This window comes from Urocitellus parryii, chromosome 11, assembly GCF_045843805.1.
Source record: "Urocitellus parryii isolate mUroPar1 chromosome 11, mUroPar1.hap1, whole genome shotgun sequence".
Taxonomy (NCBI): domain Eukaryota; kingdom Metazoa; phylum Chordata; class Mammalia; order Rodentia; family Sciuridae; genus Urocitellus; species Urocitellus parryii.
Genome location: NC_135541.1, coordinates 15485271 through 15627124, shown reverse-complemented (window position 1 = coordinate 15627124; position 141854 = coordinate 15485271). Strand labels below are relative to the sequence as shown.

The 141854-nt window shown below is 42.4% G+C and overlaps 2 protein-coding genes across 9 annotated transcripts; both read right to left on the bottom strand.

The window, feature by feature from the left end:
* Positions 1-21269: 21269 nt before the first annotated feature.
* On the bottom strand, positions 21270-32352 carry Pigv (phosphatidylinositol glycan anchor biosynthesis class V). 5 transcript variants are annotated; one of them, XM_026391770.2, is made up of 6 exons: positions 32298-32344; positions 31280-31340; positions 29049-29183; positions 24923-25016; positions 23895-24295; positions 21270-22572 (listed from the first exon to the last, which is right to left on the bottom strand). In XM_026391770.2, exons 3-6 carry the CDS (start codon positions 29124-29126, stop codon positions 22291-22293), a joined length of 855 nt encoding a protein of 284 aa, XP_026247555.1. In that variant the 5' UTR covers positions 29127-29183; positions 31280-31340; positions 32298-32344; the 3' UTR covers positions 21270-22290. The 5 variants fall into 5 exon arrangements, with proteins under 5 accessions (XP_026247555.1, XP_026247552.1, XP_026247553.1 ...); XM_026391767.2 differs by having other exon boundaries at positions 23895-25016; positions 32298-32352; XM_026391768.2 differs by lacking the exon at positions 32298-32344 and adding an exon at positions 32013-32252 and having other exon boundaries at positions 23895-25016.
* A 7678-nt stretch (positions 32353-40030) lies between these two features.
* On the bottom strand, positions 40031-116679 carry Arid1a (AT-rich interaction domain 1A). 4 transcript variants are annotated; one of them, XM_026391624.2, is made up of 20 exons: positions 115523-116679; positions 86688-86900; positions 84209-84661; positions 82661-82777; positions 56482-56722; positions 56129-56221; positions 55338-55505; positions 54147-54459; positions 52697-52842; positions 52415-52524; positions 50865-51074; positions 48156-48363; positions 46617-46749; positions 46266-46441; positions 45762-45912; positions 45542-45679; positions 45361-45457; positions 43994-44885; positions 43522-43652; positions 40031-42182 (listed from the first exon to the last, which is right to left on the bottom strand). In XM_026391624.2, exons 1-20 carry the CDS (start codon positions 116642-116644, stop codon positions 40452-40454), a joined length of 6843 nt encoding a protein of 2280 aa, XP_026247409.2. In that variant the 5' UTR covers positions 116645-116679; the 3' UTR covers positions 40031-40451. The 4 variants fall into 4 exon arrangements, with proteins under 4 accessions (XP_026247409.2, XP_026247412.2, XP_026247410.2 ...); XM_026391627.2 differs by having other exon boundaries at positions 46266-46438; XM_026391625.2 differs by having other exon boundaries at positions 56129-56218.
* Positions 116680-141854: the final 25175 nt, after the last annotated feature.

Genomic DNA, 141854 nt, shown 5'->3' with positions numbered 1-141854 from the left:
GCAACACTATAATGGCTATGAAGTCAGTGAAAACTTCTAACTTTGTTAGTGTGTAAGTTAATTCCTTATGAGTCAAATTTTGTATGCCCCTTTGGAGAATGCTGAGATTTGACGCTACTTATAGGTCTAGTGGCAACAAAGGATGACCCAGGTAGATCTTAAAGAGATCCTTGCAAGGCATATATTCTGCCCCAGAAAAGGAGATTACAGTTTTCAAGCAAGGGTAGGCTGGTCTACTTAGACATAAGCAGACAAGATGCTTCCTCCAGCAAGGGAAGCACAGACATAAATGGAATTTTCCAAGTCAAATCAGACATTCCCATTCCAAGTTTCAGGATCAATTACTTCTCATTCACAGGAAAAACTTTTTTTTTTTTTTTTAGATTTTTTTTTTGAGAGAGAGAGAGAGAATTTTAATATTTATTTTTTAGTTTTCGGCAGACACAACATCTTTGTTTTATTTATTTATTTATTTATTTTTATTTTTTTTTTGAGAATTTTTTAATATTTATTTTTTTTTTAGTTCTCGGCGGACACAACATCTTTGTTGGTATATGGTGCTGAGGATTGAACCCGGGCCGCACGCATGCCAGGCGAGCGCGCTACCGCTTGAGCCACATCCCCAGCCCCACACAGGAAAAACTTAAGCTATGAATTTAACTGATGTAATTCTTCAATATGCAAAATTTTGTGTTTTTTCATAGTAAATAAGTGTCAGTTACAAGCAATATAAGATTCTTTTATGGCTAGCATGTGTTATCATTGAGATATCCAGTTGGGGTCCAGGTCCTTGGTATCCCAAACAAAGAATTGAGTAAGACACACAGAAGTAAAAGGCAAAGAACAAATTTATTGAAGGTGAAGCTCTCCGCAAGGTAGAGCAGAGTAGGCCAAACACGAGAGAGGCTCAAGGCCTTGATGCCAGCATACAGTGTCTTACATGCTGAGCTGTGAGGTGTTCTCTTCCCCATGTGGACCTGATTGAAGCCCTCACCCCATTTGCTCCCAATGGCTCCCTTATGATACCTGATTAGAGTACTGTCCACTTTTCCCCCATTGGTTACTTTAGAATACCAAACCCATGGTCAGAGTTATCACAGGCGATGCGTCCTTACTGTCAGGATTGTCTTGGTAATGGAACTTACTGTAACAGGGACATGATGACTCAGCTCCCTGTTTTGTCTTTCAGTGGCATTTCCTTTTCTTAAACCTTGCTTCTGCCATCTTGGTGGTCCCTGAACTCCTACTTAACATTTCCCCCTGAGAGACATGATCCCCAAATTCTTTTTGGGAGGTTGAGGGGCTGGAGATCTCATCTTCTTATAGCTGCTTCAGGCTGACAATGGACTACTGTCCTTGCCTATTTGGGATTCACAGAACTTTTGCCCTATCTGGTAAAGATCAAAAAGCAGAGTGTTGGGGTCCATTTGTGGGATCGGTTTGTAGCCTTGCCATAGTACCAGTTGGAGTTTGATAGCCTAGTTTTTTTTTTTTTTTTTATGATTTTCTACCAGGTAAAACATGGGAACTTAAGGATTCAGCATCAGGGGAGTACAGAGGTCCATAGAGGCAGCTGGTGGGCAACTGAGTGAGGCGGACATAGAGCGGAGATCATGGGTAGGACAACAACAAACAAGACAGCAAAGCATTGTTTCCTTGCCATCAATTAGCACAAAACAATTAGTATTATCGGTCAGTCTCCGAAAAACATGAAGACAGCAACTCATTAAAGCTTAAGGCAAATCCAATGTAGCATTGGTTTGTGAATGGAAGCCATTTAAGGCTTTAGAAACATCAGCAGAGTTGTTAGAAGTGTGTACACAACATTTTGTTTTTATAATGTCACAGGTATCCCCTGAGCTGTAGTTAAGAATCTAATGCTATCTTATTTTTGTAAACTAGCTTTCTCGTTGGTATTACTTCTGGGTTAATAGAGGAATTCCTTTTTTTTTTTTTTTTTAGAGAAAGAGAGAATTTTAATATTTATTTTTTAGTTATCGGTGGACACAACATCTTTGTTTGTATTGTGGTGCTGAGGATCGAACCCGGGCCGCATGCATGCCAGGCGAGCGTGCTACCGCTTGAACCACATCCCCAGCCCAGGAATTCCTTAAACTGTGTCATTTAGGGCTCTCTTGGTAGTTAGTTAGGGCTTTTATGTGCTATATTGCATCTTTTAGACCAATCAGAGGGATAGATATCTGGGCTACATAATCATAACAGCAAAACACAGAAACATAGATCAAGTCTGCCTACATAGGAGATTAAAAAGGTTCATAGGTCTCAAATTGACTCAAAAACAACAACAACAAAAAAAATCTGTGACTCTGACAGTCTTTTGTGATAGTTATCAAGCACTCCTATCTAATAACCTTTTCCTTTACAGCCTCCAGCTTTATTTACTTTTGGTAGGGCTGATTCAAGGGTGCATCTTAAGTTACATTAAAAGAACCATTGAGCCAGTGTGGTGGCTCATGCCTATAACCCAAGTAGTTCAAGAGGCTGAGACAGGAGGATCTCAAGTTCGAGGCCAGACTCAGCAACTTAACAAGGCTCTCAGCAACTTAGTGGGTCCCTGTCTCAAAATAAAGTCAAAACAAAAACAAAACAAAACCCTCATTGCTTTTTTTGAGGGGTGGGGTACTAGAGATTGAGTCCAGGGACACTTTACCATGAGCCACATCCACAGCCCTATTTTGTATTTTATTTAGAGACAAGGTCTCAATGAATTGCTAAGCAGCCTCCCTATTGCTGAGGCTGGCTTTGAACTCACGATCGTTCTGCCTCAGTCTCCCAAACTGCTGGGATTACAGGTGTGCACTACTACGCCCAGCCCTGGCCCTTTTTATCTTTTATTTTGAGACAGACTCTCACTAAGTTGCTAAGGGCCTCACTAAGTTGCTGAGGCTGGCTTTAAACTTGTGATTTTCCTGCTTTAGTCTCTTGAGTTGCTGAGATTATAGGCATATGCCTTTGCTCCTGGTGAAGGTAGGTTATTTTTATCCAGTTACTAAACATTAAAATGATATTTCTAACTAATTTGGGGGGGGATTGAACCCAGGAATGCTGAACAACTGAGCCACATCCCCAGCCCTTTTCTATGTTTTATTTAGAGACAGGGTTTTTCTGAGTTGCTAAGCACCTCGCTATTGCTGAGGCTGGCTTTGAACTCACAATGTTCCTCTCTCAGCCTCCAAAGCTGCTGAGATTTCAGGGGTGGGCCACTGTGCCCAGCTAAGTTTGTTATTTTTATATGTCTGAAAGAAACTATTAAAGGGCTGGAGTTGTGGCTCAGTGGTACAGTGCTCATCTAGCACGTGTGAGGCCCTGGGTTCCATCCTAACCACCACATGAAGATAAATAAATAAAATAAAGGTATAAAAAATTAAAATAAAGCCATATTTCTGCCTAACATTATATAAAAAAAAAGAAAGAAAGAAAATAAACTATTGCTACAGACAACCTTAGTTTGGAGAAGACCAGCTTGGTAAAGTGGTCTCCTAAGCTTTATATTTTAAGACTTGTATTCTTGGAGGACATAAATACATCTAATACACAAAGCAGCTAGTAACAACAGTGTCACATTTACTCAGATGTACTTATATTAACCAAGTTTAACTTTCAAAGAAAAATTTAGAATCGATAGTGTAGGATAACTATAATCATATGTCTGCATAGGTTAATAACACTGACAAAAATCAAAAGATAACATTAAATCTCTTAAGTTTAGGAAACAGTGTTAATGATTAAAAATAGACTTTCTCAAAGCAAAGAGATGTAAGCCAAATTTGAAATGGCTGTGTGGCCCTTTTATGTCAGATACAATTTATAAAAGAGAGCAATTATTGGTTACCTTGCCTGTATTAAACCTACATAGCTTCCAATTTACAAGCTTAACATTCTTATATTTTCTTTTTCCCAGTTGCTAATTTTTTCTTAAATTTTCATTATGAAACAATCCTTATGAAATTTCTGAATTTAGACAAGCTATAACTTTTTAATAAAATGAAATATTTATGTTTTTATAATACATTAATCAAAGCACAACTGGAACTTTCATACTCTGTATATAGAATTACACCTGTTAGAATTTTAACTCTTCATAACCTTGCTTTTGAAGACCCCAACACAAAGAAGTCTCAAACTGTTAATTTATCAAGAATTTATACAAGGGCTGGGGATGTGGCTCAAGCAGTAGCGCGCTCGCCTGGCATGCGTGCGGCCCAGGTTCGATTCTCAGCACCACATACAAACAAAGATGTTGTGTCTGCCAATAACTAAAAAATAAATATTAAAATTCTCTCTCTCTCTTTCTCTCTCTCCCTCTCTCCCTCTCTCTTTAAAAAAATATTAAAAAAAAAGAATTTATACAAAAGCACATTTGGTACACTCAAATATATGCTGTCTTATAGAATATATAAGAAGCCAAGAGTACTTGAATTTGTTTTATCAGTCGATGTTTTAGTATTTTTACTTTGCAAATTTATCAAATGTCTCTCTTTTTTTTATATATTCTTAGTTGTAGAAGGACACAATATCTTTATTTTGTTTATTTATTTTCATGTGGCTCTGAGGCTTGAGCCAGTTCCTCATACATGCTAGGCAAGTGTTCTACCACTGAGCCATAACCCCAGCCCCTCAAATGTCTCTTGTAACAAACATATGTATGAAGATTAAACCCAGTTATGTTAAGTATAATTTACCCATTTTTAACTTAGGTTACCCATGGAAATCAAACCTAGTTAACATTTTAAGCCATCTTTTTCTGCTGAAGAAAAATTCTAGAAGCAATGAATGTTACACTTTAAACTCTTAATAGAAACCAGTGCTCTCTTGATTAGTCAACCACCAAGAAAACCTGTGGGTTAATCTTGTTTTGTTTTTTGGTGGTGCTGGGGATTGAACCTAGGACCTTGTGCATGTGAGGCAAGCACTCTACCAACTGAGCTATATCCCCAGCCCATGTGTTAATCTTATTTCTTTCTTTTTTTTTTTTTTTAAAGAGAGAGTGAGAGAGGAGAGAGAGAGAGAGAGAGAGAGAGAGAGAGAGAGAGAGAGAGAGAGAATTTTTAATATTTATTTTTTAGTTCTCGGCGGACACAACATCTTTGTTGGTATGTGGTGCTGAGGATCGAACCCGGGTCACACGCATGCCAGGCGAGCTCGCTACCGCTTGAGCCACATCCCCAGCCCCCCATGTGTTAATCTTAAAGACATCTTTACTCTTATTTAAACCAATTTAAGACATGTGAACCAAAAGGCATTTGTATCATTTCTTTCTTTCTTTTTATCAATTTATGAGTGCTCATTTATCTCTATACTAATTTTGGTACCATGTAAATGATATAAAACACAAGCACATAAGTAGATATAACATACAGTACACAGATGTGCACAAATATACATAAAGCAGACAAGAAACAAGGATTTTGTAGATTTTTACCAGGAATAAAATCCCTACAGGTAGGAGACAAAAGAACTACTATCAGATATAAATTTTAATTTAGAAATTAAAATAGAGCCTGTCACAGATTTTTCACTATGACTCAGATATAGGAAGAGCCTGTGCTTTGGGGAATGTGAGCAGTAGAGTCTGTCAGCCATGGTGCATGCTGAAATCAAAGGTTCAAGGGGACCATTCATCCTCCATGGGGGCAGATTTCCTTCCACCATCACCACTGTTAATCTCCTTCCTTAGGATTCTCCAAAGGAGAAGATCTCTTTCCTTTTCCAGTGCATTTGAGAGTTAACCCTTGAATTATTGACCACTGAATAAAGACAACAGGAAAAACAGATAGAGGGGGGAAAAACTCCAGTCAGATAAAACAAGACTAATCCGAACAAAATATATTACTTTAGGAATGAAAGATGAAAAGTGAGTTCACCCAAAAAAACATGAACTCAGAAAAAGACAGAGTTTTTTTTTTTTTTTTTAATGATGCAACTGTAATTACTCTTGTATACAGACTAGAGTGCACTTTTGGATCAGATTAGAGTCAGTCCAGATATTTAGAGAATGTAGGAGCCCATGAGTTTCTCAGGAAAAAGTTCTCAAGGAAAAAAAGATTTATATATCTAGGATCTTTCCATTTTCCCTCCCTGTGTTTTAGCATCTAGGGAGAAACTTAATGAGAGAGCAGAATTACAGAGTACAAGGACAGAGAAAATAGTCATTTATGTCCCGTTGCAGCTTGAATTTAAAAGTGACACTCTAGGGGCTGGGGATGTGGCTCAAGCGGTAGCGTGCTCGCCTGGCATGCGTGCGGCCCGGGTTCGATCCTCAGCACCACATACCAACAAAGATGTTGTGTCCGCCGAGAACTAAAAATAAATATTAAAAATTCTCTCTCTCTTAAAAAAAAAATAAAAATAAAAGTGACACTCTAAAAAAAAAATAAAAAAAAATAAAAGTGACACTCTATTTTTGGAGGGGGGGTGTCGGAGATTGAACCCAGGGTGGTGTGCATGTGAGACAAGCTCTTTACCAACTGCAATACATCCTCAGCTTGAAAGTAACACTCTTAAACTGGATTGGACAATTGCCTGTGCAGCTTAATTACATTCCAGATGCAAGCCTCAGAGAGATATTTAAGTGGCAGAAAGCTAAGGAGAAAGGAAATTTGTCGTTTTGAGCATGAGAGGCAAAGAGCATTAACTAGGGCAACCTAACCCAAAGAGCTGAAGGAGGTTGTCATAGCTGTTCCCCTGAGAAACAGGAGGGTTATTTACTAATGGATCATTCAGGATATCGTGATTTGGGGCAGTTGCCTTAGGAGCCCCTTGTGGGATCTTGTCACAGCATAGGAGTGGGTTTTGTACAGTACATGAAGGCTTGGGTGTAGGGGACTTCTGACCACTTGCTTTCTCTCCTGCAAAAGATGTCTAGTTACATGATGGTATTATAATTTTGACTTCCATTCAGAGGCCATTGATTTCAACCCCCTAGCTCATATTGGGACCAAATATTATTATAATTTTTAAAAAGTCCTTTTCCCCACCTCAAATTGTCAGGGTGGAAGCATTTTCAGTAATGGAGAATATATCCAAGTGGGGAGTCATGTACAATGGAGGTAGTTCCTCCTATGTTGGCTATTCTGGAAGAAAGAGTTTTTAGGTTCTGTAACTAGGGCCCTGAATTCTGCCTGAGGCATAACTGTGAGGAATTGGGAACTTAGGGGTTGGGTATTTCCCAGGCATCCTCATAGAAATCCCACAATTTTGTAGACAGATGTCTATGACCCCTATGGTGGGTGCACACTACTTCCTTTGAGTTCCTATGACCAGAACTACAAGCTGCCAAATTATGTCTACCAATTTGGGGACATAATTTGCCCCATTCCCTTTGGAATCTAGGCTCTCTCTTTTTGGTTTGGCTCTTTTCCATGGGCTGTGCAATACCTGCATGTTTTCCTCTGCTCCTAGCATCTTGGTAATTATTCTTTCTTTCCCAGTGATATTTAGCCTTCCTACTCAAAGGCTAAAAAGAACCATGAAACTCTATTTGTGAAGGTCCACTCAGTGGCATTCCAGTTATCCCTATCCAACCTTTCCTGTCTCCTTAAACCTAGAAAAAGAAAAGACCAGTTTAATCTTGGCCTGTTTTCTTTTGGTTGATGGCAAACGATATGGGTAACATCTGCAACCAATAGGTCCCATCCCTCATAGGGAGGGAATTTTTAAAACCTTTCAAAAAAGAGTCATAGATATTTTGGAGGAGGTGATACCTACAAGCAAGGAAGATTGATTAACAGAGAAGGAGTAAAAGCCCAAAGGAGGTGGAAGAAGACTGGGAATAAAGCAGAAACAGAGACTGTGAGCACCAGGTTAAGTTCTGATTCAGATAATTTCCTTCTGGAGAAGCCACAGGATTGGGGTAACTGGCTGATTGTACAATGTGCCAGCATTGGTGAGCTTTGTCTTATGTCCAAAACAGACTAAGTCTAACTGTGGTTCACTACCAGATCATCCTGTCACAGCAGTTTTCAAGGGGTGAGTTTCCTAGTGGCATTTTTATCTGTCCAACCTGTGCCTGCTGAGAGTGTGGCAAAGAATCAAGAGCCCTGACATGACATGATGAGCAAGTGAAATAGTTGAGAAGGGGAAGAAGAGCACACAGGCTCACCAGGAGATTTAAAAACACAAACAATGAAACTGAAAACCCCCCAAAACCAGGTCAAGCACCTGGTGGGGAGGCTGAGAGGTACCTAGAGTCACCACCCTCCCAAGCTATAGAAGTCCCAATGTTCTGATTACCCTGGGGAAGGCCCGGGAGATCATTAGTTGCTCCTGAGGCTGCACATGGTACTATTGGAGAGCCTGATAGAAAAGAAAAGTCGACTTATTAGGTGATTGCAATGTGGGGGTCCCTGAAAAGGGGTTTACCTCCTGGATGACTAGCCAAGATATTATTACTGGGGTGTTTAGTTGGGGTCTAGGTCCTTGGTATCCTAAACAAAGAACTGAGCAAAACACACAGAAGTAACAGGCAATGTACAGATATAGTGAAGGTGAAGTTGAAAGTAGCACTCCTCAAGGTAGAGCAGAGAAGGCTAAGCAAGAGAGAGGCTCAAGCGCCCATTGTTTGGAAGTTAGTGTCTAACATGCTGAGCTGTGTGTCTTACATCTCTTCCCTATGTGGACCTGATTGAAGCCCTCACCCCATTTGCTTCCATTGGTTACTTTATGGTACCTAATTAGAATACTGTCCAATTTTCTCCTATTGGTTATTTTAGAATACCAAAATTGTGGTGGGAGTTATCACAGGTGATAAGTCCTCAGTGGCAGGAATTGTCATGTTAATGGGACTTACTGTAACAGGGACTTGATGACTCATCTCCTTGTCTTGTCCTTCATCAGCATTTTTCTTGTACCCTGCTTCTGCCATCTTGGTATCCCTGAACTCCTAACACATGGAATCCCTACAGTTCTCTGATCGTGACTTGAGCTGAAAGTTTCAAGACCTAAGTTTGTCATTTTCTTTTTGCAAGAACCCTGATATAGTCAGAAGAATCTGTCCCACACCATAGTCCTTATAGTCATGATCACTGTCATAATTGTCAAGTACAACTACATGGGTCCCCAAGGCACTTGGTTTAGTTGGCACTTCATTACAAATAACTACAGGTGTTAATTTGATTAATTACAATGCCATGGCATGCCATGAATTGATAGAATGACATTATTTCATTGACAAGGAGCTTAGCACATTCAAATCTGATGACCCAACCAAGCCAGTTTTCTAATCTCATCTTTTGGGATTTATTTCCTGGGGCCAATCCTAGTACTAATTTCTGTATCAATCAAAGTCTAGTCAATGCCACAGAAATCATACCAATTATTTATTCATTTTTTAAAAAATATTTATTTATTTTTTAGTTTTCGGCAGACACAACATCTTTGTTTGTATGTGGTGCTGAGGATCGAACCCGGGCCACACACATGCCAGGCGAGCGTGCTACCGCTTGAGCCACATCCCCAGCCCCAGAAATCAAACCAATTATTGACAAAAATAATCTAGGGGGCTGGGGCTGTAACTCAGTAGGAGAGCACTTGCCTAACACAGTTGAGGTCCTGGTTTCAATCTTCAGCACCACATAAAAAGTAAATAAATAAAGTTCTAAAAATAATATTTAAAAAAAATTTTTTTAATTCATCCACTGTGCATTTATTTATTTTTTAATATTTATTTTTTAGTTATCGGTGGATACAACATCTTTGTATGTGGTGCTGAGGATCGAACCCGGGCTGCACGCATGCCAGGCGAGCACACTACCGCTTGAGCCACATCCCCAGCCCCGATATTTTAAAAATTTAATGCAAAGAATGGTTAACTCTGCTGGGTGTGGTGACCCAAATCTGTAATCCTAGCAACTCAGGGGGCTGAAGCAGGATGATTGCAAGTTGGGGCCAGATTTAGCAAGATCTGTCTCAAAATAAAAGGGGTTGGGGAGGTGGCTCAGTGGTAGAGGGTCCCTGGGTTAAATACCCAGTACCAAGGGTTGGGAGCAGTGGGAGTAGGGAAAGAATGATTCACTAAGTATAAAGTCATTAATTGTAAATAAATAAAACACAAACCCTCTTAATATCATGGGGGCAGTAACAGACAGCAGGAAGCATCTGTAACTCCTAGGGCTAGGAGAACAAAGGGAAGGTTATGAAATTACTAATACTTCGAAACTTAGGAGGGCTCTACAGAGCTGACACTCAAACCTCAAAGTCTAGGGCCGACATCTAGGATCTCAGCTTGGAAGAACCTGACACTATCCAGTTCATGCTGGTGTTTCTGAGTGGGGTGCCATGGAGCTGGTTCTACAATTGCTAGGGGAAAAAAAAACTTCAAAGGTGGACTCACTTGCTATTACAGGAAGGGCCTACTGCCACCAGGGTAAAGGAGTGTCACCAGAGTGGTCTTCAGAGGAACAAGAAGCAAATTTAAAGAGCAAGCCCCTTCTTCTTCCTCTGGGGTATCTCCCTCTAGTGGCCTTTATTGGCATAGCCAAATGAAGTCAGCTGACAGCCAAATGTGATTTGCAGAGTCCCAGCTCCAGTATCTCAAACAGGAGAGCCAGAAAAGTGGATATGGAGACAAACACGGAATAAGTAGCACAGGTGTCTTCATAAAGTAGTATAAAAAAGGAGGTGATCTTAGGTGAGAATTAGCTGGTTTTCAAGCATAGGTAAGGAGAATAGAGAAAGTTCAGAGATCATGAGCCTTTCGGGATTGGAAAAGTTACTGCCTCTAGACAACAGTAGTACAAGGTAAGATTGAAAAGGCTTTGAAAAACATGAGCTGAAAGATATGATCACATCTAAGGCAAATATCAGGTTAAGAGTGTGGCCTTCTTACTTATTATTTCACATGGCTTCAATGTGGCCACCATTGTGTTGAGAGTAAGGCAAGGGGATAATGGTGCAAATAAGTACATCAGCTTGAGAATCTAGGAAAGAACTTTGTGTGTCACATGAATCTAACTAGAAGCAAATAGAACAGAAACTTACTGTGATGATCAATTTTACATGTCAACTTGGCTAGACCACAATACATAGATATTTGGTCAAATGTTATTCAAGATGTTTCTGTGAACATTTTTTTTTGGGGGGGGGTGCTGGGGATTTAACCCAGGGCTTTGTGCATGCTAAGCATGTACTCTATTATTTAGATACATCCCAGCTCCTGTAAAAATATTTTTTAGATGAGATAAACATTTAAATCAGTAGACTGAGTAAAGCAAATTACCCTTCATAATGTGGGTGGCCTCATTCAATCAGTTGAAGGCCTTAATAGAAAAATGACCTACTTCCCCCAAGAAGGAGGGAATCCTGCCAGCAGAGGCCTTTGCACTCCAACTACAACATCAGTTCTTCCATAGATCTTCCGAGGCCAGCCTATCCTATAGATTTTGGACTTGCCAGCTTCTACAATCATGTGAATAAGATTCCTTAAAATCAATCTTTTTCTGTCTTTGTCTCTCTGTGTCTATTCATATGGAATCTCAAGTGAAAACAATTTATTTTAAATAAAAAGAACAGAGTTGGAGATGTATCAATTTCTAATTTCAAAATTTACTAACAGCTGTGTGAATGTCACATGCCTGTAATCCCAGTGATTCAGGAGGCGGAGGCAGGAGGATAACAAGTTTCAGGCCAGCCTCAGCAACTTAGCAATACACTGCCTCAAAATAAAAATAAAAAGGTCTGGGGGTGTGGCTCAGTGGTGGAGTGCCCCTGGGTTCAGCCCTCCAGCACCACAAAAATAAATAAATAAATAAATAAATAAAATAAAAATATATACATTAAATTTTGTTTCAAAACAACAAACAAAAAACTTACTACAAAACTCCAGGAATCAAAATGCTGTGGTAATAGCATAAAGACAGATGTTTATTATTGTTATCATTATTATTATTATTACTAGTGCTACTACTACTATTGGCAATACTGGTAGAACATCATGGGTATCCTACCACTGAGCTATATCCCCAGCTTTTTTACTTTTTTACTTTTTTACTTTTTTACTTTTTATTTTGAGTTGGTTAGGGTCTGGCTAAGTTGCTGAGGCTGGCCTCAAACTTGCAATCCTCCTACCTCAACCTCCCCCAGCCACTGGAATTACAGGCATGAGTCATCTTGACTGTTCCTATTATGTTTTTTATATATCAGTTTAAAATAAATTAAAAAGAAAGACAGATAATATAAACCAAAGAATAAAATATAGAGCCTAGAAATAAACCTTTATATGTGGTTCAGTTATTTTCAATAAGGATGCCAAGATTGTTCATTGGGAAAGTTTAATCTTATCAACAATTCCAGCTGGAAAAACTGGGTAATAGCTGTAAAAGAATGAAACTGAATCTTTACTAAATAAAAAAATTAATACAAAATGGACCAAAGTCTGAAATATAAGCGCTAAAGCTTTAAAACTCTTAGATGAAAATGGGAAAAACTTTATGACATTGTATTTGGCAAAGATTCTTGGATATGACACTGAAAACACAGACAACAAAAGAAAAGTCGAAGACAGGCATGGTGGGGGTGTGCACCTGCAATCCCAGCGGTTCTGGAGGCTGAGGCAGGAGGATCACAGGTTCAAAGCCAGCCTCAGCAATGGCAGGGCACTAAACGACTCAGTGAGACCCTGTCTCTAGTAAAACACAAAATTGGGCTGGGGACGTGGCTCATTGGTTGAGTACCCCTGAGTTCAATCCCTGGTACCCACCCCCCAAAATAAAAGTAGGTAAGCCGGACCCAGTGACACATGCCTGTAATCCCCCGACGCTCAGAGGCTGCAAACAGGAGGATTGGATCGTAAGTTTGAGGACAAGGTGGGAAACATGGTAAGACCCTGTCTCAAAATAAAAAAGATTTAAAAAGGGCTGCGGGTATGGCACAGAGGTAAAACACCCTTGGTTTCAATCCTAGTATTGGTAAGTAAATAAATAAGGGCTGGGGGTAGAACTTAGTGGTAGAGCACTCGCTAGCACATGGGAGGCCTGGGTTCAATATTATTTATGGCAAAAATTAATAACTTAAACAAGGAGAGTATGTAAATTGATCTTTCTCAAAACTAAAAAATTTGAGTATGATGCTGGATATTATCTCTAAACAAAATACAAAATAAAGATGGGGATGTGGTCTAGTGGCCTAGTGTCCCTGAATTAAATTCCCAGTACCAAAAACAAAACAAAACAAAATAAAAAACGTTTTGTGTATCAAATACTATCAACAGAGTGAAAAGGCAACCTACAGAATGGGATAGAATATGATAATATCTAAAATACATAAAGAACCTCAATTCAAAAAACAATAAAGAAAACTCAAAAAAATGAGCACAAGATCTAAATAATATTTCTTTGAAGATATATGAATGGCCAATGAGCACATGAAAAGATGCTCAACACAACTAATCATTAGCGATATGCAAATGAAAAGCAAAATGTGATAACAATTCATAGCCACTAGAGCAACTGTGTGTGTGTGTGTGTGTGTGTGTGTGTGTGTGTGTGTGTGTGTGTTTTACTGGGAATAGAACCCAGAGGTACTTTATCTCTGAGTTAGTTACATCCCCAGTCTTTTTTTTTTTTTTTTTTTTTGAGGTGGGTATGTACAGGGATTGAACTCAGGGGCACTCGACCACTGAGCCACATCCCTATTTTGTATTTTATTTAGAGACAGGGTCTCACTGAGTTGCTTAGCCCCTCACTTAGTGCTGAGGCTGGCTTAGAACTCTCGATCCTCCTGCCTCAGCCTGCATGCACCACCATGCCTGGCATTCCCAGTCATTTTAATTTTTTCAGTTTGAAACAGGTAAATTGCTTATGGCCTAAGTTGCTGAGGCTGGCTTTGAACTTGAAATCCTCCTGCCTCAGCCTCTCAAGTCGTTGGAATTATAGGCATGTGCCACTACACCTGGCTAGAGTGGTTATTAAAAAAAAAAACAAAAACAGAAAATATAAAGTGTTGGCAAGGATATGGAGAAACTGGAACCCTTGTACATTGTCTGGAATATAAAATAATAAAATTTCTATGAAAAATTTTACAGCAGTGTTATGGTTTTGTCCCCCAAAAGCTCACGTGTGAGACGATGCAAGAACATTCAGAGGAGAAATGATTGGGTTGTAGAGTCTTAACCCAATCAGTTAATTAATCCCCTGATAGGGATTAATTGAGTGGTAACTGAAGTGGTCGGGAGTGGCTGGAGGTGGGAACAGGGGGGCATGACTTTTTTTTTTTTTAATATTTATTTATCAGCGGACACAACATCTTTGTATGTGGTGCTGAGGATCGAACCCGGGCCGCACGTGTGCCAGGCGAGCGAGCTACCGCTTGAGCCACATCCCCAGCCCCCTGGGGGGGGGGCATGACTTGGGGGTAGATATATTTTGTATCTGGAGAGTAGAGTCTCTCTCTGCTTTCCGATCATCATGTGAGCTGTTTAGCTCTGCCACACTTGTCTGCCATGATGTCCTGCCTCACCTCCAGCCCCAAGGACTAGAGCTTGCCTCTTATGGATTGAGATTTCTGAAACCATGAACAGTGACCCCCTAAATAAATCTTTCCTCCTCTACAATTGTTCTGGTCGGGTCTTTTAGTCAACAGCAGCGACAAAGCTAACTAAAACAAGCAATTTCTCAAAAAATTAGGTCTCGGGTAGCTCAGTGGTAGCATGCTTGCTTAGCTTTCACTAGGTCTTGGGTCTGATCCACAACACCACACACAAAAAGTAAAAGATGAAAGCCTAAAGTAGGTGTGGTGGCACAGGTTTGTAATCCCAGAACTTGGAAGGCTGAGATGGGAGACTCACTTGAGTTCAAGAGTTTGAGACCAGCCTGGGCAACACATGAAACCCTGTCCCAAAAAAGAAAAAGAAAGGTGCTAGGGTTGTGGCTCAGCGGTAGGGAGCTCGCCTCACACGTGTGAGACCCTGGGTTCAATCTTCAGCACCATATAAAATAAATACGTGAAATAAAGGTATTGTGTCCAACTACAACTAAAAAATAAATATCTTAAAAAAGGAAAATTAAACAGAATTACCATATGATTCAGTAATTCTACTTATGGGTGTATACTCAAAAGAACTGAAAACAGGAACTTGAATATTTGTATTCCTATGTTTATAACAGCATTACTCATAATAGCCACAAGGTGGAAGCTACAAAAGTGTCCACTGACAGATGAAAGGGTAGACAAAATATGATACAATGGAATTTTATTCAGCATTAAAGAGAAATTCTGGATCACACTGGTGGGGGAGAGGGAAGAAAATAAATAAATTCTGATACCAGCTATCATATGGATGAAACTTGAGGATTATGCTAAATGAAATAAGTAAAAAAAAAATCTTATGATTCCATTTATAGATGAGGTCCACTTATATCCAAAGCAGTCAAATTTATAAAGACAGAAAGCGGAAATGATGATTGCCAGGTTACCAAAGAGGGGGAATGAGAAGTTATTCTTTAATTGGGTATAGAGTTTTAGCTTGGGAAGATGAAAAGTTTGGGAGACAAACTGTTGAGCTGGTTGTACAACAATGTAAATGTACTTCATGCAACAGAACTACGCTTAAAAATCAGTTAAAATGGCAAATTTTGCCTGCATGGTGGTGCATGTTTGTAATCCCAGCCACTCAGGAGGCTGAGGCAAGAAGGATCATAAGTTCAAGGCCAGCTTCAGCAATTTAGCAAAAACCTCAACAGTGCAGGAAGACTTTGTTTCAAAAATAAAAATGAAAAAAAGAAAAAAAGGGTTGGGAATATAGTTTTGTGGTAAAGCATCCCATGGTTCAATCTCCAGTACCCACCCTTTTATACATATATGTGAGCAGTTTTTTTTTTTTCTTTTTGATACTGGGGATTGAACCCAGGAGTGCTTAATCACTAAGCCACATTGCCAGCCCTTTTCATATTTTTATTTTGAGACAGGGTCTTGCTAAATTTTTGTTTTGTTAAATTGCCTCACTAAATTGCTGAGGCTGGCCTCAAATTTGCAGTTCTCCTGTCTCAGCCTCCCAAATTACTAGGATTACATGCATGTGCCACCACATCTGGCTGAGGTTGGCTTTGAACTTGTGATCCTCCTACCTCAGAGTATCACAATTCCAAATTGCTGGGATTACAAGTGTGTGTGTGTGTTTGTGTGTGTGTACCACCACAAACAACCCAAAGATGAGCATTCTTCAAAAAGGTCATACTCTTTAAAGGCTATCTCAGATGTGGACTCAGGACTTCCCAGAGGGCACATGGAAAACAATAGACAAAGGAGTCCTTCTTATAATAAGATCAGGTTCCAATCAAGACCCCAGGGAAGGGCTGGGGTTGTGGCTCAGCAGTAGAGTACTCGCCTACCACATGCAAGCACATAAAAATAAATAAATAAAATAAAGATATTGTGTTAATGGGGCTGGAGATGTGGCTCAAGCGGTAGCGCGCTCGCCTGGCATGCGTGCAGCCCGGGTTCGATCCTCAGCACCACATACAAACAAAGACGTTGTGTCCGCCGAAAACTAAAAAATAAATATTAAAAAATTCTCTCTGTATAAAAAAAAGATATTGTGTTAACTACAACCAAAAAATAAATATTAAAAAAAAAAGACCCCAGGGAAGTGTCTGTAATCCCAGCAACTGAAGAGAATGAGGCAGGAGGATACCAAGTTTGAAGTCAATCTCAGCAATTTAGTAAGAACTTGCCTCAAAATAAAAAGGGATGAGGATGTAGCTCAGAGATAAAGCATCCCTGGTTTAATTCCAAGTATAAAAACAACAAAAAGCCAGGGAAGGGGTTTTCTCTGTCCAGTGGGAGAATTCTGACCAATGGGAGTTCAAAGGAGCTTTGGACCAGAGACTATTGTGCCGCTCACTGCTTTCCTTTTATAAATGGAAGGCTCAACTGGTTACCTATCTCCTGATCTACCAATGTATTTGGGGTGTGTTTATGAAATACAGATAATATATTCTTTCTGTGCATAAATCACCATAAGGAACCTTATCTGAAACTGATTGAGAGACTTTGGGCTAAATATGATAATGATTAGATGGCATTGGGGGTTATTTCCCTAGGGAAGGGGTGAGTTTATTCTGAGGAAAAACAGGTATTTGGCTCAGTAAGGTACACTGTGACATGCACATATCTGTGTTCTTATCTTACTGAACCTATACTAGACTTCATTTCCCAGTAGGGTTGCCAGATTTTAGCAAATAAAAACACAAGATGCCAGTTATTTTCGAATTTCAAAACAACTAAGATTCTCCCCACCACCACCACTGAGTTACACTGCCAGCGTTTTATTTTTTGAGATGGGATCTTGCTAAGTCGCCCGGGCTGGTTTTGAATTTGCAATCCTTCTGCTTCAGCCTCCTGTGTGTGTCCCTGAGATTACAAGCATGCACCACTGTTTCCAGCCAAACAATGAAGTAAGTATGTCTTGTGCAATATTCAGAATAGTCATACAACAAAATTATTTTTGGCACCCTACCTCCCCCTCCCTTATAGTGGATCTGGCCAGTGGACTCGAAGCCAATGGAATATAAATGAAAGTAAAGTATTCACCCAGGTATGGTGGTATACATCTGTAATTCCAGCAATTCGGGAGGCTGAGGCAGGAAGATTGCAAGTTCAAAGTCAGCCTCAGCAACTTAGCAAATTGCTATCTCAAAATTAAAATAAGAGAAAGGCTGAAGATGTTGCTCAGTGGTATAGCACTGACCTAGCGAATACAAGGCCCTAGATTCAATCACCACTACCACACACACAAAAAAAATAGTTGAAGTAGAGATAGAGAGCAAGAAGTGTAGGTGTCATCCTACTCCCCAGAATTTATTACTTTCTACCTTAATTATTGTTTCTGTGAATCTGCTAGCAATTCCTTAGACAGTTGAGGACAGGAGGGATAGCTGAGTCTCCTTTGGTCAATGCCTAAAGTAGGTAGTGATAAACAACTGCTGAAAGAATCAATTTCAAATTTCTCGAGGCTGCACATTATTATATTTTTAGATGAAGATGAGAGGGTCTGTTCAAGGAAAGGAGTGACCTTCCCCACCCCCTTCCCCAGGGGGAATGGTAAAGACGTGTCAAACACTCCCTCTCCTCTCACCTTCATAAAAGAAAAAAGAAAAAAGAAAAAAAAAAAAAAACCCTCTACTTTTAGTTAAGTGTCTGGTTTCTGTTTTAGCAGGGTCTCAGAAGGAAATGACTTCTCTGAAATTGTAGACCCAACCCAGCTGCGGCATTGTTAGACCTCAGGGTAAACAGGAAGCTTCCTGCCTTGGGCCCTTCATGTCCCTCTTCCAGACCATTAAAGACTCTTAATAGGATGGTAAAAGGACAGCTGCTGGCCATAAAATCAACTAATTCCTTAGATGCTTAGAGAACAATAACTAGACCTCCAAGGTCAGAGAGAAAACCATGTTGCTCCAGAAGCATCCACCTAGCTGGGGTCCTCAGGTGTAGTGTTTCTGGGGGTGATGAGATCCTGTTGATAGCTATGCTGAGACTGCCAGAGCAGTGACATCACACACTGTGGGGTTTGAGTCACCTCTTTCAGTAAGGAAACAATCAGTCATGATTATCCCCCCAAAGAGGCAAATAGAAGCCAAGAGCAAAGGACCTAGTGCTCCTGGCTCGGCAATAAAGAACTTAAATGGACCCCAATTCCCCACTCCTACCCCCCCCCCCACACACAGGGTGGAAGTCCCTGGATTTGCAGCTGTTGGTGAGGAGAGAGGGAATGGTTTCTGCCAGCTAGAGGGACACTAGGGCAAGGGTGATCATCTTTTGCCAAGAAGGGCACTCAGTGTCTTGGCAGAAGGCAGAGGGCTGCCCCGATCTGTGTGTACATTTTCAGAAGCATTTGACACTGGACCAAATGCTCAGCTATGCTAGAGCTGCGGCCATGGGTAGGAATGCTTATTGGCCTGGCTGGCCGGAGGCTCCCACAGAGGGTGCTGGGCTTAAGCCAGGAGCTTCCCTTCAGCTGGCAAGTTTAGCTTTCTGTCACGGTCAGAGGGAGTGTGTCCAAATTCCAACTCTCAGGGCTTTCCAGAAGCTGTTGATGATTACCCATCTGTTTTGAAGTTTCTGCTTATTGGAATTTTTGGCTCAAAGGGGGCATAAGAGGGATAATGAAAGGAAAAAAAAAAAAGAGATGATGATGATGTGATGACACAGAATCAAACTCTTTCCTGGCTCAAGGAATAGGCAGAAATTGCTCAGTGGGGTCAGTGATCCTCCTATCATTTGTGATAGCTCGTAACCAATCGAATGGTGCCAGGAAGCAGGATAAATGCCATTTCAGTCAACCTTGGATTTACAATTTACCCATTCATGCCGCTGTGGCTCCTCTTACCATGCTAACCAGTCAAGCAAGAAAGGGCTCTTGAGGATGGAAAACCAGTCACCGGTTACCTTGCAGAGAAGCAGCTTTATTCACCAGGTGTCACTGTACTCCCTTGTTCAAAGGAAAGATCACTTTGGTTACTCCTCCAGAATTGCACCCTGAGGATGGAGGTTTCTTCTACTTGTTTTTTTTTTTTAATTTTTTAAATATTTTTTATACCTTTATTTTATTGATTGATTTTTATGTGGTGCTGAGGATCGAACCCAGGGCCTCGCACGTGCTAGGCGAGCGCTCTACCCCTGAGCCACAACCCCAGCCCTCTTCTACTTGTTGAAAGCAGGGAAAAATTGAAATACTTTCCACTACAAGTAACTTGTAGGGATTAAACCCACAGATGCTCTACCACTAAATTACATCTCTTGTCCTTTGTTGTTGTTGGTTTTTTTTTTTTTTTTTTTGTACCAGGGATTGAATTCAGGGGCATATGCCCACTGAGTCACATCCCAGCTCTATTTTGTATTTTTTATTTAGAGACAGGGTCTCACTGATTTGCTAAGTACCTCACTATTGCTGAGGCTGTCTCTGAACTTGCAATTCTCCCTGCCTCAGGCTCCCAGCGCGTAAGCCATGGCGCCTGTTTTTTGAGGCAGGTTCTCACAAATTGCTGAGGCTGGCCTTAGATTGAAATCCTCCTGCCTCAGCCTCCTAAGTAGCTGGGATTACAGGTGTGCACCATTGCACCTGGCTAAAATCACATTTGTGTCAGTGCATAAGTGCTTAGATTGGGGTAATTCTGTTTAAGTAGCCCTTAAGATCTTAAAGGAAAAAAGGACCTACAATCCCCATATCCCCCCCCCCCCCCATAACAGCATCTCCCTTAGTTCCTGAAAACACGCTCAAGGTCATATGGCTGATACACAGGTTTGTTCTGAAGACAAGCATCATCCAAACTCCTGCAAATATTCTTTTTAAAAAATATATTTTAGTTGTCAATGGATCTTTTGTTTCTTTTTATTTATTTGTGGTGCTGAGGATCAAACCCAGGGCCTCACACATGCCAGGCAAGTACTCTAACATCGAGCCACAACTCCAGCCCTCTGGCCATATTCTTAACCTTGACTTTTTTTTTTTTTCCAAGTGATTTTTATTACCATTATTACTATTGTTATTTAATTTGTAAGGGAATCAAACCTAAGGGCCTCATGTGCTCTTCCACTAAGCTATACTCCCCAACCCCTCTTGGTTGTAAAATTAATTCTATTCATGTATAAATTAGAAAGTTGTTTATCTTTGCAAGCCACCCGACACATACCCCATCCTGGGGATTAAATTCAGGGCCTCATGCATGTGAGGTAAATGCGCTAACACTGAGATACAACCACAGCCCTTTTATTTTTAAAGATTTGAAACAGGGGCTGGGGATGTGTCTCAAGCGGTAGCGCGCTCGCCTGGCATGCACGGCGCACTGGGTTCAATTCTCAACACCACATAAAAAATAAATAAAATAAAGATATTGTGTCCACCTAAAAAACTAAACAATAAATATTTTTAAAAAATAAATTAAAAATAAAAATTTGAAACAGTCTCTCCAGGTAGCTAAGATTGGCCTCAAATTTGGATTCTCCTGCCTCAGCCTTCCAAGTGAGTTGGGATTACAGGTATGAACCACCACACCCAGCGTGTAAGATTTTTCATATAAACAAATGCACAAATGAAAAAACAACTTCAAAATGGTCCTGAAAGATGACATTGAGGAGGCCAATGATCAAGCAGCCCAAAGATTAAGAAGAGTGTGAAAAGCAGGGAGGCAGAAGTCATTGCTCTCTCTCCAAATTGAAGGACAATCTGTATGTTGAAGAGAGACCCTGGGTATAACATCTTACTTGAAGATTTAGAAGACAGCAAAGATATGAGGTAGAAGGCCTTTTTCAAGCTCATGGGCAGGACCATCTGATTCTTCACAAGGGCAGAATTTATCAAGAGACTGGGAGAGTAAAACCCTTGAAGTCTGGGGGTCCTATCCCTCTCCTTCTATCAGTCAGTTATGCTAGAAAGAAAGGTGAGGTGAGACTTGGTGCATGTGAGAATATCCCAAAGCCTCATAGGCTGAAGACAGAGAAACTGACCACAGCCAAGCTGGAGGAATCAGTCGGAGACAGGCTCTTCTGAATCAGATTCTTCCATATCACTGGAAAGCTGAGCTCTTCCTACAAAGAAATTTACTAATGTGTGTCATGAGGGGAAGAACATCCTTTGAAATAACAACCCCAGTGGCCTTCTGAATAAGTCTTAAAACTAACTAAATAAAATTGCATTAAAAAAAAAAAAACCACCTTCAGAAACTTCCCATTTAGAGAAAAAGGTCTCATTTTCCTATTACTACCACACTGTCCAGTCCACACCATCTTGTGTGGACTATCACCAGACTGTCAGCTAGAGCCTTTGATGAAGTGCACATTTAAATAATCTACATTTAAATTTAAAGTGGCAGGTTTAAGAATGTCTCCTGCTATGTTGGTTGACTAGACAGATGCAGGTGTACTTTAGACTTGAGTAAGGTATCACCACTTACAGTGAAAATAGTTACTACTCTTAAAATTTGCTCCAGCCAGGACCAGAAAGGGCTCTTTGATGGCTCACCAGTCTCCAAAAACAAAGGGGTTCTAATGCCCACAAGGATGATCCCAGGTGCAGGCAGTCCCTGTGTGTTATCTTCTTCTGGTAATGAGGATTGAACCCATTGGTGCTCTGCCTCTGAGCTATATCCCCAGCCATTTTTATTTTTTAAAACAGGGTCTCAACAAGTTATCTGGATGGACTTAAATTTATGATCCTCCTGCCTTTGTCTCCTGAGTTGCTGGGATTACAGGGGTGTGCCACCATGCTTGGTCCTGGTCTGTCTTTTAACTTTGAAGAAGATGAATTAAGTTGGCTTCTAGTCTGTCCTTTGAGACTCCAGGTCATGTCCAAGGCAGGAAGTTGCAATGTAAGAGTAGTCCCAGGAGCCAGTAAGTCAGGAAGTAACCTAGGATATATCGAGTGACTGAAGAGCAGGTTTTCCAGTTGTACAAAAGTTCCATGATAGAATTTCTGGGTATTTTTTGTCTTGGTGGGAAGTCTTCCGCAAGAGGCATCCAAGGCTCTGTCTCTAAGGATCTCAACAGTGGCTCTTGATTCTGAAGCAAGTGAGCTGGAAACCAGTACACAATAGGAGTGGAGGAGCCCAAAAATCTGGTGAGAACCTAGAAATCATAATAATAAGAAAACCCACATATTTATTGGAATGTCACTGATGCTAGCTGGATCAGTCTGGGGGGCTTCTCTGAGGCTGGGAAAACTATGGCCCAGTGACTGGAAATGAATTACACTGGAAATGCAGTAAGAGCTAAGAAACTGCCTTATAAAAAGATGTGATACATGCGTGGCAACCTCCATGTTACAAATAACCACACCTTTAGATTAATTACCACAATAATGGGCCGGTCAACATTAAACACTCTGTGAAGTCTAATTTTAGCCCAGGGAGTGGATCTATATTTTGGGCAGCAATTTGGGACTTGAAAATCTGAGGCGGCTCCCTTATTAGGTACTGATCACTTATCCTACAGGGGTGGCAAAGTTGAGGGAAAGGCGGAGCAAGGGATCCTATGATTTGAACTTCCCCCTTATAGAAGTTCAGAGCCACATTTCCAAATGGACTCCCAACCAACCTGGAAATTCTAAGTGTGGCTGGTACTCACTCTATGAGTTAATTTAATCACAAACACAGAATGCTACTTCCTAATTTCCCCTCTTATCCACACAGCTCAGAGAACTTCACAAACACCAATGCTTGTCTTCAAGAGATAGATGCTGCTAAGGAGAGGTCAGCACTGGGACAAAAGACTTCCTCAAGGGATGTTGAAACTGGGGCCACAGTCAAGAGCAAAAAATTAGATGTGAGATCAAACCTCTCCATATCCTTCTGTATTGCCATCATCCCAAACACTGGACAAGATATCTCCCCTGAAAACAGCACCTGCCTGAGCTCAGAGTGCCTTCAGAAGCCATCATGGATATGAATGAGGGAAAGGTCCCCAGGATATCTTTGGTGCTTATTCCTACATTTCGGCTTAATTCATATCCTTTCAAAACTCTCATGCTCTCCCCTGTGCATAGAGTATTCCTCCTCTGCTTCTTATGTTAAAAAAAAAAATTCCTTCTTGCTCTTGAGGACCCTGCTCAAATATGGTATCTTTCTCAATTCCTTTGGTGAGTTAGTGATAATTTATCTAAGTTTTTTTTTTTTTTTAATCTCAAAACAGCAAGCCCACTTCCATCCCCCTGTACTATAATTTTATCTGTCTCCCTGTTTATACCACGGGAGTCACTAAGGCAGCAATTTTATTGTACTCATGTTTCATCCTCAGAGGTCTGACCCAGGGTCTTTCTTGTACAAACAAAACTCTCAAATAGTGGTTAACTGAATAAATTAGGTACTGGTCACTGAAATGGGACTTGTTTCTCCTGTCCTTGGGGTTTTGCCTGTATTCACATCCTCATCCCAGACAGGAATCCACCTCACCTGAACATGCATGCACAGACCTCCAAACAGCAGCAGCACTGTAGCATGAACCAGGTACACAAACACCCGTGGACTGAGGAAGCCAGGATCAGGCTTCTCTAGGGCCTTATTGTTCTTGTTCCTTTGAAGCCCAAGTGTGAGGCAGAGCCAAGGGTGGGTGGTCACATATGTCCAAGTTGCCCAGGCAACTAATATAGCCACTGGTGCAGCCAGTAGAAAATTGGGTACCTGCCTAAGTTCATAGTATCTCAGAAAGCCAACATTCCAGTATACATCCTGGATATAGTTATATATTAGAGGAAGTTTCCAGGAGCACCACGGCGGCTTATTTCCCTCTGCAATCCGGTAGCCCTTGTCCACAGCTAACTGCACCAAGGGTTCAGGAATGGAGTGGGCTGAGCCTGGCAGACAGAACTGGGTGTAGGCATAATATTGAAAGAGGGCAAAGGGAAGGCTGAGTGTGAGAACTGACAGGCACCCAGAAGCCATCAGCTTCAAGAGTTGTTTCAGGGGGTTCAGCACCACAAGAGAAGAGAAAAAGCCTCGACATTGATTATGCAGGAGGAAGCCAACACTGACCAGTCCATTGGAGCGCACTCCAGTAGCAAGAGCAAAGAGGAGCCCACTAGTCCAGCTTCGTCCCCGCTCTAGCTGCCCCATGGCGCTGAATGTCAGGAAGGCAAACAAAGCTTCTGAGTAACCAGCTACCAGGAAAACATTGGCAGGGCTGAGGCAGAAGAGCAATGCTGCATAAAAGGCCTGGTGGGGACAGCGCAAAACCACACAGCTCAGGTCATGAAGTGCAACCGTGGCCAGCACAGAGAACAAGGAGTTGAGTGATGCTACTGAAATAAGCAGGCAACTCCGCTGGCTCAGGAGCCCCCTTAGGGGTCTCAATAGTTCAGTTCCCACCAACAGGACCAGGGGGAAGCCAGGGAAGAAGGCAAAGTTGTGCTCATAGAGGTATCCATGCTCAGCAATGAACAAGAAGTGTTCAGCATCCCAGCGAGAGAGGCCACCCAGAAGACCTTCCACAAGCTGGTCCAAAGAGCCTGAGGGAGCTAGGCGGGGAGGAGAAAAGGCTTCTGCATGGTGATCTGGGATGATGGCATTGAAGAGGGCCTGTGGGGTGAAGGAGAACCAAGATTTCAGTTGAATAAAAAAAAAGAATTACCACTAAATAAAAAACCTTGCGGGGAGGGAATCAGGAGCTTGGTTTTGGACTAGTCATATCTAAGTTGGACTCTGTGGTGCAAATGTCAATCAGTTATGAGACATATAAATCTGCAGGTGAGAACAGAGATCAGGTCTGAAGAGATAAACTGGCAACAGAAATGCATGGATGGTTGTTTACAGACTAAAGGAGATCACCTAGAGGGGAAGAACAAGTACAGAAGTATTTTTTGACAACTTAAAAAAAAAAAAAAGGGGGCTGGGTATGTGGCTCAAGCGGTAGTGCGCCTGGCATGTGTGCGGCCTGGGTTCAATCCTCAGCACCACATACAAACAAAGATGTTGTGTCCGCCAATAACTAAAAAATAAATATTAAAAAATTCTCTCTCTTAAAAAAAAAGATATAAAAAAATTAAAAAAAAAAAAAAAGGACTGGGGATGGCCAGGGATGGTGATATAAGCCTATAAGCCCTGTGGCTCAGGAGGTGGAGGCAGGAGGACTACAAGTTTGAGGCCAGCCTCAGCATCTTTTTTTAATTTTTTTTTTTTGTAGTTGTAGATGGACAGCATGCCTTTATATGTTTCATTTTTTTAATGTGGTGCTAAGGATCGAACCCATTGTCTCACACATGCTAGGTAAGTGCGCTGCCACTGAGCTACAGCCCCAGCCCCCAGCCTCACATCTTAATGAGGTCCTAAGCAACTGAGCAAGATCTTGTCTCAAAGTGAAAAACAAAAAATGGCTGGGGATATAGCTCATGGTAAAGCACCCCTGGGTTCAATCTCCAGTACTTAAAAAAAAAAAAAAAAAAGAAGAAGAATGAATGAGAGTGAAAAGCTCTGTTAAATAACTCTCAAACACTACCGAAAGGTCAAAGTTAGATGGAGACTGAAAACTGACCTTCAGTAGTGAAGGTACAGATATGGGTGAGCTGGGTTTAGCAATGTGAAGGTCTCTGGTGATTTTGACTAGAACTATTTCAGTGGAATTGAAGAGAGAGAAGTTGTCTCGACTGAGCTCAATAGAGACCAGGAAAAGGGAAATTGGAATCAGTGAAAATAATCAATGAACATGATTTTAAGGTGTTTTGCTATGATGGGGAAGAGAGAAAGGGGGTAACAGGTGTATGACAATGTGGGATCAAGAGAAAAAGTTTTTGGTGGCTGAATTTAGATTTGGAAATAAATATTTGCATGCTATTGGGAATAATCCAGTGAAAATAAAACCATTGAATATGTAGAAGAGAGGGAAGAAGGGCTAGGCAGACAACAGGGGATGGAATCTGCTAGACAGGTAGAAAAGCTAGCCCTAAAAAAGAGGATAGACCATTCATCCAACCATCAGTACTGAAGGCACAAAGGTGAAGATTTAGGCAGGCTGATGGAAGTGGTGGAAACATGTGGAAGGTCTCTTCAATTTTTCTGAATTTTCATTCAGGAAGGCAAGTTATCATTTGAAAGTAATGGGGAGAAGTTGTTAGAGATTTGAGAAAAAAAGAAGACAAGTTGCATATGACCCTGGCTCTCAAAGATAGGCTGTAGCACTGGAATCATCTAGGGAGTTTCATAAAATATTGATGCTTGGGCTAGGGATATGGCTCAAGTGGTAGCGCGCTCGCCTGGCATCATGCATGCGGTGCTGGGTTCGATCCTCAGCACCACATACAAATAAAGATGTTGTGTCTGCCGAAAACTAAAAAATAAATATTAAAAAATTCTCTCTCTCTCTTTAAAAAAAAAGAATGTTGATGCTTGGGGTCCCACCTCCAGATTTGATTTAAACAGCATTAGATTTTTTGTTTGTGTTTCTGATGTGCAGAAATTTATGAAGGAATGCACCAAGATTGTTACATGGCACTGATGACTCCCTGGAGTTAGTAACCTTATATTAAAAAAAAGACTAATTCACTGGGCATGGTGGCGCACGCCTGTAATCCCAGCAGCTCAAGAGGCTGAGGCAGGAGGATTGCGAGTTCAAAACCAGCTTCAGCAACAGCAAGGCGCTAAGCAACTCAGTGAGACCCTGACTCTAAATAAAATACAAAATAGGGCTGGGATGTCGTTCAGTGTCCAAGTATCCCTGAGTTCAATCCCCAGTACTGCCCCCCATCAAAAAAAAAAAAAAAAAAAAATCCTCAGAGGAGAAGAATTACAAGAGTTGGGATAATAGGAAAGATAGGAGATAGTGATGACAGAATAAGCCGCTTAAAACTGAAATTTGGGGGGCTGGGGATGTGGTTCAAGCGGTAGCGCGCTTGCCTGGCATGCGTGCAGCCCGGGTTCGACCCTCAGCACCACATACAAACAAAGATGTTGTGTCCGCCGAAAACTGAGAAAATAAATATTAAAACTAACTCTCTCTCTCTCTCTTTAAAAAAAAAACAAAACTGAAATTTGGTAGCAAGTGGTTGGGTATAGAGGGTATTACTGTGAGAGTGGTGAGGACCAGATCACTAGAAGGGAGCAGGACAATGAAGTAAGGGACCATAGCACTGGATATATTATCTTCATTAATATTGAAACCACAAAGACATGAACAGAAGTAATGCCAGAGAGAGACTGACAGGGAACCAGGAGCTAAAACTTTCAAGGAGTAACTGTCATTGACAGAGATGATAGCAACAATGAAGTGACTAGGAATATAATCTGATGGCATGAGCTTTAGATCTGGAAGTAGGGGGGAAGAGGAAGAAACAATGAAATAGCATTTATTGCTGAAGGTCCTTTTGCCCCAATAGATTGTCAGCTATTTAAGAAAAAAACTCTTACACTCACATCTTAGCACAGATCTTGAAATACAATAGGTACTTAATAATATTTTGGTGGTTGAATGAACTTCAGGAACTTGAGAAAACATACTGTTTACAAAATCACCATCTGAATTAGAATGCAGTTGTCTTGGTTCCCTATCCCAGATGCTGATTTGTACTATTGTTCCTTTGGTTCTGCCAATAACTCAACCAAGGCTGGTTCAGGGACATCATTGAGTCAGTCTCTCCAGCCTGGGAGTAGGAATATAACCTCATCTTTAACCCATTTCTCTTTCTGATTAGATTCTTTATCAGGTCACTTCAAACAGTATAACAAATGGGACAGGAATGACAGTCACAGATAATAGCCCTAGCCTCCAAGTTGAAGATACTTTAATTAAACCTGGAATACAACGAAGCCTGCTATGCCTAATATAATGGAGGAAGAGATAGGGAAGGTGGTTTCCACAAAGGAACCAGCTAGGAGCTTCACAGAAAATGGTGCTGGTAATAAAAAGGCATATATAATTATTTAATGTTACATCTCTAAGGAGTTGAAACATTCAACATGATTCACTCATTTATAAACATAATATTAAGGACCTACTGGCACCAGGCACTGTGCTAGGCACTGAATAGTTAATATATATGTGAAATTTGATTAAAATTATATCAAGGGCAGCTTTGGGGGAAATGGAGTTGAAAAGGGGCAAAGGCACATATATGTGGGTGAGGTAGCAAGGGGAAGACTCCTAAGGGGAGAGAAGGAGCCATTACTGACAAATGAATATATACAGATGGTCTCAGGACTTGCACAATGCCACCTCCCTCCCACTCAACTGACTGATACACTATTCAGTCTTCTGGTAGTCCAATACTTTGAGCTTCAAATCTTAAAAAAGTATCTTTGTCGAGAAAGATCATAAGATTATGGTTATTGCAGACTACTACCTTCAGAGGTAGGAAACCTGAGGTCTAACTCTGGCCCTTCTCTATAATTCTAGGGAAGTCATTTAACCTTTCTGGACTTCTGTTACTTCATAAGTAAAAGAGGGGATTAGAGTAATTTATAAGATTCCCGCTGACTTTTCAGCTATAAAGTCTAGGTTTCTATGGTTCTAACCACATGGAGGAGCACAACAGGCAGGTAGAAAGGAGAAGGGGTCTATTCTTTGTGCATTGTCCAGTTATGTAACAACAGCATGATCAGGACTAAGAATCAGAGACTGACCTGCAGCATCAGAGTCAGGACACGGCAGCTGACCGCAAACCTAAGCACCTCTTTCCGTGATGGATCCAGGGGCCACATAATCTCACCACCAGGAATCCAGGAGTGTTGCTACCAGAACTGAGTTTCTTCAGGTTTCTAAACTCCAAAATCCAAGGAAGAAAACATCATACATGGGCCAAAAGCAAATGTTTAAAACATTCTTCATAGGAATCTCCCCCTTTAACATTACTATGACACATGTGACCTCCTAACTTCCCAGAGAGGAGTATCTTAAAGGCAGATAGGACCACTGGGTATCACTCTGAAGCAGTGTATTTTCGTCAGACAACTTCCTCAAAGATAAATATGAAGCTATAAAAGTAAGCTCATAGAAAACCTTTAAAAGCCTGTTGAAGCTGGGCACAGTGTCAAATACCTGCAATCCCAGTGGCTCAGGAGTCTGAGGCAAGAGGATCACCAATTTGAGGTTAGCCTGGGACATTTAGCAAGACCTTGTCTTTTTTTTTTTTTTTTTTTTTTTTTTTTTTAGAGAGAGAGAGAGAGAGAGAGAGAATTTTTTTTTTAATATTTATTTTTTAGTTTTTGGTGGACACAACATCTTTGTATGTGGTACTGAGGATCGAACCCGGGCCGCACGCATGCCAGGCGAGCGCGCTACCGCTTGAGCCACATCCCCAGCCCCGAGACCTTGTCTCAAAATAAAATTTTAATAAGGTCTGGGGATGTATGTAGCACAGTAGTAGAGCACTTGGCCAGCATGTACAAGGTCCTGAGTATAAATCCCAGTCCTGGTGGCAGGGGTTTGTGTGTGTGTAGTCTGTTCAGTGTTCCTATGTAGGAACTAAAGATCTGAGTTTAAGTCCTGTTACTTGCAAGTTCTCATTTATTCACCAAGCCTCAGTTCTTTTGTATATAAAATGGGATCTGACTATCTCTTTTGTCTGTCACAAAACTGTCATGATGGTGTAATGGGCTACCATGTGAAGTACTACACACATCTATGTTGTGGTTGCTATTATTTGATGTGTGACCTTTCCCTCTTGCCCAGAATAATAAACTAGCTCCCAAACTAGAGTCCCAAAAGTGGGGCACAGAACCATACTAGAAGGCCATAATAACTACACATGCCAGCTTAGCTCTCTGATGTGTGTTCAGCTGGTCTGTTAAATTAAGTGGAGAAGGAAAAGAAAACCACTACTCAGCAGGACTTCAGCCAGCTCCCATTGCTAAAACAAACTTAGGGCGAAGACAGAGTCTACTACTAGAGACGAAGAAAACTGTTATTTCCCATCTCTTTTTTGGAATGGTAGCAATGTATAAATAATTCAAACCCTTTGTGAGGCACAGAATGCATTTTAAGACATTTTTTACAATTTCTTGGGCAAAGTAGTAACAGCTCCTTCAGAACTTTCAAACACCAGCCTGGGAAATCAGAAAAGAGGGCAAGAACCTCAGAAACAGTTTGTTGATTTGGGATGAATAACTATGTCTAGCTAAAAGAAAAAAAAATATTGAAGCAGAGATATTTTAACAAGGAAGGCTGGAAGGCTCTTTTTTCTCTTCGCTGGCAAATACCTACCAAACCTGTAAGTTTCAATTATTTCTGGAATTCCAACTAGATAAGCCATGCTTCACTGCCCTCTGACACTGCTTGTTTAGGCTGTTTGTGAGGACAGGACTTCACAGCACAACTGTATTCCCAGGAACTAGCATACAAGCAGGATACAAGCCCGTATTCTGAACGAGCAGTAGTAGAGACAGGGCACAGTATCACTAGTTCGCTAACTCGAGATATAAAATCACTGCTCCAGGGATTTCTCCCTTCACGTTAAGAGTAATATGACAAAGTCACAGAAGCCAGAGGAAAATAAAATTTCTCCAGAAAGGGAGTCAAGTTGGCCGAAAGCAACAATACTCTTTTCTTGGCACAAGGGGGCGCTTGCTGCTTACTCCATCAACATGCCAGGAGGAAGGGAGGGGCCCCTAACTCTATCGGTTTTCTCAGGAAAATTCAGTTTTAAAGGTAAGCTTCTGAAACCCTCAGAGAGCGGCGATACTTTGTGAATCTGCCCAACATCCTCAACATCTCACTCGATGAATCGAGAGAAATCACAGGCACAACCCAACCTCACACTGATGCTCCTCTATCCCAGGGCGAGTTCACTTTATCATCCTTGGCTTCCCACCCACACGCAGAAGAGACGTTGCAAACAAAAAAGCACTTAACCCACCTCTGCCTCTTGACCAGACTTGCATTCTTCCTTTCCTCTTTTCAGAGTCAAGCTCTGGCCTCTGCGACCACAGGAAATTTGTAGCCCACAATTAGTTCACAGATACAACAAGCAAAAGAAAGCCAGTCAATTCTCCCTCTCAGCTATTTGCCAACCTCACTTTCCAACAAACCCCTTGCCAAATCACTGACTTTCTTGACTGGCAGGGCACTTACGGATCAAATAGTTTTAGTCTTTTATTTTCCCGTGAGATAAACAGGCTTCAGAGATCTCATTAGACACTGAAAGGCCCGTATAATTACCATCGCCATTTTATGGATGTGGAAACTGAGGCTCACCGGGGCCAAGCGACGCACACGAGACGACTTAAAAAGAGTCTCGTGTTCTCTGCTTTTTAAACCTCACCCCCCAGTCAAAGGGTACACTCTCTTTCCCACACAGGACCATAACCCATGTCTCCAAAGCCTAATCCAGTACTTCCTCCAATGATAAGAGCTCTTGCTGGTACGCTTACGGTAGATGGGCCCTATCTGGGAATTTGAGGAAGCCTGTTAACTGGAGGCCCTCGAATTAACATCCTCGGTGGGGTAAAGTCGCTCAGAACCAGGATCCTCAAGGCCTAAGGCCTCTCGGGCCGTCCCGAGGCAGGAGCCGCCTTTTGCCAGCCTTGCCATGTCCGGAGCCTGCTGCTTTTGGACACAGGTCCTATCGGAGTCGGGGCGTCGACCCTCACCCCAAACGAGCCTCGGCCCTGGGGACACTCCCGAGGGAGCCGGAGTCGGGACTGGCTACAGGGCCGGAAGCAGGCGAGGGCGGGAGGCCGTAAAGGAAGAGGCGGCGCCGGAGGCCGCCATGGCAGAGAGGCGGGGCTCCACGGTTCTCTGCAGCCTCCGCCTCATTTCTCTCGGCCTCGGTTTGACAGCTTCCCTCCCCCCAGAACTCCAAGGCTCCGGAGATGGCGTCCCAACCCTCCGCGCCCGCCCGTCCGGTCCTCCCCCTCCGGGACGATCTACAGCACCTCCATCCGGGGCCTGCGCCGCCCGCGCCTGCGCGCTGGCTTCGCCGACGGCGGCCCCGCCCCGCTCCTGCCCAGACTCAGAGTGGCCCCGCCTCCCTCCGCGGCAGCCATGTTGATTCCGGGCGAGCGGGGCGGGGACCGAAGCCCGGCGCGACTCGGCGTAGCACCTTCCCGCCTTAGTGGTGACACCTGAGGAGTTTTCTCTCGCACTGTGACTCCTCCCCACCCACTAAACCTCGACTTCAGTCATTGTGCCGGGGCTGCAGTGTCAGCGTCTGCGCTCTAGTCCCTGTTCCACCCCGTGAGCGCTCACTTGAGTTCCCGATGTGGGCGAAGGCTCTAGTAGTTGGGGACTGCCCCGCGACCTCTTCGCAGAAGCCTGAGCCGTGCTTTCCCTGGTGTCTGGCAACGACGACTCAGCACGGGGCCTGGCACAAAATATACATTCTCTGAAAAGTCAAAGAAAAGCCTTCTTGGGGTTTCTGTGGCTAGCAGCGGCACCCTGCGTCCTGGGGGTGAAGAAAGTGGGGGATCCCCCTGACTTTCCCCTCCTGCCTTCCAGCGACCTCTGTCCTGCTTCAGACCCAAGCCCCACCTGAGGTGGCCAATGAGCATGGTGAAGGAAGCCGCAGAGAGCACCCGCAGGACTCCTTTCTCCTCCCTCACTCCGTTTCTCTACTGGGAAGCGGGGCCAAAAAAGAAAAGAAGGAAGCTAACTCTAATAAACCGTCTGTTAGGGAGGGGCGACCAGTTGGTTCCCCTGTAACGGAAACTGTTAGAACAACTTTGCTCCCTCCTAAAAGGAAACAGATAATAAATCCTTCTCCGTTGGCGGATTTCTTGTTTCTTGGGCTTCCAAAGCCTTCTGCGGTTTCGGTTATCTGCCCTCCAAACGTAGCCAGGGTCCGGGTTAGCCTCTGGCCACAGCCGGGCTGAGGGAGGGGTTTATCTTATACAACAGCCACTGGTGTGGGTGGGAACAAAGAGATGGTTGCTATCTCTTCAGGCAAAGAAAACTGGCCCACATCAGTGCTGTGGAGACCAAGGACTATCTTTTGATTCTTTTACAACTCATTTCAGGGCCTAAGACCTAAACTGCCCCTGATATTTGTTGTGCGTAAGGTGGATAAAGTCCAGGGCACATTTCAGTGGTTGTGTGGTGAAGAAGGAGAAAAATGGAGTTTAGAAGGCCCTTCCCCCAGGTTTTTCAGTGGCACTCATTTGTTCTCACTCCAGAGGCTTGTGAGTAAAATGGCAAAGCCTCGGGCACTCTTGTGACTGGGGCCCAAGGTTGTGACTTGAATCTCTAGAAGCCCAGTGAGGCTCCAAGCAGCACACTTGTTTGAAAGGACAAAACTGAGAAATGCACTGCCCTTCCTCTGTGAATTCACAAGGGAAAAAAGACATGCATTCTCAGTGTTCCCTCTGTCCACATAAAATTTTCCTCCAGAATCTATTTGTAAAAAGGCAAGGGCTCTCTTGTGACAAGTCAGAGTGTTTTCTAAAAGCTCAACTGTCACCCTTTAGAGGTAGAACTTTGTCCAGACCTTTACCTCTACTTTCCTGCAATTTCTCTTGCCCTACCTTCTCAGCTGCCCAACCCCCTCCTCTTCCGCTCTGTTTCCTGTTTTATTTTCTGGCTCCTACTCCGACAGGAAAACAAGGAAGCTGAATCTTGTGCTCTCAAAGCCTGGCTCCCTGGCTCTTCAGATTGTAAGGCGGCTAGGTGGAATGGGAGGGGGTTCTGGGGCTCCAAGACTGTGTGCTGAATGAGAGAGGTGAAGGAGGCAGCTCATTTCAGGCTGCTTTTAGAGTATGCAGCTAAAATGGAGCCTGCATCAACACAGGAGACAGCTGAGCTACCAGAACTGTGGAAAGCAAGTGAGATAGCCATCCCCCAAGCCACTTCCATTAAGAAACAAATATCCCATACCACCAAGAAACATTTTCTTAATACAAATCTCTAACCCAAACAATACAAGCAATGCACTCTCTATTTCTAGAATCCTAGAATTCAAGAGGGTTATATCATTTCTGTTCCTTGAACTTGCCTGGCTCTCTGCTCTTTTCCTCTGCTTGAAACATTCTACCTCCATACTACCTTTTGGTCAGTCCACCTTATTTGGGTATCAGTGGAAATGTCAGCTCCTCAGAGGGGTTTTTCTCTGACTATTCAGCCACCACCACTACCCTGTATTATCTCATCACCATTTTCTTCATAGCACCCTAACACCACCTGCCTATCCTGTCTGTCAATTTTAGTTGTTTCTCATTATCTGTTTCTCTCTTCTGGAATGTAAGATGAATGTAATAGAAAAGCAGGGGTCTCATTCACCAATGTATTCCCAGTGCTCAGGACAGTGCCTCGTGCACTGTGTCTCCAATTAAGTTCTGGTGCATGAGTCTGATATCTATATTTTATGGACAAGGGAACTAAGATCACCAAAGGGGAAGTGACTGACCTGAATTCACTCAGTGAATGGTAAAGATGGGATTTGAACTCAGGTGGCTTGAGCTTTCCAGGGTTAATCCTATCACTCTGTGTTGTTAGTCTTTCCTAGGTTTATTTCTTCTCTTTGTTCCACACAGCTCAGCATCCTTATGGGCTATGCTAAGAATTCTATATAGGGCACACCAAGTCTAAATATCTCCTACCTCTGCCAAATTCTTCTCTTACCTGTTTGATTTATTCAACAATATAGGAGTACACACCATGTGATGGGATAAGGATGTAATACTAAGCAAAACAGACACAGTCTTTTCCCTGATGGGGATGATAACATCTACCTCAGAGGATTTATGGTACTTGGCATAAAGTGTTTAATGAAGATGCTGTTATAGCCAGGTGTAGCGTCTGTAATCCCAACTTCTCAGGAAGGTGGCTGAGGCAGGAGGATCATAAGTTGGAGGCTAGCCTGGGCAATTTAGGAAGACCCTGTCTCAAAAAATTAAAAAGGACTCAGGTTGTGGTTCAGTGGTAGAGTGCTTGACTAGCATATGTGAGGCCCTATATTCAATCCCCAGCACTAAAAAAATAAATAAAAAATAAAAATACCCCCCCCCCCAAAAAAAAGCAAATGATGAGGAGTAATTTTTTTCCCACTGAAGGTATATAGTTCTCATGGAGCACTCACCTTCCAGGAGCATTCTGACAACTCATCCTGTACCAGTCTTACCTTGCTTCTGCCTCCACATCTTGGCCCCAGGCCAAGCAGAGGGACAGCCCAGTGTATATATCTATCTACTCCCAATTGTTATTTCCAAACACTAAACTTGCTGCAGTCCCTGTTGAATGGAATTGGAGTAACCGACCCTCATTTGGGATATTGGCTCTAAGGCCATGCCCTTGTGGGGCAAAAGTGACCACACCAGCCTGATTCCTGGCAATGGTGCTTTACCAGAACTTTATGCTATTTCTTTTCACTGTAGATAAAAGGGTGTTCAATGGCAGTTTCAAAGGATGCTGGGTGACGTTTACATCTATCCTCACAACTGCGGTGACATAAATCAGGACTTGAACATTTACCAAAAACATCCTTTTTGATTTCTGCTGGATCACTTGAAGATGCCCATTCCCCTAGGTCAAAGAACCTGCCCTGCCTCTAATCATAGGAGCCAAACACTGATGCTTCAAAGCCCTGGGGACACTTTTCACCCTTCCCTGTTTGCCTTTCAGTAGTTAGAAAACCCTGATTCCACTGAGAGGCTTGGTGGGAAGGCCTTAACCACTTGGGGGTGGCAGTGTCTGCAAAGGCAAAAGAACCAATGAGATTGAGAGTATTGTTGAGGCTGGACTTGGCTGCTGTCCAGCTATGAAAAAAGGTTAAGGTCATTTGGGGGGTGGGGAGGGAGGAGCCTGGGAAAAGAACTACTGGCCACACCCCTGGGTTTTCTACTGGCAAGGTTCTATTTACTTCTCAAAAGCAAATTACTCACAGCTCAGTGGTTAGCAGTTCTCTTGGCCTGTGGTAACTCCAGTCAGAAACTGGAGACCAGGCTAGGCTCCCCCTGCATTGCAGGAGAACAGATGAAAGGAACCCAGGAAACCCAACTCCTAGGTAATGCTCCACACCAGCCCAGAAATGCACTTTCCAGATTAGAAAATGGAGCAAGAGGCCCAGAGCAAAAATAGCCATTAGCAATATTGCTTACCAAAATGTAGACATGAAAAAGTTCCCATTAACTTTTTTCCAGAAGAGTCCTAAGAAGGCATCTTGGTTGACAAAGATTTTTGTCTTTTTTTTTTTTTTTTTAATATTTATTTATTTTTTAGTTCTGGGCGGACACAACATCTTTGTTGGTATGTGGTGCTGAGGATCGAACCCGGGCCGCACGCATGCCAGGCGAGCGCGCTACCGCTTGAGCCACATCCCCAGCCCCGATTTTTGTCTTCTTAATACAAAATATTCATTTCAGTCCCTGACCCAAATATTAACAGCTGCACTTTAAAAGAAAATTTTTAGTTGTAGTTGGTACAATCATTTACTTTTATGTGGTGCTGAGAATCAAACCCAGTACCTCACACATGCTAGGCAAGTGCTCTACCACTGAGCCACAGCACTAGCCCTACCCCCAGTTGTACTTATTTTGATGAACACTTGATTGAAATTCTTGGAACAATTTTATCTTATGCAAAATACAATAAAAACCAACCTTTCGGGACTAGGGCTGTAGATCAGTGGTAGAGTACTTGCCTTGCACACGGGGTTCGATCCTTAGCACCATATAAAAATAAATTTTAAAATATCATGTCCATCTACAACTAAAAAAAATATTTAAAAACAACAAAACTTGCATGTTGTGTTAGCTAGGTTGTTACTCCTGGTGTTTTTCCCAGCTAGAGAGCATGTGTATGGTATACCAGGAAGCACATGGGCCTAGATCCAGTGGACCTTGCTTAGTATGTGACTTAGAAAAGCCTCTCTCTTTCCTCAGTCTTTCCCCTCCAACTATAAAATGGGAGCCAGAATACTGACCTGATTTCTCCCGAGAAACCTCAACTTTTTCTCCCTTGCTTCCCTAAAGAAGGGGATGATTAGAAAAACTGTATGTTGTGACATTAACCTCATAGAAGCAACTGCATTTAGCCTACATCTGATTCCTAAAAATTTAAGTAGATACTGTGGGCCAGGTTGTGCTTCAAAGCAAGGATGTAGCAATAAACAAAAAAAAATGCTCCTGGGCTGGGGATGTGGCTCAAGTAGTAGCGGGGTCCCCTACCATAAGTGAGCCACTGCGTTCCATTCTCAGCACCACATAAAAATAAAATATATTGTGTCCACCTAAAACTTAAAAAAAAAAAAAAAAATGCCCCTGCCTACAGTTTGGGTTAGGGAAAGGGAGAAGGGAACAGGTGGGTATAATACACAATAAGATGGTTAAAAGTGCTGTTAAGAAAAGTAGGGCAGAAAAAGAAAACAGGGTAAGGAAGCAGACTGCTATTAATTTTTCATTTTTTGGTGCTGGGGATTGAACCCTGGGCCTCATGTATGCAAGGCAAATACTCTACCAACCCCCCTGCTATTAATGAGATTGCTATTTTAAATAAGACGGACAGGGAAAACCTCATGACACCCCCCCCCCCTGGAGGGGGAGGGTGCACAGTACTAGAGATTGGACCCAGGACCTTGCATGTGCTAAGCACATGATCTAACGCTGAACTGTACTCCTAGTCTCCTAATATTTGAACAAATACCTGGAAGAAGACTTGAACCATGCAGTTATCTGGTAAAACAGTGCTCCTCACAGAAGGAACATAAAGTACAAAAGACCTCAAGGTGGAAACAGCTCTGTTAATGGGGAAGAGAAGATAGTGTTGGAAAGGTAGTGGCCAGCTAGATAACTGAGGGCCTTATATGCCACTACTAGAATCTGGACTAGAGAAGCAATTGAATGAGTCTGTTCTGACTTTAATCCAGAAAAGACATGACAGTGTCATGAACTATAGTAGTAGTGACTGGATTGAGGATTATTTTCTGAATTAGTGCTAACAAACTAGATGTGGAAATTAACAATTGAGGATTATTATTATTATTATTATTTTTGCCAAGCAATGTAAAGTTGTTGGACTTGCCATTTACTGGAAAAACTGGGCTACTAGGGGGAGGATGGCATTTTAGCATGCGGATGTTCAAATTAAATTTCCAAGAGATACCAGAGCAGCTGAATACTTTAGCCTGGAGTCAGAGGAATGAGTCAGTCTGCAGATACAAGTGAGGCTACCTATTTAAAACTATGAAAATATGGGGGGAAAAACATGGAGGCTACCTTCAGGTAATAGTTGTTAGATAGGAGTGGTGGTGCACACCTCTAATCTCAGCGACTAGGAAGGCCAAGGCAGGAGGATCCCAAGTTCGAGGACAGCCTCAGCCAGACCCTCAGAAACAGTGAGACCCTGTGACCCTGTCTCAGAAAGGATGGGGATATAACTTATTGGTAAAGTGCCCCTGGGTTAAATTCTCAGTACCAAAAACCCCAAACTGAAACAAACAAACAAAAAAAACCCAATAAATAGATTCTCTGCCAATTATTTCCTAAAATTTCTTTCCTTTGTTATTTAAATCCAAGAGGCCAGCATACTTTTCATGCCCAAATATCCTCTTGCAGGCCTAATCATCTCAGAGTTGCCTGTGGGGAAAAAAAACAACAGGGTCCAGGATATCACCATTTCAGAAGAGAGCACACTAAGGGAGGTTTGTGAACACAGAACTAACTTGTACTTCCACACACAAAGATTAAGATTTTAAATAGTATGTAAACAATAAAAAGCCTCACAAAAGTCTTACCAAGATTTAATGTACATTTATTCTTAACACGTGGAACATATAGTATAAAGATTTCATACTGAATAAATGATATTCATTAAGCCAAAAAAGGAAAAAAAGGAGGAATTTACATCAAGTTTTAGCTACATTGTTGAAATACAAATATGCAGATTTTATCACTGAAAAAATCTCAATTGTGTTTCTTCATCAGGAATTTCAACTGAACCTAGAACTTTTTCACAACTCGATTAGAAAGAAAACAAAACAAAACAAAAACCCAGAAAAAAATAAACTATAAGTTGATTGGCTGCTGAGACAGCAAGGACTTTTTACAGAGACCTGTACAGCATCACACCAAGAGGGGCGATGTCTGGCAAGAGATTAAATAGCTGTGTCTCGCTTTGTGCAGGTCACCAACTTGTTAACTCGTCATACTATAAAGGGGTAGCTGGGAGAGGGACCAAACTGTGGGGATCCAAGGGTATGTGCAATGTACAACGTCATATATATACACACGTGGCAGCGCAGTCGCTGCAGCTAAAGGTTAAAACCAGTTCTAAGAGGTGATCTCAGGGTTATTCATACAATCAAGGAGGAGAGAAAGAGGTCAGGGTGTTGTAGGTTCACACATGATACTTTGGGGGAAAAGCCTTTTTTTTTTTTCTCCTCAACGTTTAACTAAAAACATTTTTAAAAACTACAGCTTGCTGCTGACCCAGCGTCTTCTCTCGTTTCCATGTGAGACATTATTATTACAGTATGTTTACAGTATCAGGTGTACAGTACAGTACATGAAAGGGTCTACACTCTACTGCACAGGCCTCTCCAGTGAACAGGGTCTGCTCACAACTGCGAACTTCTCGGCTCCTGCGAGATTGTGAATGTACAACGATAAACCACACACAGTTCAGCAGTCACCTTTTTGTCCTTCAGAGTTTTTTTTTTTTTTTGTATTTTTTTCTTTCTTTCTTTTTTTTTTTTTACCATTAAAAACAGTTATGAAATGTGGCATCCCGTTGATGCAAGGACCGGGGAAGCCATTTTTAGTTTGTTTTTTTGTTTTTTTTTTTTTCCCCAAACTCACTGTAAACAACAGTAACTTTGGTTAAAATAAAAAAGTCTTCTATGTAGGCAGAGCTTTGTCTTTTCAAATAGGGTGGGGTCCTGAGGGGGAGTAAGGTAAGGACAGGAACAGAAGGGCGTGAGGAGTGGGGGAGTGGGGGAGGAAAGAGAAAACAGGAGAGACTTTTTTCCCAAGGGAGAAGCTGGACAGCACAGGGTAAACTGGATTCTGAGGTGGTTTTGCATAAATAAAGGGCAACAGTCAGTTTCTAAGTTCTCCACACACGCACACACACACGGGGGGTGGGGGGGAGGTGTCCCACGGCTGTCATGACTGGCCAATCAAAAACAGTACATCACAAATGACTTGTGAAACCAATGAGTTCATCAATGGTGACACTGAGATGTCCAACAGCCGCGACTCATACAGAGTGAACTCGGAGTGGTTCTCGTCCACCTTGGCCAGGGCAAGCAGCGCGCGAGCAGCCCGCCGCATCATGTCCACACTAGTTGGCTCAAAGGGTGGGTTCTGCATGTGCAGGAGGCTGGCCTGGCTCTGTTGGAATTGCGTGGCAGCAAGGCTGTCCTCAAGGAAGCCCAGGAGGTTGCCGATGCTGCCCTTCTGCACTGCAATGGCACGGGCTGCCAGGCTGTCCCCCTGCGCCAGGTTGGCCAGCAGTACCACGGCCATTTCCCGGCACACTGGGTTCTTTCGGTCACTGAGGAAGCGCACCATGGTGCTATACAACTTCTCCAGGCGGCTGAAGGGGGGTGTGGCCAGAATCAGGTCCACATTGTTGTCCTGGATGCTGAGTTTGCTGAGGGTTTCCAAGACCAGTCTCTGGGGGGAGAGGACGGCATTGGGGCCCAGGGTGGAGAAAGGGTCCTGGGCTTCAGCTGAAGGGCAAACTGCCCAGTGTAGGAGTCCGTCCAGGACAGGCAGGCAAATGCTCTCGGGGTATGGGGAGAGGTCCAATTGCCCCGAGATGTTGGCGAGCGTGACCAAGGTGTTTTCCCGGAGCATCTCCAAGCAGTCCCACCACCACTCCACTTTGTTGCAGCTCACCCCTTGGTCCTGTTCCTCCTCCTTCTCATAAGTTAGTGGTGCCTGCTTTCGTTCTGGGTGCTTGTGGTGCAGCAGGATCAGCTTGCCCAGGATGAGCAGCAGCCCTGGGTGTTTAGACATCTCAAAATCATTGCCTGGCACAAATGACAGGCTTCGGATGGTATTGGAGACACAGACACAGCGCTTGGCAAGGGAATCCTGCCAATCCAGAAGGGTACACAGTGGGGTCTCATCCTTACTGTGGGGTTCATCCTCTAGGATCTTGATGTTCCGGTGGCTCTGTGCTGGGTTAATGCCAAATGGAAATTTGCTGCTTTCCTTGGTGGCTTCTGCACTTTTAGCTCCCTCCTCTGTCAACGTGCTAGATCGAGTAGACAACATGTCATCCATAGTGGCTGTGATCCGTTTTTCTGGAGGGCCATCAGGTGGGGGTCCCTCTTGTTCTGTCGTCCCTGGCACACCCTCTACTGTTATGACATGTTTCCGGGGGGCTGCTGGACAGGGCACAGGAGGCCGGGAAGGCAGCAGCTCTGTCTTGCTCTCAAAGTGGGTCTGGATATGCTCAGTGGTGTCCCCCCCACCAATCCGCCAGTGCAGCAGGCCACTGTCAAACTCCTGTACACGCCCAAGCTTATCTGAGCAGTCCACCACAAACGGGTCATTCTTCTGTACGATCTTTACTGGAAGCTTGTCAAACTTACTGATTAGCTTCTCCTCACAATTCTCTGGAGCTGGCTTGTCCTTGCCTAAAAAGGCCATCTCCTCATCATTTTCAACTGTCTCCTCTTCTTCTTCTTCCTCTAGTTTAGGACCTAGAAGTTCTTCTTCTTCTTCCCCCTCCATGGGGGCTGGACTAGACACCTTGCTGAATCTCCCAGGATCCAGAAGTGTTCTCTGTCCTGGGTCACCCACCTCATACTCCTTTAAAATGCCAAAGATCTCAATCAGGCATCGTCGGAAATATTCCACAAGGAGCTCCAGCAACCCTGGGAGCTGGAAAAGAAAGAGAAATATATTAAGGGAGAAAAGTGGCCTAAGAGAATTCCTGACATAAGAAATCTCCCAAGCTCTAACCAATCTCTCCTTTCCCTCTAGTCAGATACTTGCATCACTTGGAGAGGCAGTCACTCCTTTTCCCAAAGGCTTCTGCAAGCAAATCAATCTCTCTTTCTCTCTTTTTTTAATACCCGGGCAAAGTTCTTCCTTCTACCCAAATGTTGCATAAATATGCCCCAGGAGCACGTACAACCAGAAGAATGAGAAGTGATACCTCATTTATATATGATGTGTCAAACTGCATTCTACTATCATGCCACCCCTCACCCATCAGGGCCACCCAACTCTCAGCCTCCTCATTCTCAACCAATCTGCTTTTCTCTTCAACAGGCCAGTTTCAAACCTCTTGGTCATTTGCCTTTATCCCTCTGGAACACTCTCTACATCCCACCACCAAGTGGAACCTAAGTCTAATAGTGGTGGGATGACTCTTTCCAAAATGAGCTAGGAGAAGGGAAGGCTGTGTAAAAGATGTTCACTGGCTCGTTTCCAAGCTTCCCAACATTATACGAGACTCAACCTCCACGAGTCTTGTAGCACCAGTGGGACAAGGCTTCAGATCTCCAAACACTAGTTCAAGATGGTGCTAAAGAGACAGAAACTCCAACTTAGATCCCATATTGGCCATGTACCTTGAGAAGAATACACTAATCTCCAATCAGATTAATTTTTGGCTGACTGGTATAGCAGAATGGAAAACTGGAGTTTTAGAATTAGAAAGATCTAGGCATGAGGTCTAGCTTTTCCAGGAACTAAACTAGCTGTATGAAATGATGAAAATTCTTCACATTTACATGGTTGTTGTTTTTCTTGGAGCGGGGTGTTTAGGGGTGCTTTACCACTAAGATACATATCCCTAGCCCTTTTATAAAATTTTGAGATAGGGCATTTGCTAAATTGCTGAGGCTGGCCTTGAACTTGTGATCCTTCTGCCTCAGCCTCCTTCCTTAGTCACTGGGATTTATAGGCATATGCCAATGAGTGGCACAGAATCTGTAATTCTTACCAATACCAAAACCTTTCTCCCCAATAAAATTCCCTTTGAAGTCAATCCTAAATGATGGCATCAACATGATACCTTTCACAAGTTGCTACTATCCTCAATGTCCTGGGCTCATGCCCAGTTCCAAAAGAAGCAAAGTACAGATATGGAAATTATCAGAGAAACAAAGAAGACCATTTTGGTTGAGGATAGCTTCATTTCCAGTGTCACTTAGTATTATCTATGTCAAGAAGATTCCAGGCCCTTGCAATCTACCCCAGAATCTGTACTCACCTGACTGAGGTTGAAGGTCATAATGCTGTTGTCATCATATAGCAGGATGTTAATGGTGTCTAATGCCCACGTGCTCTCTGCCAGAAGCCCAGACTTGAGGGACATCATTACCCGCCATGCCTCCGGGGTTCCTGAAATAAACCTTTGTGTAGTCCAACCACCAAGCCCAGGTTGGCTGGAGGTAGCACAAGGAATGCTCCATCAGTTAGGGTACTCTGAAAATCGTAGCTCTCTCTGGGAGATGACACACACCTGCCCCTCAAGGCTTTTAAGCTCTCTAGGACATCACTGCATGTCAGTGCCTTAAAAGAAAACCTGAAATCAAGTTATTTCTCATTCTCCAAAGCTTTTGGGCTCTATTTCAGGCAATACCGGACCAGATTTAATCATATTCAGAGTATCAGGATAGAGGGAACAATGAACAGGATGAAAAGGGGTAGATTAAACAACTCAATCAAGGAGGTCTCCTTACCAATGTCTTTCATTGTGAGCCGCCTTCTCTGCTTCAACACAGGCTGTGTAGCTTCAACAGAGCCAGGTGGGAAGGTGATATCCCGCCGAATCATGGGGGGCTGCACAGGGGCAGGTGCTATGTGGGAGGCAGGTACTGGAGGGCCTGCCTTCTGCATTTTCATCCCAGAGTGCAGGAATGGAGACTTGCTAGGAGAGGTACGGTTCTCCATTGGCCGGGGCAGGGGAGCGGGGCTGGATACCTGAGGAATGTGATTCTGCATGCTTGGTGGGGGCTGGTAGTTAGATGGAGGGGGCCTTGTCATGGTGGGCACAGGGGCAGAGGGACCATATGGAGGCTGGCGTGTGCCATGGGAAGGCCAAGGGCCTTCATGGTTGGCCCTCTGATCCGTGTGCAGCATTTCATCTGTTCGGTTCACACCATGATAAGCAGGACCCTGGGGGGCAGAGCCTGTGCTCTGCCTGTTGGCATAATTATAGGTCATGTCATTACGCCCCTGCCACATGGTGCCTTGCTGAGCAACTTCAGCTGATGCCTGTATGGGGCCGCCCATCATTTGCGGTGGCATGTTCTGCTGGGCATTGGAGCCAGGGGGTGCAGAGACTCGGTCTCGGCCAAACTGGAATGGAAATTGATTCTGGGGGCCGCCTGCTGGTCGGCGCTCAGTAGCAGCAGTGGCAGTAGCAGGATAGGCATTGCCATACTGGTTGTACACATCTTGCTGAGGGGAAGGCTGGGCAGCTTGTTGCTGGCTGGCAGACTGAGACTGGGCGGGGGGCAACTGCTGCTGTTGAGGCTGCCCCTGCCCAGTGCTGTATGGCACGCTGTACATCTCTCCTTCATGCCGTTTGGCAGGAGGGCCGTATGTGCCATCCATTGGCCGCTTATAATTCTAAAACAGAGAAAAGAAGAGAGGAAGTAAATAATCTGCATTTAGGGACCCCAATCTACAGATGCCAAGATGGTTACAACCAGACACTTGCTGCTTCTACTTCTCTGGAAGAGAGAACACAGACACTAAGAGAACAAAGGAATCACCTTTATAAATTATCTTTTCAATTTTTTTTCTGAGAACAATCCTTATTTTCTATTCCTCTGTGGCTCTCCCTTACTCCAAGGAGAAAAATGTAAGACCTCAAAACTCAAATTAAGGTCCGTTTCTAGCCCTTTTGGAGAACTAGGGAGTCTGGATTGGACTCTGAACAGGAGCCCAAAAACTTGGCTCTTCTGACAGAATTGGCAAGCTGGGTGAGAGGAATGCCAGAATACCCAAAATAAGCTTCTCAAGACTATCACAGACTTGATTAGGTTACTCACTGCTTTAAGGGGGTGGGGATCAGTACAATCCTAGTTACTCCCCTCCTTACCTGCTGTTGCTGCTGATACATTGTGGTCTGCTGGCTGGGAAAGGGGCTACCGGAAGGGGTGCCTTGGGTGGAGAACTGATTGCCATAGGAATCATGTCTACAGGAGGGAGAGAAACAGAAGATTAGGATGGAGAATGGCAAAACCTAAACAGCAGTGGCACCAAGACCAAGTTTAACTCACCGTTGCTGCTGCTGCTGCTGCTGCTGCGGGGGGTAGCGGCTAGGAGAATACATCCCCGAGTCTGGGGTAGAAGGCATGAGATTGGGCTGGGGGGCCCCAGTGCCCATATTTCCCTCGGGCCCTATTCCAGGCTCCGTCCTAAACAAAATTAAAGTACCAAATTGAGTTCACTAGAGCTGTGGGGTCCAAGAGGTGGGACAAGAGCAGGGGCTGTACTTACCTCACTCTGTCATAAGGACCTCCATAGGGGTAATGCTGCCGTGGTCCCATAGCCACATTTCCGAGCCCAGGGCCTGCAGCTCGGCTGTAGGGGTCACCCATACCGCCATTGGGGCCCTGCCCTGAGGACATGAAGGGATCACTCCCTGGAGCTGAAAGGAGAAAGGCAGGCAGTGAGCAAACTGATAAGTCAGCAGGCCCAGCAATTTACATGTTGCCTGCTCAGGCCCTCTTCAGAGGTTGGGTCTGTTTTGTTATTCCTGACAGGTTCAAAACAGACCTAAAGAGGACCCAATCAGCAAAAGCAAATACTTGTTTAAAGGTGACAAGGTAAGACCAGGAGGTAAGAAAGGAAGTCGGAATGACAGAGGTATTTAGGTTAGGTGGTATATCTGGAGATGAAGTAAGGAAATGAGGATGGCTTGATAACAACCCCCAGCCACTCAAGACATCCCAGTTCCCTGGCCCTGTCTTCATGAATACATGGTCAACAGTAATTGGTCACCTTTCCTCATGCTGCCATAAGGATCCTTATTTGGCTCATAGGACATGCGCCCCATCATGTCAGAGGTATTCATACTGGGCTGATACCCAGGGTTTGGAGTCATGGAATTCCGTTTCTGGAATGTGGGGTCACTTCCATCAGGAAAGGCATCCTGGATCCCGACTGAATTGCTCCTACTCCAAAGTGAGAAAAACAAAACAAAAACAATTAAAACACAAATAGGCCAAATCCTCCATAAGACAAGACATACAGGAGTTATTGGCTGGTCAGGGAAAGGCTGGCCTTGGGCTGTACAGGAGTTGCCATGTTTCTGGGGCCCCCTAAATGTCTTGCCCCTGCTCCTGGCCTTACCTCATGCCTGGCAAGGGGGGGATCTGACTGTGTGGTGTGGATGCTGGAGTTGGTGGCTTCAGGTCTCCTCCTTCTGCCATGGAACTGCTGGTTGACTGAGGAGTCTGTGGCCCCTGCATAGACCCTGATCCCGCTGTGAACAGAGATGCAGGCTGAGAAGCTTGCTTGCCAGGAATGTTTCTCACAGAAACACATAAATGCCCCAGCAGTCAGTCGGTCTCTCTCTTTTTTTTTTTTTTTTTGGTATTGGAGATTGAACCCAGTATCCTCACTCTACCACTGCTAGGATTGAACCCAGCACTCTACCATTGAGCTACATTCCCACCTTAAGTATTTTGAGACATTGTCTTGCTAAATAACTCAGGCTGGCCTCAAAACTTGTAATCCTCCTGCCTGAGTCTCTAGAGTAGCTAGGTAAATTATAGGTGTGTGTCACCCCCCCAGCTCAAGGGTCTCTTTTTGTAAAGGATTTCCCTAAGGCCTTTAAAGCCTGGATAACCCCTCTCACAGGAGATGATATGCAAGGCTAGTTCATAAAAGAGGGGAATGGATTTTGTACTGCTTGCTTTTAACATTTACAGTGATGTGGCTATGACATCACCATGCTGATCATTTCTTGAGTCACTGCTAGCTTCCCCAACTACTTCTCTTTACATCCCCAAGGGAACCTATTAAACAAAATACCAATGCTGGTGCACAAGAGGGTCCCAGTCAGGGTCCCCAAAACCCAGGGTTGGGAGGGACCACCTTGCACCCAACCCGTGGTGCAAGAGGAGCTAAGGGATTTCTATTTTTTAGCACCAAGCACAATGTCATCCTCAGGTTCAAATGTTCCTCTAAGTTGATGAGCACATAACTACCAGTAATTAATGTTTCCATTAGTTACCATTCCCAGCAGCAGATATCCCACTGCTGAGGCCTCCCTGGATGATGAGTCATCTCAGGCGCTCATTACACCCTCAGAGGTCAACACCAGGGCACATATGTTTACACCTACCTTCTAGGGCCCTAGCCTTCTTCCCTCTCTGTGCTAGTTAGGCCCCAGCCCCCTCTCAGAAAGGAGGGTGGGCAGAGGCACTCTGATCAGAAAATTCCATTCATATCCCTCCCCAGGCCCCTCCTTCCCATTCATTACCATCTCAGCTCCCTGGGGAATTCAGTTGAGTTACATTCTAAGGCACTGACATCAGTGGGCCAAAGCTCCCAGATGGCCCAGCCTCACTATTATTTGTCAGTTCCCCCACTCTTCTCGTGTCCCTCCCACTTACTAGTTTACAAACATTTGGCAAGATGCCAGGTGAACAATGAAAATTAAAACTTAATGGCTGTTGCAGTATATCTCCCAAGGGAATTGCTGTTGTCCGCTCTTTAATCTGCCAACCTGTTAAGCCCTGTGATAGGGCAGAGCAAAGTAGAGCACACATCCCTGGTACCTGCCCTGCTACACTGGAGGTAGGTACCACTGAGCCAGGTGATAGGTACCACTGAGCCAGGGCAATAGGTCCTGGGCCTCGGTGGAGCTACTCAGTCCATCCTTACCAGGAGAAGGGGGTTGAATCTTGGGCTGGGACTTCTTGGAATCAGCAGCTGCAAAGATGTCTGGGGGAGGATCTTCTCCCCGCTCAATCTTGCATTCAAAGGCATAGAGACACTGGATATACTGCTTTTTCAAGGAGCTGGCAGCACTGCTTGATGTGCCCACATTGAGGTTGGTTGCAAGTTCCCGCCATTTTTTGTTCTTGTTGACCTGTACAACCAATTAGAAAAGTTGGGGTACACCTTCCATCTGGTCATCCTGCCTACATGCCCCAAACCCAAATGGATTCCTGCAAGGTATTCCTCTCTTCTGGAATCATGAGTTTACTTTATCCTCAGCAAGCTCCACTGCAACAGAACTCAGAAAGTCTGATGTTTGCTGTATACAAGTGTACTGTGAAAATAGTGTGCAAAGCTTCTTTAGATCCAAATCCTACTTTTAAAATCAATTAATTTACTTACATATTTACCCTACCTACCTAATTACTTACTTACTTGATTGGTGATGCTGAGAATTGTACCCAGGGCCTTGCACAAGCTAGGCAAGTGCTCCACTACTACCCATATCCCCAAGCCCCAAATTCTATTTCAAATATACAAGAAAAACATTTTATAGAATGGAGACCCTTTTGTCAATGTCAATGACTACCTTATTTAACTCATTTTGTCAAACTGGGGGTTTTCACATCTGATTTTTTTTTCTCAGTGTGGGGGTCCCTGCAAATTTAACATTCTTATGCTGCTGCTCCCTATAAACCCCTTTCCCCCACCAGCCACTGCCATGATTGTCCAGATGTTCAAGGCCTTTGTGACTTTTGTGTGTTTGTGTGTGTGTGTGACTTCTTTGTACCCTCTCAGTGGCCAGCCTACAGTTCTTTCTACTTTTTTCAGTCTCAGGGCACACTGAACAAGACCATTGACCAAATGCTCCCCACAACTAAGATTTTCTTCATTAGCTAGGCAGGTCTCCTTTTTCATGTATCCACCACTTAGGAAGCCTGAACCCAAAGGGTTGGGAACACTGGCTTTCCAGTTCTGATTTACAAGGAAAATTTAATATGTTGTGATGCCTTTTGATCTGGTGTCTATGATACCAAAGGACAGAATTTAAGGAAGCACAGACAGGGACAAAGGGAGGTGAAGAAATACTTCCCATAGTGGTGGTGTAACACATAAGCTGTCTTTAAAGTTGATGGCATTGGTGGGTGATACTTCAGATTTCCTCCCATATCCATGCCATCTCTGGCCCAATCTATTAGAACAGCTCCTCCCCTCCACATAAACTCTGCTAATCTTTAGAAAAGTGCAGGACTCTTATAATTTGCCTTCCACAAACTAATTTATAAAAATAAAAGCACCCTCATTTCCGTGAATTCTTATCGTCTTTCAAATTCAGTTACATCATAGCAACTGAAAGGTTTTCATCCTTTTGCAAACTGGAAGACAGGCCTAGGCTTAGGATTCTCTCCATAGTTCATTGTAGGTTCAATGAGTTCAGATGCCCATCAATCAGAAGTATGCCAAACCTAACCCAATATGCCCCCTTTTCCCTACAGGCAGGAGAAGCCTGACTGTGAGAACTCAGTATCAAAGAAATGAGCATGAATACACCCAGGGTCACCTCAAAGCTTTCTGTGGCTTTGCTCCCCATGACAATTATGGGGCAGTAGGCACTATGGGGCAGTATGCCCGTGTCTTGTTTTGTTTTGTTTTCCTTTGTGGGGGAGGGAAATATAGCCTGAAGGGAGAAGGAATTCATAACTGACTGTTGGTTGGCTTCTTTCCAATCACTTTCTTTTCTGCTAGTGACAGCCGTTTTCCTCTTCTGGTTTAGAAGGTTTGGAATAAGTCCCTCCCTGCCACACCTTCCCTCTAAGCTTAGTCACAAACTCTGATCCCAGAGCAGGTTTCTGGTCTAGAGACTACAGACCACACAGAGAAGCAGTCTGCAAACACTGTGTGCTATCTGTTAGTGTGGCCTCACTTGTTTGCCTCTTAGACTGAGTCTAAAACAAAACTGTAAAGTATCAGGGAGTGGGGGCAAAACTCTGGGTGGCATCTGTTCAGAGGTTTTCAGCAAGGATTAAACCCATTCACTTAAGTCTCCCATACAGAGTAACTACACACATATTTTCCAACACTTCACTTTACTTCTTCCCTTTATCAATTATTTCTATGAAGAAGCTCCTGAAATCACATCTCCATTAAGAAGTTTCCTGGATTGAGAGGGTTAACAAATTCTCCGCCTGCTCTTGTAGTATCTTGCCAATCAATTCATGTGGCAAAAACTTTGCTGAAAGCTTTATTATTTCTAACTTTTGTTTGACATTATACCCTTCAGAGTGGTTTACAGACCTTGAAATGGTCACATTTGTTCTGAGGAGTGAAGACAGGACTCAAAACTAGGCCTATCTCTCCAAACCCTATACTTGTTACTATGCCAAACTGTCTCCATGGAACCAGAATATCTAAGAGCTTTCTTTATTTTTGTACTTTAGTGGGGCCCCACACTAATAACTCATACTACCAGGAAGGTCTCAGTCTACTGCATTTGCCTTATCTCTGGTAGCCTGTCTTCCTGGTCTGACAATAGTATATGACCTAGAGTAAGAGAGTGCTGTCCCCAAGGGATACACAGTATTATAGAAAGCCAATGAGTAACCTGATAGGGGCTTGGGGGAAACAAGGGGAAGTCAACTCTTAGGCACTCACCTGAGTCAATCCACCAATCTCCTTCACAGACACATAGAGGCGATAGAGGTCCAGAGGTTTCCTACCCACAGCTGGCAGATTTGTCATGCCCATGGCCTTCTCCTCTGTGAAGGCCAGATAACGGTCCACCCACATTTTCCTCTCAGGCTCACCACCAAGCTCATACAACTTGGTGATCTTCTCATTAGTTGTAGTAGAAGAACTGGACTTCTGGAAGAAGCAGGTCAAAATTCATAGAATGAGTCAAATCCAAACCCTATGTTAAAGGTCTGAGAAGCTTAAGGGAAATGGGTAAAGCTTCTTGCTTTAGGTGGTCACTAAAGGTCCTGCCTTTATAAGATTGCAGGATCAAAAGGAAGCAAGATTGAAGGGTCAAAAGGAAGCCAGAGTTTCTTACCATAAAAGAAAGACTGTAATACTAACTATATGGTACATACTGAGAGCTGCCTTTACTTATCTGGTATTATAACTTCTCTCCTTTTTTTTTCTTGGAAGTGGGGTGGTATCAGGGATTCAACCCAAAGGTACAAGTACCTTAACCACTAAGCCATATCTCAAGCTCCCAGCTCTTTCCTTTTTTAAAAATTTGGACACAGAGTCTCACTAGGTTATAATCCTCCTGCCTCAGCCTCCTGAGTCACTGGGATTATATAAAATGAACACCACATCTGGCACTTCCCTCCATTTTTAAAGATAAAGAACCAGACCCCAGGAGGCAACATCTAGGATCTTACAATTTTTAATTGGCAGTGAAGTTTCAAACCCTTGACACTGACACCTGACACTGAAGTCACTACTATCCCCACACTACTCCCCGAGAAGTCAGGACATACTTAATATTGTTTTACTTGAGAAACTCAAAACATGATTTGAAACAATGGGGTAGACTAAGATGAAAACAATCTCTTCCTCCTCTCAAAAAAGGATGGATCTCCCACCTGATTGAAAATAGTTTTGCCTGTCTAAGACAAGATACTGGCCCAAAGGACTGGAAGCCAGAGGTGAAAAACCACAGGACACTGCAGACATGATTTTTATTTTCCCTATTTATAGGGATAAGAAGATACCAGGGTTGCTATATAGCCTAACAGAGAACATACACAGGACCAACCTATGGAAGCCCAAGGACTCAATACCCTTGCCATTTCCCCCTTTATATAACACAGGCACCAACCATTCTTGCTGCTACGAGTAAGGTCCAGGAAGAGAAGGGCAACTAGTTACCCAGAGCACACATCATCTATCAGTGCTAGAATACAGGAAGCAGTTTCACAGAAGCACCAAACTGCACAGAGAATGCTATGCTGTAGGGTGTAGCATTTCCTCCACGACATGCAGCTGTAAGAATATGTTGTTTACATTCGGATTCCTTAGGATAACTCAAACCTAATTCAAATGAACTATTATTCTGAAACCCTTTATGATAAGAGGAGGATAAGCATTTTCAGGCTCGATGGAGTCATAAAAGGTTAAAATCATGTTACTATCTTCTTTCTATCACTGAAAAGGTTAGGATCCAAAGTTGAGAGGAGTCAAGACAAAATCATTACCTTGGATTTAGATTCTGTCTTGGGTGTCCCATCTGCCTTATTGTTCATTTTGGTAGCTGGAGTTAACTTGACGTCCCCAAGACCCATCATCTCTGGGCTGGCTGCCATCCCTATAAAAGAGAACAAAATTTAAGTCAACAGGTTTAGCAGTAACTTGCAGATCATTCTTGAACAAATCCTTGAGGTGAGCAAGGATCCTGGTCTGACAATAGTATATGACCTAGAGTAAGAGAGTGCTGTCCCCAAGGGATACACAGTATTATAGAAAGCCAATGAACTTACCTGCTGAATTGTTGGCCATAGTTCCACCCATGGGATATGGGGGTCCCTGAGGGTTGATCATGCCAGCCATACTATTAATTCCTTGTCCATAGGGAGGTCCAGTTCCCATCATGCCCCCTTGACTCATATTGGGATAGCCTGGTGGCCTGAGAAAGAAAATGAAAAGCAAAAAGTTTATGGTTCCCTCAAACCAGAAACAGGAAACATCTAGATACCCTTATCTTCTAGCTCTTTCAAAAGGTTCTAAGAGGGTCTTAACTCTATATAGCAAAAACTAGCTCAGTTCTGGGGCTGGGGTTGTGGCTCAGTGGTACAAAGCACTAGGCACTAGGTTTGATCCTCGGGCACCACACAAATAAATTAATTAACTAAAAAAATAAATAAAGGTATCGTGTCCATCTACAACTAAAAAAATATTTAAAAGAAAAACTAGCTCAATTTTAAGTGGTGTACACTCCTTGAATAGTAGTGTTCTACTGTGTCTTGAAAGAACTGCCTTCCTCTAAGTCACCTCCAAAGTTAAGCTGTATTTCCATTTCAGGGCCCTCTCTATGGCAAAAGGCCCAGATTAAATGCTTAATTCCACTACTTTTTCTCATACCGAACCCCAATCAGAAGTACTCCTCAGCATAGCACTTGGAAGTGGACTTGCAATCTTTCTTTGAGATGGGTTCCCGCTATGTTGCCCAGGTTGGTTTAAAAAAAATATAGGTTCAAATGATCCTCCTGCCTCAGCTTCCTGAGTAGCTTAACCACTGAGTCATTCTGGCCCTTTTTATGATTTATCTTGAGACAGGGTCTCACGCAGTTGCTTAGGACCTTGCTAAATTGCTGAGGCTGGCTCTGAACTTATGATATAACCTCCTAAGTCATTGGAATTACAGGTGTGCAGCACCATACCCAGCTACATTCCTTATTTATTTTGTGGTACTGGAAATTGAATTCAGGGTCTCATGCATGCCAGGTAAGCACTCTACCACTGAATCACACCCCCAGTCCCTGCCCCCATTTTTATTTTTTTATTTATTTTTTTATTGGTTGTTCAAAACCTTACAAAGCTCTTGACATATCATATCCCATTTTTATTTTTAAAAAAGGTCTCACTAAGGTACCCAGGGTATCTCTGAACTTGTAATCCCTCTACCTCAGTCTCCTGAGTAGCTGTGATTATAGGTATGTGCGACCCTGCCCAGCTTTTGTAAGTTATTTACATAGGATACTTGGTCATATGAAACTTGATACCAACCTATGATGCTTAACAAGCAATACTTTGTAAATAAGCAGCTTTCTAAAAAGCTCAAGAAAATTATATTTATTAGTTATATGTAAATACATAAATATAATATGTATTATACAACATTCTTTTTTAGGCCCAGAGCATCTCAATGACCCAAATGGCTTTGCAACATATTTCCTTGCACTTGCACCCCCTTTACTTCCCAGGCCTTACCTGTTTTGGATAGAGTTGGCAGCAACATGCATGGCGACAGCAGATTCTTGAGTTTTCCGGTTCATGCCCCCTGGTGGGGGACACATCCCTGACCCAACCTGAGGTGGCATATTGGCCATATTTGGGCCATAAGGCCTGTTGCCCATGGAGGCATGACTCATTCTCCCTGGAGGAAGTGTGCCATAAGGTGGGATGCCTGGTTGCCCATGCATCTGACCTCCAGCACCCATGGGGTTCATGCTTCCAGCCATGCCTGCACTGGGATAGTTGGCATTGGGCAAGGCATTGTAGTTTGGCTGCCTGGGGTAGCCTCCTGGGAGGGAAGGGAGAGAAGACACAAGACTTGGTTAGTGACTCATCAGAAACTCACTAATCTCAACTCCCAAACTCTATAAACTATGAGAATCATTCAATATTTTGGTCAGGAATGAGATCAACTTCATGGTAGCCTTAACCCCCATGGAAAAAAAGTAAAGGGAAAGCTAGATGCATGTAAAGGCAGGCCTCAGTTGTCCCACATCCCTCTCCTTGCTCATCCACAAAGCTGAGGTTTGAAGCCATGACCCTGTACATGCTAGGAAAGAGCTCTACCTCTGAGCCACACTCCCAGTTCATCTCTTCATCTTAAAGACAGACAGCGTCTCAAAATTTAAAATAAAAGGGCTGGGGCATAGCTCAGTGGCAGAATTCTCTTGGGTTCAATCTTAGTACTGAGGGGAGGAGGATTGGGGAAGCAAAAATGACTTTGCTACCATACTATCTGGGGCCCTTCAACTCTCAGGAGAAATTCTTTCCTTTCTACACACTCATCTGACTTCCTATCCCATGGTATGTGTGAGATATTCAGCTTTAGATCTACCTAGGTCTGATGTAAAGGAAAAATCAACTAAGACTTATTCACTAAAAATCAAAAACAACCCAAAAAAACCCCACACTATACTAACCAATAGCTACCCTCTTTAAGTATCTGTGCTCAGCTCTCGGCTAAACACTTGAACTATAATTTATAGATAAAACAGGCTCAGAGAAATTCAAAGACCTGAGTTAAGTAAAGAGAGAACTCTGTCTTACTAAGAACTCTGATTAAGCTGGGTAGATTTAGGGCAAAGGACAGTTCTACTCTTATATATCAGAGAAGAAACTATTTTCTCCTCTCATCTCTACCTACTCCTAACTGGGTAGTGTACTCACCTTGTGGGCCATACTGACCCCCTTGGGGACCATAGCTCCCCATGGAATTTTGCTGGTAGGAACCCATGCCTGTGTGCATCTGTCCTCCAGAAGGCTGACGCGGAGATAAGGCCGAGCCGGGCTGTGGGGAACTGTACTGGGGCATCTGGGGGTTCCTCTGCATATAACCTAATTGTGAGTAGAGTCCATAGAGTTATTTGCTCAGTACAGTGGGAACAAATGCTCTCTTCTGATCCTGGGATTTTATCATCTACATTTCCGTTTGCACCTATTTGCACAGAGTCTCTACGAAGTAGCACACCATTAACAGAAGGCATGCCAAATGTTAGAACTAAATGGATACTTGAAAAGACACACAGTGACAAAAAACAAAATGGCAAATGGTTTAATGGATAAAGACTTAATGCTGAGTCTTCAGCAACTGCTGACCAAATTAGACACAGTGTAGGGAAAATGTATCAAAAAACACAGATAATGGGACTGGGGTTGTGGCTCAGTGGAGCACTCGCCTAGCACAGGTGAGGCACTGGATTCGATCCTCAGTACCACATAAAATAAATAAAAATAAAGGCATTGTATCCTCCTACAATTAAAAAAAAAAAAAAAAAAAAAAAAGACTACTGGGAAATGCAACTCTACAGCCATCAGTATAGCCAAACCGATGATAACTTCAAATCTGTTGATGGATTTAACCTAAGCTTCATGGATATATAGTTCTCCAAAAGCTACTGCATAATATTCAAATGTCTGCTTTAGCCCTCCATCCCTATACCAAAGTCCCAGACTCTCACCTCGATCTTGGGCAATGCTTGATTGGTTCATGGAAGGATGTATGATGCTGTCTGACTGGCCACTGGGTGGCCGAGGTGGCATCTGGTTGCCTGCTCCAGAAAAAGAAAGAAGTAAGCAAATCATGGTTAAGCCTGAGAATTCTAACTAGGGGGTCAATTTATTAGAGCTGGAAACAACTCTTGGACAGCCAAGCACCTCCCAGTATTATATATACAGAGATATCCAGCCGAGGGGTTTCCACTTCCCTTCTCCAAACACTATGAGGAAACTATGCAGACATAAACCAGGGCTCCCTAATACCACCGGGACCAGTCACCTTTCCCTCTTCACAAAGGTCAGTACTTGAGGGTACCTGGCACTGCAGCAGGCGAGAGTGGTCCTGAGCGAGACTGAGCAACACTGGCAGGAGAGCCAACAGGGGACGGGGAGGGGCCTCGGATGCCAGGTAGGTGAGGGGAGGTATGAGGAGAGAAAGGAGACTGAGCTGGATTACTCTGCTCTCCTTGGCTGCTGGAAATCCCTGATGTGCTCACTCCAGGACTCAGAGCTCCTTCTGTCCCCATGGGGAGATCATCTATTGAACCAGACAGATCCTGAAACATACATAAGAACACAGATCACTCTTTTAACAATTCTATTACATGCTGAGAATTTTCCTTAAATAACCAAGAGCAAACATACATTATTTAGTTATGATACTATAGCTTATATGTGGCAAACTTTGTTGAGAACCAGGTACAAAATATTTTAGATTCTGTGGGCCATACTGTCTGTCAAAACTACTCAATTCTGCCATTGCATTGGAAAAGTAGCCATGAACAATATGTTAAAAAATGGATGTGGCTGTGTTACAGTAAAACATTTTTTAAAAACCAGGTAGCTGGCTCACAAATGGTAGTTTGTTGACCCCTGTTCCACCTTCCCTAGAGTTAGTGGAGACTTAGTACTTTCATCTTCATTCTGAGTCCTTAACTTCTATGGTCACAAGTTAAAATTTTAAGAATTTTAACAAGTCTGAGCATGGTGGCACATGCCTGTAATCTTGGTGGCTAGGGAGGCTGAGGCAAGAGGATTGAGAGTTCAAAGTCAGCTTCAGCAAATTAGCGAGGGCCTAAGCAACTTAGCAAGACGCGGTCTCTAAATAAAAAAATTTTTAAAAGGCTGAGGATGTGGCTCAGTGGTTGAGTGTCCTCAGTTTAATCCCTGGTAAACCCTCTGCTCCCCACCCCCAGAAAAAGGAAAGAAAGCAGCTATGTGCTGCACACAATGGGAGGGTAAGGCAGGAGAACCGCAAGTTCAAGGGCAGCCTCAGCAACTTAGTGAGACCCTGTCTCAAAATAAAAAAATAAAAAAGAATAGTGGTAAAGTGCCCCTGAGTTCAATCTCTAGTATCAAAAATAAAAGAAGAAAGCAGCTACTTCAGTGTGATGTTAGCTCTCCTCCAATGAGGAAACTACAAAACGCTGCCAGGATGGCACAAGGAGCTAAGAGAGAATTTTAACAAGTCTGGGCAACATTTACAGATCCCCCCTCTCTCAAGATTGTACTAACCTCCATTTAAAGAAACTCCCTTCAACTCACCATACTTTGCAACATAAGGGGTAAGAGGTGAGAAAGGGATATATTTGCATGCAAAAGACAATTTCTTAACTGCCAAGGTTGGGACTATATGTCCAACACCTGGGATGAAAAAATGTCAACTAACTCAGATTTTCTTCCAGCTGTAAGTTTTTCAATGAAGAAGTTGGTATTTATCTGAGGGGTTTGCTTATCTTGCATTAATCAGTAAAGAGTTCATTCTGGGTCAAGAATCCAAGATTAGCAATCAAAAGCTCAATATGAAAATATTCGGCCAAGGAATGTACTTCTCTACACCCCCTGCCCTCTGTTCATTCTCAAGCAACACCACTTAAGGTGTAGGACAAAGTGTACACTGAAGAAAAGGATGAAAACCCTGTACACTTAAGAGTTAAAGAGACACATCTGAAGGAGATCCAAGTTGGCCTAATTTGAGTCTATTCCTACCTACACAAATGAGCTTGCCTTGGAAATATCAGTTGAAGTGAATCGACCTATCACTGGATTTTAGAGGACCTTTCTTAGGCTTTCCTTCAAGCTTTCAAGATATTCTGACCTTCCACAAATCATTTGACTACTTAGCTAGGCTGGGAACATCTCGATCGAGTTCTATGCAAAGAAAGCTTGCTCTGAAGGCAAGGTAGATAACTGGATGTACACTTCTGTGTCCAGCTTTCATTGTTAGCTAAGGAGTCAGAAAATGCTAGTATTTTTGTTGATAAGCAGTAGACCTGCTGTACCACAGAATACTTTAAAAATGTGATTAACCTAGGTGCAGTGGTATAGGCCTGTAATACCAGCTACTCGGGAAGCTCAGGTAGGAGGAGTCCAATTCAAGGTCAGACTGAGCAATTTAGTGATTTCCTGTCTGTCTCAAAATGACAAATAGAAAAGGGATGGGATGTCACTAGTGGTAGAACACTTTCCTAGTATGCTTGAGGAGCTGGGTTCAATCCCTAGTAACACCCCCTACCCCAAACAAACAAACAAAAAAAAGAATTCCAGTGTAGAAGGGAACTTAAGAGGCCAATCTCCAGGCAACACCAAAGACCTCTTCCCCCTCAAAGGACTAAAGCATGGGCAGTGATAAACATCTCTGAATTCATCCCAAGAGAAAATGGTTCATTCCATCCTCATTTTGAGAGCTAAGTTATATGAGAGATACCTGGCTTCTGAGACAAGGAGAATAAATGCAAGAAGACAAGAGAAGCCAGTTGTATAGGCCAGAAATGGCCTCAAAGGCACTCGTTAGACCCTAATGTCTAATAAAATCCATGGCCCAATGCCCTCTTTTAGGGAGCATTAGATTTTCTCATGTACTCCTTTCTAGTCTCTGTTCCTTACTTAGTAAGTTGCCAGCTTGTGGCAAAAAGAGCTACAGGCTTACAGGAAAAAGAAATTGGTGTATTTTGGAACAGAATGGGAATTCAGAGTCCATCCATAAGACAAGCAAGAACCTGGCTCTGAAAATTAAGTGTTTTGTTCTGAACATTTTTGTCTGTGTACAAGTAAAACATAAAAGTCAAAGTCTCACTTAACTGTCTTTTTTGCTATCCTCTGAGGATGAACCCCTGTGCAATTTGGTATATGTTCTCAGAGACCTTGAACTGAGAAAACAAAGCAAACAGAGAAAAAAAGAAAAACCCACACCAAAACCTCATCAGCCATGCTACACAGTCAGGGCAAGGACTAAGAAGATTGCTTTAGTCGCACTTTTGTGAAAAAGCCAGGGTCACCACATCTGCAAGGAATGCCTCATTAAGCTGAGGGATTCTAAGAGCCTAAAGAAAATCCTTTGTAGCCCATGGGGCTGGGTCCCAGGACCTGTGGCTGGCAAAGAAAGTGACTGTCATACAGACGCCCTCTGAAGAAAGGTATCAGTTTTGGTAAAGTGCTTGAACTCCTTGGAGAAAAAATGCTAAATAAACCACTGCCAACAATAGCCCCAAGTGGGCTGGGGTATCTGGGCACAGACCACTACTCAGGAAGAGAACAACATTAATCTTCTCTCTCCGATTTGGTTTTGGGGCCAATCTCTCAAACTGTCATATATTTTCATCAGATGACAAATGGTCAGCATGAGGACTGTGGTTTGAAATAATTTAAGAATAGAATGTTGTTATAGGAAGAGGCAACTCAAACTATTATCCATAGGCACACACCACTGGACCATCTACTATGTGCCAGGCCTTTAGTAGAATTACTTAATTTCCTACAATTTTTGCTTATAGATACTACTACCATCACCATTTTGAAGATGAGGAAGACTTGACAAAAGATTGGGTTGTAACCCAAATCATCCAAAAAGTAAGTGGCAGTGCCAATCCGAGTCTGTTGGACCTCAAAGCCTGGACTCATTTTCCCTCTCTCCCCCTCCATTTGCTCTGATTCTATATGAACTAAGGAAAAAGCACCACACCCTTGAGTTAGGAGACTAAGCCCACCTATGACACATTTTAGTTATAACCTTGGGCTGGCTAGCAATAAGCTGGGACTTTGGTTTTCTCATGATACAAAGAGAGGGAGAGGGCTGGACAAATCTAGTCTGTAACACTCTGAGACATGTGCAAATGCACTAGTACCATATGGTCAGGGCCAAGCAACCAGCACCAATACTCTGGAATAAGAGATTTAACACACAAGCAGTATAAGAACCTATCAGTCCCAGGGGCTAATCCCAGTAAATATTTTTGTTGGACCATGAGAGGAAGTGGTAAAGGCAGAAACTCCAAAAGATGTCTCATCCTCTCTCTTCCACACGAACAGATATGCTCTGAACTCCATATCCTTTAATTGCACAGGACACACCTCTGTTTTCTACCCTACAAAAAGCCAGTTTTTCAGGTCTTTTGTTCCACAAAAAGCCGGATGTCTGGTTGTTGAGTCAGACCTCACTGTGCCTAACAAGTTCAATTTTCTACAACATACTTTTACAGAACAAGCTTAATCCAAGCCCCTATTCTCCCTGGCAGGTGCTGCCTTTAGCATTTCAGGACTCCAAGTTCTTAGCTCTCTGTGAAAAGGGTTCACCTAAATCACCAAGAGAACTGTAGCAATACCCCTTTAGTGGAAAGCCCTCTTTTCCGGGGTTTGCTCTTCTTCAAGTATGATCCTGCTGAGAGACAGGAGGTGGGGATCAGCCCACTCAGTGCCCTGCCAGTTCCAAGGAAGCAGGAGGGCCAGGAGAATTTCCTCACGTGTTTCCAACGTGTTTCATGCATTTTACTGCTCATCTACCATGCAGATCAAAAGCGCTGGAGCAGATCCAACTATTTCACACAGAATCTCACACTCCAGGCTGGCTACAGACCCGAAAGCCTTCATTTCTTCACTTGAAATACTGCCCAATGTTATTTTGGGATGTGACCTGATAGAGGAAGCCCATAGGGACTCCATGACGATAACTGTTCCAGCTGTGATTGGTTGCCCAGCCCCAGCGAATGCCAGCATGGGTTTGTCAGGCTCTGCTGACAAACAGAACTCAGCAGCTAACACCTTCTCTTCACACCACAACAAAACCGTGCCTGAAATCACAGTCCATACCTCATTTGGGGGGTGGGGGAGGGTGTGTGCTATTGCTCTCACAGGAAGACTCACAAGCTCTAACATGAACGGCTGCCTGGTAAAGCATATTTTCAAGCAGGAAGATACTAGATCAGGGTTAGAGGAAGGGGGGCTTAAATGATATCCCAATAGAGCCACATGGGGATGACATCAGTTCATTTTGCTGAGCACAGTAAACAATGTCAGGCAAGTTGAAAGAATAGGCTCACAGCAAGCTGATATCCAATTTCCCCATAAATTTGGCTGAATCCTTGAGGAACTCCTGGATGGAGTTCTTATACCCAGTTAGTTATGAAGAACTTTTGCCTAGTTGTGCTCATTGATAGCAGCTAAATTACCATCAGGTAAACTGAGTACAGTGGCACAGTCTATAATCCCAGAGGCTTGGGGAGGCTGAGATGGGAGGATCGAGTTCAAAGCTAGCCTCAGCAAAAGTGAGGCACTAAGCAATTCAGTGAGTCCCTGTCTCTAAACAAAATATATAAAATAGGGTTGGGGATATGACTCAGTGATTGAGCACAATCACTAAGTTCAATCTCTAGTACCAAAAAGAAAAAGAAAATCAGGTATACCGGTGGCATGTACCTATAATCCCAGCAGTTTGGGAGGCTGAGGCCCTGAGCAACTCAGCAAGACCCTGTCTCTAAATAAAAATATAAAAAGGGCTGGGGATGTGGCTCAGTGGTTAAGCAACCTGGCATTTAAAAACAAACAACAACAACAACAACAACAACAAAAACAACAGGTAAATCCTACAAGTGTGTAGGTAAGGATATATGGTAGGAATTTTGCAACTCAGCTATAGCCACTTAAGTAACAACCCTTAAATGAAAAAATTCCAAAAGCATAGCCTAAAATGACCAAATCAATACTAGCAATTTGCCAGACTACCCTCAGCTTAGTCTCACAGATCCAGAGACATGGCAGGTGGTTGCTCCCATACTGGAGAGTGAGAAGAAATCCAAGAACACAGAAGACACTGGGAAACATAGCCCTTGAAGAAAGCAGAAAATAAAAAAAGAAGGCAATAGCTACAACAAACTCCAAGGAAAACGGACTAAGACAATTAATTACTCAGGCAAGTTTTGGGGATGCCTGGTTTTTCTTAAAACCTTCCTTAAGCAATATATCAAGAGGAGAAGAGACAACCTGTATCAAATACTTCTTTTAAGTTTTGGGTTTTTTTTTTTAATATTTTATTTTTAGTTGTAGGTGGACACAATACCTTTATTTTGTTTTCATGTGGTGCTAAGGATCGAACCCAGCACCTCACGCTTGCCAGGCAACCGCTCTACCAGGGAGCAACAACCCCAACACTTCTAAAAAAATTTTCAGTTATTTTATTTTTTTTTTTTAAAGCTAAGACAAAGTACAAAGGTATTATGTCTATTTATTTTATGTGGCGCTGAGGATCAAACCCAGTACCTCACACTTGCTAGGCAGGCACTCTACCACCGAGCCACAACCCCAGCCCTGTGGGTTCTCTTTTTATCTTTGCTATAAATGTAAGGAAGGGCAATCTGACACACCCCATGCTGGAGGACTCAGAGTGACACATCTCCTGAACTGCTGTCCAAGGAGTGGTCTTGGTCCAAAAGATTAACTGCCACTATACCTAGAAAGCAGGCTAGCTGGTGTTGGCTGAAACACCAAGAATGAACCAAAACACAGAACAGGCTGCCTCATACTCCTGGTGGTATACTTTTAGGTCAGGAGTGAAGCACATGGTAAGAAAGGGGAAAAGATAACAGAGGCTGGCACCTATCCTTTTCATTTAGGACTAAGCACCACCTCCTGCCTGAATGACACCACTGTTGGGAATAGCAGAAACTGCTACTGGTCCCACCATGTTTCCAAAAACTTGGGTTTGTATCCTAGAAACCACCATATAGGATGAGACCCCCCACCAAACTCCCTCTTCTCTTTTTTACAATGGGCTATTGTTCTGAGGATAATGGTTCATTCTTCCTGGTACCTTCTGGCTGCCTGGTGGGGAATGTATAGCAGAGAAGGGTCAGATACTTTTTGTCTCTAGAATGCTTTTAGGGGGCCCACCTCTAAGAGGAAATTCCTTATATGTGTCAGAATTCATAAAGAAAGCTCTGAGAGACCAAATCTCCAAATTTAAATGATGTTGTAAAGAAGTTAAAAAAGCAAGTCCCTTTACATTTCCCTTTTACAAGGAAGCAGAATTGATAAGAATGTGCCTATCACATGTTTAACTGTAAGGTGTTTGACTCACCTTTAACTCACAGTTATCTTCTGATGTGGGTATTACCCCCATTTTAACCAAGAAGCAGGCTCAGAGATTAGGTGACGTTCCTAAACCAGAGAACCCAACTCTTTACAAGTCGACAATGCTATTTGTTTTCCTTTTTCCTAGCCACTCTTCTTAAAACTTTTCCTGGTTTATTTCAAATCAGCCATTTTACTTATCACCCTCTCAACTTAAATGTACAGTGAAGGGTTTTCTTTCATTCATTCTTTTGCTGTAATGGGATTCAAATCAGGGCCTTGCACATCCCGCCCCCACCCCAGGTTTTCAAAAAGGTACTTAATGTAAGAAGGGGAAGGGAGAAGATGGTTTAGAACTAGGAAATTCGTTTCTATGAAGGTAGAAGTCTGGTCTCTATTGGAGATTCAAACCAAATGTGTGGAGAATAACAAGTTGAGGACAGTTTCAGCAATTTAGCAAGGCCCAAGGCAACTTAGCAAGCCCCAGTCCCAAATAAAAAATAAAAAGGGCTGCAGATAAAGCTCAGTGGAAATGCCCCTGGGTTCAATCACAGCACCAAAACAAACAAACAAACAAAAAAGAACTGAATGTATTCTATTCCTATTGTTAAGCATAAAGGTGTGGCTCAGATAGAAGTCAAGATATTCCTGGCCTCTGGCTAGCTCAGTTGTAGAGTACTTACTTAGCATGCTCTAGTTCAATCCACACAAAATAAATAAATAGATTCCTGGCCTTACCTCAGGTGATTTCAAACTCTCATACTTTCTTCCTCAGCAATCCTTCCAAACTGCTGGACAATTAGACAATTAGACCCCATTCCCTAAGGTGGAGAATGTAAAGGCTCCTTTCTGGAGGCAAAAGCCAAGCAAGCTTCAGTCCCCAGGTCATAGACAGGCTCCAACAACAGGGTAACAGAGTTCTCCTTTAACTGAACATATCAGGTTGGCTGATTTCCCAGTCACCAAGGGATAGAACAGGAGGGGAGGGCCAAAGGCTTAATGATACACTATAGGTGTGACAACTATACACATTTTTTATATATATATATTAGTCTTGGGAACTTCAAAGATAAGAACTAAGTTGGGTGCAGTTAGTGGCATGCACCTCTTGTCCCAGTTAGTCAGGAGGCTGAGGCAGAAGGATGGCTTGACACAAGAAGTTTGAGGTCAGCCTGGACAACATAGTAAAACCTTGTTTCAAAAAAATAGATAAGCTTTGTGGGGGCAACAGGGGAATCAGAAACCTTCACACTCACAGAAAATTGGTTATTTTCATTCTGTTAAAGCATGTGCTTTAAGCAGAGGCTACAGGACAACTTCCCTGGCTTACCACACCAACTCATACCCCTCAGGCAGAGCCCAGAGTTCCTTTGAGGCTTTGCTAGACAAGGTGTTTTGTTTTGTTGGTACTAGGATGGAACCTAGGGGCACTTCATCACTGAGTCACCACATCTCTAGTCCTTGTTTGTATTTTATTTAGAAACAGGGTCTCACTGAGTTGCTGAGGCTGGCTTTGAACTTGTGATCCTCTTGTCTCAACCTCCTGAGCTGCTGAGATTATACGCTTATACCACCTCCCCTGGCCCTAGAATAGGTGTTAAAAAACAAATGGCATTGTGCTATATTTGTCCCCTTTCCCTACTAGCCTCCAGAACTACGGAAAGATCAGGGTATTAGTGAAGAGAAAAATGCTAGTCATACAAAAGACAAGATGTTTGATAACTGTTGCTCAATGAATAATCTCCTCAAAACATCATCCTTAGATCCAATCTCTTTCATTTCTCTTTCCCTGCATCTCCATTCCCATCCTATCCTGGTGTCCACGCTCTAGATCTCCTAGACCTCCACACTGAAGGAGAGACTCTAGGCGCTGCCATCAAGTACATCCCAAATGGGCCTTGGCAAGTGGGGTAAGGCTGTTGCTTGAACTACAGCAGTGCAGTCAGGTACAATGGCACACACCAGTAATCCCAGGGACTTGGGAGGCCGAGGCAAAAGTCAAAGTCAGCCTCAGCAACTTATCCAAGACCCTGTCTCAAAATTTGGAAAAAAAAAAGAACTGAGGATGTGACTAAGTAGTTAAGTGACTCTGGGTTCAATCCCCAGTACCAAAGAAGGCTATTGGGAGGCAGGGTCACTGAAGAAATTTCAATATAAATGTCAGAAAACAAGAACCTGCTGTTCAAACCCACCTTAGCAAATCTCTTGAGGTAGGTTTGACTCTTGGGGTACAGGCTGAGGGCGTTGCTGAGGTAAGAAAGGGGAGAAGAAAGACTGCTGGACTGCTTACATTCCTGTGGTGGGAGCCCTGCAAACAGCAGCTTGGCCACTGCAGCAGGGATTGATTTTTCCAAGGGTCGATATTCTGCTCCCACAGATCTGCTCAGTTGGAGGTTTAATCACATCGAGTGCTTCTGCTCAACATCTCCCCTATCCCCCCGCGGCTCCCCGACCAATAAAACAAACACTAAACAATGAGAGCTGGCAATAGAGATGAGGTAGTGCTCCCCACAGCTGTCCCTACCCTCGGAGAAATTCTAGGCACCGTCTCAAAGGGAGTTATGCATAACAGAATGAGCCAAAATTACACGGGGCAGTCCACAAGAAGCTGTAGAGACAGACCCCCCCAAGCCCCAGAGAAATCTTTTAATTTACTCTCCAACACCCCCCATATAGACCCATAAAAAACTGAGATTTTATTTATAACCAGATTTATTTATTTATTTATTTATATTGGGGTTGGTACTGGGGATTGAACACAGGGGTGCTCTACGACTGAACTACACAACTACACCCCCAGGCCTTTTTGTTTTGGTTATCAGGAATTAAAGCCAGGACACTTCACTGAGCCATATCCTTAGCCTTTTTTATGTTTTTAGACAGGGTCTCGCCAAGTTGCTGAGGCTGGCTCTGAACTTGTGATCCTCTTGCCTCAGTTTCCCGAGCTGCTGGGATTACAGGCATGCATCATCATGCCTGGCTAGTTTTTATTTTGAGACAGGGTCTCAATAAATTTGCCCAGGCTGGCCTTGAGCTTGCGAACCTCCTACCTCAGCCTTTGGAGTCACAGGGATTATAAGTGTGTGTCACCATTTCTAGCTAAATTGAGAGATTTTATGTTTAAAATATCTAGGCTTCCAACGTCTAAAAAAATTTAGAAGTTCCTGGAATTCCCATGGGGCACTAATTGATTGAAACCCTGCTTCTCTGGTTTGTCAGTCTCCATGAGGCCTGTATACCATGCTAACTGACCATCTCTCCTATACAAGCACACTGCCTCCCAAAGGCTTCTTACTTTAGTGAGAGGGGAATATCTTGTCTCTAATCATCCCTTAAGTCAAAAATATACCTTAGGGGGGCTGGGGTTGTGGCTCAGTGGCAGAGTACTTGCCTTTCAAGTGTGAGGCACTGGGTTTGATCCTAGCACCACATGAAAACAAATAAAGGCATTGAGTCCATACACAATAAGAAAATATATATTTTAAAAAATATATACATACATTAGGGCTAGGGATGTTGCTCAGAGGCAGAGTGCTTGCTCAGAGTGCTTAAACCCCGAATTCAAGCCCTAACATCACAAAAACAAAATTAGCCAAAACAACACACACACACACATACACACACACACACACACACCCCAAAAATGTCCAGAGTGTTTTGAGGGTCACTAGTTAACAGACTCAAATCGGGGAAAAAAATGAAACTGGGTCAGAGCTAGGCCTGAGTTAGAGCAGTGCATATTTATGGAATAGGGTTGTTCTAATCCCAGCAGGAAATAAGAACACTGTAAAGCTAGAGAAAGCAAGGAAGTAAGAAACCCCTACTTTCTTAAAGTCAAGCATCCTCTGTTAGGAAGGCCATCCACACAGAACTTGTGCCATGATAAAAGATCATCAGCTGTAATGTTAAAACTTGCACAAGCAGGGCAGGAAAAAGTAGAGTGCAAGGAAAGGAACACAGAAAAGCCAGCAGAGTTCTAGGTATAGGAAGTGTAATAGGGAGCAGGTATTGCCTTAGACTTCCACATCATCTGGCTCTGCTCTCTGTGGCAAGCCTGGCTGCCTCAGAACTGTAGTTCCACAGTCCCAGCTACTTGGGAGGCTGGGGCAGGAAGATTGAAAGTTCAAGGCCAACCTGGGCAAATGAGCAATAAAAAGGGGGTGTAACTCGGTGGTAGAGTGTTTGCCTAGTATGTTTGAGAACCTGGATTCAATCCCTGAAACTTGGAAAAGGAAAAAGAAAATTCTAACAACCAGAAAGCAAGAAAGGGTAATTGGGGAAGGCAAGTTATGTGCTGAACATAACTTAGAACGAGGTGGCTAATGGTCTCTAGGCTCTGTTATTCAGAATTTAAAGACGGGTGTTGTAGTGCATGCCTGTAATTCCATGAACTGAGGCAGAAGATCTCGAGTTCAAAGCCAGTCTTAGCAACTCAGCAGCCCCTAAGCAAATAAGTGAGTGAATATGGGGATGTGGCTCAGTGGTTAACAGTTCCTGGTACCAAAATTAATGCCTTTAAAACAAAATGAAACAGGGCTGGGGATGTGGCTCAAGCAGTAGCGTGCTCGCCTGACATGTGTGCGGCCCGGGTTCGATCCTCAGCACCACATACCAACAAAGATGTTGTGTCCGCCGAGAACTAAAAAATAAATATTAAAAATTCTCTCTCTCTCTCTCCTCTCTCTAAAAAAAAAGAAAAAGAAAAAAAAAAAGAAACAAATCTTTGAACATTAAGAGACCTGTTATAAAAAGGGGTGTGTGTGTGTGTGTGTGTGTATGAAATAAAAGTAGAAGACACTGGGGGAAAATCCAAATGTTCTTGATAATGCTTCCCCTGAATACTGATTCTTTTTATTTGAAACTTGTTTTTACTCTTACCTTCCCCCAAATGTCAGGAAATTACTTCCACTCATCTCAGTAAACAATATTCAGTATTTCTCCCACATCAAGGCTGGCTTTAAGGGACAGGTTTGTTGATTCTCAAGCTTGAGCTTTCAACCCCTAGTTACCATCATCAACAAGGCTTCTCAGCTTCCTTGGGAAAGTCAAATGGGAAGGAAGCTACTGGCTTGGAGCAGGGCTCCACTTCAAGGCAATCAGTGATTAGGTCATAATACTAGCCAATTCCATGCTGATACCAGGAGGGAAAGACAGAACAGCTTCAGGCCACAAAAGTAGATGTTTCAACAGACCAAGCATTAGTTCCCAAAGTGATGGCACCAGAACACATCCAAATTCAACATAGCTCTCAGGTAGAACACCAAAGTCTTAAAAACAGAATTAATCCTATAGTTGATTTATTAGTTATGCTAACATAGCTCCATAATATTAAGTCCTCCTCCTCTGGTAGATTGGAATGGATTATCAGTTTGGTTTAGGAGCCCTAATCTTCCAAGGATGAACCAAAAAAACAGCTTTGTAAGCACACATCTGGGGCTGGTTTTCTGATTCTGGTTAGTCTTATTTTATTTTTATGAGGTGCTGAGGATCAAACCCAGTGCCCCATACATGTTAGGCAAGTGCTCTGCCGCTGAGCCTCAGCCCCAACCCTGATTCTGGTTAGTCTTTTTGAAGCAGGACAACAGAAACCAGGGAATGTTCATCTCTGGGGTCACCTAATTGGCTCTCAGAACGTTATAAAAGCACCACCAACAGGAGAGAAAAAGAGAAGGAGAAAATGGGTACAGGTAAGCCATTGTCACTAAGGCAACTGAGTTTACCCAAATGTTGACTAACTTCAGAATATCCTACTTTTTGAAGAATTCTTCTTTCTAGAGTAAATGCTTCTTGTATTCTCCTGGATAATATACCTAAACCCAGAAGCTATAGCACTATTTACTTAGCCCAGAAATCACAATTTAAAAAAAAAAATTATATACATATATTTTAAAATAGTCAATGGACACAATACCTCAATTTATTTATTTTTTATGTGGTGCTGAGGAACAAACCCAGTTCCTCATACATGTTAAGCAAGTGCTCTACCACTGAGCCACAACCCCAACCAGAAATCACAATCATACATCCCTCCACAACTCCTTCTTCTCTTTCTCTAAAGAAAAGAGAATAGGCAAAGTCTATCTCTCTCTACATTGAGGATCGAACCCAGGGCAAGCACTGAGCTACATCCCCAGTGCTTTCTACTTTGTTTTGAGCCAGCGTTTAAGTTGCCCAGGCTAGTCTCAAAATTGTTACTCTCCTGCTTCAGCTTCCTGAGTCTCTGGGATTATAGGTATGCGCAACCATGACAACTCTCTCTCTCTTCTTTTTTCCCCTAAAGGATCTTTCCCCAGGATCACTGATTTAGGGGTATGACTTGAGAACAATCTGATAGCTCAGAGAGGTAGGAATACCTCTGTGGGTCAAATCTACATCAGATTTGGGTTCCATTTCTGGAAGGAAAGAGAAGAGATTGGTTCACAAAGCAATGCTTTCCTTGGGGAAATGGGCAAGGGGAGAGTAAACTTTAGGCTTTTAAATACATTTTTCCAGGACAACCTCCTTCACTTCTTCCCTTTTTATAAGTTCCCTGCACTTTCTCTCTCCCACTTGAAGCTAACAGGAGGAGGCACAGAAGTTCGAGTTGCTCATACAGGACGGAAGGTTGAGTCAGCACATGCTTTCTTTTCCATCCCCATGTTTTTCTATAGACTGTTATTCTGCTGAAGGTGGCATTACCTGCCCAACACAAAATAAGTATCATCTGGACTTTAGGGAGGCTTGGGCTACATGGGAGACCACGTGTCTTCCTCAGCAGTAGCAAACATGCTCATCAACTCCAGGTGCCAAAAAACTAGGGAGCCCCACTACTGACAATAGTGTGTGGCTAATGAGTGAAGATATGTTTGGCTTGACTTCTTATACCAATCTCTAGTCTACAGCTTCCTGTAGCAGTCTAGGGACAAAATGAAAAACAAGGTCAAATTCAAGTGGTATGTTTGGTGTGATGGGGTATTTCCCTCCACTCTTCTGTAGGAATGATGGAGTATAGGAACTATCATATTAGAGGTTTTTCAGACGGTGGGTGTTGCAAACAAAACAAAAGGTTCCAGCAAGAGGAATCTGTGTGAGACACACAAGCAGGAAGCAGAGCTGAGCCACCAGTGACTAGAATAGAAACAGGAAATGGGCCCAGGAACAAGCATACAATAATCTGCTGCAAGCAGCAGAAGCTCCAGCAGGCACCAGGCAGTATCAGGGCTGGAACAGCGTGACTAAGATGGAGAAGCGGATTGGCCAGCCCTGCTGGAGAACGAGGGTTCTAAAGAAGGATGGCTACATGCACAGGGTACACGCTGCTCTGAGCATTCTGTGCAGATGTGACAGAGAGGGTGGGGATTTCCTTTTCAAGACTGTGAGAGCACCTGGGCTACAATTCAAGGGGAACAAGTACAGACACATGGTCAGATGAAAAGAAAATAGGTTACCAACCTCTGAATACTTAGCTTCTCTGGTTACCATAATTGCTAGTGGCATTTCTGTCATCTCTTAGAAAACACACCATCAAATCCCTAGGCAAGAACTATTGGCCCTCTCTCCTATCATGAAATGGACAAAAGGGAATGGAAATAGTATAAGATTATAATCCTTTGAATGTTCCAATTTTTTAAGCATTCACAGGATTTGTCACTCCTCCTCAATGAACCCACACAACAAAAAGCTGCCCCTCAAAGTCAGTCAGGAGGCAAGAATCTAGAGGCCATTCAACACAGGTGTCAGATACAATTTTGAGTGCTCAAGCAGAGGTACCAGCATAATTTGGGCCCATAGGAAGAAAATGAGGCCGGAGCCCCAGAAAAGATATTTCAGATGGGTTTTGAAGCCAAAGTAGAAGTATACAGGACATTAAAAACAGATACACACAAATATCTTAAGCAAAAGGACAATAGCAGAAAGGAAAAGACTTAAGTATAACCGAGTGGCCAGAGATGAGGCTGCAGAGGTGCACTGGGAGCTGTAGATGGCTTCACTGTGGACTCTGGACTGACTGTAGACACAGGGAGCCAGGGTCCCAGAGGTACCCACAAAAAACTGATGACGAGCTAGGATCGATGGCATATGCCTGTATATCCAGTGACTTGGGAAGCTGAGGCAGAAAGCCTGCAAATTTGAGGCTAAGCCTGGGAAAATTAGTGAGATCTTGCTTATAAATAAATAAATAAATAAATAAATAAATAAATAAATAAATAAATAAATAAATAGGGCTGAGAAGTAGCTCAGTGCTACAGGGCCCCTGGGTCCAGTTCCCAGTATCACAAACAAACAAACAAACAATGAGAGAAAAAAAAAAAAAAAAAAACCCTGGTGATATTCTCCTACAACCAAAGAGTCTTTAAAATTTACTAGATAAGGTTAGTAAAATGTATTGTATCACACAAAGTTCCCAGCTTGGTATTTCCTTTGAAAATCTTACTCTTAGCTTCTTTTTTTGTTGTTGTTGTTGTTGTTGTTGTTGTTTTTTTTTTTTTAAGAGAGAGAGAATTTTTTTTTTTAATATTTGTTTTTTAGTTCTCGGCGGACACAACATCTTTGTATGTGGTGCTGAGGATCGAACCCGGGCCGCACGCATGCCAGGCGAGCGTGCCACTGCTTGAGCCACATCCCCAGCCCCTTACTCTTAGCTTCTAAACCATTATGATAAATCACTCAGAGATATTGTTTACAGAGTTAGAGCCAAAAGAGGTAGAGTGGGGCCTGAGAATCTGCATTTCTAGCAAGATACCAGGTGATGTTAGTGTTGCTGGATGATAGATCACATTTGGGGGCAGGGAGGGGAATCAAAGTTTTAATAAATAGTTCTTTGACAGCTAAGTAGTCATTTGGAAAAAGATAAAACTGGGTTCATACCCAAGAACACATTTTAAATGGTTCAGAGTTTTAAATGTAAAATGACAAGACCATACAAGTACTAAAGGAAAACACAGACTTATTTCTCTTTAACTTTAGTGAAGGAGAAGATTTTCTAAATATGACATAAAATTCATGATAAATCTGATGACATAAAACAATTGTAAAAAAGCATGGGAAAGCATCACCAACAAAATGAAAAGACCACTGGGAAGCTGGGAGAAAACATTTAAACATATCATAAAGTTCACTGATATTTTCTTAATATACGGGACTCTTAAAAACAAAGGGAGGGCTGGGGATGTGGCTCAAGCGGTAGCGCGCTCGCCTGGCATGCGTGTGGCCCGGGTTCGATCCTCAACACCACATACCAACAAAGATGTTGTGTCCACTGAGAACTAAAAAATAAATATTAAAAATTCTCTCTCTCTCACTCTCTCTCCTCTCTCTTTAAAAAAAAAAGGGAAAAGAACCAAAAATTTATAGAAAAATAAGAAAATCTATAACAGACCATTCACCAAACATTAGATAACTGCTTCTAAATATGTAAGTATATTTTCTTTTTTTTTTTTTGAGAATTTTTTAATATTTATTTTTTAGTTTTCGGCGGACACAACATCTTTGTTTGTATGTGGTGCTGGGGGTCAAACCTGGGACACATGCATGCCAGGCGAGCGCGCTACCGCTTGAGCCACATCCCCAGCCCCTATAAGTACATTTTCTACCTCACTTATAATCATACAAATGCAAACCAAAAATTATACTGAAATAACATTTGTCACTTATAAGACTGACAAGATAGATCCTTGCTGTTCAAAATGTAATCTAATTAAAATAAGCATTAACCACAATAGGCTAACTAGAAGAAAGGCCTACAGAATAGGGCTTGGTCCCATCCAACATGGGAGAGCCAAAGAACCACTCTATTCAACATTCCACTGTTTGAGGCAATTCCCTCACAATCTTTCAAGAAGATCCTACAGGTCTGGTCAAACCCTCCTTTCTGCAGGTTTAGCCAATACCCATGTCCCTCACATACATGTCTCACCTGTGTCTTCATCACCAAGGGGTCTGGGAAAACAAAAGTGAAAAGGAAATCCATTCACATTCCTTACTTTAGGTTAAGTTTAGTAAATGTTAAATGGCAAAGAGTTGAGGCTTTAGTCTAAAAATGTACAGAAGATCAGATTGCCCATGGCTTTACTTGGTGGCATCCAAGAGGAAATATTTCACTTGATATAAAAGAGCTAGATTCAAATCCTGATTTTAAGCCTTGGTTTTCTCATAGTAAAATAGGAGTGGTTGCTCAGTACATTTTAATTCCTGTCCTTCCAGGATCACTGGTGTCTATAGCTCTTTTCCTGGCTTTACTCCTAGTAGATTCTACAGGAACAGCATGCTCCCACCCACTTCCTCTTTCCAGACCACTGCAATCCATCATAGAAGTAAAACATGAGTATTAATAGTTACTACTTTAAGTGATAGCTAAAGAATGGCTTGGAAGCTGGGTGCAGTGGCACATGCCTACAATACCAGCAGCTCAGGAGGCTGAGGCAGGAGGACCATGAATTTAAAGACAGCCCCAACAACTTAACATATGGGACTCTTAAATAAAACGAAGGGAAAAGAACCAAAAATGTATAGGAAAAATAAGAAAATCCATAACAACTTAGAAGGCTATAAGCAACCTACTGAGATCCTGTCTCAAAATAAGAAAAATAAGCAAGGTGTGGTGGTACATGCCTGTAACCCCAGTGGCTCAGGAGGTAAGGCCCTAAGCTGCTCAACAAAACCCTGTCTCTAAACCAAACTTATATTTCCTTTTCTTTTGCCCTTAGAAACCAGGCCATTTCCCTATGTAAAAAGGATCCCGATAAAAAATGCTTCATGATTTTTTTTTTGGGGGGGGGGGGACACTGGGGATAGAACCCAGGGCCTTTGTGCATGCTAGCAAGCACTGTATTACCAAGATGCATCCCTAGCCCTTAATAATTTAATTTTTAAAATTATGAGACAGGCTTTAAGTAGCCAAGGCTGGTCTTAAACTTGTGATCCTCCTGCCTCAGCTTCCCCAGCAGCTGGAATTAACAGGCTGTGCCACAAAATATAATGCTTGAAATATAAATTTGATATGGACCATTTTCCCTCTTCCCCTTGCTTCCAGAAATATCACACAATCCTGGTCTTCTGCAGATCTCTCTAACTCTGTTGGCTGCTTCCACCTGGTGACTGCAGGCATTGTGCAGGGCTCCATCTGGCTCCTCTCTCCATACTCCCATTGCAGCCTCTGAGGTCTACTTCAGTCCATGGTTTAACTATTAACTACCACACAAGACAACCCTGCAACTCTATCCAGACTCAGCTATTCCCTAAGTTTTAACTCTTTCATTTCTTACTAGTAACTAAGCAGTTTATTTTAGACATCTAATTATACCATGTTCCACAACAAAAAATAGGAACTTGTGCGTTGGGGTTGTGGCTCAGAGTTAGAGTGCTCGCCTAGCATGCGTGAGGCCCTGGGTTTGATCCTTAGCACCACATAAAATAAAATAAAAATACTATGTCCACCTATAACTAAAAAATAAATATTAAAGTCTGCTCAAAAACGAGTTTTCCTTATTAATCTATTTGTCAATGAGATTTTTTTTTCTATTACCCACCTTAAACCAGTCAATCGAAAATCATTAAACCATTCACCCAGTAGAATCTACTTATTCCCAGTTCTACAGATTCTTTCCTACATGTCTCACATGTGGAACTAAATGGCTATGCAAATGAGATAATCAGAACTCCATACTTTTTTTCCCTTTGGAACTGGGGATTGAGCCACATACCCAGTCCTTTTATTTTGAGACAGGTTCTCCCTAAGTTGCTTAGGGCCTTGCTAACTTGCTGTGGCTGGCCTCAAACCTGCCATTCTCCTGTCTCAGCCTCCCAAGATGCTGAGATTATAGTTGTGTGCCACTGCACTCAGCTAGAATTCTACATCTTTTGCCAGAATTAGTTTAACACTTTAACTTATTCCCTTGCTTTTATACTCTCCCCTTTTCAAATATGCCAATGGATCATTTTTGCAAAATATCCTCTACAGGCCTGTAATGTCAGCTCCAAATAGTTTACTCAGCCACCAAGGTCTGAACCTTTGTAATCTAGCTTTCCTTCTGTCACTGACCAGCCCCCAAATATCTGCACTGCACTCCATCCCCATCCCTGCCTTTCCTCTGATCAAACTGGATTTTTCCTTTCTAACTACTCAAATACAACCATCTAGATCATATTCATGATGTTTTTCCTGAATTATTTAGATATGAATGGATCACTGACATCACAAAATTCTTGATAGCACTACACTAATGAAACAGAGAAGGACCCTTGAAGATAGAATACATGTCATATTCATACTCATAGACCTAAGAGTACAAATGATTTAAGAAATCAACCATGTCTAACTAATGTCTATTTGCCAGAGTGGCAGGTTTTACTCCAGGGCTGGGGAACTTACCTACATTTTTTTTTCTTTAATATTTTCATCTTCCAGATCACAAAGGAAATTGTATATTATCATGTCTGAACCTAAGCCTATAGACAACTGGTATCCAGAGGTTTCAAAGCAGTCAGAAAACTTGGTCAGTCATGGTTTTCCCCCCACCCCCTGGGATGATTATGTTGACCACAGACTTGAAAGTAAAAAGGGAGAGAAAAAGAATAGCCAGGAGCCTATGATAAGTTACCAGGTGAGAGGTAGCAAGCAGTGGGGAAGGACAGGGAAAACCAGATTCAAAACAATTTCTGAGGCAGACTATGATTTTGTGTCTGTGTGTGGCCCCACAACTAGAATCCAGTGATGAGCACCCACAAGCTGAGGAGTACTTCCAGGATGGCACTGGCAGTGCAAGGGCTGTCTTAACCCAGGAATAAACAGCTTTGAGGCTACAGCTAGAAAGCAGTCTCATTTCTTCCAAGTCTTTTTTTCCCCCCATCATTTTCAACTCACAAGCCTGCCATTCCCGATCTCCCAAGAGTCAAACAGTAGTATAGTGTCTGTGACCACTATTATTTAGATTAGTACTGTGCCTTCTAGGCTAATAAATTTTTTCCTTCCCTTTCCAAGGATTCCTACCTTAGTGTTATTCCAACTGGGATCTTTTGAACTAGCAGTATAAGTCCACTGGAGAAATGGAAATTCTTGGGGTCTACTTCACATCTACTAAACCAGAATATCTCAGGCAGATCTCAGTAATCTGTGTTTTAAATACTTTCCAGGTCATGCTTAATGCATGCTAAAATCTGAAAAGCAGTCTTCAGATGTGGGTTTTAAATCCTGTATCCATGTTCTATCAGTCAATCCCAAGTGCATGATTAGAGGGTGTAGCTCAATGGTGGAACCCTTGTCTACCACGTGCAGGGCCCGGGATTTGATCCCCAGCACCATAAAAATAAAAAGCTGGGGGGTTATCTCAGGTATACTTACAAAGCTAAATGTAAAACTTAGAAAACTGCCTCAGTAAGGAAAATTAGGGATGCATTAGGCATGAATTATTCCAGGGAACCACATATACTTGGACGAATTATTTAAACAGAATTTTTAAGCAGGGTGCAGTGGCTCCTGCCTATAATCCCAGAAACTTGGGAGGCTGAGGCAGGAGGATTGTGAGTTCAAACCCAGCCTCAGCAACTCAGGGAGCCTCTAAGCAACTCACTTAGCCCCAATTTCTAATAAAACTTAAAAAAAAAAGGGGGGCTGGAGATATAGGTCAGTTGTTGGTAGAGTGCTTGCCTCACATGTACAAGGCTCTGGGTTCAATCCACAGCACATACACAAAAAAAGGGCTGGGGATGTGGATGTGGTAGAGGGAAGTACTCTACCACTGGATTAAGCACCCCTGGATTCAATCCCTGATACCATAAGTAAACAAACAAATGAACAAACAAACAAGAGCTTTTAAAGATATAAATCCAAATTCTCAAAAACGATTATAATCCAAAGTCAGATACCAATTTTCAGAATGAGTTCCTCAAAGATATGGCTTCCAAATGAAGAAAATTAAAGATCTTAATGAAACATCCAGAGATTTGGTCACTCATACCTTACAAAAACCTTCTTAATATAAAGTGAGGTTGTATACATTTTATAAGATGGATGACAAACCCCAAACTCATCTCCTAAGGCCCTGTCAGTCAGTACAAATAATCTATCCTGAGATAGACTTTGGGTCTTCCCATAACAATCTGTGATGCCTATCTTGCCTTAGCAGTGGAAACAACAACCTGATACTACATGATCAAGCCCCATCAAACACACTCTTGCCAGATAATCAACGTTATGGATACTGCTCAGATTCACTTGTCCAATGAATGGGAGCCTACTATATGCCAGGCACTGCGATGGCAACGAGTAAGACAGAACAAGTTAGCCCACACTGAGCTTTCATTTAAATAAGTAACTTAAAATATATTTGATATAGCACCCATACTTTTTGTGATTGCCTAAGAGTCTAAAAAGAACCAGACACAATCTGGAGTAGTGGATCTCTACACCTGGGCTGCAAATCAGAGTCATTTGGGATAGCTTCTAACTATGCCCCACCCTACATCAAAGCAAATCTGTGAACCCTAGACATTTTTCTTTTTGCTGTGGCTTGTTTGGGCAGTACTGGGGATTGGACCCATTACAAATGATAGGCAAGCACTCTACCACCGAGCTATGTCCCCAGCCCTTTTAATTTTAGGACAGGGTATTGCTAAGTTGCTTAGGCTATCTCAAACTTGGAATCCTCCTGCTTTAGTCTCCTCAGTAGCCGAGATTACAAGTATGGGCCACCATACCTAGCTGGCATTAGTTTTTGTTTGTTTTGGTACTAAGGATTAAACCCAGGGGCACTTTACCACCAAGTTACAACCCCAACTCTTTTTTTTAAAGATTTATTTTTTAGTTGTAGACGGACACAATATTTTTATTCTATTTTTATGTGGTGCTGAGGATCGAACCCAGGGCCTCATGTGCTAGGTGAGCGCTCTACCTCTGAGCCACAACCCCAGCCCCCCATCTCTTTATTTTTTAAGACAGGGTCTTGCTAAGTAAGGCCTCACCAAATTCCTGAGGCTGGCTTGGAACTTGCAATTTTCCTGCTTCAGCCTCCCGAATCACTGGGATCATAGGTGTGCGCCACTGTGCCTGGCTGGCATTTAGTTTTGAAGATAATTACCTAAAGTAATCCTAACATGCAGCCATGGTATACAACCACTGGTCCTGTAATGGATGTTGGGGACAGCAAGAACAACACAGTGTCTGCCCTCCAGAAGCTTGCCATTTAAGTAAATAGGGGTTTTAGTAAAATGCTCTGTCAACATGAAATTTAAAAAAATTTAAAAGTTGGATAGTACTTCCCTGGGTAAAGGAAAAGAGAAGTGATCCCAGAGGGGTATATAAGTTTTTGCCTACATGTGTTAGTGTAATTTGGTTTCTAAAGATAAATATTCAGACATCGAATTGTTCTTTATACCTGCTTCTCTTAAATATTGCAGAGCTTTCAAAGTTAAAACAGATTTACTCAGTGAAGTCAACATAAAAGTTACTAAAGTTGAATCTTTTTAAATTTTGTTTTTAGTTGTAGATGGACACAATATCTTTATTTATTTTTATGTGGTGCTGAGGATCAGACCCAGTGCCTCACCCATTCGAGGGAAGTACTCTACCACTGAGGCCCAGCCCCAGCCCTTAAGTTGAATCTTGAAGTTTGATTAGGAAGAATGTTCAGAGGAAATTATCTTTAGGATATAGACTGAGGCTGGGCACAGTGGCACATGTCTATAATCACTGGGATTATAGGAGGCTAAGGCAGGAGAATCACCAAGTTCAAGGCCAGTCCCAACAATTAGCAAGACCTTGTCTCAAAGTAAGAAATAAAAAGGATTGGAAATGTGACCAGTGGTTAAGCAACCCTGGGTTCAATCTCTTGTGCAAAAAAAATAAATAAAAAGAGAGATATAGATTGAGAGATGAACAGAAGAGGTGGGGGGAAAGGTAAGAGAAAGTATGAGGCAAATAGAAGAGTATATGCAAAGGTCTGAAAGTGGAGAAAACCCGAGGTCTGACAGAGAAAGCTGCAAGCAAAATGGAAAAAAAGGACAAAGTAGAGATTCTCACAGTGCCTTCCCTGGTTCTGCCATTGGAATGGAAGTACTTGATAGAAATGCACATTTTCAGACTATTCTAGACCTACTAAACCAGAAAATGGTGGGAGAAATCTTTGCTTCTGATGCCTAGGTAATCAGACACAGTTACTTATGGGTTTTAATGCCTTTAGAGCCAAGCAAGTATGCTGAAAAGAGTAAGGGTGGTGACAAACATGAGCCAGAGGTGTAGCTGCAATCCCAGCTACTCAAGGGGCAAAGGCAGAACTGCAAGTTCGAAGCCAATCTGGGCAACTTAGTGAGACTCTGTCTCAAAATAAAAAATACAAAGGGCTGGGGATATAGATCAGTGGTAGAGTGTACCCCTTTGTTCAATCCCCAGTACTGCAAAGATAAAATATTAAGGACAACAGCAACTAAAGGGGTTATATAGTCAGACTAGCATCTGCATGGCAGCCAAATTCAAAGAGGTGCCTCCTAAGGCCTTACTTAGTAAAGGAATGTACTGCCAAGCCTGGGAATCCTTTAAAACAACTGGTTAAGAAAGAAAAGGGCCTTGTGAGGAATCTGACTTCTCATTTCTTCAGATGTGATTGCTTCCTAGCCTGACTAGACAAATCTGCCACCAAACCAAAATTTCAAAGAATAACCACCTCTTGTTTTCTGGTCCAAGTAGCAGAAGGATAAAAAGCAATTAAAAATACAAGATGCCAGGACTAGGGCTGTAGCTCAGTGGCAGAGCAGTTGCCTATCATGTGTGAGGCACTGGGTTTGATCCTTAGCACGGAAACAAACAAACAAGAAAGATGCCAATCACCCAGGCAGCTCACTTTGCACATGGTCAACCATAGAGCCTAAACTTGGTAATATTACCTATTTGGGGGCTTTCCAAAAACAATCCTCCCCTGAGCTTAAAAGACTGCCAACATCTTCACTTCAGTATTCAGTAGGTCAAATCAGAAACTCTTGAATTCCCAACCCTTAGAACACATGCACAGCATGAGGTTTGGTGATACACACCTATAATCCCAGGGACTCTGCAGCTAAGGCAGGATTCCAAGTTCTAGGACAGCCTCAGCAAAGCAAGACACTGTCTCAAAAAATAGTGGGCTGAGTTGGCAGTGGAGCCCTTTGCCTAGCATGTGTGAGGCACTGGGTTCGATACTCAGCACTTTACATACATACATACATACATAAATAAATAAAACAAAGGTATTATTGTCCATCTACAACATAAATAGAGAGAGAGAGAGAGAGAGAGAGGGAGAGAGAGAGGGAGAGAGAGAGAGGGAGAGGGAGAGAGAGAGAGAGAGAGAGGGAGAGAGAGGGAGAGGGAGAGAGAGAGAGAGAGAGGGAGAGAGGGAGAGAGAGGGAGAGAGAGGGAGGGAGAGAGAGAGAGATAGGGCTTGGAATGTGGCTTAATGCTAAAGAGCCCCTAGGTTCAATTCCCAGTATACACACACACACACACACACACACATGTACGCACACACACACAAACACAGAGCATGTCTGTATATGAACTTTCTCAGAACTAAATAATACTTTAAAAAAAAACTAAATAATGCTAAATACATTTTTATCAAAAGGTCATTGGAAGTAAGAAGCAGCTTTTTAAAGGGGAGCAACTTACAGCACTGAAAGAAATCCACTGATTTGGGATCTTGCCACAATAGCACACCACCCAGATTTAGCCACAGACCACAGATGATGAGGGAGTAGTTACACATTTCTGACTGAATCAGGTTAAAAAGCACATTCCAGTGAAGTTCAGGATGCAGAAAAGGATTGCAACAGACACTAATGAGAAGGGAACAAAGAGTGATCACTTTATTCAGACACTTCCTCCCCCAATTTCTCAGTTGAGAAAGTCATCAGTAGAAGTCCCATCCTGACAATGTCTCTCCATCCTGGCCTTGGAAGCTTGTACTGAGAAGCTCTGCAAACCTTGCCCTACTAAAGTTGTATCTCAAAGGTCTTCAGAGGAAGCCATGGGAGGCTTCATTATGAAGAGAGTTCCTTCCTTGTATCTATTTCTTAAAGATACAGAAACCATCTTCTCCCGAGTCAGGTCTAGAGACAGGTTGTAAATCTAAGTAAAAATCAAAATTTCAAAAGACTTTTATCTGGGCCTGTGTGGCTAAATGTCATTGCTTAATTGAAGCTGAGCTTATAATGGAAGGTGTGCTATCTATCCCCACTTACTAGATTTTGGAGTAGCCCACTTTATTTCTGTGCCCTACAATTAACTTTCAGAGGATGAGACTTTTTGTCCCTGTGCAGTGGCAGAGGTAATATGTTCCCACAACTAGTCTCGATGTATTTTAGTTGGTGCTAACTGCCTTTGGGGTATCAAGCAGTCGCTGTGCCCTCTGAGATGGTTATAATGGCTGGCATTTATGAGTGTCTACCACATAAAGCTCTCTTCTATTAGCCTACTTAATCTTAATTAGCACCCCCACAAAGTGGGTACTTTAGGTTCATTTTACAGATGTGAAAACTAAGGCACAGAAAGGTGACTTGCCCTAAGCTACACGCTACAGAGTTAGTGGTAAATCAAGATGCAGACTTAAGTACTCTGGCTCAGAGCCCAAGCTCTCCATCAACAAACTACACTGCTTTCTCAGGATATGATCAATCTATTCCATAATTAAGCTCCTGATTCCATAATCAAACACCAGGGCACCAAGCACTGTACTAGGCAAAAAGCACCCATTCACATAAAACCTCCATCATAAACTACTTTCATTTCACCCATGCTCAATGTGATAATGCAAGCTTGAATGTACCCCAGGATTCCATCTCGGCAATACTAAGCCAAAAACATAAAAAGTGTGTGCTCAACACTAAGGTCAAAAAATGGAGACTTTTTTTTTCCAACTTTGATGGAGAGCAGAAAGTGCTTCTAACATCTCCATCTTCTCTGCCATTCATGTTTATCTCTAAAAGCCCCAAATCTTAAAAAACCAAAAACAAAAACAGATTGCAAACCTATTCCCTGAGCAGCAGATAGGACAGACATTCTATAAAATCAGTCTATGAATTCCTACTCAGAATTTTGAACCTGAATTCAAAAAATGGCTTATTGTTTGTTTAGACATTTATCACCAAAACATCCAACCAGAAACAGGTTTTCATTGGTTTCCTCTTTCTAAGGTGGCAGAAATACTCACAGGCAAGCTGGAGGGTCTTGACTGAAGACTCAGGTTCATATCTTCTTGCCCTCCCTTACTGGAGGTCATTGAGGGGGCTGAGGATGCCTGAGACCCAAAAGAATCTTGAGAAAGCTCCTAAAAGAAGAACAACAAGATGTGAAGGCCTGGTATTGATAAACCAGGCAAGCTTACTTCATGGTGAAAGGCGGATGGGACTTTAACACAGGGGAACTGGGTGGGAGATAAGGCACAATTGTAAACAATGTTATTTAAAGGCAGAAAAAAAATCCAAGCCTTGGTGCTTAAGTTTTATGTCAACAGTGAACTCTTTCTGATGGAACTGTCACCCATTTATTCCTACCCACAGGAACTGCTTCTTGGAGTTAAATGATAAAGTCTGGCTAAATCTAAGTTATACCTGTTAAGCAATGAGAGCTGTTAATTTTAAAATGAACAAAAACTCATTCCACAACCTCTGCATTAAATAAGTACTGCTTCCTTGAAAGTAACCGCCTTGGAGTTTTTTTTTTTTTTTTAAAGAGAGAGTGAGAGAGAATTTTTTTAATATTTATTTTTTAGTTCTTGGCGGACACAACATCTTTGTTGGTATGTGGTACTGAGGATCGAACCCGGGCCGCACGCATGCCAGGCGAGTGCGCTACCACTTGAGCCACATCCCCAGCCCTGGAGTAAGAGATTTATTCCAATGATGCCACCAATGTACAAGATCTTTAATGAAGCTGTCAGTCATTCCTTCTCTTTTGGCTTTATAAAACTATTTTTAGGCTTCATTATCTATATCTTGTTCACCAGACACAGCTTGAACTCAATATTTGCTATTTCCTTAAATCTAGTCTACCCTCAAAAAATAAGATTTGTAGCCAGCCATGACAACACAAGCCTATAATCTCAGTGACACAGGAGGCTGAGTAAGGAGGACTGCAAGTTTGAAGCCAGCCTTAGCAACTTAGCAAGACCTTGTCTCAATTAAAAAGGGGGGGGTGGTGGTCTGGGGATGTGGCTCAGAAGTAGAATGCCCCCAAGTTCAATTCCCAGTATCATCAAAAACAAAGAAAAAGATCTGCCACCAGTGAGAGTATTCTAAAGAATGTGACAGCAGCTCTCTCTGATGGAAATTTCAAAGGAAGGGGTTCAAAATACTTTTGAGTAAAGTAAGAATGAAATGGCAGCTGAAATGAATTATAACACAGCTTCTCAAAGAGACTATTTTGGAAAAAAAGACCAAAATCATTTTGGGGGTAAAATTCTGTTATGTTGGTTTAAAAAAAAAAAAAAACAGCCTCATTATCTTTAATTTCTTATCTGTCTATGCAATTTTCCATTGCCCTATTTCTTCATCAGTAAGGAGAGCTACAAGTCTTTATGTAGTTAAGAAGGTTATACCTTTATTAGTTCAATCAATCCAGTTAGCATGTTTACCCAGAGTTTAATTAGTTTTTAAGTACACATTAGAGAACCAATTTGCATGACAAAGTTCTCAGGACACCAGACCCCAACCTATCTGTGGCCACACACAGAGAAGGGCAAGAGGCAGGGGCATCTTACCTGTGGTGGAGGGAAGCGCTGCTGGGAGTAGGCAGTTTGCTGGGACTGCTGAGACTGGGGCTGAGGATATGCAGCCTGCTGGGAGAGCGTCGAGGATGCTGGCTGCTGAGGTTGCTGCTGCTGGTAGGGAGACTGTGCCTGCGGCTGCGAGTAAGGGGGTTGGCTCTGGGGATGCTGCTGTGTCGTGGATTGCTGGGAAGGGTACGGAGTTGGGGATTGCTGATGTGGAGGCTGAGATGGCTGCTGGGAATATGGAGGCTGAGAGGACTGGAGCTGTGGTGGCTGAGACTGTGGCTGCTGTTGATATGAAGGTTGAGCGTGAGGGGTCTGGGATGGTGGTTGCTGGGAGTAGGGTGGCTGCTGCTGCTGAGGGTGAGGACTTTGCTGGTTGTAATATGGAGTCTGGCCCTGTTGACCATATCCACTGGGGCCTTGTTGTCCATAAGGAGGAATCTGTAGAAAAGGAAAAGATACTTTTAGCAATGAGTCTTCTAGATGAAGAAATATGAAGTACTCTATCAGAAGCTATGCCCTGAGGATATAAAAAGCAAACAGGTCAAGCCTCATACTAAGGCGGCCCAATATTTTCTTACCACCCCTGACTAAACTGAGCTGGGAAGAATGGCCAAACTTATTAGGTGGTTTGGTTAGGTGTGGACTACATTCATCCAATGAAAATGTATACTATTTCATTTGTGGGCAATTTATGTGAGTTTAAGAACAATATTTTTACCAACGAGCCTACTCTTTTCATCATGGCCTCGGTCGTTTTTATAAACATTGGGAATTTATAAACCAGTCACAATGAAAAAATCAATACTAGCTTGGTTCAGCCAACCGAAAACCTAGGGTTCTGAAATCCAGAAATGTACAAATCATTGAGCTACTTTATTTTTTGGTACTGGGGATTTAACCCAGGGCACCCTACTACTGAGCAACAAGCCCACACATTTTCATTTTTTTTTTTTTAATTTTTTGAGACAGGGTCTCACTAAGTTGCTCAGGACCTCAATAAGTTGCTGAGGCTAGACTCAAACTTATGATTCTCCTGCCTCAGCCTCCCAAGTTGCTGGAATTACAGGTATTCGCCACCACTCCTGGCTCATTAAGCTGCTTTAGTTCTATATTTCATTAATCTTCATTTGAAAAAAAAAATTGAGGGCCTACTAGTACTTACTTATACCTCAGGCACTATTTTAGGATCCAGGGATATATCTATGTATGTAGCCACATATTCCCCCCAAATTCCACCCCATCTCCCCTCAATAATCTCAATGGTGGAGGGAAGGAGGGAGGAAGGGAGGGAAAATGACAGTATCTCTTATTTAGGCCTTGCGCATGCTAAACTAGTACTCTACTACTGAACTATACTCCCAGCCTTCGATGTATCATTTTCTATATTTAAGGGTATTCTTTTAGCATCTTAGAAGTAATTTAAGTTTTATATTCTATCCCTCGCCATTTTCAGTAGAAGTATCACTCATATATAAATTATAGAAAATTCTGTCAATACAAAAAAAAAATTACAACAAAAAGATAATGATATGGGGCTGGGGATGTAACTCAGTGGTACAACAATCGCCTAGCATGCACAAGATCCTGGGTTCCATCAAAGGGAAGGGGAAGGAGGTAGATAATGAAATGGGAGGCCAGACAAAAGATGAGAGGCTGGGGCCGCTGTGAGCCAATCATCAGCTGGCAGTCTGAAGGGCAGGGAAACAGCCCAATGAACATCACCACAGAGGAGCCAATCAGCTAGATGTTGCTGGGGCCACTGTGAGCCAATCATCAGCCGGCAGCTGGGAGTTTGCTGGCAGCTGGAAGTTTTCTGGGGCCCCTTTGGCTGTGGCTCTCAACAGAGAGGAAATCTTAACATCTTAACATTTGTAATAGTATTAGTATCTTTATTATATAATCTACCCTTTTCCTTCCATTCCCAGTCCCTGGTAAATGTTCATTTTGAGCCAGACAGTTGATACGCTGAAGGCCTTGAGAAACATGTAGGGCCTCTTCCATTTCCAGGGCACACATTATGAATGGTTTTCTTTGTAGCAGCAGTAGACAGGTGCTCAGTCATTGCCTTTCTTCTATCCCACCTCCTTCAACAATCACCACTCAGTGAGTATAAGCAGGCCAAATAGGTCATGAGAAAAAAACAGGGGCTGGGGTGCAGCTCAGTGATAGAATGTGTGCTTAGCATGCACAAGGCCCTGGATTCAAACCCCAGAACTTATTTAAAAAAAAAAAAAAAAAAAAAAGGAGGTATATAGCTTGTGGCCAGGGAGAAGTTTTCCCTGGAGCTCTCATGGGATGGTGCCCACAACTTTGGTCTTATTAACAGCACAACATAATTAACTGAGCCAGCTGGCCTTTGCCCCTATTAAGAGGCTTGAAAGCTAAGGATATATTTTTATTCTACAGCTCAGAGAGTAGATCCTGAATAGCAACAAGAGTCAAAGTAATCAGAGTCACCATCTACCTGCTGTGCATAAGAGAGGCTGCCCATGGCACTCTGCGCCCGGCCCTGCATGGTCATCGGGTACCGCTGCGGAGTCTGGGACCCATATGGCTGCCCTGGGTACCCATGTCCTTGCTGCGGTCCTGAAGGAGGTCCCTGTTGTTGCGAGTATGGGTTAGTCCCGCCATATGGCTGAGGTCTCATCTTGCCCATCTGATCCATTGGACTGGATGGCTACAAAATAAAGAGCATTTCATTAACCTGAAGCTTTGATGGCCTCTGGCCAATAAGAACATACAACTCAAATGTATGGGTCTTTTGAAGTCTGTATGCCACACAGAAAACCAGTTGCTATGAAAAGTAATGGAATAGACTCAGTAACTCTTGAGTGGGTCATTTAACCCTCCTCAGAAACTTCATTTGTAAGTCACATATATGTAAAATAAAAATACCAAAATTATTTGGAAAAGCATCTTGTAAGCTAAAAACTACTTTGTAAGTTTGGTATGGCTGAAGATTCAAGGAATGGGTCAGGTATAGAGCAATTAACGTATGCATTCTGTGGTGCAGAAATCAGAACTAAGGCCCTTCCATTAGAAAGGATGCTGTTGTTATGCACTATGACCTTGTTCAACATAAAAACCAATGCATCAACATAGTATGGCTGGGAGTTCAAACACACAAGCATCCAGATGGTTTGTTTTTGTTTTGCATCCAGATGTTTCTATACTTCCAACAGTGGAAACTTTTTTCCTTTGCATATTTGCAGCCTATTTGCATTATGGTCCAAGCACTTAAAAATTATGCTTTCTTCAAATGAGCAAAGAGGCCAAGTAACAGTTGTTGAGGGAACAGTGACTCTAATTTAGAGCCTTATGCATCTGAAGTGAAAAGTTCATTTTTTCTAAAATCAAGTTAGAGGACATAATGATAGAATTTTTGTCTCTTTAAAGAACAAGATAGAGAGGTACAGCACAGCACCAACAATAGTTCAAAGTTTAAATCAAAAGCATTTGTCTATAAGCAGCTTTCTTTCCAGCTCTCTAGGGAACAACAGGTTCAATCAACTCATTGACTTTTTGACATGCCTTTATCCTATTGGAGCTGCACAATACAGAATACTCTCATACTTTCTTCTGCCAAAAATACCTACCTATAACTACTGTGATACAGAAGGGAGGGATTTATTATCAAACACCCCTTAAATACACTCAGTGGGAAGATAGGTTTGGGCTTGATATGAAACTTGAAAGTGAATCTTAAATTGGGGGCGGAGAATAGATATTAGTATTCCAGGTCTAAGTATCATTAACTCTCAAACCAAATTCAGTAGGTCTCAAAGTTTATCATGCCTCAAAAATCACTTGGGGGGCTGGGGATGTGGCTCAAGCGGTAGTGCGCTTGCCTGGCATGCGTGCGGCCCGGGTTCGATCCTCAGCACCACATACCAACAAAGATGTTGTGTCCGCCGAGAACTAAAAAATAAATATTAAAAAATTCTCTCTCTCCTCTCTCTCTCTCTCTCTTTAGAAAAAAAAAAAAATCACTTGGAAGGTTTGTTAAACCACAGAAACACTGGGCACCATCCCCAGAGTCTCTGGTTCAGTAGCTTCAGGGTTGGACCTAGGCTATCTACTTATAACAAATTCGGAGGTGAGGCTGACACTCCTGGTCCAGGGACCACACTAAACTACAAGGCATGGTGGTGCATGCCTGTAATATTAGAGGCTGAGGCAAGAGGACCGCAAGTTTGAGGCCGGCCTGGGCAACTCAGTAAGACCCTGCCTCAAAATAAAAACTAAAAAGGACTGGGGATGTGACTCAGGGGTAAAGTGCCCCTGAATTCAATCCCTAATACAAAAGAAAACCCTACTAAATGTTTTATAATAGAGGAAGTAGAGTGCAGGCATTGTGGCACACACCTGTTATCCCAGCCGCTTAGAAGGCTAAGGAGGATTGCAAGCTGAGGCTAGCCTGGGTAACTTGGAAAGCCTCTATCTCAAAAATAAAATGGGTTGTGGGGGGATCTCTCAATCAGAGAAAACTGCTGGGTGGAAAGGAAACACAAAACTAGAGCTGTCATGAAGAAAAATGGTATAACAATAATCCACAAAAGCTGCTGTTCTAAATACCAACAAGAAAACAGCAGAAGCAGAGTTTTCTCTTATACTAGAGCTGAAATCTCAGCTAAAAAGGTAATAATGATGATGGGATCACTCCTCTCCCAAACTATAGAGAGTCAAACTGTGTCCCAAATCACTATTCCATGTCAGTGTTATTAAAGGGCTGTTTCTAATGATCCTCACAACTCCCCTCCTTCCCTGCCCCTGGTACTAGAGATAGAGACTTAATCCAGGGGCATGTTGCCACTAAGCTTTCTTTTATTTTGAAATAGGGTCTGACTAAATTGCTGAAGCTGACCTTAAAATTTAAATCTTCCCGTCTCGGCCTCCATTGTCACTGGGATTACAGGTGTGTGTCACCGTGCTGTGCAATCCTAACAACTTTTATTCAAGTCCTAGCTCAAATAATGTTACCAACCATAATTCTGGAGCCATATGAATTCTCTCAGGACTATTTAAGAAGTTCAAATTTAGCAACAATTGGGCTAGTGAGTAATAAATAGCATGTGGTCTTCCCTGATACGCCTGGCAATGAAGCCAAAATATTACCACTCTCTCTTGTAAAGAGCTCAAGGGCTTACATGGCCACATCATGCCACATATCATATCGAGGTCTTCATCTCAGCCCCACAGAAGGTTGTTTCGATCTGGCTCCAAGTGAAGAGACATTTGCTGAACAGAGACCAACCTGCTGTGGGTATCTCTGTCAGTCTAGGTCTTCTCTGAACATGAGAGGCAGTCATTACCATGGTTACCATGGAGCTTCTAGAGCAGCAGCTATTAACAGGGGCTGCAGATTAGAATAGTCTGTGAAGATTCACAAATGCCTGGGCCTTTCCCTAGAGATTCCAGTTTAGTGGGACTGGAAGGACTGGGGCTCCTCCCTGTACCTCCCATTAAGATCTCTGAATGATTCTGATGTATACTATTAGCTGAGAACCAAGGATCTAGTGAATCTCTGTTTAACAGAATTTTATGGACATGTAGCAATTATTAAATATTTAGAATATAAAATATGACTGATGAACCAAAATATTTTATCTACCTTTTTTTTTTTCTTTTTTGGTATCAGGGATTAAACTCAGGGGCACTCAACCACTGAGCCACATCCCCAGCCCTATTTATATTTTATTTAGAACCAGGATCTGAGTTGCTTGGTGCCTCGATTTTGCTGAAGCTGGCTTTGAACTCACATACCCCTCCCTCAGCCTCCTGAACCACTGGGATTACAGGCGTCGGTCACTGTGTCTGGCTATCTACTTTTAATTAATTTAAATTCACATGCAGCCCCATGTGACTAGTGGCTATATTGGACAGTACAGTTCTAACGCAATGTTCCCAAATCACTTTTATCACTCCCTACTCAATAAAAGCTCCAAACTTCCTATTAAATCCTGAGCAGTACTTGAGTTAAGATTCTGGCTCAGTGGTAGAGTGCTTGCCTAGCATGTGTGAGGCACTGGGTTCAATTCTCAGCATCGCATACAAATAAATAAAGTCTGCTGACAACTAAAAATACATATATTTTAAAAAACATCCTGAACAGTACTACAAAGAAACCAGAATATAGTAAAATTTGATAGATTTGAGTTCAAATCCTATCTGACCTCAAACATATCAGTTCTTCATCTAAAATGCACATAACAAACAACACAGTACTTGTTTTTTTTTTAATTAATACTTTAATTTTATTTTTATGTGGTGCTGAGGATCAAACCCAGTGACTCACACATGCTAGGCAAACACTCTACCACTGAGCTATATAACCCTCGCCCCAGTGCTTGTTTTGTTTTGGTTTTTTGGTTTTTTTTTTTGGTACGGGGGATTGAACTCAGGGGCACTGAATCACTGATCCACATCCCCAGCCCTGTTTTGTATTTTATTTAGAGACAGGGTCTCAATGAGTTGCTTAGGACCCAAGTTGCTGAGGCTGGCTTTGAATTCACTATCCTTCTGTCTCAGCCTCTGGAGCTGCTAGGATTACAGGCGTATGCCACCACACCCAACTCAATGCTTGGTATTTACATGCACAATAAATGGTAGGAATTATCAATAATGATAAATAGTACTTCCACCTGGCTGTACAGTGTGGTTCAGTTCTACACACTTTTTCATTTATACCACAGTTTCCCAATATTGTACATGCCCAGCTGTATAACAATATTCCTTGCCTTGCCCTCCTATACACAATGGCTTCTGGTGGCAGAAACTCAACTTCTCAACATGAAGCCACTGCCCACATTTTCAACACACTTTGATCTCTTACATATCTAAATATCCTATTGTAAATTCAGTCAGCACCACAAGATTTAACATTTAGTTGAGCTAACTACTTCACTTCTTAAGACTATTTTGTATTTTTGAGGGGGTCTTCCTATGTTCCCCAGGCTGGTTTCAAAGTTCCTGCCTTGGCCTCCAGAGTAGCTGGGACTACAGGCATGAACCGCCACACCTGGCTAAGATTTAAGTTCTGGGAAGCCAGAATTCAGGTATTAAGTTCCCCCAAACATCCAATTACAGATCTAGGGCTCAAGAACTGTTCGAGTGCAAGAAGAGAGCAGGAAAAAGCTCAGATTAAACTATTCAGACACAAGGCCAGAGGCTTATTCTAAGTCCAACCCTAAGACAGGACTTTACACAGAAAAAATTGAATTGGGTTGGATTGAATGGAAGAAGAGAGATTAAAACAGTCAAGGAAGAACAACAGGGCTGGGGATGTGGCTCAAGCGGTAGCACGCTCGCCTGGCATACGTGCAACCCGGGTTCGATCCTCAGCACCACATACAGAGATGTTGTGTTCACTGATAACTAAAAAATATTAAAATTCTCTTAAAAAAAAAAAAAAGGAAGAACAACAATCACATTTTGAGAATAACCATTCTATACCAAAGAGGATTTCAAAACTGCACAGGCATGCTCAAACACACTGCTTAGGGCTGGGATTGTGGCTCAGCAGTAGAGCATTTGCCTAGCACATGTGAGGCCTTGGGTTTGATCATCAGCACCACATAAAAATAAACAAAATAAAGGTATTGTGTACAACTAAAAAAAAAAATATATTAAAAAAAAAACCACTGCTTAAAAACAAAAGGCTAAAGGCAAATCATCACCACCACCACCACCCCCATCTCACATCAGGGGGCCTGTGCACCCAATGGAATACAGCTACTTACATGAAGGTTTAGGGCTCAAGGAAATCTCCCATCTCAACTTTAGGAAATTTTTGTAGTCCAGAAAAAATGACACAGAAATTCTTTTTCTAAAAATAAAATTAAGATATTTCTTTTTCTGCTCATCAGATTCCCCTCACCAAACGCTTTTAATCAAGAGTGTAGGGGCTGGGGATGTGGCTCAAGTGGTAGCGTGCTCGCCTGTTGTGCGTGCGACCTGGGTTCGATCCTCAGCACCACATACCAACAAAGATGTTATGTCCGCTGAGAACTGAAAAATAAATATTAAAAATTCTCTCTCTCCTCTCTCACTCTCTCTTTAAAAAAAAAAAGAGTGTATATATAGCTTATTTAGCAAACTAAAATATTCATTCAGTTCAAAGAGATTACCCTGGTCTCACATCAAAGTTAAATATTTACTCTTATCAGAAGGGGAGGTGAGCAAGGGACCTAACCTAACATTTAAAATCATTATGAAAGATTTGAGATTTGTATATAGATGAAATGCCATCACCCAATCTCTCATAACAGAGAAAGGGTCTTAAAATCTTCACTAATCAGTTTTATTAGAAAGTAGCAATTTCACAACAGAAAAATCCCTACTACATGCAAGGTAGAAAAGTCGGTATCAGCAGTCTGCAGGCACAAGGCAGAGGATGGGAAACACCAAATCATAGCTGCAAAGAGCCATAGATTCCACTCTGGGAAAAGACAGAGAGGAAATCCTTTCAATGGGAAACCACAGGAGTAGATTACTGTGATTACACTTCAAAAGCAAAGGCTCTGCCACAGAGACACATAATTGAGAGGAAAATGCTGCCCCTTGATCGAGGAAGTCAGGCCCCCTGCTATATACCCTCCTGCATTCATAATAAAAATAAAAATAAAAAAGGGGAAAAGAGCCATAAGAAAACTCCTCATCTCCATCTACCATTTATCTTCTTCCAGATCACTGGCCGTGTTATAAACTGCCTGCCAAATGAAATGCATCAGAAGATGCAGTTTAGGGGCATCAAAGGCAAGAATGCCTAGCAAGCTTGTCCTTCTGAATATATTCAAAACAAACAGCTTGTAGAGAGTGAGTTCCCTGCTCCAGGCAAACAGAATTGCAAGCCCCTCCAGCCCAGCTAGCTATTGTAATCCCTTATTGTACCAAGGAAAGCCACAATGACCCTCAGAAGCTGCTGAGATTTAACAGACTGGAACATTAAGGTAGAATTGGGCTAAGTGTCACAGAGCCAAAAGTAACCAGTTTCTGGACACTCAGATTAAACAGACTTGCAAAATTCTCCATCTGACCATGAGTGACTGAGAAGAGAACAGAGAAGACAGATGAGATATATCATTCTCTAAAATGAAACATTTCATGTAGTAGTGGCAGCAGGGAAGAGAAAATTATAATTCTGATATAAAAGTCCAAGAGAAAAGCCCTAGGCCCAATCCAAAGATAATGCTACTTGGCCAAAGTAGCAGCTCTAAGGGTCAGATCAGTACCTGACAGGGCCAAGACTAAAAATAAAGAGTAAAGAGAAAGGAGCCAGGAACTGCCAAAAAGGTGTCCATCAGAAAGGAGAAATCTTGACCACCACTTACTTGCTCTGTCACCCTAAATGTCAAATAGTTGGGGGCCAGTATAAACCAGAGCCATAACCTTGGATTTTAGACAGTTAAATATTATTTCTTACTTCTTGCACTTTCAATTTAATCCTGGCCAGATTTGTTGTATGACTTTTAATAATAACAATAAAAAAATGCATCTCTGGCTCTTTAACCGAAAGAACCCCCTAATTGATTCCCACAGTAATTAACCTGCATTTTACCTCGGAGAGCGGTAGTTAAGGAAGTCGGCACTGCTATTTATAACTCATCTCAAATTGAGGGCAGACTGCCTAAAATCTAACACATCCCAGCTGTACTCCTGTTTGAACTGGGGCCAAGGGAATTTTTTAAAGCAATCTTGGCACCGAATGAATGACACCAACAGTATGAGAGCGCGAGTGGTTGTGTTGTGGTGACGTAGCACTGGAGGTGGAATAGGAGAGGGGGGCCAGTGTACTGTGATCCCTCTCGTGCATGCCTGCTGCTTGCCGAGTCCCAGTACAGTAAGCTGGGAACCGCCCACTGAGAGCCAAACACAGGAAAAGGCTTTTCCTGTGGAACGCCTTGAAGTGAGAAACACATGGCTAATCTGCATAAACTCGAAGCCACACCGCCCCTGCCAGGAAGGTTAGTGCTCGTAATCTCTGGCCATGAAGCTGGCTGCCTGGGAGGACTTGGACTGGCGCCTGATAACCCAGAAAGAGCCGAGAGAACAGATGGGTAAGGACCCCAGCAGAAAACAGCCCCAGGTCACGTGACTCGCCACATGGCCCCGCCAGCACAAACTATTGTCTGGCGGCGGAGCTCCTATACAAAGGCACCCAGCCTCCGCTTCCTGTGATTCCAGGGACAGGCGGCAGCTGTTGATCCAGTTCCCATAGGGACCCTCTCCTGTTAAGGGGCACTGCAGCAGGGACAAGTATAAAACTTAAGGCCTCTCCCAACCAACAAGCTTTCACTTTCCTGCCAGCTCCAAGGAGCTCACTTAGATTTCAGGACTAAGATTTTTAAAAGTAGACTTCCCACAAAAAAACACTCTCTGTACACTCATACACATAAGTTGACCAGCATTAAGCATTCCCATTGTCCCTCTCTTCCTCAGCCACAGACATCACTATCTAATAGCCCCTAATCCTATCCATTCTTCTTTCTTTCCTTTTCCCCCTCTTCAAGCAAGTCATGGCTTTGAAGACTAGTCAAAGACCTCTATACCCCAACTGAAGAGAAACTCTTTAGAATCCTACTCATTTTAGTTCTCCTAGACCCTGTCTCCTAATAATAAGGAGACCAACTTCATCTCGTTTTATTTTTAAACAGTAGGGAAACATGACTGTTTATGTGACCCAGGACAATAAGAGATCCCTAACCTCTTATTTGGCCTCACCAGACATCATTAAAGATTTCTTAAAGCTAAAATGATAACAGAATTATAATCTCATCAGATGTATCAATACCCGACCTAGGAAATCAAATACACTTGACCTAAGATTCTCATCACTCATGCATCAACTGGGAACCACACCCCAATTTTCTACTTCAGAAAATGGAAAACAGTTCTTTCATTCTAGTTCTGGTTCATTCAAGTTCTAAACAAGATTTTTCTGTCTCTGGTGAGAGAACTAACCAAGAACTAGTTTGAAACTACTACCCCAAAAAGAGTTTTCTTGTTTTTAATCTGTTGAAACTTCCATAAGTTTCCGAGCTTAAGAATAAAAATTTTCCCGTTTCCAATATATCTCCTGAAGAACCAACCGGAGGAAACCCCCAAAAGGGTTTGACCTCATCCTCAGGACCTTCCAACCCATACTACTGCAAAAGTGAAACAGAATGACAAAAAAAGACCTCACTGGTGAGTATTTAGGCTCCTGTGCTCTATCCTTCCTGACTAGAAGATTAGAGAAAACTCACTAAGGTTAGAAAAAGGAGACCAAAAGGGGAAGAGTCATCAAATCATCTAACAAAAACTCAAACAGATTATGAGAGCCAACTGTAATAACCACCTCACAGCTGTCCACCTAAGAGGCATGCCAGAAAAACCACAACCAGGTGGCTGGTATTTCTCTATTTCTTATTTGGCATCAGAAAGAACACTTGAAACAAAGCAGCTAGAGCTTGAAACTAATGAACTTCCCAACAAATGGTAAAATCCTTCTTTTCCTCTATAACACTTTCATTAGCCACATTTTACAAAAAGAAGGCTCTTCCTAAAATAATGAAGATCACTTTTTTTTTTTTTTAATGACCAGACTCAGGTAACCAGTTCCTCCCTATTTCTAACAAATTATAAAAGCCTCTAAACAACTTGTTTAGAAAAAAACTCCCCTTTGGGTATATATTGCTTATAATTCAGGACTCTAAAAACAATAGTAAAGCCCCAAGATAATGATTAAGCAGAAATCAAAAATGCCATCTGATAAAATTAAACATCCCCTTCTTTATAATTCTCAGGAGTAAGGCAGCAGTACAACATGGTAGGAAGAACACTAAACTGAGAGGCAGAACACTTAAGGTTCCAATCTCAGTTCTCAGACCAGTTTCCTGGGGGGAACAAAAAAAGACCTCACTGGTGAGGTGCAGTTCAGTGCAGTGAACCAGCCTGTAATCCAACCTCTTAGACTACACAATCCAATCCTACTTTCCAGATTCTGAATCAACAGCTCCAAGATGGCTAAGAATCTGGATTTTTAATCTCAGGAGATTCTCCTGTCTAGTAAGGGAGCATATGTAATTCAGATACATGTTGATTCCTTAGCCAAGCAATGATCTGAAGAGAGCAGTGACTGGCTAACAGAAAAAAAATCAAGAATGCACCTAAGACTCTCAAATTTCGAAATGAGCAGCATTCTCAGTAAGACAAGCTTCCCCAAATTCCCGTACCTGGTCCCCGATGTGTTCACATTGAGTACATATACAGAGTATATACTTTAATTCTCTTGCTTACCTCTATACTTGGTCCTGATTAACATTTTCTCCTGACATACAGTGTAGCACACAATATGGATTACTTTCAAGACAAGTTCCAGAAAGACAGAGTTTACAAAATAGACTTTCAAGTAGGAAAGGAAAGATAATGAGAAAATGAAACTCTATGGACCTTGCAATTCTCAGCCCTGTTCCTACTGAGAGGAAATGGTTTGGGACCTACATTGCCAGTCAGGGGCAGTGGTTTAAGAGCTCTGCCTTGCAGTGCCTTCAACTTCTCTGTCCCTCAGTTTGCTCATCAAGAGAATAAATATAACAATACAGTAGTCCCTCCTCCAAAAGTGCAGATGGTACCAAACACCATATATACTATGTTATTTCCTATACAAAAATACAATAATACACACCTGTGATAGTTTAATTTACGTATTAAGCACAGTAAGGGATTAACAACAGTAACTAATAAAATAGAAAAATATATTTAATATATGGTCTTTCAGAAATATAGAGTATTCCTTTAATATTTCCAAATAGCAGTTGACTATAGGAACTGAAATTGCAGAAAGCAAAACCACAGATTGGGGGTGGGGTGGGGTGTTGAATACAGTGAGTTAACAAGGAGGGGGACACTTTTCTTATTTTTTCAATTGTAGTTGGACACAATAGTTCTTATTTATTTATTTGGTGTGGTGCTGAGGATCCAACCCAGGGCCTCCTGCATGCTAAGTGAGCACTTTACTGCTAAGCCACAACCATGGGGGGGAAGGGCAGGCAGCACCGGGGAAGGACATGGGAAACTGCCTGAATCTAGCTGGACAGTCTCCAGAATCAGACTTTGTAGTCACTGATTCCTCCAACTGAAAAACTTATTTTTTTTCCTCCCAAATAAAAATTTTAACCCTGCACACCTCTATACTTGGTCCTGATTAACATTTTCTCCTGACACACAGCGTAGCACACAAAGTGGTTTTTGTGTGTGTGTGTGTGTGTGTGTGTGTGTTTTTAAAGTGGGGATTGAACCCAGGGCCTTGAACATGCTAGGCAAAATCTGTACCACTGAGTTACACTCTCAGCTCCCTTACTTTGTTTAATGTTCATGTTCTGGACTATAATATAAACTCCAAGGGGTATACTTCTACATGTGTTTAATTCACTGCTGTATCCTCCAGCACCTTTTAGCAATTACCATCCTACATGAGTCTGATTTCTGATAGTAAAGTGCAGAAACCAAAACAATTAACATCTGATCCCATACACTCAAGACCAAGAGCCCAAAGTGGACAACTAGAAACTAGGCAATCAAATAAGGTTACTCTTTTTGAAAAGTACAGGATTTGACACCACTTTTGAACAAGTCATTTCATTAGAACCATCTGTAAAACAGGAATTAAAAATCTACATTTAGCCAGGTACACTGGAGGAGGCCTGTAATCCCAACGACTGAGGAGGCTGAGGCAAGAGGATATAGCAAGTTGGAGACCAGCCTGGGCAACTTAGCAAGACCCTGTCTCCAAATAAAGTAATAATTAAAAAGAGAACTGGGGCCAGACATGGTAATTCACGCCTGTAATCCCAGCAGCTAGGGAGGCCGAGACAGGAGGATCGCAAATTCAAGGCCAGGCTCATCAACAGTGAGGTGCTAAGCAACTCAGTGAGACCCTGTCTCTAAATAAAATACAAAATAAGGCTGAGAATGTGGCTCAGTGGTTGAGTGCCTGGGGTTCAATCCCCAGTACCCCCCAACCCCCCAAAAAAGAACTGGGATGTAGCTAAGTGGTAGAGTCGGTGTGTTCGATCCCAGTGGGGGGCGAGGGGCAGAAAAACTTGTGTTTAACAAAGATAGGAAACCAGGCATGGTGGCACATGTCTGTAATCCCAGAGAGGCTAAGGCAGGAGGATCGCCAGTTCAAAGCCAGCCTCAGCAATGGAGAGGTGCTAAGCAACTGAATGAGACCTTGTCTCCAAATAAAATGTAAAATAGGGCTGGAGATGTGGCCCAGTGGTCAAGTGCCCCCCGAGTTAAATCCCAGGTAACCACCCCACCCCCCGCCAAAAAAAAAATAGGAGACAGTTTAAATACATTATGTGAAAATGCTTGTTACAGTGCCAGTCCATGAAGTACACAACAGACTTCCCACTCCACCCTCAACAGGAGAAAAGGCAGAATGGGGTTGAAAGCAGAGTTTCAAAATACCTACTTAAAAAACATGAACACTCAAGTCAGACACCAAAAAGGTTGGCCAGTCCAAGTCTCAAGCACCACCTACTTTCAGTCTGTTCTCCCAGAGGAATTTGTTCAATAACTCCTTCCAAGAATTCTGACAGTACAGCCAATAGTTTTCAACTGGGGCAATACCAGCCACTGAGAATTGTTTAGAAATAAATGTATTTTAAAAAGTGCTTTTTTTTTTTTTTTTGGTTATCACAGTGATGCTATAATGCTTCTAGCATTTATTACCTGGGGAGCAGAATGCCAAACATCCTGCAATACAGCTCCACACAAAAAGCCTTGCTGAGAAACAGTGACCCAGCCCCTTACACCTCAGATGGGTGACTTCCTGTAACATTTGACCCTGGAGCAGCCAAGGGAAAGGGAGTCAGAACTGACCAGAACCCACCCCTCGAGCTTAACAGTGCAAAGCCACCCACTAGCCAAGATGAACATAAAAACTCATTTTAAACAATAGTTAGAAGACAATTTACCAAAGGTGATACTTTTCCTCTAGGGCATTTATTATAATTATAATGATATAGTTATTTGTCATTTGCTTACATATTTCTTCCCCACTAGAAAGTAATCCACAGTGGCAAGAATTGACTCTTAGGCTCACAACACACTGCCTGATAGCATTACAGAAGCTCAATAAGCACCTGTTGTATTAATTTAAGCAACTAGCATATGGTAGATGCTTACAGGTTATTCAAAAAAGATTATGCCATATGATTCTTATGTTGGCAACTATTTTATACCTTAGACAACATTTCAGCAACTAGATTAGACAATTAGGTGAGCACTGAAAAAGTTCTTATCCTAACAGAGTAGAAGACACAGAGGTAATTCCACATGGCTATAGACATCATGCTCTTGACAAAACTAACAAATATACATTGAAGAATAGAAAGTCTATTTATAAACAAGTGGTCCTGGAAACATTGTATATCCATTCATAGAAGAAAACTAGATCCAGATCTCTTAGCCTGTACAAACATACACTCAAAATTGATTGAAGGCCAAAATGTTAGATCCAAACTTTGCAACTATTCAAAGAAATAACTGGGGAAACACTTCAACATACAGGCATAGGCAAAGATTTCCTGAATAGGATTCCTATAGCTCAGGAAATATGATAAAGAATCAATAAATCAAATAGCATCAAATTTAAGGCCTTCTGTACAACCAAGGAAACAATTAGAATGGAGAGATAACCTATAGAATGGGAGAAAATCTTTGCCACCCACTCTTCAGAGAACAAATATCCCAAATGAATAAAGAATTTTTTTTTAAATGCTCTCTTGGACTATATTCGCTGTAATATTGGGGTAACCAGTCAACCTTGTTCGGTGAAAATACCTCTAACGATTAAAAAAAAGTTATAACATCCAATTCATATATACAATTCAAATAAAAATAATATATGTATAATGTATATTATATATATTCTTTTTAATACATTAATGTTTACAAAATAAAACCTGTTTTCTACTGGGAAAAAAAAAGTTCTTATCCTGAAATGGGGAATATGACCAAAGTCTGAGATATCTTGATGGTATCTAAAAAAGACTGGTTGGTGCACTATATCCCAGCACATGCTCAAAAATTAAAGTACAAACCTTATTACCCATAGGATGTAGTAAGGGGTGACACCAAAATAAGGCACCTTCCTACCACAAACCATTCTCTGATTCTTCTACTAAGGAAAGGGCCTTAGTGTAGATGGACCACAAGCCTGATTAAGTGGGGCAGTATTTTGGTGTCCTTACACCCAAGTTAATTGTCATCATCTATCACTAAATGATACAGTACATTTAAGGAATATGTAGAGAGGAAAGGTGTTACCTTACAAACAGCTTTACTCAGGAGTGTATGTTCCAGTTTTTCAGCACAGATAATACTATTTTGATTCATACTTGTTTCTCTTAATTAATTTCTAAAATTCCTTCCTCTTCCATGTCAAACAGATTTGCAGGTAAGTGCTCCAAAATAAGTAAAGGCCAACAACTGCCTCTTAACCATAAAACTGTAAGACCTCATTTGCTTTCTCTTTTTAAAGAGAATTTGCTTTCTCACATATTCTTTTCAAACTCAGGCCTTGTGCATGCTAGGCAAGTGCTCTGCCACTGAGCTAAATCCCCAACCCCTTCTCCCATACTTTTATTTTATGTATAAAACTCCAAACTTGGTCTGGTTATTCCAAGATTATACAAAAAGATACTAAAGTTCTCTACATAATTCTACCTTCTGCTGAAGTTTTTCTTTCTATGCTAAAAAATGTTTCTGTGACACAACACTGTGATAAAGGGACCTAATTTACATGCAGTCAGGGATTCCTTTGTAGTCATGTTTGTACATCAATCCAATCAAGTGATGTATTTTGATAAAGACACCAAGTGGCAGCAATAATACCATGCGATTTTTTCATTAATTTCTAGCATGGCCTTGAACCACTTCCCCAAAATATCTTTCTCTAGGACCCCCAATTCTACCCTTAACTGGCACAATTATGTAAGTTAAGGAATGACCCAACCTTAATAAACAAATCTTATTAAGATCAACATGCCTCCAGATCTTTAGGACTTAAGGTCAGCAATTCACTGAATGGAAAACCATAGATGTGTGCAAATTCCCCAGCACTTTTCAAAGCCATAAATGTATGTTGCTAACAATCTCCTGCATACCATTGTCCAGACAAATGTGTATAAGAGACCTGGCCTGGCTTCGTGATTTAAACCAGAAATACATGGGACAAGGTTACCAGCTTCTTTTAGAAGCTTATTGACTCTCTTCTTTATTTGCACTCTTACTACTATAATCACATTGGGATGGATACTTGGCATACTCAGCTATGGAAGTGTAGCCAACATCTAACCCTCTGCCCTCCCCCACCCCCACCCCCCATTCTGCTTTGGTTCATATACTCTTTTGAGATTCTCTTGTTCAAGGCACCAGAATTTTCCACTGGTATATGTGTCTGGTGAGTGAGCCCAACTATCTCAATCTCATTTTACTTTACCCAAAATACCATAATGAAAGCAGTATTGGTCACTTGAGATTTTAAGTTGGGGTTTTAAAGAAGCCAGTTCAAAGCTGCTCTGGGAAAGCAGAGGATTCAAATCACAAACTGGAAAGAAAAACAAGAATGTTACAAATCTGTCCTGGGCCAATAGAACCTCAAAAACAGATTGAGGAGGACTAAAAATCTGTCTCCAGACCAAAAGCAATAAAATGAAAAATGAGAAGAGGTAGAGAGAGACCATTTAAAAACCTCTGTTTGGGCAGGAATGGTGGTGCATGCCTATAATCCCAGCAGCCCAGGATGCTAAGACAAGAGGATCAAAGACAGCCTATGCAACTTAGCAAGGCCTTAAACAACTTAGCAAGACCCCGTCTCTAAATAAAATTCAAAAAAGGACTGTTGATGTGGCTCAGTGATTGAGCACCTCTAGTTCAATCCCCGGTACCAAAAAAATAATAATTAATTAAAAGACAGGGGAGGGGGGTGGCTCAGTGCTTGAGTGCTCCTGGGTTCAACTTTTAGTACCAAAAAATAAACAAACCAACCAACCTATTTGTGGGACAAAGGAAGGCACTTTCAGCCTCCAGTTACCCAGGCCTTTCCAACAGAGGTAAGCAGATAGTAGGAATCTTCTCAGAAATGAAATTGTTCCAAAAGTGGTATAAATCGCTTCTCCAGGCCTTTTACCAGCTCTGGGTGGTAAATTTACTGACCGTTTCCGTGTACTTTTCGTACTACTTATAAGAAGAGTTAGATACCAGTGAGAGAATGAAAAAGGGAATTTAAAAAAGAGAAAATAAAGCTAAAAGGCAGAAGGATTATAATGTGAGTTAAAACACGCACACATAAAAGACTCCCTACTAAAGTATACATCTGAATATACAAACATCAATTCACAGATAAAACTGTCAGCATTCTATCTCCTGAAAACCACTGCCTTCATTGCAGCCAGGTTTCAGTAATCACAGCTACATTTCTCAGGCAGGAGAGGAAAAACAGGTGTTATGATACTTGGTTTTAATGGGAAGGATATAGAAACATTAGATTTTCATGAAGTCCAAGTGAACAAGAACACTGGTTTGCCTTTTGGTCTTCAACTGTTAATGATTACCTGACCATTTCTATGCCAAGCATAACCCTTATTCATTAAGTCATGCAACAGAAGACAAGCCTTGATTCTAATGTCAATTCCTCAGAGTGGTCTCATTACTTCAAAGATGGGGTGACTTGTCAGGATTCTGATGAGAGGGTTTACTTACTAGAATTTCACAAGGAACAGAAGGAGAGGAATTCATAGTAACTCAGGCTGGCAACTGGGGAGTTGGGGATGAGGGAAAGAGGTTACTAAGAAATCACCAGATCACCAAAGGCCCTGTTCTCAGATGAGGTGGCCAACACAGGCAGAAAGGACATCATACCATTCAAATAGCGCTCTGACACCGGTCTTCAGATGACATTTTTGGGAATCACCCTCTTAGGCAAAATTTACTGAATCACTCACACTTGAGGACCACCAGTCACCAGTCTAAAATATAATCTTTTCCAATTTCATTAAACACCCAAGGACCATAGATTCAGATTATTCTTATGCTATCTCTCCAAAGAACTAAGAGAAAGAAAAATGGGAGGCAGGGAACCCCCAAATTCTATAAATTATTTTTTTCACTAAAATTTACCATCATTGCATAGTAAAAGATTCATCTCAAAAATAATCTCTCCTGTTACAATCTGAACATACGTGTATCCCTAAAATTCATAAATTGAAATCCCAACCCAGACACCTAATGGTATCTGGAAGTGGAGCCTTTGGGATATAATTAGGTTTAGATTAGGTCATGACTGTGGGCTCCCAACACAATTAGCACCCTTATAAGAACAAAAGACAGAGGGCTTCCTCTCCTAGAATGAGATGGTATGTGAGCACACAATGAGAAGATGTCTACAAGTCAAGAGGGCTCTCACCAAAAAGCAAATCTGCTAACACCTTAATCTTGAACTTCTATCCTAAAGAACTGTGAGAAATAAATGACTATTGTTTAAGCTACCCAGTCTATGGTATTTTGTTATAGCCACCCAAGCAGACTAATACAATCCCTAGCCGCAAGAACTTTTAGCATTTTTTCCATCCAGTTATATTTTCTTTCACCTTAAGTGGACATCACTCTGTAGTTAACCAGAAGAAGTCTTCAGGTAATTCAGATATATCCTGCATCCCAGTAGCAAGTAAATGAATAAACCCAGTAGTTCTCAAACATGAGTGTGCATACCAGCCTGAAGGACTTGTTAAAAACAATACTGCCAGAATTCTGGATTCAGTAGGTTTGGGCTGAAGATTCGCATTTTTTAATACAACCCAGGTAATCTGGGAACCACTGTACTAATTATCTCTCAAACTAGAACAAATGGTCTTAATAAAATTTGAGGCTTTGGGAGGGAAGAGATGATGCTGGGGTTACAAATCCAAGGTCTTGGACATGCTAGTCGAGCACTGTACCACTGAGCTAAAACCTCAGTCCTTAGTTTTTTTGTTTGTTTGTTTTTATCATTAATACAACTCAAATGAAGCTAGGAACAATGAGATCATTTTTAATTCAGTAAAGATCAACATTTTCTTTTACCACTCAATTCTCTCAAGCAGTAGTCTACCACTCAGAAGTCACGTAAGAATTTTATTTGACAAACTAATGGCACTTGTACATATATTATTTAATACTTACTACAGCCTGTAGGTAGATATTTTTCCTCATCATACAGTTGAGAAAATATAGATTCCAGTAAGTTAAATGACCTGCCTAAAGTCACAAAGCTTAAGGGAAATTTAAAACTAGGTTTTAGAGCTGACTTTCTTATGAAACTTTACGTATGACACTTAACCTTATGTGTTCACTTTCCCCAAGTGGCAAATTAAGACAATAATATCTTCCTTTCCAATGAATACTCCAAGTTTCTGGAAAGTGAAATTACTCTGCAAACATTTCCACAATGCAAGTCATTCACTTAGACCAATTTTATTTACAGCCTGATTTGTAATTTCAAAGATCTCTCCTGAGAAGCAGACCTGAGGACTAAATGTTGACAGCTCTCTCACTGTTGGAATCACAAGGCAACTATAAACCAAGTGCCATGACTATCATCAGAAACCAAGACAATCAAAACCCTGAATGTAAGAGGCAGACAAAACCAAGGTCTAGGCATGATATCAAATTCTAACTAAAACATACAGTGGTGCACATTCTGTAATCCCAGCTAATTGGGAGGCTTAGGCAGGAGGATTGCAAGTTTGAGGCCAGCCTCAACAACTTAGCAAGATCCGTCTCAAAATAAAAAATGAAAAGGGTTGGAGATGTGGCTTAGCGATAGGGCATCCCTGAATTCAATCCACAGTACTACAAACAAATAACAAAATATAATCAAACCTTTTCAGTTTTTAACCTTATTTTAAGAGTTTCAGGCAATTGGGAAAATGTCATCCCAATAAGTCCTAGTGTTTGAATCATTTGTTTTGGAGAAGCAAAATTTTAGTTTCGGGTATAGCTCAGTGTTAAGAGTATTTGCCTAGCATACAAAAAGCCCTAGATTCCATCCTTGGCACTACAAAATGTGTGTACATACACAAATTTATGTGTATATGTTTTTGTATATTAATGTCACAGCTCTAGAGAATCAGACAAACCTTGATTCAAATCCCAACTCTGAGTTGGGGTTATAGCTAAGTGGTGGAGCACTTGCCTAGCATGTGAGAGGCACTGGGCTTGATCCTCGCACCATAAATAAATAAATAAAAGATTTTATGTCCATCTACAACTAAATATATATATTTTTTTTAAATCTCTAGGGCCTGGGGATGTGGCTTTGTGGTAAGAGTACTTGCCTAGCAAAAAAATAAATAAAAAATAAAAAATATCCCAACTCTTCCCTAGAGCATATTTTTTATTCTGAGATGGTGAAATTCACAGGTTAATCCAGCATTAGTTCAGGAATCTGAAACTCTTTGTAAATGTGAAGTAAGAGGAATAATAGAATCCACCTCTTCTAGAGTTTTGAAGATTAAATAAGGAAATTCCTAACAGAACCAAACAATGGTTAGCACAAGTAAGCACTCCAATACATGCTATCATGAATACTTACCCATAACGTGATCTTATTTCTAAGAGAGGATCTTATCTCAAGACAACATTGTGCACAAACTACCTAAATAATTGTTAACCAAATTGTTCACAATACAGTTTTCTTTAGCAGCCCAAATTACTAAACAGGTAAAAAGTTAGAAGTTTAAAAAGGAAAGGCAAGATATCCACACCTGAATTATAAAGAGTTTCAGACTCCTGAACTAATTAATGCTGGACCAACCTGTGAATTCTACCACCTCAGGAACAGAACAGAAAGGGCAAGAGAGAAAGCCACCTGTATTTGCCACAGAAGGTATGATAATGAACAACAACTAATTCCCAGCATTTCTGGCCTGGTGACTTGTTCTCTGGGGACAGCAGAAAACTCTAATGTCAATCCCAGAAATGGGAAAATCACTAAGAACATGCTTTTAGGGGCTGGAATTGGGGCTCGGTGGTAGAACACTTGCGTAGCATGTGAGACTCACTGGGTTCGATTCTCAGCACCGCAAATAAATAAATAAATATCTATCAACAACTAATAAAAACATTAAAAAAAAAAAAGAACCCAAAGACATTACTGTTTCCTCCTTAAGGATGCAACCAGCACAATGTCACTTTTAATCCTCTACCACGTGGCTGAATTTACAGTCTTCTTAAAGTCAAAGTACACCAGGTTTAAATCAGTTGAAAGTAAACAGCTGGGCCCAAATGCACTCATGCACAGCAAGCAAGCTGGGCTCAAGGAAAATAAAAATAACAAGCACACAGCAAATGGATTATTTAAATGACAGACATCACACTGACCCCCCCCAAGCTCCCCCAATGCCATCATACTGGAGCTAGATTTTAGCAGGAAGGGAGGGTTAATTTTAATAGAGATGCCTATAAACAAACAAGCTGAAAGCTAACAAGGGTGAAAAGCATACAAAAATCTTGGCTTCTGGTGATGAGCCACGGAAAATCATTAATGTGCTAGTGCCAAGGGAGGAGAAAGTCTAATATCTAACATTGCAGTCTTGGGAACACAGAATTAACAAAGCCATAAAGAAGCTCAAATGCAAACGAGAGAAAAAGGCACATGGCACACTTCCTCTTCATATGGGTGGCAATTCAAGCAGTGCTCTGGGCCTGCAGAGCACCCAGCCCTATACCCAGGCTCTTAGTATTTAATATCAATATAACTTCCTGGAGGGCGACAAAAATCTGTCCTGGATTACTGGGTGATTTCTAATATGTACCATAACCAACACTAAGTCAACATTTTAGAGATCAAATTTCCTTTTCTGCAGCATGCTGGAATGCATTCTTGGCAATAGGCTTCTTCCCATTCCAGTCCACCCTTAGAAAATGCAGAAGCCACTGGGAAATAAAGACTCAACCTGTCCCAAGACAATCTTCTGGCTACGCACAAGTAAGTAACAAAAACAAACAAATTCACTCAGATGTCTCTTCACATTCAATAAAGAACTAATTTCTTCTACTTAAATGGGGGGAGAGGCAATTTCGGGGAAGAGCCAGTCAAAGCCATTAAGTCAATGTTCACTCTAACTTGAATTCCTGAAAGACCTGCAATTAACTAGAGTTCATCTGGAGGCCCTACACATCTACTGTCCATGGCAGATGAACCAGCATCCATGCCCAATTCTGAGTTATTAAAGACCCACTTTTGCAAAATGCCAAAATGGAAGTCAAAAGAAGTTGAAAGAGAAATTTCTACACTAGAATGCTGTATTCAAGACTCCATACTTCCACGCTGGTGCAGTGTCACTCATTGTTCTCTTCCAGGAGGAAGCACTGTTATAGCCTGGAACTGAATACCCCATGAACTCTCAGTTGTTAGGCATGCACTACTGGCCCTTGACAAATGCCAGGCCCAACTATACACAGACCAGCAGGTAAAGAGAACCCTAAACCACCACATTTCACAGGCTCCATAAGGAATAAGCATGTGTTTGCAGCATTTATGAACTTCTTGGCCACAGCCAACCTAATCAAAAACAATATTAAAGGCCATTTCTATGAACAGATGGGCAAACCACATATTTGCAGGCTTATCCAACCCATCAACCCTCAATACAAGGTCTAATCGAAGCAACTCTGCTTGAGCACAACTCCAAGCTCTTTAGAAATAACAGCAGTATAAGAATCCCAATAGGTACTTCATGACTATTGTTTCTGAGGAGAAAGGAAAAAGTCCAGGCTCATCAACAAAAGCTGAACCACCACCACTGCAGAGTTGCCCAGAACACAGAACTCTGAAGGTGACAGGACCTTCCAAACTCACAATTACTACAAATAAGCACTGGCCAAGAACTTAGCAAGTTGTACCAAAGGTCCTAAATGGTCACAAGAACCACTTTTTCAGAGAATTTCATGGTTAGAGTCCATATTCTCAAAGTCAACAGACCATTGAGACAACTACAGATATAGGGATGGTTGTGCAATCTGGATTTTGTAAAGCTCACTGGACTTAGAGTGGCTTTAGGGATAAAAGGCAAATTAACATTGTAATTTTCTCCTTCTTCAATGCTTAGGTTCACAAATACTTTAGAAAACCTGTCCCAGGTTAACCCTGCCCAATTCTGATTACTCTGAATTTCTTCAGCCTATGTATTTAGCTTGGTCTATAGACATTTATTTATTTAGGTACTAAGGATTGAACCCAGGGGTGCTTTACCACTAGGCTACATCCCCAACCCTTTTAATTTTTTTTGACAGAATTTCACTAACTTTCTGAGACTAGCCTTGAACTTGGGATCTTCCTGCCTCAGCCTCCTGAGGCACTGGGATTATAGGAGTGCACCACAGCACCCAGCTTGTCTATATACATTTATAAAAACTTGCTTTGTTAAGTTTTATGTGAGCACATAAGCACACTTCTCCATGAAAAACAAATTCCTCTAAAGCAGATATCTCCTTTCTTTTAAACCCCTTTCTAGAACCCAATTAGAATTAAATAGGAGTATTTCCCACCCCCACTAGAATCTCCAGAGCTCCCTGACCTTGAAACAATGCTCTCAGCAATAAGTCTGAAGTTCTAACACCCTTACCAATCATCTTACTGAGAAAGGCCTTGGCAATACTAGACAACCAATGTATGTGTTGAACTGAGTTTTTGGATTTTGTTTTAAAATAAGCTGATAGTCCTTACAAGATAGCTAAATCTAAAAATTTTGGTCAGGGCCATAATTATGTTTCTATCCCCTGCTACTATCTAAGTAGCTAAATCCAAAAAAGCACTTCCAGAACACTGCTTAAAAAAAAAATACTTCTTGTGAAGAAATGTGGTATCAAAGTCAGTGGATATCTATTTATTTATTTATTTATATTAGAGATTGAACCAGAGGTGCTTTAAACACTAAGCCACATCCTCAGACCTTTTTTGTTTACGACAGGGTCTCACCAAGTTGCTAAGGATCTTTCTAAATTGCTGAGGCTAGCTTTAACATTGTGATCCTTCTGCCTCAGCCTCCCAAGTCATGGGGATTTCAAGTGTGCACCCACCAGGCCCAGGTAGATTTAGTTTAAAAAGAGGCAAGTGCTCTACCACCCAGTCTAACATGTGCAAGGACCTGGGTTCAATTCCCAGTACCACCACCAACAAAAAAAAAAAAAAAAAAGGAGAGAGAGAAAGGAAACTGAGAAGGCTCATTGGTCATCTCACAAAGCTACCAGAGTACCACAGGCAGACAGCTAAAATATTCAAAGATTATTCTTCTTTCTCCATAAAAAGAATGTGTCACTGAAGGGGCCCCAAAATGTTTTAATCCTAAAATGGAAATTCAAAATCAAAGACTAAATCTACCCACATAACTCTTCAAAAAGGATCTAGCGAGGTCCCCAACATAGGGCCTTTGTATTGACTCAGAAGCCAGGGGGCATTAATGTTAACATGTATAAGTAATGCAGAGAAGTCTAGTAAGAACTGTGAATAGTTATATTTGGGTAGTGGACTACAGTCTGCAGAGGAGAGGGTAAAGACTACACTTAAGTTGCAGTATCTTTTTTCTCCTTTCTGATATTCCAAAAATGCAAACCCAACCCCAAAAACATCTCACCAAACTACAACACCTTCCTAAAGGAACAAGGTTTTAAAACTTAAACTCTAATAAACCAAGCTTTTGGCTTATATTTAATTTACTGTGGAAAATCAGGAACTTTTTCCAAACTTCTGTTTATTTTCACTATTTAATTGTAATTGATTTGGGGGAGAGCAGGGGCGGGGAACTGAGGTTTAATCCAGGGGTGTTAACCACCAAGTCATATCCCCATCCCTTTTATTTTTTTTTTTCATATTGAGACAGGGTCTCACCAAGTTGCTTAGGAATCTGGCCAAATTGCTTCAGCTGGCTTTGAACTTGTGAACCTCCTGCCTCAGCCTCTAGAGTCACTGGGATTACAGGCTTGCACCACCCCACCCAGCAATTACAATGTGCCTACAAGTTAACATGCAGCCAGGGTCACAGTGGTTTCACTTTCAAGACATCTTTCTACTTCAGATATCTTTTAGATCCCTTCTCCTTATCTCTATGCTCCCTGCCCCCCAGCACTGCCCTCTTCTCTATCCCTAAGTCTTTTTTGCCAATATTATTTTATTCTTCCACATGAGGTGACTAGTATTATCTTTGCTTGAAAACTGTTTATTAATTTTCCTGTCAAACATTCTATAGAGCCTTTTACATCTTAACTACAGAAACCTCCTGGGTACATATTGACAGCTCAGCAAGTATTTACACAAAGCTCTGAAACATTTGGTTCCTTTAGAGAGGAAGAAGCTGCTGTGTCAAGCAGAGAATTGTCAAACACCTTTCCTTCTCCCTTCCCCCCTCCTTTATAAAGGGAAGCTTCCTTATAGCACAATTCTAATAAGCCTAAATTACACTTCTAAACTACTAAGCCATGAGGAGAAAAAAATGGAAATTCAGATATGCTAGAGAAAAGAAAGAACAGTACTTCCAGGACTACATGCAAACCATACCATGTAGTTTTTTAAATCACGGGTATGAGAAAAGAAATATACCTATGAATGGACCCTGAAAACACTTAGCTTTTCCTGTTCCAGGCTCAGAAACTTTTGGTCTTCTCTCAGCAAAACTTACAGGACAAGTCCAGGCACTTGGATTACAACCAACTGCCCAAACCAGACCTAGACCTGCCCAAACACTAGAGTCTGAGAGCTAAATGCTACCTCTACCACCCCCCACATCTCCTTACCCCTCAAAAAATTCACCCCCAAATATAAAGTCTCCTCTGGGGACAGTGAAGCAACTGTTTTTAAGTTTTGCTTTAATGGTCTCTGCCTAATTTTTCGGTTGCTGTTCAGTGTTTTAAAACCACCAGCCAATCATGTGCAGTAAATGGTACAGGCCTGTAATCACAGCAACTCATGAGGCTGAGGCAGGAGGATCACAAGTTCAAGGCCAACCTGGATGACTTAACAAAACCATGTCTCAAAAAATTTTTTAAAAAGGGCTGGGATGTAGCTCAGTGATAGAGTGTCCCTGTGTTCAATCCCCAGTACGGTAAATAAATAAAATCAGATAGGTGAAATGACCAATGACAAACAGATTAAATAGTTTTAAGGAAACAGTCTGGTAGGTCTTTTCCTGTAAAGGTGGACAGACCACTGTAGCACCCAACTGTTCAGAGCTTTTTCCTGTGAATCCTCAGGAGACAACAATGAGTTCCTCAAACCCAAGAGACGAAAAATGGTCTTAAGACCCCTACTGATAGGTAAGAATACCCTTACAATAAGCCGGTTATGTAAACATAGACAGATTCGAACCATCACAGTAAAACTTCATCTTACTGATGAGGAGAAAATGAACAAAAGGCAAATGACTTGCCCCATCTAACACAGCTTAATCTGGAGCTGCATATGGAACCCATGCTCCCACACTCCTCCTCCTCTGAAACCTGGACTCTTTAACCCTTAACCACCAAGCAGCACACAATTCAGTGGGTATCAGTAATGATAACGACCAATCTAAACAAGGAAAAACACAGATAAAAATTAAGAGTATCCAGACTCCATTTCAGAGCCCCACATATCACAACTTACTAGCAGGAAAGAATTATTTGGTGCCAATTTATTTTGAATACCATATTTTAACCATATTCACATGCATCAATTGCTTCTAGAATTTTTGAGATTTGAAGCCAATTAATACACTCTTTTGGGGGACAAGACTAACAAAGGGAACAATCTATTACTTTGTTAGCCTATTCCCATTTTTTAAAAAAGTTCATTAACTTCTTCGTGAATGGCCTAAAGTAGTGGACACCACACCTTTTAGGAGTCAATTCAACATATGAATGTTTAATGCAATGAGAGACCTCTTGTTAGAGCACGTGCCACTTGTCATGGTTACTTTGTCCCACACAAAGGGAGGAATATAAAAAAGTCCTCACAGGAATTAATACACAAGAAGCCCACCTGGCCACTTTCTCTCCTCACACCACCATCCCATCTCTCATCACTCCCTGTTGTCTCACAAACTGGTAGAGAAACACGAGGCCCCCACAATTTAAAGTGCCATCTCAGTGTGGTTTTCCTGGTCCCTCCTACTTGAGAGAGCTCCAAGAGTCCTGTATTTCAGCCAGCCCAGAATTTCTGCCAGTAGGCATTCCCATAATAAATCCAGGATTCCTCTGTTTCCCAGGAGTTGGAAATATCTCTTGATATTTCCACAGCAGAAACTAACAGCCAAACTTCTATAATCATATCCAACTTGATCTTGAACTACTTATCATATTTCATTTTTTTACCAAAATAAACTGGAACTACTTGCAAGGTGTTACTGCTAAAAGTAAAAAGCCTTACATCAAGTTCAAGTACATAAGTAACCTAAAACCATTTCATCAGTACCAGGATTTGACACCTTGAGACACAATATCACTTATGAAGAAATAAAGGAAAAGTCTGCCCGCTGAAATTATGCTAGCTCCTATAAGACACACACGCTCTTACCTAATCTTTATTTCATTAAGGCACAGTAAAATAAGAACATTTCACCTCAGCTATATTACTCGTGTTGGAAAAGAAGTCTTACCATAAGACGGAGTTAGGCAGAAAAGAGAATGGAGAAAGATCCTGTTATTTAAGAATACTTAAGAGTATGGCATCATGTTTTGATAAGAAGTTTATCCTCCAGCAGCAAAGACCTCAGAACAAAGTCCTGACCTAGACTACTGCCACACAGCTGAAGAAGTCCACCAACTGAAGCTGCACTCTCTTCCACAAGTGAATGTTATCAGCTCATTCCCTGGGTCTCAGGGGAGTAGGTAACTAAACTGAAATTAAGTAAGAATCTGTTATGTAGGGTGCTGGGTCAGATGATATTAAAAGAGAATCAGAAAATTACCACCAGCAGCATTGACAGACTTCAACAAGGTCCATATCTATTATCATTTATCCAGGACAGAAAAGGGCACAGTACCCAAGCACATAGAAAGTACTCATTTAATGACTGACAAACAGAAAATACACAGCTAAAGTTGATTTTAAAAAGGAAAAAAAAAAAAATCCCAAGAGAATTCAAAACAATTTTGCTTTTTAATGAACTTTAACTTACCCCAAATTATTTCTTCTAGTAGGGGGGAAACATATAGATTATAGAATGAAATGAGAACATTGTACATTTTAAGAGAAAACTATCCTCCAAGTGGTAGAAAAACAAACATTTTCTTATTTCTCACCCAGATGTAGAACATCAGGGAAGTTCAAGACACAAAGCTTTATGCCCAGAGCCTAACACATCTATTTTCAAAATTCCCAGCTCAACAGAAGAGTAGAAAAGTAGTTCTAGGATAGGGAAAGAATACAGCTAATTAATTATATATAAACAAAATCTCCTCTTGGCCCAAAAACAAATGCTGGGCGAAGGGAGCATGAGGGAGGATTTTGTTTTTCCCTCTTTGAAAAGATACATGACTACCCAATATTCCCTGACCCAAGCACTGATGGAGAGAGAAGAAAAGCAAAATGCAAATAAAATAGGATGTATTAAAAAGTACCTAAATGTTGCAATTTCTAAGTGAATCTTAAGTGCCACTGTAGGTCACATCTTTATACCTTGGAAGATGAAAAAAATTGAAATACAAATGCAAAGAAAAAAATTAATCAAAGCTCTAAAATCACTGATGACAAAACAGAAAAACTAGTCTTTTTAATGAACCATAAATTTTAACAAACCAAGCCTTGAGGAAAAGGGCAAAAATTCATCAAGAGCATGAAAGACTAGGGCTACTTTTCAAATTGAGCTGCTCTCCTAAAGTTCAATTAACAAAAGAAAGTGTTAACAAGATTCAACATGTAAACAAAGAATGAGGCCAGCCTTGCTTAAAACACAACACTTTAACCTAATGTGAAATTCTCTGAGATTCCAGTTCTAAACAAAAATCATTATTAACAAGAAACGCCCCCCACACATACACACACACATTTGCCACTCAATAAAAAGCCCAGTAAAATAATTTCAGTTCCAAGTGAACAGCGTCAAAATTACTCAAGACAAATGCATCTTCAGAGCCATCAAAGAAGTCATTTATACCATTAGGAAAGTCACAAAACCAAAACAAACAGCAAACCCATTGTAGAGAAAAACTCAGCTACTGTTCTGACAACACAGAATCTATTTCAGGCTGCATAAAACATAACAAGCAAAATAAATCCAAGGTACAAGAAAAATGCCATTGCCTCCTCTTTTGTTTCGGGCACAATGTAACAAGGGCAGCCTGTCTGGGGCTCTGCTCCTGCTGATACAGTATTGCTGCTTAAACCTCCCTCCTCAAGGTCACAGCCAATTTCAGCTCTGGAATAAAAGGCAGATAGTGGCAGCGATGGTTTGGGTTATCACTGGCAGAAAAGCAGAGTGTAAAAGTTTATGAGCTCATCAGGATTGTTGTACCATTACATCAGAGGCAATTATAAATGGCCAAGAGCAGGAGATGGGGAGCCAATCAGATCACAGATAGGATGTCAACCTAAGACCAACTGTCTCCTGGCTTTGACAGAAGGATTTTACCTCCATAATTCAAATCCCAAACCAAAGCAATCTGCACTTACTACTCCAATCACTCAGCTGTTTACCAGCACTTCCAGAGAGAAGCCCAGGCCACTGGGCCAGCGGAGACCAAGACAGGAGAGGGACCGGGCTGCCCTGGGTGAACCGCAGCCGGCCTCTAGCTGCCCCCAAACAGGCCCCTGCCCTCCCTCGAGGTCCCCCGAGCCCGAGGGGCCCCTCTTTGAATACACACACGGGGGAACAGCCTCAAGGAAGGCATGGGGGACAGAGAGGAGCGGCAGGTGAGCAAAGAAATGTCCGTTCAACTCCCGGGCTCCTACCGCTGCCTACTCCCCTAACCTGAGCCCCCAGCACCCCCTCACCCTGGCTGGACCCTTCCGGGCACACTCTGCCCTGCACCCCCCTGAAGGCCCCCCGGAGTTCGAAGGGACCAGGGGAGTGGGAGAAGCGCAGTAGACACCTCTGGAAAAGCCCCACACAAAGGCTGAAGGAGGGAAGGAGAGGAAGGCAGACAGGCAGCCATTTTAAGAGAGAAGAGCCAGACAATGGCAGCTCCCCGGCAGTGGGGGCCTGGGACCGAGGGGAGCCCACGACAGTGGCCTGCTCCCCATGGCCGCCACCCACCCCCCGGACCCGCTCGCCCCAGCCCCCTCCCCACTCAGCTGTGTACCTGAGGGGTCCGGGCGAGCGGCTGCCCCCCGCCGCCGCTGCTCCCGGGGCTCATGGGCGCGTGGTGGCTTCTTTGTTGGGCCCCTCCCGAGGCGGCGGCCGCCGCCGCCGCAGCAGCAGCAGCCCCCCAGCACTGCGAGGCCATGTCCGCCGGGCCCTTGCCCGTGCCCCCGTCCTGGGGCCCGCCGCCGTAGTCGCCCCCGGGGTAGCCCTGGTAGCCCCGGGCCGAGCTGGGCGACGTGAGCAGTTGGTTGAGGGTGGGGGTGGCGGTGGGCTGGGGAGTTCCCCCGCCGGCCGCTGAGGGGCCGCCTCCCCCCATGGCCCCGAAGCGCTGCTGAGCGAAGGACGAAGACGACGAGGAGGCGGAGGCGCTGGAGGAGGGAGGCGGCTTGGAGCCGGCGGCCGCCGCGCCGGAGCCCGGAGTGCCACCTCTCGGGGAGCTCAGCGCGTAGGCCTGGGGGGGCGGGGGGTAGGCGCTGCGGTTGGGGTAGTAGGAGTTGTACTGGTGGTTGGGGAAGCCGTGGTCGTGCGAGTTCTGCTGGGGCCCCGCGTAGGGCTCCAGGCCCCCGCCGCCGCCGCTCTGCAGCGCTGCCAGGCCAGGGCTTTGTTGTCCGCCATGTTGTTGGTGGAAGACGGCGGCCGCCGCCGCGGCGACGGCAGACGGGCTCCGGCCGTAGGGTTGCCCGAAGCCGTAGGCTGGGGGCGGCAAGGCGGCCGCGGCTGAGTGAGGAGGCGCCCCCACCCCGTCGCTGCTGCCGCCGCCGCCGCCGCCGGGCGGCTCCGTGAGGTTATTGTTCAGGGCGGGCCTAGGGCCCGCGTTCCCGTTCGAGTTCTTCAGGTCCGGCTCCGCGCCGGGCCCGCCGCCGCTGCCGGCTCCGCCGCCGCCGCCACCCCCATTGCTCTCGGCCCCGTCCTGCAGCTCCTTTCCCAGCGGCTGAGGCTGCCCCACGGCGGGGCCCTCGCTTTCCTGCCCGGCGGCTGCCTTCATTTCCCCGCGCTCGGCCGCTGCCGCCTCGCCCCCCGCCTCCTCCCGCTGCTGCTGCTCGGCTTTCTTCAGCTCCGAGGGCGGCGGCGGCGGGTTGCCCAGGCTGCTGGCGGCGGCGGGGGCGACCTGCGCGGCCATGATCCCCGCTGTCTGGTCCGCGGAGAGACCCGGCCCTGTCTTCGTCTTCTCCCCCCCTCCCACCCCGCCCCGGGGCCGAGTCCCCCGGGCTGCCCTCCCCACCCGCCCGGGCGGGCCTCGCGGGGCTCCGCTGCTGCGCTGCGCTCGCTCCTCTCCCCCCCGCCCCGCCGGCTCAGGCTCCGGGCTGGCGGCGGCGGAGGAGGAGGAGGCGGCGGCGGCGGAGGAGGCGCCGGCGGCTCAGCTGCTCCCGGCTCTGTAGGCTCGGGACCCGGCTCTCCCGGCTCATTCCCCCCAAGCCCTTGCCTGGGAATGAGGGGGGCGGTGGAGGCTCCGCTCCCCAGGGCCTGGCCCCGCTGTGACTCTCCGCTTTCTGCTGCCGGAGAAAGGAGGAGGGAGGGAGGGAGGGAGGCGAGGGGGAGGGGGCGGGGAGGGAGCGGGGGGAGGGGGACCCGGGACGGGCGGGCTGGAGGGCGCGCGGCAGCAGCCGGGGCGCCGGGAGGTAGAGTCGGAGCGCGGGCCCGGTCGGGCGCCCTCCCTCCCCTCCCGGGCCGCGACTCGGGCCGAGGCTGCTGTGCAGCAGCGGGCGGGCGAGCTAGCGGGCGGCCGGACTGAACGGCTAGAGCGCCCCACTCTCCTCCGAGTCCCCCTCACTCCGACACGAGGCTCAGCACTGCCATTTTACCCAGCGCCGTCGCGGCCGCCTGGAAAACCCGGAGTGGAACGCGGAGCGGGCGCAGGCAGTGGAATGGACTCGCTCCTTTCCCCTCACAAAGGAGGAGGGGAGAGAACGAGCCTAGGCGGCGGCAGGCCCTCAGCCGCTTTCGCTCGGCAGCGCCGCCGCCGAGGGCTACGGAGAAAACCCGGCCCGGAATTCGCGCCCCTCCGGAGCCTGCGCAACCTCCCTCCTGGCGTTCCTCTCTCCCGACCGCACCAAGGGGAGCGGGCAGCGTGAACTTTACCCGCGCCTGCAAAATTGATCTGAGCCAGGGACCCGGGGCACCTCAGCCCAGGCCTGGCCCCCTGCAGCGGACCGGGTCTCTACAGCACTTTTCTTCTTCAAAGCCTTTTACAGACCTGCCCTAAAGACCCAGCTGAGTGAGCCCTGCTTTTCACCCGCTTTGGCAAGCCCAAAGGAAGGATGATCATTGTTCAGACTATCTGTTTTCCCACTGCCCTGCCCTCATTAGCGGGTCCTGACAAGGCCTTGGGGGCATGAGGTCCAGGATTATCCCCATTTCACAGAATTGAAAGACAAGGGGAGGGGACTGCCCAGGTCAGCAGGCAGAGGACAGCGGCTATAAAATGAAGTGGAGTCCCCAAGCTGCCTCTTATTTAGCCTAAAAAGAAGAAAAAGTCTCAAGTTGTGCAAATCCAACAATAGGATCAGAGTGTCAGAATGGGCTTGAAATCAAAACTGATCAACTCACCACTGACTTAAAATAGTGACCACCGAAGCTACTTTGGGGGCTTAGGACAGTCTTCTGGCAGAACCCAAGTTCCATTATTACTTCTTAAGGGAAATTAGCCCATAATGACCAATAGCCCCAGTCTCCAAAGACTTTTAGGACTAAATAGCCCACAGAAGAGTCTCCAGGGACTGTCAGAACCAGAGTGTTCACACAAACTACTGCAGAAGAGGGATGCAGTGAATGGAAACCATTTTCTTCTTGAAGAGAGAAAAGGTACAAACAGGTCACTTAGGAAACTGAGGCTACTCAGATTTGTTTTCTATCCTGAGGTGTAAAAATTCTTCAAAGTTTACATTACATTCTAAGAGACCCTAAGGCCAGGTTTATCTGAAAAGATCAAGGCATTCATAGAAAACCCCAGTGTTTTCCTGATCTGCAGACATCACCAAATCCCAGCAGCAGTCCTTTAGTCCCCAGGCTGACTTGGAATGCTATGACACGACAGGCTTGAGAAGCCAGAGGGGATTCTAACTTCTTACCAGGCCCAAGGGTGCACTGGGAAAGGCCCAGGGCAGCATCACTAGGCACCAGGGCCCCTTTCCTCCTCAGATTTTGTAAGTGGAGATTTTATGGCCACTAAATCATTATCTTAGAGATATTGCAGGCCCCTGGAGTTCTGACGTCATTGGTCCCACTGAATAATTCCAAAATCCTGAATTCTTTTCTACCCCCAAGAAACCAATGACCAAACTACAATACAAGGCAAAACCTTCCTGTTCATCTAGAATGGTACCCCCCAACCTTCTGCTTGCCTACCCCACCCAAGCCAAGAACCAAAGGAGCCTACCAAGAAGATCCAATTGACTGGTATGTACCAATGCCCTCTTTTCACTCACAATCCTGAGAGGCAACAACTCTCCTGGAGCATTAGGTCCTAGAAACCAAATTACAGGCTGCCTCATAAATGAGCTTGGCTATTTAATCAACTGCCTTGGAGCTGGCAAACAGTCCTGAGTCCTGCACACAAATGAGGAATTTTTTACATGCAATTACCCTGCCATTTTCCTCAGAGCTGGAGTGTAATGGGAAACCTGGAGCCCAGTGAAAATCTGGAAGCCAGAATGGATTTGTCTCCAAAGAAAGCCCCGTCCTTCAATGGCTGTGAAATATAGAAAGCGCCAAAATCCCTTTCCCTACACGTGGGCTCGCTATTTTGAAAACAATCACCATTGTAATCTAGCAATAAGGTAAAGTGCACAAAAATTACCCACCTGGGTCGGGAGAAATGATGTGGGATTTCTCCTTTCCTACTTTATTTTTTTCCCTCTAGAACTCGTTTTTTGGGGTTCTCTTCCACTCCTATCTTTAGATACCCACACCACTAACCTAGGGACTGCTGGGCTGAGGAACTTTCTTAGAAACTGGCCCATCCGCTTTCCCTAGGGGCACTGGAAACGCGGAAGGGGGAGGGGGAGCCGGGCACGTGGCTGGCCCGAGCAGCGAGACCCCGGCTCAGGGCCGTGGGTCCTCCCCTCGGTGGAGTGTTCTCCCCCACGGCCCCTGCCTTTTAACCCCACACCCAGGCGGCTCAAGAATCCCGGCGCAGATTAGAGAACTAGGACTAGGACAGCGCTCCCCTCCCGAAAGCGCCTCTGCCACCAACAGCCTGATGGCAAATATGGACTGAATCGTTGACATGGAAACCGGACTAAAGTCTCGCTCGCGCTCCCTCACTGGAGAGTTCTTATCTCGGTGCCCGACCCGACGGCACTCGGCAAACGCGGACTGGACCTCCGGCCCCGCGGATCCGGCCGAGTTTCTGGGCTCAGAACCCCAGCGGCTGCGGCAGCCAAGGGAGGGGGGCAGGGCTGCCAGGACAAACCGACTGAAAATGGCAGAGGATGTGCTCTCATTTTATCCGGCTGCACAGCGCACATGGATTGGGTCCGAGAATGAGGGAACAACCTATGAAAATCCCACACAGTCAACTGCAAAATGTGGAAGCGGGGCCTGGAGGGTTTGCTAGGAAAAGGAAACGTTTGCAGGGAGGACAGTCCTTCCTCTCTCGCAGTTTGCTTCCCCTAAATGTCTGAAATACAAAACTCCACAAACAAAAGATCGAGCGCTCCTACTCGGGGCTCCTTCCTTCTTTCCCCCACTCCTTTTTGGAGGAGACGTTTTAAACCCAGGAACCCCGTGAGGGTTTGGTCCGGGTACAAATTAAGGCGAGGAGAATCCGCGCAGCGCGGGGCGCTTGCCCCCACACATTCCCGCCGCGGCCAAGCAGCAGACACCCAGGCGAGCGCTCCCGAGTGCGAACTGGAGCTGCGAGTTTGAGCAAAAGGGCAACTGTGTCAGTTGACGGAAGCCAGAAGCAGAGTTCAAAGCCTGGCGTGGATTTCCGTCTGGAGCTGTCTGTTTCTTAAAGTTTGTAACTCCGTGTTGAGAAACAGCCCCAGCGGAGGCTTTGGGATCAGTGTGAAAGTCTAGCACTACCATCTGACAGCGAGCTGCAAAACTTTGGGCTGCATATTAAGCGAGGAAAGTGGATTGAAGCTAGAGTCAAGGCAATTCATTATGTTCCCGGCTCCCAGGCGGGAGCGGTAAAATACGAACTGGATTAACGCGGAGGAAAATGGAATGGAGTCTCCAGCTCTTCACGGATAAAACTGAGCCTGCCTAGGACCTCGAATCCCAAAGGAGCGAATCGGTTGCCTCAAACTTGGTCAGAGCTTAACAACTGCTTTTCTAGATCCCTTTTCCATTCATCTGAAAATCTTAATAAACAATTTGGGGGAAAGTACGTTTCAGAATAATAATAAGTAACACATTTTGAAAAATGTTAATCTCTGAATGAGATAGGAATATATATGGCTGGGATTGTGGCTTAGTGGTAGAGCACTTGTCTAGCATGTGTGAGGCACTGGGTTCCATCCTCAGCACCTATAAAATAAAAAATTATATAAAGGTATTGTGTCATCTACAACTAAAAATATTTTTTAAAATAGTCTCAGGTATGTCAATCAGCTTATTGTGTATCAGTATAGCTAAGAATTATCCTCACCACCACCTCCACACAAACTAAAATAAAAAATAAAATAAATAAAGGGCCAGACTGGTCTGATTTATGATAGGTTTCAAACAAAACATTAACTCAGAGGCAATTTGAAAAGAAGGAAGAATGTTCCAATCCTCCCATATGCTAGTACTGTAGGTGCATCCTCTCATTCATCAATCTCATTAATGAGCTTTCTTCCTTTTTTTTCTTTTTGAGAAGACAGTAAAACTACTACTAATATTTTTAAAACGAAAAAAAAGGGGGGGGCTGAAGTTTTACTATAAAACCACTGGATAGATAGGGAATTTGGATTTCTCATTTCTGAGTCTCATTGAATGTGCATATTCACTAATTTATACCAAAATAGTATCTGAAAAACCTACTTGCAAAGAAGTTTGATCACAATTTCATAGACTATCAAATGAGAAGCAGCCAGACTTGTTGGTGCCTGTCTATAATCCCTACTACTCCAGAGCCTAAGGCAGGAGAATAGCAAGTTCAAGGCCAGCCTGGGCAGCATAGCAAGATGTCATCACCAAAAAAAATTAAAAAAGAAGAAGGAAGGAAGGAAGAAACTTAACAATTTTGAACTTGGTACTTATTACACTAAGGTGCTTTTAGATTTGGGGGGGCTAAGCACCAACAATATTACCCAGGAAAGGTACACCAATCAATACAGAAGGCTATTGCCCAGGAACAGAAAAGGCCTGTTGTCTTTGACTTCCCATATTAAACCAATGTAGGTTGCTTTTGCTTTGTTTTGTCCTTTAAAAGCAACCCCTGAAAATTTCACACATATAAAATGATAATAAGGAAAATTTTTAAATTTTGAGGATAGAAAAAGAAATTCAAAGGAAAATCAAATATTCTGTGTGGGTCTTTCTCTCAGCCCTTGCTTGCAGAAAGCTTTCTTACACTGCCATTTTACTGATAGGAAAGAGAGTGAGGAACTTTCTCACAGCAATTCTGGAATGGATCTGGAATGGAGTCTTTTGCTCCATCACAAATTCTGTAGAAGAAAGCTAGAAAGGGAAGGAAATACAGTGTGGTCACAGACAGAATGGAAAGAGGTGGGCATGCAGTTTTGTGACACAGGATCAGTGGTTTAAAAAGCAAACATGTCTGCATCACAACCACCTCAAGAGAATGCTACAGCATGATCGTCCTAGGCTTTTTATATAAGAATCAAAGAAAATCCAAAGAAACCTATTAGGCATAAGACAGGAAGTGAATGGCCCCAAAGGGAGAGCATTCTGATGAGCTTTAATAGGTTTTTAACCCACCTATCCTCACAAAAAATGACTTCTTCCAAAGATTAAGTGAACCAAATAAACAAACCAAAAAAAAAAAAAAAAAAAGCCAGTCATGAGACTGATCACAGCACTAGTAGGGGCAATGGGCGCTCCACTTAGAAATGAAGAACTTACCAATGACACCAAGGGAAAACTGCCAGGAAAAGTTATAGCAAAGCTTGGCACTTTTCCACATTATTCACTTTCTTCCCTGAAATTTAACAACATTGAAACTGGATTCAGAAGCCCTCAGCAGGTTGGTTCTCATTGGCCTTCCCTGCAAAGAGACTGCTGAAGGCCTCTGTAGAAATGTGTTGTTGCCCTTCCAGTCTTGCTGTGGGAGGGAAAGAAGAGGAGGCAAAGGAGGAAATAACCCAACACATTTCACTGAGCCTATCCAACAGGCCATTTAAAAAGAGCACCAAAGGGCTGTGTTTGTGGCTCAGTGATAGAGCACTTGCCTAGCATGTGTGGGTCACTGGGCTCGATCCTCAGCACCACATAAAAGTAAATAAAATAAAAGTATTTAAAAGAAAGAGCACTCAAACACACATACACACACTCATCATGATGTGTTTTCTAACGGAGCCCATCCACAAACTACTCTCTTAAAAGAGTTCACAATGCCATATAACAGTAGGCACTATTTTTGTTCCAAACACCAAGACATTTTTAATGATTCCTTTTGACCTCAGAACAAAGTCCAAGAGCTCATTTAAGTATTTCCTCCTGTCAGTCACAACTACCTAAAAATATGGACGGTCTGTCTAGCAGAAACTGGAGAGCATGGCTGATATGTTTGCTCCTTTAGCCCAGTTAAAATAGGAAGTCCAAAGTGTTCTAGAAAAGGGAGATTCTTTGATTCCATACCTTCGCTTAATGTTTTTTTGTTTTGGTTGAACCCAGGGACGCTTAAGTACTAAACCATTTCCCCAGCCCTTTTTAAAAAAAAATATTTTTAGGGACTGGGGATAAAGCTCAGTAGGTAGAGTGCTTATCTAACATGCACAAGGTCCTGGGTTCAATCCTCAGCACCACAAAAAAAGTAAAAAAATATTTTTAGTTGTAGATAGACACAATACCTTTATTTTATTTATTTTTATGTGGTGCTGAAATCAAACCCAGTGCTTCACACATGCGAGGCAAGTGCTCTACCACTGAACTACAACCCCAGCCTCTTAGCCCTTTTTCAATATATATATTTTTAAACTTTGAGACAGGGTCATTAAGTTGCTAAATTGCTGAAGCTGGCTTTGAACTTGGGATCCTCCTCCTCAGCCTCCTCTGCACCTGGCTACACTTTAGTTCTTAATGAAGTACTAGACAGTATTTCCAAGATGGAATCGTAGGGAAATCAAGGTACCATATTGCCTTCCAAAAGAAAATATTCTCTAAAAAAGAATCTTGGGGGTGGGGGTGCTGGGGTTGTAGCCCATTGGTAGAGCACCTGCCTCGCATGTGAGAGGCACTGGGTTCAATCCTCAGCACCACATAAAAAAATAAAGATATTTTTAAAAAAAAGAAAGAAAGAAAAGGAGTCTTAGAGGTAAGGAGATTGCAGCCTGATTGGCTATTCAGGATTTTTAGTTATCCATGCTTAGGTGTCTGGCACAGTGGCACACATCTGTATTCATAGTGACTCAAGAGGCAAACCGTAGAAGGATCACACATTCATGGCCAGTCTCAGCAACTTAGTCAGATTCTGTCTCAAAATAAAAAGGCCTGGGGATGTAGCTCAGTGGTAAAGCACCCCTGAGTTCAATCCCCAGCGCCCCCACCCCCCAAAAAAGTAATCCATTCTTAGTATAATTTGTCATTGATTATAGAAGGATTACATAACAACCACTTTATAAGCATAACTAAAGGCATGCAGTTTCTACCCTGAAAACTCCTTTTTCATGATAAGAGAAAGGCTGGGGTTGTGGCTCAGCAGTAGAGCACTCACCTCACATGTGTAAGGCCCTGGGCTGGATCCTCAGCACCACATAAAAATAAATAAATAAAATAAAGGTATTGTGTCCAAGTGCAACTAAAATAAATATATATTTTTAAAAAAGGATTTTACCCTATGCATCTTACTCATCTTTAGCAATTCTTGAGTAGTCCTGACCCAATTTCCACCCAAATTGTTCTTCTACTGAGGCTCAGAAATCTTTTGAGCGAGATGGCACACACCTATAATCCCAGTTTTTCAGGAGGCTGAGGCAGGAGGATTGCAAGCTGAAGTCAGCCTGGGTAATTTGACAAGATGTTCTCTCAAAAAAATAAAAGGAGGGCTGGGGTTGTGGCTCAGTGGCAGAGTGCTTGCTTAACATGTGTGAGGCACTGGATATAATTCTCAGCACCAGGTTTGATTCTCAGTACCACGTACCAATAAATAAAATAAAGGTCCATTGACAACTAAAAAATATTTTAAAAAATAAAATAAAAGGAGATGGGGATACAACACCACTGGGTTCAATCCTCGCTACCATGGTTGGGATGGGGAAGGAGTGCCTTGTTTCTTCCTTTTCTCCTTGAATACTTACAAATACTATGGGAATTGCACTTAATTGTTATTTCTTGAAAGTCTGAAGTTCCACAATAAAATTCACAGGAGAGCCCTGCAACAGCATTAGTGCTAGGAAGATGTGCAGTGCTCAACAGGAGCAGTTGTGCTGAGCTGCCACCATTCACTGACATCACCTTTTGACTGCCTGTGAGTGATTCATATCCTCAGTGATCTGCTAGTTGAAGATTAATTAATTTAGTAAGTTCTTCACCACTGCACACACTATGCTATCTGCCTGAACTTCCCTCCTGCTTCTACCACGTACATGTGCATGCATACAAACATACCTCTGACATCGTGTTTTGGTGTATGATGCCAAAATATGAGAAAAAGTTAACAGGAAAACCATTTTCTAAACAATTAAAAATATAGGGAGGGGGCTGGGGTTTTGGCTCAGTGGTAGAGCACTTGCCTGTCATGTATGAGGTACTGGGTTCGATTCTTAGCACCATATATAAATAAATGAATAAAGATGAATAAATAAAGATCCATCAACAACTGAAGAATACATATTTAAAAATATATAGAGAGAAACTGGATAATAAGGAAACATTTGTTTTCTATTTTGTTAAAGGTTTTTACTTCCACACCTTAACCCAAGAAAATGCACAGATGCATATGCACACACACACACACACACACACACACACACACACACACACACACTTTTTTAAAAAGGGATCATGGATGCTGGCCAGGGTTAAGGTTATACCAAACATATTCTACACTGCCATTTTCCAAAACTAGATGAAACACAGCAAAAACATGGAGAAGGAATTTACAGGAATGGAGTAAAGACTTGAAAACTCCATAAAGATGCCTTTGGAGGTGAGTGGGGTTGAGGAGGAGGGAAAAAACAAGAGTTGAAGGAAGGTCGTCTTCTTACTATTCAAAGCAAGGAGCCTAGTTCAACATTTGAGACAAATGTCTAGACCTTCATTCTAAGGTTTACAAATGGTTATATCCATTTATAAACTGAATGACCAACGTTTCAAATAGACCTGCAAAATCTAATTATACAAACTATGTATGTTCAGAAACATCAGAGTAGATTCTTCAAGTCAAATGGCCATCTCTTTACTGTAATAGTTTGAAATAAGTCTAGGAATTTCCACTTTTTGTTTTGATATGTCAGACCCCTCAAAAGTTTACTATAAAGGAGATATATACTTAAAAGGAAAAATATACTTCCAAAATAGTATTGGCCCTTTTCATTCAAAATTTTCTTATAGGGCTGGGGTTATAGCACAGTGGTAGAATACTTGAATACCCAACTACCATGCTCAAGGCCTTGGGTCTGATCCCTAGCACCCATGGGGGTGGGGGACCTAGCTCTTGATGGAGATGCTTTGCTGGCCAGGGGTGGTGGTGTTCACCTGTAGTCCCAACAACTCAGAAAGCTGAGGAAGGAGGATCACCAACTCAAAGCCAGACTCAGCAACTTAGTAAGGCCCTAAACAACTTAGTGAGACCTTGTCTCAAAATAAAAAAATAAAAATGCTGCAGATGTGGCTCTGTATTTAAGCACCTCTGGATTCAGTCTGGCTACAACAAAACAAAACAAAAACCTTGTTTTCCAAGAAAACTGTTGAACAAAGAGAAAGAAAAACCAGGAAAAATCTGAAGACATAGCAATTTCCATTCTTTGGGGCCTTAAAGAGATTTTTGATGAGTACAAAGATAGCACTTTGAGATCATTGGAATAATTATCAAAGGCATTACTATTCAGTGGCACATGCCTGTAATCCTAGCAACTCTGGATGCTGAGGCTTGAGTATTGAAAGTTCAAGGCCAGCCTGGACAACTTAGTGAAAACCTGTCTCAAAAGAAAAAAATAAAAATAAAAAGGGTTCAGTACCTCAGTACCACCCTGAACACATACTAACACCCAGAAGGTATTATTATTAATATTATTGCTGCTTTTATACTCAAGTTTATAGTTTAGTCTCCCCCATCCAGGAGGAGAATAGAATTATGGGACCCTCTCCTATTCTCCTATTCTTTCCTCTTTTCCTTCTTTCTCCTCTTTTTGCTTGTTTTGCTCTGTAGTACTGGGGATTGAAATCAGAAGAGCTCTATCACTGAGCTACATATTCAGTCCTCTTTATTTTTTTTAATTTTGAGGCAGAGTGTCACTAACTTGCCCAGACTGGCCTCAAACTTGTGATCCTCCTGCCTCACTCAGCCTCCTGCGTAGCTGGGGTTCCCACTACTGACTTCCTCTCTCTTTTTGTCTCAGGGTTACATAGGCTCTCACATTGGGTGATTATACTTAGATTAAATGGCACAAAACTATCCATAATATACAATTCGTGCCACACCATCTGCTCTCAAAGCTCAGGCTCCTGTACGTTAACAGAGCTCATGCCAGAGATTCCTACGTGGCTTGGAACCAAGGACTCGTAACGCAGCTATGCGAAATTATGAGATATTTGTTTTACCTCTTTGGCTAACTCTGAGTTTAGAATGGTCTTTGGTCTTTGTAACAAGAGAAACAACTGTCCACCAAAATGAATGGCTAACACAAATCAAATCAAATAATGTCCTTAATTGGACAGATGAGAAAGCAAAGAGCAAGCCTGATGCGGAGTCCATCCGAATGTCACCCTCTGACAGAATCCTGGTGCTAAAGGGAGAAACAGAATAGTTTTCCGACCTTTTTTACCCTTGCCATTGAAAGTCTAGAATTTGATCTTTAGATTGGGTTTAGTGTTGGGTTGGTTTCAAAATTAGTGACCTGGGAAGTCCCAGACAGCAGCCAGTACTTCCTCACTCCATGAATGGGTGGCTATCCCTCTCAGTCGGTTGGTTCCTCCCATTCAGCCTCTTTGAACACCTCGGCTAGCAGCAACACAAAGCAGAACAGTTGACCCAGGAGATCCTAAATGTTTGAAGCTGCAATACATATGTAGAACCCCTGGTTTTCTTTTTAAATTTTGAAAATATGTATTTAACAGAATTCTCTATTTAAAAAAAGTGTTTTTTTTAAATTGCATCTCTGAAGCCAATTTTCCATCTCAGTATATGTAAAAATTGGAGTGATATTTGCCTTAAACTCTTAACATTTACCAGTTAACAGCATTCAGCTCATCTATAATTTAAAAAACAAATAGAGAAGAAAACAAATCCTTTGGTCTCCACACTGCTTAAGCCTTCATACGCTGTTCTGCATACAGCATTACAATGGGTAATGTTGAGTATTTAGTAATAGAAAGATGTTGGCAAGAGGTTAAATTTATAAAAGTGTAAAAAAAATATATTTTTAAAGGAAGAAACTTGTCTGTGACAACTAGTATTTGCCACATTTTCTTCCAGACATCAGTAAAACCAAAGAGAATAAAGTTGGCTTGAAAAGTGAGAATATACATACAGAAAACAAACAAGTCGGGGAGCCCCTTGCTTCTGTCTTTGTCACACTCAGAGAGTACCCAGGTGTTCCAGGGAGAGCAAGTTGTATGGATATGCTCATCTAGAGCTGTAGCCCAGGTATCTCCCATGGCCTGGGCTGGGTTGTGGCTCAGTGGTAGAGCACCTGCCTAGCGCATGTGAGGCACTGGGTTTGATCCTCAGCACCATATAAAAATAAAATAAATAAAATAAAGATATTGTGTCTATCTACATCTAAAAATATTTACCAAAAAGGGAAAAAAAAAAAAAAGGAAGCCCAGTCCTCACATTTGCTGTAGAGCAGCAGGAGGAATTCCTCTTCTATGGGGAGCAATTGAGGAGCAGCTCAGTTCCCAAACAGGGTTTTCCAAATTGCCTCACTCTGTAGACTTCCCCAAGGGCCAGCCATTAAGGGTACTTGTCTGCTATACCTGTATAGGAAAAAGAAAACACCAGAGGCCCTAAGACACAATGAAAGAACTCAGTGTGAAAGAATATACAACAAAAATTAAAATCACTTTTTTTGAATTATTTCAGCTTCACACTTAAAAATCAGAGAGACCAGGCTGGGGATGTGGCTCAGTGGTACAGCACCTGATTAGAATGAGTGGGATTCTTGGGGGGGGAAATGTTTTTTTGTTGTTGTTGTTGTTTTCAGAGAGACTAAAATTCTCATTGAACATCCCAGGATTTTATTTTGAATCCCTTAATATTAGAATCAATCCAAACAAAAGGAAGCACACATCTATGTATCAAAAGTTATATTCTCGCTGGGCATGGTGGTGCATGCCTGTAATCCCAGCTGAGGCTGAGGCAGGAGGATCTGGAGTTCAAAGTCAACCTCAGCAAAAATGAGGTGCTAAGCAACTCAGTGAGACCCTGTCTCTAAATAAAATGTAAAATAGGGCTGGAGATGTGGCTCAGTGGTTGAGTACCCTGAGTTCAATCCCTGGTACCCTCCAAAATGTACATGTCTATCTCTATCTTTGTTTATTCTCTATGGATTTTATTAGAGCTCTTAACAGGGAGAGCAAGTTGCATGGATATGCTCACCTAGAGTTTCAGTCCAGGTATCTCCCAGGGCCTGAGCTGGGGTTGTGGCTCAGTAGTAGAGTGCCTGCCTAGTAATGCCTACTTTAAATTGATAGGGGAAAAAAAAAATCTTTCTTCTTTTTTTTCCCCCAGTGCTGGGGATTGAATCCAGGACTCTGTTCATGTTAGATGAACCTTATCCTACTGAGCTACACCCCCAGTCCAAAAAAAAAAAAAAACCACAAACAAAAAACCTTAGGCAAATAAACATCTCCTACACCATCAAAATTTCAAACTACAGAAGATTTAGAAAAAAACACAGACTAAAGAGGTATACATGAAAAGGAAAGTAAGATAGATTCCCCATCTCACACAATGTTTTGTTTTGTTTTTTGTTTTTGTTTTTGTTTTTGTACTGGATATTGAACTCAGAAGGTTTCTATCACCAAGCCATACCCCAACCCTTTTTATTTTATTTTGTGACAAGACTTCACTAAGTTGCCCAGGTTGGCCTCAAACTTGAGATCCTCCTACCTCAGCTTCCTGAGTTGCTGAGATTACAGGAGTGCCCTATCACACCCAACTCACACAAATTTGATGACAATAATAATAGCTATCTTACAAGTCATCATTACGGTATATCTAAAAGTTGCACAAATCCACTAAGATAGGTGTTATCATCCCCATTAGATAAGTGAAGAAACCAAGGCTCAGGTACATTAAGTAATCCAAGGTCGTACACTGCTAAATGATAGTCAGGATTTACACTCAACTCTCTAAGAAATTCTAAATCCTTCCTGATACAGTGGTATTCCTTATAATTCCAGTTACTTCATAGAGTGAAGCAGGAGAATCACCAGTTCAAGGCCAGCATCAGAAATTCAGTGAGACCCTCAGGAACTTAGGGAGCTCCTGCCTCAAAATTAAAAAAATAAAAAATAAAAATAAAATAAACAAAAGGGGTAGGGATGTAGCTCAGTGATACAGTGCCCCTGGGTTCAATTCCCAGTTATCCTCCCTACCCCTCACAACAAAAAAAGTGTGATCCAAGCCTAGAAATACAAGCATCTCCTTGGAGCTTCTTAGAAATGCACAAGCTCCCTAGTAACTTGGGAGGCCCGGGCAGGATGTTTGCAAGATCATTGCCAGCCTCAGCAACTTAGCGAGAACCTAAGCAACTTAGTGAGACCCTGTCTCAAAATAAAAAGAACTTGGTATTTAGCTCAGTGGTAAAGCACCTCTGGAGCTCAGGTCCCACCATGCACTTTAACAAGATCTTTAGGTGATTTGTATTCAAATTAAAAATTTGAGAAACACTGTCTTAGGGAAGGGTAATTCCAGGAACAGGAATGCCTCTCAACCCCGTTAAAGCCATGAACATTTGTAGAACTAAGAAGGGAGGGTATGGCAAGAAAGCTCTCACTTTATAACCTTTCCTCTCTGATTGATTTTTAACTAAATAACTGAATGTTCAATTCTTTCTTTCTTTCTTTTATTTTTTAATAGTACTATGGATTGAACCCAGGGCCTGCCTCAAGCATGCTAGGCAAGTGCTGTACCACTGAGCTCTAGCCCCAGACCACAATATCTGTTCTTTTTTCTTCTTCTTCTTCTTTTTTTTTTTTTTTTGGCTGCTTTCTCTTAGCATAATGTTTTCAAGGTTTATCCATATTGTTCACCAGTCACAGATGGCAATATTCTCTCAATAGGTGTGTGGGTGTCAGGAGCAATGTAACCTCATCACCTACTCTTCCCAAGGGGGCTCCTGAGTGCCATCATTCACCTAAGAGAAGTCTTTCTCCTTCTATTACTAACTACCCTATAAGGACATCTTTAGTAGAGTTCTCTTTTCCCATCTTCTCCCTGGGACTTAGCAGCTCAAGTGTAGCTGGCCATTGGCCAAGCTTCCTTTCCAAGACACCTGCAGGCACTACTAGTGCTGCCACCTTATGCCCATTTCTTGAAGTAGTGGACACTGGATATGGCACTCTATTCCTCTCTGAGAGCCCTGCTCTTGGCTGTTTTCACAGCAATCAAGGTTGTGACTCATGACACAGTGTGACCAGGAGAGGTCGAGGGAGGACTGTGAGGGAATTCACTTCTGGTACCTGCAAAACAACCAAGAGGCAGAAAAGGGAGCAAGTGTGAATGCACATGTGGTAGAGGGGAGCAGGATCTATAAGCTCTCTTTCTGATTCTCTGGGTTGTTTCTTTAGCTCCCATTTCTCCTCCTCTCCTCAGTTCACTTTCATTTCCCTGTTATTCTTCACAGAACAGGGAACTTAAACATATTTCCGATTCACCTGGATTGTCTTCTTTTGCCACTTCCAGGAGCCCAGCAGTAGTGTATTTGGTCACCAGGTACAGTTAAGTTACTTCTATTAAAATACACACATGCCAGGCGCAGTGGTGCACCCTGTAATTCTAGAGACTGGGGAGGCTGAGACACAAGGATCGTGAATTCAAAGCCAGCCTCATCAAGATAGCAAGACCATGAATCTAAATAAAATATAAAAAGGGCTGGAGGGGCTGGGGATGTGGCTCAAGTGGTAGTGCGCTCGCCTAGCATGAGTGAGGCACTGGGTTCGATTCTCAGCACCACATAAAAATAAAATATAGATATTGTGTCCACCTAGAAAACTAATAAATAAATATATATTTTTTTTTTTTAAAAAAAGGGCTGGAGATGTGGCTCAGTGGTTAAATGCCCCCCTGTTCAATCCCTAGTACAACACACACACACACAGTTTGTCTAAATATTCTGCCATACTGAACAGCAAAATAAGAAAAAGTTTTTCTGTTATTCAAAATCAAGATGTTCTTCCTTGCTGGGAGCAGTGGCCCACCAGGAGGATCCCAAGTTCAAAGCCAGCCTCAGCAATGGCGAGGAACTAAGCAACTCAGTGAGACCTTGTCTCTTGTCTCTAAATAAAATACAAAAATAGGGCTGGGGATGTGGCTCAGTGTGTCCCTGAATTTAATCCCTGGGATGGAAAGAAAGAAAGGAAGGAAGGAAGGAAGGAAGGAAGGAAGGAAGGAAGGAAGGAAGGAAGGAAGGAAGGAAGGTTCTTCTTTAATAAAGGAAGCTATTCAAAGACAAATTTTATTATGAAACATATTTGAATTATGAGTGCCCCCCCAAAAAAAACTAGCTTAATAACAAATATACTGTCCCTAAATGCTCATGCTGGGATTTGAGAACTTCTCAATTAATTTGGGGCATAGAGATTATGGATTATTATCCACTACCATGAACTCCCTGAGTAGCTCCTTTATTCCTTATTCCTGGGAGGGACTTTCCAAATGAAGGCTCCAGGTACTTATCCACCTTAAACTCTCACTGTCCCTCTGTCATATTCATTCAAGTAAAGTTTGAATACTACTGCATGCCAGTCCTCTGCAGAGAAGATTCTAGCTTCCATAGGATTTAGCTTCTGGGCAGGCAATATATTGCTAAATTGCATTTCTTATAGACCTGTAGGGTGCTGGGTTGATTTCCCTCAGTGTGTCTTGATGGCTGTTTCTGAGTGAAACAGGCAAGAAAGATCTTCCTATCTTGAATACCAAGGAAGAAAATCAGATAGACTCAGATGATCCTGGATGGTAGTCTTCTGCCTTTATCTTATTTAACCTTTGAATAACTTCCTGAGAGCCACAGAAGTATTCTTATGAAGCCTGAGAAACATAGCATTTAATGGTCTACATGGTACCATTGATCCATTGATTTATTTTTTTCTTTCTTTTCCTTCGTTTTTTTTTTTTTTTTTTTTTAATATTGGGGATTGAACTCAGGGGAGCTTTACATTGAGCTAAATACATCATCCCCAGTCCTTTTTATTTCTAATTTTGAGACAGGGTCTTGCTAACTTGCTTATGGCCTCACTAAATTGCTGAGGCTGGCCTTGAACTCGAAATCCACCTGAATTCTTTTTTGTTTATTGGTTTGTTTGTTTTTGGTATCAGGGATTGATTTCAGGGGTGCTTAACCACAGAGCTGCATCCCCAGCCCTTTTGTGTTTTATTTTGAGATAGGGTCTTGCTAAATTGCTTAAGGCCTCATTAAGTTGCTGAGGCTGACTTTGAACTTGTGATCCTCCTGCCTCAGCTTCCCAAGTCACTGGGATTATAGGCCTGGACCACCACACCCAGCTCTGAATTCTTAAACATTGCTATGAAATGGTTTTATAGAATTTTTGTTAACTTGTCTATTTTTATGTTATTTAGAAATACAAACAGTTTACATTTACATGGTTGTTCCTTAATCCCTGGGAACTCAAGAGCAAAGTGTGACAGGTCTTCCCTATTTTCTACTCCTTTTGTCTTCCACAGGGCTGGGTATATCAACAGAGGCTAGTTAAACTTTTACTGTTAGTCACTTTGTAGAGGAATGCATTATTTATTATCTCTTGCTTGGGGGTCAAAGCAACCAACCAGATCTAAAGACACATTTAGAAGACCTGTCAGTGTAAACAGGTGTGTATTTATTCTTGACTTTGCTATTACAATTTAGTAAAGCTTCATTTGTCTAACACCTTTGGAGAATGTGAAAAGCCTGAATTCATTTTCTAAATAATTGAAATTAATCACTTTAGGTACAAAGAGTTTAAAAATATGCCGTTAATGAAATATTGCTTTAAATAAGATAGATCTTTGGCTTCTTGAAATGTATAGCAAGAATAATTTAATCTCTTACATTCAGAGCTAGATTGTAAATTTATGCATCTTTGAAAAATATTAATATATGCTATATTTTTTTGCTGTACACAACATGGATGCAAGGCTGGTAAGGTTTTGAGTTCTTTTATATCCTAATAACTTTTCCCCCTCCCTTTGTTAAGTATTAGATTAATCACTACTTCCTGGGTGTCTGGTTGTAGCAGTCCTCTTCCTAATCTGTGTCGGAGGAAGTCAGATAACCAAAGTAGTAGCATTGTATGTAAAGTAAAAGCAAATAGATTTTGAATCTGAGGGTCTTTCCTAGAAGGAAATAATAGTATTAGCTTTTCAAAGGCAATTCAATGGTCTCTTTCACTTGCTCCAGTAGTCTCAATTCTACTGCTGATGCCCTAGATTTTTGGATAAATTACCTTCTCTAGAAAACTAAGATGTTTTTCTATTTTTTCTGCTAACACAATTCAGTCAGAAGTAATTGTTTCCATCAAAATTTCTCCTTTATTTCTAAACTATTCTTTTTAGTTCCTCCTGATTCCAAATTTCAAACCACTAGTCCTTCCAATAAGGCATAAAGAAAAATTCTAAATAACTTAGAAACCTGGTAAAACTTAAAGATTTTCTTATAGATTGCAGGGAGTCTTCCAAATGCAATGTTTTTGTTTTTGTTTTCTGTTGGAAAAAAAAAGGCTTTCCAGTTGGAGTTTTTAATCTAAAACCAATGTATTCAATTTCTAAGTCATAACAATCACCATTTAAAATTGAGGTTCACTGCACCATGGCACAAGCCTATAATCCCAGCTGCTCCAGAGGCTGAGGTAGGAGGATCTGGACTTCAAAGCCAGCCTCAGCAAAAAGTGAGGCACAAGCAACTCAGTGAGACCCTGTCTCTAAATAAAATACAATACTTGAGGGCCTGAGGCAGGAGGATCATTAAATTCAAGGCCAGTCTGAGCAACTTAGTGAAACCTTATCTCAAAATAAAATGAAAAGGGTTTGGAGATGTAGATGTGGTAGAGCTCTCCTGGGTTCAATCCTCAGTACTTAAAAAAAAAAAAAAAAGAAAGAAAAAGAAAAGAAAGAAGTATCCAATGTATGCTAGGTGTTCATATTTTCTTTCCTGTACTTAAAGTAGTGCTGCAAAGTATATAACAACCCTAATTCAGACTCATAGACATTAAGTAATTTAATCAGTCAGTAGACCATTAAGTCAAATACCTGAGATTCAAATCCAAAATCTGGATTTTTGTTTGTTTATTTATTTAGTGGAGCTGGGGATTGAACCCAGGGCCTTGTGCTTATAAGGCCAGCACTCTACCAACTGAGCTACATACATCCCCAGGCCTTTTTTATTGTTTTAAATGTAAAAAAAAAAAAAAAAAAAAAAAAAGTTTGTATCTCACATAACAATCTAGAAGGGAGTAGTTCTGGTGAATGTCCACCTACTCAAGCAAGAAGTTCCTTTCATATTGTTGCTTTGCCTTGTTAGAGGGAGTAGTAGCAGTCAGATAGGAGTAGGCAAGGCATTTATAGGTGCTTGCATGTTGACAGGAAGGAGAAATAGAGGATCCAGTAGCCCCTAGATAAATGAAAAGAATAGAAGGACTGGGAGTACCCATCTCCCTATTTCCCTCCTTCTAATACCCAGACAGAGCTACTCTCAAAGTCTGCATTCTTGTCATCAAGCCAGGTTGAGATACATATATATATATATATATATATATATATATATATATATATATATATATGTTGTAGATGGACTCAATGCCTTTATTTGTTTTTATATGGTGCTAGGCTCGAAGGCAGTGCCTCACACTTGAGAGGCAAGTACTCTACCACTGAGCTACAACTCCAGCCCCTATATATATTTTTTACTTGTTCTTTTTAGATATACATGCCAGTATAATGTATTTTGACATATTATATGTACATGAAGTATAACTTATTCTAATTAGGATCCCATTTTTTGGTGTGCATGATGTGGAGTTACACTGGTTGTTTATTCATATATCAACATAGGAAAGTTACATCTGATTCATTCTATATTCTTTCCTATTCCCATTCCTTCTCCCTTCCTTTTATCCCCCTTTGGCTAATCCAGTGAACTTCTATCCCCTCCCCTTATTGTGTGTTAGCATCACATATCAGAGAGAACATTCATTCAGCCTTTGGTTTTTTGGGATTGGCTTATTTCACTTAGCATGATAATCTTCAGATCCATCCATTTGTCGGCAAATGCCATAATTTCATTCTTCTTTATGGCACCTTTATTATACTATTGCTGAGCCATAATAAGAGGCTATTCAGCATGTCTTCTAGCAACTGTGGCAAACTTGACCATGGACCTTTTGGTAATAAATGTAGTCAACCAATTGTATCTGTAATCAGCAATTATTGTTAGAAGATAAAGTAGAAGTGGTTTTCTCAGGGGTAGAATCTCCCCCCTGAGGAAGCAGGTAGGAATGACTTACATTAGCCAACTGGCCCAAAGGCCAAGCAGTTTAAAGGCTAGTTAGGTTCCATAAGAGGAGCTTTATAGTCACTTGATGAAAGCCAAATGACCAAATATTAGACCAGCAAGTATATGAACAGCTCCATTCAAAATATAAAGGCAAATAAATATCCACTTGATGAAATATAGAGTTGAGACTTCAATAAGAACAAATACAAGCCAGGCCTGGTGGCACACGCCTGTAATCCCAGCAGCTCAGGAGGCTGAGTTAGGAGGATCATGAGTTCAAAGCCAGTCTCAGCAAAAGCAAGGTGCTAAGCAACTCAGTGAGACCCTGTCTCTAAATAAAATATAAAATAGGGCTGGGGATATGGCTCAGTGGTTGAGTGCTCCTGGTTCAATTCCTGGTCTCCCTCCATACACACACACAAAAACATTAGTTCAATCAGAAGTCTTAGGGGACTGGGGATGTAGCCCTGTGGTAGAATGCTTGCCTAGCTTGTGGAAGGCCGTAAGTTTGATTCCCCATTCCCAACAACAACAACAACAGAACACCAGCATGGTGGTATATGCCTGTAATTCCTGTAACTCAGGAGGCTGAGGCAGGAGGGTCACAAATTGGAGAACAGCATGGGCAACTTAGTGAGCACCTGACTTAAAATAAAAATAAAAAGGGCTGGGGGTATAGCTCAGTGGCAGAGCATCCCTGGGTTCCATCCCTTGTACCACATACACACAAAAAAAGTCTTAGCAGTTTTCTCAAATACCTGTGATTGGAAGATAGGAAGATGGGTCTACTTGGCTTTAGTTGGACAAGGATCTTCTGGGAAGATGCATGAGATGACTTGATCAGAGAAGCCATTCCCCTAAGGAATAAGTGACTGTGAGAACTGCAGTTTCCTGAGTTCTTATTAATACTTACAACAGTTTTTTTTTTTTTTTTTCTGTTTTTTTGTACCAGGGATTGAACCTAGGGGCTCTTAACCATCAAACCACATCCCCAGCCCCTTCTACTTTTTATTTTGAGTCTTGCTAAGTTGCCCAGGCTGACCTCAAACTTGGGATCCTTTTGCCTCAACCTTTCAAGTTGCTGAGTTTACAAGTATGCACCCCATGCCCGACTCTTACAGCAGCTTTTTTTTTTTTTTTCTTCCTGGTAGTGGTGATTTAATCCAGGGGTGCTCAATTACTGAATCACATCCCCAGCCCTTTTTTATTTTTTATTTTAAGACAGGATCTTATTAAATTGCTAGGGCTGGCTTTGAACTCACAATCCTCCTGCCTCAGCCGCCAGAGCTGCTGGGATTACATGTGTGTGCCACCGCTCCCAGGTTACAGAAGTTTTTGTTTGTTGGTTAGTTGGTTTGGTTTGGTTTGGTTTTTTTTTTGGGGGGGGGTACCAGGGATTGAACTCAGGGGCACTAAACCACTGAGCCACATCCCCAGCCCTATTTTGTATTTGATTTAGAAAAAGGGTCTCACTGAATTGCTTAGCGTCTCACTTTTGCTGAGGCTGGCTTTGAACTCTCCATCTTCCTGTCTCAGCCTCTGAAGCAGCTAGGATTACAGGCATGTGCCACCACGCCTGGCTATCACAGCTTTTTGAAGTCTTTAATTTTTTGTTTTTTCTTCCCTTTTTCTTTTAATTGTGACAAACATGCCAATTTGGCTTTGTCTCAATTAATTCATATTCTTTCTTTCATTTTCTGATTGTGACTTATGTTAGTTCTATGTTCTAATTAATTATATGTATATATCTTCAGCTACTACCCCAAATGCTTCTATACTGTTCCCTGATTCTTCTTTTTGTTGTTTCTATTTTAATTTTGAGTGTTTGTTGTTTATTTTTTTAATACTTTTTATTTTTTCTTCTTCTAAATTTTCAGATTTGTAGTGTTTTGATAGTTGGCCTTCTGTACCCTACTACCTTTTTACCCAGAAGACGTAAAACAGCTCATCTTCCTTGTGGTAAACAGACTTTGGATTTGAGGGGTTCTCCTTACTTCAAACCTGCCACCCCATCAAAGTTGTTATCAAAAGTCTGTTGTGGTCACTACTCAGTTAGCTAAAAGTTTACAAAGGGCAACAACTCACCAATTAAAGTTTTGCTTTGGGTCTTTGTGTGAGGAGGAGGGAGAATGGGGATATGGACCATGAGCTCTGTCTCTACACGGAGTCTTGCGTTTCCTCTTAGTGTTGCTGCTTCTGTTCCTGAACTGCAGTGATTGAGTGGGGTTAACCAGGCATAGTTTCTGCTCCAATAAATGCTTCTTCTGCAGGATGTTACTGACACATCCCTTCACACCTCTTCTCAGGTTGCTTCTACCTCAGGTGATCTGATCTTCTGTCTCCCCACATCTCATCTCCAATATCACCTCTTTAGGAAGCAGTCTCTAATTCTGCCAAACTTGAGGTCAGCAGATCTTCTGTTCTGAAGAACCAGATAGGAAATACTGGAGGCTTTATAGACCCAGAGACATAAGAGTGCTACATAAAGTCTCTGTCCCAAAGACTTAACTCTGCTGACATAGTGCACAAGCAGCCATACACCACTGGAGTGGCTCTGCTGCAATAGAACATAATTTATAAGAACAGGGCATAGGCTAAATTTTGCCTATGGCTCAGTGTGCTGACTCTTGTTCTACTTAGATATTTCTTTTCTAGTCTAATTATTCATGTCTTCATTATCATATTTGTTTCTGTTAAGTTTACCTCCACCAGAATATAAGCACCTTGAGGGTAGGTGTTGGTGTCCTTACATGTCTCTGAACTAAGCAAATCTGAGCTCCTAATGGGTATTCTATAAACATTTCTGGAAGTAAGCAGGAAAGAAAGATAGCAAGTGGCCAGATGATGTGGCACATGCCTGATCCCAGTGATTCGGGAGGCTGAAGTGGGAGGATTGTTAAGTTCTGGGCCAGTTTCGGCAATACAGGAAGACCCTGTCTCAAAAAATGAAAAAGAGGGGCTGGGGTTGTGGCTCAGCGGTTATAGAGTGCTCATCTAGCACGTGTGAGGCGCTGGGTTCGATCCTCAGCACCACATAAAAATAAATAAAGGCATTGTGTCCAACTAGAACTAAAAAAAATTATTTAAAAAAATGAAAAAGAAAAAAAAGAAAGGTAGGAAGGAGTAAGATACTGATTAAGCAGAAAACAGGATTGTGCAAATCCTCCACTGCTATGCAATTAAATATGATCATCCCCTATAACACAATCAGATGCTGTTTATAACATGGCTACGTAGGCTTTTCTAAAAAGCATGACCTCAGCAAACTTGCTTTTTTTTGAGGGGGAAGGGTACCAGGGATTGAACTTAGGGCACTCGGCCACTGAGCCACGTCCCCAGCCCTATTTTGTCTTTTATTTAGAGACAGGGTCTCAGTTGCTTAGCGCCTCACTATTGTGAGGCTGGCTTTGAACTCAGGATTCTCCTGTCTCAGCTTTCTGAGCTGCTGGGATTACAGGCATGCGCCACCTGGCAGCAAACTTGTTTTTGAAGATTCATGGAATAATTTTCTAAGATGGCATCCAATGATGTTCACTCCTGGTACTCACTTACCCCTTCTTCACTAAAAGGGCTGACTATGTAACTTAAAGGGTGTTGTAGAAATAAAGGTGTATGACATCTGAGACTGATCATAACAGACATCAGTGTTTCTGCCTTGTTCTTTCTTGGATCACATACCCTCTGGGGGAAACTAGCTGTTACATCTTGAAAACATGTGTCAGGCAAATCTACGAAGAGGGTGAACAATCAAGGCCCCCTGCTCCATTCCTGAGAGTGAGTCAGCCTAAAATTGTTTCTTCTTCCTCAGTCAGCTTCAGACATTTCACTATAACTTAGTGATGTTGTCTCAAAGCCAAACTACTTGGACATTTCTGAACTGATCCATAGAAGCTATGTGAGATAATAAGAAGCTTATTATTATCTTAAGATGGTAAATTTTGGGAAGAATTTGTTTTATAGAATACAATATGCTAAATGGCTTTCCTTCATTTAAATTCCCTGATGTCTTTCAGAAAACTTTATTCTTTTCTTAACATTTAAAATATTTAGCCAGGGTGCTGGGATTGTGGCTCAATAGTAGAGTGCTCACTTAGCATGTGCAAGGCCCTGGGTTTGATCCTCAGCACAACGTAAAAATAAATAAATAAAATAAAATAAAAAGATATTATATATAACTACAACTAAAAAAAATAAGTATGAAAGAAAAACATTTAGCCAATTACAGTGACACACACCTGTAATCCCAGTGACTCAGGAGACTGAGGCAGGAGGATCACAAGTTTGAGACTCAACAGGCTAGGTACATAGTTCAGTGGAAGAGCACCCCTGAATTCAATCCCCAATGGCACACACACAAAAATCTATATTACTTAAATGTCTGTCTCCTTCATTGTAGCAAAGACCACATCTCATTCTTAGTCAAGCACAACTCCCAGCATTCAGGAGGGATTCAAATATATTTCAGCAAATATCTAATAACAAAGAATCCTAAGTGTAAGAGTAATTTGCTACCAACATTTTGTATCCCTAAAACATATAATGGGGTCTTTCCCAAATCATTCTTCATATAGGATTAACACATTTATGTGCCTCCTTTGTAGTTTTTATCACACCAAATAACAATAACACTAGTGGTTAGTGTGTGAACTCTTTCAGGGCAAGACCTTAGCTTATTACCTTTGTATTTCCAGCATCTGCAATTTCCCATCACAAAGGGTGTTCAATAAATTCTTATTCAGTGATAAATTAGGAGAGGTGATTGATTTGTGAAATGACTAAAGGTGGGCTTTCCCTGAAACAATTCGGTCTTAAATTTATGCTATTTCAAAACAAATATTTGTTAAACAAAAACCAGTAATGCCATCTCATTAAATATTGCATTTTGGGGAATTTGTTGTTTTGTTATGGTATCATCAATTACACTGAACTGAAATAAGACCCACTTAATAACATCTTTTAACAAACCAAAAACCAAATTTAAATAGAGGTTCTACAGAGGAGGCAATAGATCAGAGGAAGGAAAATAGCTTCTCTCTATCATTCCAGTTTGGCAATTAGAAAACACAGGAAGTTTACATTCCATAAGACTCACAGATTCAGAGATGAACCAATCCCTGTTCACATTGAACAGGAAATCCAAAGATATCAGGTTTAGATTCTACAAGTTAGAAGGCCACCCTTGACAGAGAATGCCACTCAAAATATACAGAAAACAGATAATTTAGAAGATTCATGATATATGGAACTGAAAAGTGGAAAGAAAAAATGCTTCTAAACTTTATATGTATAGTAATATTCATAAATGTCTATGAATCCAAATACCATTATTATGGTATCAACAAGTCAGCA

Excerpts from the sequence above, each read along its gene's own strand:
- Pigv (XM_026391767.2), bottom strand. The coding sequence starts at position 29,126 with ATGTGGCCCCTGGATCCATCACGGAAAGAGGTGCTTAGGTTTGCGGTC. Across the intron at positions 25,017-29,048 it reads TCCTGACTCTGATGCTGCAG|GCCCTCTTCAATGCCATCAT; the intron begins GTCAGTCTCTGA and ends TTCACCCCACAG. Across the intron at positions 22,573-23,894 it reads GTCTGTGCATGCATGTTCAG|GTTCTCACCAGATTTTTGGG; the intron begins GTGAGGTGGATT and ends TATGATTTCTAG.
- Arid1a (XM_026391624.2), bottom strand. The coding sequence starts at position 116,644 with ATGGCCGCGCAGGTCGCCCCCGCCGCCGCCAGCAGCCTGGGCAACCCG. Across the intron at positions 82,778-84,208 it reads AGCGCTTCCCTCCACCACAG|GAGCTTTCTCAAGATTCTTT; the intron begins GTAAGATGCCCC and ends TTCTTCTTTTAG. Across the intron at positions 55,506-56,128 it reads AAGCATTGCCCAAGATCGAG|GTTATATGCAGAGGAACCCC; the intron begins GTGAGAGTCTGG and ends ACTCACAATTAG.